The 142,562-nt window shown below is 37.6% G+C and overlaps 9 protein-coding genes across 11 annotated transcripts; 4 read left to right on the plus strand and 5 right to left on the minus strand.

Annotated features, from left to right (window-relative positions):
• Window positions 1-990: 990 nt before the first annotated feature.
• LOC121300928 (testis-expressed protein 47-like) lies at window positions 991-2,844 on the minus strand. The gene is made up of 3 exons (XM_041229918.1): window positions 2,704-2,844; window positions 2,540-2,601; window positions 991-2,222 (listed from the first exon to the last, which is right to left on the minus strand). Exons 1-3 carry the CDS (start codon window positions 2,791-2,793, stop codon window positions 2,009-2,011), a joined length of 366 nt encoding a protein of 121 aa, XP_041085852.1. The 5' UTR covers window positions 2,794-2,844; the 3' UTR covers window positions 991-2,008.
• Window positions 2,845-6,184: 3,340 nt separating this feature from the next.
• Window positions 6,185-54,366, minus strand: LOC121300929 (delphilin-like). Its single transcript, XM_041229919.1, has 25 exons — window positions 54,097-54,366; window positions 52,006-52,259; window positions 51,406-51,738; window positions 50,192-50,346; window positions 23,805-24,071; window positions 22,658-22,743; window positions 21,456-21,525; window positions 20,806-20,900; window positions 20,486-20,675; window positions 19,200-19,354; window positions 18,683-18,802; window positions 16,418-16,518; window positions 15,611-15,746; window positions 14,788-15,107; window positions 13,753-14,036; window positions 13,017-13,119; window positions 12,698-12,785; window positions 11,998-12,072; window positions 11,576-11,772; window positions 11,204-11,359; window positions 10,495-10,581; window positions 10,187-10,316; window positions 9,831-9,949; window positions 9,389-9,553; window positions 6,185-8,671 (listed from the first exon to the last, which is right to left on the minus strand). Exons 1-25 carry the CDS (start codon window positions 54,179-54,181, stop codon window positions 8,600-8,602), a joined length of 3,843 nt encoding a protein of 1,280 aa, XP_041085853.1. The 5' UTR covers window positions 54,182-54,366; the 3' UTR covers window positions 6,185-8,599.
• A 7,653-nt stretch (window positions 54,367-62,019) lies between these two features.
• LOC121300915 (transcription factor E4F1-like) lies at window positions 62,020-72,896 on the minus strand. Of its 2 annotated transcripts, none has more exons than XM_041229904.1 (14): window positions 72,596-72,896; window positions 71,348-71,496; window positions 71,081-71,171; window positions 70,167-70,369; window positions 69,890-70,010; window positions 69,490-69,642; window positions 69,249-69,406; window positions 68,952-69,146; window positions 68,597-68,702; window positions 67,162-67,379; window positions 63,894-64,092; window positions 63,608-63,768; window positions 63,329-63,391; window positions 62,020-62,986 (listed from the first exon to the last, which is right to left on the minus strand). In XM_041229904.1, exons 1-14 carry the CDS (start codon window positions 72,684-72,686, stop codon window positions 62,645-62,647), a joined length of 2,250 nt encoding a protein of 749 aa, XP_041085838.1. In that variant the 5' UTR covers window positions 72,687-72,896; the 3' UTR covers window positions 62,020-62,644. The 2 variants fall into 2 exon arrangements, with proteins under 2 accessions (XP_041085838.1, XP_041085837.1); XM_041229903.1 differs by having other exon boundaries at window positions 71,081-71,174.
• A 417-nt stretch (window positions 72,897-73,313) lies between these two features.
• On the plus strand, window positions 73,314-76,770 carry LOC121300919 (glycerol-3-phosphate phosphatase-like). Its single transcript, XM_041229909.1, has 2 exons — window positions 73,314-74,132; window positions 74,539-76,770. Exons 1-2 carry the CDS (start codon window positions 73,538-73,540, stop codon window positions 74,862-74,864), a joined length of 921 nt encoding a protein of 306 aa, XP_041085843.1. The 5' UTR covers window positions 73,314-73,537; the 3' UTR covers window positions 74,865-76,770.
• A 105-nt stretch (window positions 76,771-76,875) lies between these two features.
• Window positions 76,876-84,359, plus strand: LOC121300922 (BRICHOS domain-containing protein 5-like). Its single transcript, XM_041229912.1, has 6 exons — window positions 76,876-77,699; window positions 78,322-78,453; window positions 79,121-79,273; window positions 79,723-79,830; window positions 81,345-81,498; window positions 82,585-84,359. The coding sequence occupies exons 1-6, from the start codon at window positions 77,646-77,648 to the stop codon at window positions 82,677-82,679; spliced, it is 696 nt and encodes a 231-aa protein (XP_041085846.1). The 5' UTR covers window positions 76,876-77,645; the 3' UTR covers window positions 82,680-84,359.
• A 186-nt stretch (window positions 84,360-84,545) lies between these two features.
• On the minus strand, window positions 84,546-90,493 carry LOC121300925 (target of rapamycin complex subunit lst8-like). Of its 2 annotated transcripts, none has more exons than XM_041229916.1 (6): window positions 90,451-90,493; window positions 87,281-87,443; window positions 86,231-86,383; window positions 85,860-85,984; window positions 85,425-85,588; window positions 84,546-85,250 (listed from the first exon to the last, which is right to left on the minus strand). In XM_041229916.1, exons 3-6 carry the CDS (start codon window positions 86,249-86,251, stop codon window positions 85,132-85,134), a joined length of 429 nt encoding a protein of 142 aa, XP_041085850.1. In that variant the 5' UTR covers window positions 86,252-86,383; window positions 87,281-87,443; window positions 90,451-90,493; the 3' UTR covers window positions 84,546-85,131. The 2 variants fall into 2 exon arrangements, with proteins under 2 accessions (XP_041085850.1, XP_041085849.1); XM_041229915.1 differs by lacking the exon at window positions 90,451-90,493 and adding an exon at window positions 89,401-89,952.
• A 345-nt stretch (window positions 90,494-90,838) lies between these two features.
• On the plus strand, window positions 90,839-103,499 carry zgc:113333 (beta-N-acetylhexosaminidase). Its single transcript, XM_041229905.1, has 14 exons — window positions 90,839-91,369; window positions 93,053-93,153; window positions 94,694-94,955; window positions 95,839-95,948; window positions 96,154-96,241; window positions 97,285-97,449; window positions 97,658-97,841; window positions 98,012-98,083; window positions 98,764-98,968; window positions 99,331-99,413; window positions 99,826-99,904; window positions 100,412-100,510; window positions 100,753-100,842; window positions 101,254-103,499. The coding sequence occupies exons 2-14, from the start codon at window positions 93,065-93,067 to the stop codon at window positions 101,435-101,437; spliced, it is 1,710 nt and encodes a 569-aa protein (XP_041085839.1). The 5' UTR covers window positions 90,839-91,369; window positions 93,053-93,064; the 3' UTR covers window positions 101,438-103,499.
• Window positions 103,500-107,236: 3,737 nt separating this feature from the next.
• LOC121300921 (hydroxyacylglutathione hydrolase, mitochondrial) lies at window positions 107,237-111,782 on the minus strand. Its single transcript, XM_041229911.1, has 10 exons — window positions 111,675-111,782; window positions 111,136-111,190; window positions 110,541-110,713; window positions 110,226-110,290; window positions 109,792-109,909; window positions 109,266-109,374; window positions 108,671-108,774; window positions 108,394-108,495; window positions 108,164-108,243; window positions 107,237-107,887 (listed from the first exon to the last, which is right to left on the minus strand). The coding sequence occupies exons 3-10, from the start codon at window positions 110,643-110,645 to the stop codon at window positions 107,788-107,790; spliced, it is 783 nt and encodes a 260-aa protein (XP_041085845.1). The 5' UTR covers window positions 110,646-110,713; window positions 111,136-111,190; window positions 111,675-111,782; the 3' UTR covers window positions 107,237-107,787.
• A 101-nt stretch (window positions 111,783-111,883) lies between these two features.
• LOC121300923 (acylpyruvase FAHD1, mitochondrial-like) lies at window positions 111,884-113,017 on the plus strand. The gene has a single exon (XM_041229913.1). The coding sequence runs from the start codon at window positions 112,110-112,112 to the stop codon at window positions 112,767-112,769; it is 660 nt and encodes a 219-aa protein (XP_041085847.1). The 5' UTR covers window positions 111,884-112,109; the 3' UTR covers window positions 112,770-113,017.
• Window positions 113,018-142,562: the final 29,545 nt, after the last annotated feature.

Below are 142,562 nucleotides of genomic sequence, written 5' to 3' on the forward strand. Positions count from 1 at the left end.
ATTCAGATTTGGCTTTCCCTTTAAGAAAACTGTTCAGTTACAATATTCAGTCACTAGGAGTGCTGTGCACTACGTACGAATCCCATCAGGGTTCAGTAACATCTTTAAAGATTTTCAACATCGCCCGCCCTCCGCCCATCTACAAGTTAATTTTTGCATTTCATTTACACAGAGAAAATCCACTGAGCTGTTTTAAAAAGCTGTATCATTTTGTTTTCTATAGCATTCTTTAAAGCTGGGATTACAAACTGATTATTGACAAATACAGTATCTAATTAAAACCTAGCAATGAAGTGGTAGGGGACACACTTAAGGATGGAAAAGCTTCCTTGTTTTCTCAATGTTTTTCTGTTACTGGTAGCAGAGCATAAATGGTACCAAGGGCCAACTTTGTTTGTTTGTTTTGTTTCAAAGGCACCCTGAAAGGATTGTTTGTATTTAAGTTATCGTGGCAATCATCTATATAGGATCTTGCTAACATTACCTGTAACCAGTTGGCCCTTGCCTTGTCGCTGTTTCTGTTTATATAAAGTGCACTTCTGATCCTGTGTACTGTTTTGCATACAGGGCGATTTTGTAAAGGCTTTGAAATGAAACACTGATATTATATATATGATATCTATTATATATATATATATATATATATATATATATATATGTGTGTGTGTGTGTGTGTGTGTTATTTAGACTGATCTTTTGGGCTCAGCAGTCCATTTATAACAATAAAATATTCTGAAGAAATGCTTAGTAACAATGTTATATTTCAAAATAAAATGAACCATTGTTGCTCCAACATGTAGATTTTGATTTTTTTTTTTAATTACCCATTATACATAGATCTATTAATACTAAAATAAACTGAATAAAACAAAGTGTAATTTTAGTACATTACATAGTCTACCATTTTAATCATGGATGATATTTGGCTCATTTTCTGGCTTCTCTGGTGTACTTAAGGACCTTATATATTAACCAAGTGAGTAGTTGTTCCTAGTTTTGTAAGATACTCATTTAAGAAAGCAACAAAGAATATAAATAGGATTTGCAACTACCAGTGTATTTATTTGAAGATTCAAAATATTGCAGACACAATCAAATGAAGGACTTCACAGTGCCAAAAACGAGATGTCACATGTACAGATGACTTTGGGTTGGCCAGACAATCTCTAGAAAATAAAATATATATAAATAAATACAGTATGTAGAACATATTTTGAATTGTTAACTAAATTGCAACACTACAGCATATGTTATCTAGATGACTACCACAGTGGCAGAGCGTATTTCTTGATTTGAGTTTGTTTTCCACATTTTCTTTTTGTTTCTTACCTGAATCCATGATAACACTGAAAGGTCTGCTGTAAGTCTGCAGAAACTGTTCTGGAGAGTGCAGTACATTGCTTATGCACAGGTACAGGATGTTGTCCTCCTCTATAACAAGGAATTGCTCTTGAAAGTTATCGCCGACTCCCTTAGTTCCGATATTGATGGTGAGAAATAAAATAAATAAATAACTAAAAAGTGTTTAATAATAACCATATTTTGGATTAGGAAAAGTTGTGCATTTTTTGAATTGTTAAAATTAAATAAGTAGGGCAGTTATATATTTAATTAACAGTATTTGAAGTATGTTATTTCTGTCTTGTGCTAAAGTGAGTTTCCTGCAGCTTACTTTATACTGGATCTGTCAGTATCTATTTAAGTCTACTCTCACATTACAAGACATCCGTTTTATGTGCTGTAGGTGGAAGAAAATCATAGGTGAGAATAAAGTGAAAATACATTTCATTTACTTTTTAGGGTTACCAGATGACTCTAGTTACACTAGAACAGTTCAGGCTTTTCAACACCCCAATGCATTCTGGTAAGTGCAGTCCTGCTGTCAAATGTACCTGAAACAGAATGCATTGAGATGTGAGTTGAAAAGCCTGAACTGTCCTTGTGTACATGGAGTCTTATGGTAACCCTACCTCTGCAACTTTTTTTTAATATAAAAAATGTTGTTATATCACAGTACCTTTGAAGACTTAAGACAGTGAACACAGAGTTTATACAAAAGAGGGAGGCATTCTGGGACCAGGTTCTCCACAGGTTGTTTCTGCTCGGTGGCTTCTTGCGAGGTTAAAGTTATATTATTTAAGGAGCGGTAACTCCACACTTGGAACATCCTCATGGGAATGTCATGTGACATCACAAGAATCTTGGCATCCTGGAGAAGAGAACTGAAGAACAAAATGTGGTTGGAACGTTCCAGAATGTTCGAATTTTATAACTCAAAGTGTTTGCATTTAAAACCAAATTATCTGTTTTAACAGTGGGAAGCCAATATTAATTAACCTGTGAATAAGTGATCCATAAATATTGCGTAAAGTGTTGCTTAAGAGCAGAATTAACAGATTAATTTTAGTTAATGTAGACATATATTCACACAAGGGTCATGCTAGATACTTGCAAGACAGAAAAAAAAGTAACCCAAAAAGACACTCTTGCATATGATCATGGCAACTCTATACATACACAATTTAAAACAAAACCTTACTCAGCTCTTTTTTGCATATTACTGAGATCATTCAGTAGACTGTAAAGTACCTCTGAAGAGGACTAAAAAAGAAAAAACAAAATATTGTTACTGTATGAACTGTCTAAATAGAACACTGGAACAAACAAACAGGCAAAAGACACTTCAAGGACTACCGTTATTACCTCCAGCACATGAATAATACAGCTCGGATAAAGCAGCAGCAGACCAGTAACTTCTTCTATGTTGGTATTGTGATAAACTGCAAAAAGCATTTCGTAATAACCTGCAATAAACCAAATGATGGTGCAGCTATGTGTTGTTATTGGATTTTTACAATGCTTTCACTTAAATTAAAGGGCACTCCCCCCCCAGTATTTTATTTGTTTTCGTCTTAGCATATGGTTGTTCGTTTGGCATGTGAAATACTCACACGTAATGTACAAACTGATTAGCTACACACTGTCCAACAAATATTTAAAGTGATTTACTGTACCTGCAAGGTCTTTCGTTGCCGCTTGACCTGCTTTTATCTTGGCAACATAAACGAGTCTGTGTAGGAAGCACCTCTAAACAATAATAAAACAAATAATAAACAGTCCTGAAAAACGTTCAATGGGAAAAATCGGGTTGTATTCAAATACAGTTTTTAACAGGAAAATGTTTTAAAATATAAACTAGATTTTAGACCGAGTCCTGTATTATTTTTCCGGTTTGTCACAGTTAAACAACGCCACGTACCAATGTATAGTCTGGTCATTTTTTTTTTACTCGTGTATCTTCGAAATATAACACACCTTGTTAAGCATACACAATCTCTCAGCCACGCCATAGAGGGTGTTTTTGTATTGTGAAAAATTCATTTTGTGGTTGCTTAACGCAGAGGACACCGCGTTACTTCCAGCTGAAACCGCCATCTTTCCAACGCCTGGCAACAAGTGTTCTCCACAGAGCGTGACGAGAACGCTCGCTCACCAGTGTGTTTCTGAACCAACTTGTAGTTGATGTGCAACCAAATAATTCTCCCAAAGTGTTGGAACCTTTTGAAATGCCACCTTAATGATGGTCCTCTTATTTGCAGTATGCTTTAGCAGCCCCAAATGAACAAAAAGCAAACTGTGGCTAGACTGACCACCACAGCTAGGATGAGTGTGAAGAAAGGATGACTGAGTAGTAGAGGTAGTGGATGCACTTGATATCTGCAGGGTGGGTGTCTTCCTCGTGGCACTGTGGAGCAGTGTACATGAAATCCAACACCATCCAAATGCAACTAGACAGCTTCCCTAAAATCAGGCCCAGAACGCACACTGAGAATTAAATACAGAGCACCATAAGATTTTCAGTACTTTGCTTGACATATGGTTGAAGAGATATCTTGATGCAGAAGCAAACATAGAATACATAATGGATCTCATAGGAATGGAGTAGCAAACAGCTAATGAATGGCTATTGAGAATAATGTAAAAAAAAAAAAGAAGCAGCCTGCCATGAAGACAATGGCAATAGGTGGTTGCAGGTAGGAGCTGATGGACTGGATGTAGATGAAGAGCTGTCATCCCTGACCAGCCTGGACCAGCAGGATCTACAACACTGAGATCAGCACCAGCACAAACACCCAGTCACACAAACACAGGAGTGACAGACCTGCACAAACACCCTGTCATACAAACACAGGAGTGACAGACCAGCACAAGCACCCTGTCACACAAACACAGGTGTGACACACCAGAGCAAACACCCTGTCACACACATACACACACACAGACGGGGCGACACACCAGCAGAAACACCCTGTCACACACACACACACACACACTGACGGGGCGACACACCTGCACAAACACCCTGTCACAAACAAACACAGCAGTAACACACCAACACAAACACCCTGTCACTCTCAAACTTAATTTTTAAATTTAAAATTAAACTTTTTCAAGTTATGAATATTTCTAATATTGTTAGTCGTATGAACTTTCATAACATAACTGTGAAATTATTCAATGCATTTGACTCAGAGCTTATATTAAATAAACAATGAGCTGCTCTGTTTGTGATGTGGCTGTCTGGCAGCCCTGTTCCTGGTAACCTTTCAGTGACCGCTCCGAGGGTCCTGACCCCCGGGTTAAGAGCCCCTGCTCTAGAATATTTTCCTCAGTAAGCCAGCCTCACTCCTTCGTTATCTCGTAGATCCCCTGGTTTTTGGGTGAAAGGAAAACTGCTAACGTTAGAAAACTGGTAACAAATATCCATAACTTGAATGCCTTCAATGAACTTCTTGAGTTGCTGGTTACAAGTCTGATGACATTAACAGTTGGATTTTCCTTTCCCGTATCTGCCCCGTTGTTTCAAATGAAATTATCTTACCCAAAGTCCAAACGCCAGAACAAATACAAAGTAAAGGACTAGCACCACAATGTCAACAGCCTCCAGTGATTGTTGTGAAAATGCACCCGCAGTGCCTGCAGGGGGTGCCTGGGTAGTGGCCTCCTTGACCATGGGATATTACAATTTAGCTACCGTAGAAACCAAACCGTTGCTCTGCCTTCTAGGGAATAGATGGAGACACAATCATTCACAAATCAAGACCAGGCTTAATAAACTGCATCCAAGCAGGAATCTTTTCTGTTGCCCGAGAGACATTGGACAGAAAGATTTCCATACTGCATATAGGCCTATGATGCTACAAGGAACCTTATTGCAAACACAATGCATTATCTTAGTTGTGTATACTGGATTCATATTTTAATAAATAAAAAATGAACTGGAAATGATGTATATAACTAAAATAATACACATACTCTCAAACCAACTCAAGGTATAAGAAGCAAGAAACTTGCAAGGACATGAGTGGAATTCTCCTGTGGAGAATGAAATTACTTTGCCTTCATTGCTCTTCATACATCTTTGCAGCCTCGTAATCCTGAATGTTCCAGTGCCGTGATCTCCAATGTCATTGAGGATGTGACGATCGCTCAATGCAGCTCAAAGCCCAGTAAAAAGCTGCTTGATCATTCCTTGATACTGCAATGGAGCAGAAGGTGTTTACTCTGCATCATCAACTAGGGTCAAACTCCAAAGTGTATGGTAATTTCATTCTAACTTAAGACAACTGGTTAAAGTGTAAAACGTTTTACTGGCTTTGCTCTCGAAATTTGATTTGAAATTAACCAGGAGATATGCTTCAAATATAATTTGGAAAAGCCACACTAAAAAGAGTCTATGGGCTGCTGTCATGTGCCAGCCTGGTCAATGGCTGACTTAATTATCTGTGCCTCCGTCAATTCCTATGACCATTTACCTAATTAAAAGATAGGTCAAACAAAAGTTGACCAGCCTAAATCCACTTCCAATGAACAAATGTATTTTTTCTTAAAGAAAGTTACCTAATCTTCACATAAGGGCACAGCAATCCTTGAAAAGTAGACGCTACGTCTAAGCATACCAACCCTGTATGAATATCTTCAATTGGATTGCTTTTTATAATAATACTATTTATAACAATATAATTATGTGATGGAAAGTTATGGGAAAACTAATACATCAATTGAACTATTATTGTATGTACAGAATTATGTGTGTACACTTTATAATGTCTAATTAACACGTTGTTAATGATACACAAATTGTAAAATGCCCCCATCAGAAAATGACACGCCTTGTGTAATGTTAGGCTCCATAAAGATTTTTTAATTGTCAGCGTCTAACATTGCTGTACACCATACAAAACAATGAATTTCCTACATGCCACAAGCTGAGGCATGCATGATTCAGGCCTAAAACATGCTGATGCACAGCAGCTTAAAATATGAACAGAAAAACAAAAATAAATTAATTAATAAATAGGAATAATAATCTATTGATCTAATATTTTACACATGCACACACAATTCTCTGATTAATAAATACATCATAATAGTAATACTGCAGAAGTAGCAATATTCTCTAGCCCACTAAAATCTTTTTTTTTTTTTTTGCCCATTTGTTTTCGTGAACTCCGTACTATATTGTGCTGAAAGGAGATGGTATATTTGTAATAAACTCATCTGTACAAACTCATGTTGCATTGATATTGAATTACTATGAGGTAAACATCAACACATTAACCTAGATTCAGTTATACCAGTGACACAGCCATTATAAAGTATAGCTATAGCAGTACCATACAATTTAATTTCATTCAGGCCATTCATGAAATATCCATACCTGCTCATGTACTGTAATGTAATGTAATGTAAGTAAACAAATCTATCTGTTAAGAGAATGACTGTCACCTGAGTTTCTCATCTTGTCCAGGAGTCAAATTCAGCCAAAGGCTATAACTGTTACCTAACTCAGAAGAGGCAAACTGTAAATACAATAAGACTCTTAACTTCTTCAGATTGTATTCATAAACATGCAACTGCTCATTTAATGACCAATTATGAGAAACGTTCTGTTTATTTATGTATTCATCTTATGCAACGTGAAGCAAATAAAAATGAATATATTCAAACTTGACACGTTTTAGTAGCTTAATAAAAATAATGTCATTGCTGGTTATCAATTACAAAAATGTAATATAAAAAGAAAAAGAGAATAAATTGCTCCCCTTTAGTTCTTGCAGCATTGCGACCTTACTGAAAGTATAAGCTATTTCAAACTTTAGAGGGCTAGAGAAATCAGAAATACAGAATGGAGAATCTCTGAATATTTCTGTTATGTAAACCACAGAATTAAATATAAAACACTGAATAAAACCAACAAAGCAACATCTCTTCTTCACAGAGCATCTTTACATGGTCGTCTAGCTATCCACATAAAAAGAATGTTATGTAGTGATAACGGGAAACAGTTAACAGCAATACATATATAGAGTTTTTATTGTACAGCTTTCTAACAATAAATGACAATTAGAACAAGCTGTTTAGTCATATAAATGATCGTTCTATGATCGTCTCGTTATATTGATTCAAGATAAAAGTATCCTCGCTCAAACAGATTTTAAAATATGTTTGGGAGAACCAGCGCTTAGGACTGTGCTTACTGTATGGACTGTACTATATATGTCTTCCAGTAGCCTAAGTATTCAAATAATTAATTTTTAAAAAAGCATAATGTTTTTCAACACTAAAAGTTGTTTGTAAAGCTACAATATCTCACCCCTTTCAGGGTATTTCTAGTCTCCAATTTGAGAAGCTAAAGGAGAGATTTACATACTGTGGATATCATATGCAAAATAATTCAAATCAATCCTCCCATGGAGAAAACCTATTTAAGTTTACATTATGTATGCTTTTTTTTTTTTTTTTTTTTTTTTTTTTTGGTTATTATTTCAAATTTTGGCAGCGACCAGCAAGTACTCAATAATGTTGATCTGATTCCGACATTGCTATCGTCTCAAGGGGTTACGAAGCTAGATTAAAGGTTTAATTTGTCTCTTATCTCTCATGTTTAATGCTGAAGACAGCCTGCAAGATGTGGCCACGGAGCACTTGCGGTTGACAGATATTATATGTTATTAGGGTCTTGTATAGATAACCCCTAAATAAAGGACAAATATTTAAGTAGAAAACTGCAAATGAGCCGTCTCATTAAGCTGTACCTAAATATACAGTCGCTTTGTCTTCTTAAAACTGCAGGATAAAACTGCTTCTTTATTTCAACTGTTTTCATTTTGCATGACAAATCATTTCATTACTGATTAGATTTGTACTGTTTATTTTGTCCTTCGTTATCTTGCAATATCTTCTTATAATTTATACAGTCCTGTCTGTATTACTATGGGGTAGAGAGTCTGGTGCCCAAGTGTATTCTATGTGTTGTGTCACCATAGATTCACAACCGTTTTGCAAATGCTTCACGTACAGTCTCTCGTCACAAAGTACTTACATTCACTGTGTTGATTAAATGACTTGTTTGTAATAGAATGCAATATACAATATTTGCTCCCTCCTGTAAGCTTCTACCTTAGTCCTGTTCTTTATACATTTTACATCCACGGCCTTTTATTTATTCGCTTTTCGGCAAAGGAGCTGAGATCATTCTTTTCTTTTCAGAAAAATGCACTTATTTTGGTAATAATGTGTTGGTGTTTCAAAGACTTCACCAGGCCAGTGGGGAGCTTATTCTTGGACTGCGCTGGTTCTCTGTGGCTCTCATCTCACCAAAAGCCCTCTGCAAAGCAAACACAAATCGCATTAAATTAAAAATAATAGTCCTGCAGTTGCCTATCTGTAAATGCAGATATGTCTCTATGCATTAATTTCCTCATCACTAAGTGCAAACAAATAGAGGGGTCCAGTGAAAGAATGAATTCGTCTTTTAGCTCAAGATTAGAAACTGTCTTGATAATGTTTTTGTTATACTAACACAAGTGTAAAAACAACTGTTTGCTGCATCTTCAATATAACAAAGCCAATGATGGTATAATGCCAGTTGCAGCAAAAAAAATGCATGGAAGAAAGTGGATCATTGCTACACTGGATGTACTGGTATGTCAAGTAGTTAAAATCTTTGCCAGCTGCGAGTTAATCATTTATAAAACACGTTTTCAGAGGTTAACCCTTTAAAGTACAAGGAACATATGTGTTCCACAACAACAACAAAAAAAAAATATGCTAACTTTTTTGTTTTTGCAGCAAGGTGCGCCAAACAGGGTTTAAAATTTACTGACAGGCTGGATCTGGACATCCAAACTGCCAGTTTCCTTATGATACTTGAGTCACCCTCAAATGTATTTTAAGAAGAAACCATTTGAACAGCCGCTTAATTCCTTGTGCACCTTAAGGGGTTAAATTAAAGCAGGTTTTATTTTAAATCGTAAATTACATTATTTTTCAGACTGATGCAAATCAGTGTAATCCGGACATGAAAGCTGTCTCCACCATTCACCTCAAACTTGCTGATGAACTCAGCAAAAATGCCAAAGAAGGCCTCTGTTGTGGTAGCTGTGCTATCTTCCCCGAAGAAGGAGGCCACTTTGCTGAACTCTTCGATCGCTCGCTGCTGCTGTGAGTCCAGGGACTGGACAGCAGGGTGGGTGTTTTCCAGAAATCCCTTCAGGACCAGTCAAGGAAGTGACCACAGCAGCAGTGTTCAAAAGGACAGAGCCCTCAAGGTCTCCCACAGCTAAAATGCATTTCTAGAAAATGATTTTTGCTCACAACTAGCAGCACCACTGTTAATACAAAGAGCATAATTTGCGCACATAAAGGAGATTTGCCACAAAACATGAAACACATTACTTTGGATCCCCCTAACTTAAACAGGCTAAGCGTGGCGCTGGATCTCTGGTTCCTGGGTTTCCATTTCTAACACAGCATGAAAAGGATACGCTCATTACAGTGGCAAACCTGTCATCGGCAGTTGCAGGTATTTTCTGGCAGGCAGTCCGGATTTCTTGTATGGTGGTGTGAAGGTCATTAAGGTCAGCTGTGATTGTTCTATGGTTAACTGAGAAGAGCAGGGAATACAGGTACAACTATAACACACAGCAGAACACAAAAGTCACTAGGGAGAGAGGCCTGCGTTTAACTATTTTACACAGTGAAACATATTAAAAAATGATTTTTTAAGAAGACAAATTCAAAATTGAATGTCACACTTTCTCTCATTATTGTATAATCCTGGAGAATCACAAACTAAAAAGCACTAAAAAAACAGGAAAGAAAAGTAAAGTAATTCACTCACCTTTGGCAGCAAGGGGCACTGTGGTTAGGTCCTTGGCAAATCCTAGAAGTTCAGGAAAGTGTTGGCCCAGTGATTTGGCAAGAATGTGCAGGAATGTTGATTTCCCATCTACTGTTTTTGTCGTACTAAGCTAAAAGACAAAGGGTCATACAAGCTGACTGAGGACCGTAACAATATATTATAGTATATTATAATGTCGGTTGTACTGGTATTTGATTGGCCAATGAATGCAATTACACATAATGTATCCATCGACACCTAAGACTTATTTTCTGGGAGAAAACATCTCAGATAAAAGCATAACTTACCTCTGTGAGAAAATTGATTTTAAATCCTGTGGTTTTATTTGTCTTGGGCTGTCCATTGTTTAGATAGTTTCCCATTGCCAACACAAACTGCAGATGCAGAAGAGATAACAGGTTACTTAAGCAATAATATTTGTATTATTATTGTCATTACTATATTACATAAATTAAATTACAGTAGAACCTGGGATATCTGATTTAATTAGTTCATCAATCAAGTAAATCCACAATGTTGTTGTATATTCATTTGCTTGCATTATGTGCTGCATCTACTATATTGCTGTATTATATTTATTATTAAATTACGAAGTACCTTTTGAAACATGCAATGTTTTATTACGTTATATATATATATATATATATCCTCCCCACTTATTAACGTCAAGAGCCACTTACTGGAGAGATCTACAATGTTGCAAAAAGGGGCTGTGTCCTTTCCCTTATAATGTATGTATGAATACAGTTAAGCTGCGTAAGTAAGCACAACCAAATATGTTTAAAAGGCTCAATCATTCCTGAAACTGGATTGTGTCAATAATTATTTAAAAAGGGAAACATACAGTATAAAGCCCAGTGTAAACATTGTTTTTTCTTATTCATAAAACAGTTTTCCAAAATGTTATGTGTTAACTGTATCCCAGGTTTTAGACCCAAGCACTATGGGTACTGTACCCTCATGTTGTGAAGACCCTGAGCACCATGGTAATTGTACCTCCAGTATCTTAGCGAGTTTCTTGCTGTTCTTTAGCTCCAGTGAGGCGTTGTAGATGCACTCATACCCAGCCTTCATCTCCTCAGTCTTCTCTTGTAGAGTTGTCTTGCAGTGAAGACTTCGCAGCCGGGTTTTATACTCTGACACCGACAGCATCTACAATGGAGGGGGAGTGAAGGGATGCATTAAAGACCTTCCCTAGCTATCTTCAGGAGGCTGGGTACTGCTTTACATGTTTACAGTAAGATACAAAAAACATCGTTTTGACTCCTATTCTATGCCGCTTAAACTGGGATATTCAACTTAAATCAACGGGCCATTTTCAACACAGTTTATTAAGAGAAAGTGAAAAACGTGTTTCTGTGCTAGTACCTGTATAACAAACTGATCTGGCTCACTGAGCTTGTTGGGGGCCTGCGTGTACTGCTGGTACTGCTTGACCTCCTCTTCATCAGGGGCGTACAGCAGCAGCTGCTTGATGTGTGACGGCTCCAGGCGGTCATTGGTCATCGTCATCAGGATCTGACGCAGCTCAGCGGGGGACAGCTTCAGGTGGGCAATCAGGATAGCTAAGGGGAGCAGGAAAAGAAACGTCTGCTACTAATATATCTGTCTTTCTTCAGATCATTTTCTGTTCATAGATAGCATTTTTATTATACCCAGGCGTGGTGTCAAGCAACTGTATAAAGAGGCTTCACTTAAAAAGAGTGCATAACCAACTTGGTCAATATCCACCATGTCTAATTTTGTATTGTTTAAACCCGTTGACTGCTGTATTGAAAAACGATACTCACAGGTGTTATACGCCTTTTTACGAGAGAGAATTTCAACCACGTCTTTCTTTTTAAACTCAGGTAAGAAAGTGGGCTCTGGAAGAGAAACTGAAAGATTTAACAAGAGTGTGAGAATGGATCCCGCCAGCTCCAGAGGGGAAATTGTAGAAATCTTTGACACTATGAATGCAGGTGAAATGCTGCTTGTCAGATGGGCTTCCGGCATGCTTGAATTCTGGAATTCAAAGATCTCCTGCATGATCACTGACTGATGTTCAGCTAGAAAAACAGCATAACAATGAGCGCAACAGAGAGTCCCACAGAGATAATGAACATGCATGCATTGGGTGAAAATGATGGCATTTCAGTTTTATTAGGCAGCACTGTGGCAGGGGGCAAGTAGACTCGCTGTGCACTGTTCTCCAACATAAATCAGCTAGAAAACATTTTTGCTGTAATGTTTCAGAATTCACAGAACCTTGTACTGATCGTCTGATTTAATGAACATGTACTGAAGTAGGCTAGGCAGACACCTCCAGCTACAAAGCTATTTTTATCTTATATATGTTTCGCTGCCTCATTAATCAAAGTCAAAGCTCAGTGGTATTTGGCTCAGCCAAGCTGTAGTTACAGTTATCTGAGCAGCAGATGGCTCCCTACCTCTGCACACAAACCATGCCATGGAGGTGAGTGGTATGTCATTGTTTGCAATTAGACTTACTTGCAGTCTTTTGTGTTCCAAAGTGCAACTCCAGATCCAGATACTTTACCATGTCATTTAGTTTGTCATAGTCAGGGTCTTCTCCAAGCTTTAAATAAAAAAATAATAATGAAAATAAACATAGACTCCAGCACTTAAATGGAACACTTAGCAATAACTTCAGTGGTCAGAGGAACCATGCTACCCAATGCAGGGTAAACCTGAACCCACTGCCTGCTGCTATCCTCCATGCACTCAGGGATTGCTCCCAATTAAACAGCCAATCAATATAAAAGTATGTCTGACTTAACAATTGGGGTATATATGGTAGCATACCAACCTGACCCCAGATGGTCCCTTCTGACTTCTCCACCTGCTCCCACCGCAGACGCTTGACGTTCATGTGGCTGGACTCGCTGCGACGGTGAAAAGTCCGAGGCTCCCTCCCCACCCCCAGGCGTCCCCCTCCTCCCCCACCACCTCCGCCGCCGTAAAGGTTGGATTGGTTAGAGAGATGGGACTGGCTGGGGTGACTGGTCTGGTTGGGGCGGTGGGTTGGATTGGAGTGGTTGGTATGAGTGGTCTGACTGGAGTGGTGGGTGGGATTGATCTGATTGGAGTGGTGGGTCAAATTTGAGGGACTGGGATGATTGGAGTGGAGATTTGGATTGGAGTGAGCAAGGTGAAGGTTCTGTTTGGTTAGGTGATGTGGATTGGGGTGACCAAGGAGAAGGTTCTGATTAGAGTGGTGAGCTGGATTGGGGTGACCAGGGTGAAGAGACTGATTAGAGTTGTGAGCTGGATTGAGGAGACCAGGGTGAAGGTTCTGATTGGAGTGGTGAGCTGGACTGGGGTGACCAGGGTGAAGAGATTGATTGGCATGGTGAGCTGGATTGGGGTGACCAGGGTGAAGGCTCTGATTGGAGTAGTGAGCTGGACTGGGGTGACCAGGGTGAAGGTTCTGATTGGAGTGGTGAGCTGGATTGGGGTGACCAGGGTAAAGGTTCTGATTGGAGTGGTGAGCTGGACTGGGGTGACCAGGGTGAAGAAGTTGATTGGAGTGGTGTTTCTGGGGCAGGCTGGGCTTCCTTAGAGGTAGCGGCGGAGGTGGTGGCGGCGGTGGTGGTGGTGGGGGTGGGGGTAGAGGAAGACTCCTGTTCATATCCCGATTCAGTGTCTCAGGCTTGGAGTCATGAAAGTGGATGGGTGGCAGGGGTGGGGGGCTCTGGGGTGGAGGGGGGATGTGGTCTGAGGAGGAGGAGTAGTTCAGGGAGCCCTCCTCGCTGCTGCTCACATACTCGCTTGGACTGTCCCGGCCATGGGAGAGGAAGCTGGCCTCATGCTCATCCTGGAAACTCAGCTAGACCGGGACAGAAAAAGAGATTCATGAATTAAACATGCACCAACAGCACTGAGCTACTCAAGAACGCAAGATATATACAGCTAGGAACACAACAAGAGGAATAGACCCTCACACTGGGCTCTCCAGAGGTTTCTACCATTGTTTAGTTTGCCCTCTCTCTTGTGCTGAGTGATCTTTCAGAAAGGACAGATAATGCTTTACGTTTAAGTGACCTGTCATCTCCAGTCTAGCTGGCAGCATCTCCTACTGTGGCACCCAGATAGTAAGTTATATTCTTGTCTTCACTGCACACACACAGAAACACACACACACAGATACAAATTATACATACCAATTGTTTATTAACAGGAAAAAAGCAGTTCTTGCTAACAACCTTTATAACCAATCAGCTTACTCCACTGCTGTAGGATATGTCAAAACACACCACAGCTTTTGATTTCTGTAGTGTATGAAATGGAACTAGTTTAGAGTCTGATTGGCAGCTATAGTCATTAATTAGAATTCAGAACATTTACCTCCTCATACACTAAACTGAAAAACAAATGATTACTACATATAATTTAGCTTGGGTGAGTTTTGTACATTTCCTTTATAACTATTAAACTGTGATATCTCAGCTGATAAAGCATATGGATGGACTTGTGTGAACGTGTGTACCAAGTGTATTATAAAACAAAAGATTTCCACAGTAACTTTCACCATGCTGAGCTCTGGTCTTTGGTTTTAACACACAGGACTGTAAACCAACCTCTTCATAGTCGTTCTCAGGCGACACTAAGTCGTCGACGATGGTGACCCGGTGTCCGAGCTGCTCGCTCAGGGCGTTCAGGAACTTGTCTGTGTCGCGACTGCGGGGGGGGCGTGAGAAGGTGAAGAGCTTTTTACGGTGGGACAGGGGGCTGGTGGTGGTGTACTCCAGGGGCTGAGGGGAGGGCAGTGGGGTGTCCAGGCTGGCATAGGGGTTTGACTCAGCACTGTCTGGGGATGGGAGGTTGTGAGGGTAGCAGTGAAACTGTGGAGAGGTCGTTGGCTCCTGCCAGGATGGAGAGAGGCCCGACTTCCGATTCCCTGAAATACACAGATATAATGGCAATAGTCATTTGCCTAAATCACTCAATGGAGTTACAAGGAGTAACCTACTTGGCACTGGATCACATGAGAACCTGTCGGGTTGTTTTTTGTCCTTGACCTTCTTTAAAGCAGAGAGCCAAACCTGTCTCAGAAGCAGCAAGACAGATCTGTCTCTCTCCCCTGGAGCAGGTAAAGATGACCGAATAGCCAGCTTGAGTGTCAATATCCCTGCCGCATGCCTTGGTTTTTTTGGTCTTTGCTCATTATACCTGCCAAATAGCTTAGCTTCCCTGTTGAAGGTTAATATTTTTAATTATGTTGTTTTAATAAGTTTGGAGTGTCTGATTTCAGTCTTATTTTAATAGGTCCTACACATTTTATACAAACAAATGTGAGCAGTGCCTTTTTATAATTAAGAACATAAGAAAGTTTACAAAGGAGAGGAGGCCATCTTGCTCGTTTGATTTTTCGTGAGTTCTGATGTTCCCTACCTGACTTACCTAATGCAATTGGGGAAGGCTGCAGTCTGCTGCTTGAGTTTAACAGTTGTTCTGGCACTGGAGAGACTCGTTTCTGAGCGGACTTCCTCCTCTTCCCTGAGTAGGTGCTTTCTAGCTCCGCGTACACTGCAGACATCTACAAACAAAGAACAAGGCTTGTGATTACAAGACAGCGGAATGGCACCAAGCTGCACTATGGAGGAGGCACACACACAAAAGCAGCATTGTCCTCGTGCCAGCTAAGTACCAGGAAGCCTGTTTGCCCAGGCCAGGGCACAGTCACTCTGGGAATGCAGCTTACTCCCCATTCTGGCAGCATTGCTAAAGGAGCTCAACAGAGAAAGTCCGAGGACTGAAACCTTAGAGCTGCAAATACACATGTTCTATGCCTGGATGAGCTTTCCAACTTATTTACTAAAAGATCCCATTACGCGGTGGATTAGATTAGGTTCCATGTTGTTTGAGGTCTCCCTGTGAAATTGATCTGTACAATACTTTAAGCCCACATCCCCAAAATCTGCTGAAGTATTAAGGCAAGCACACAAATATTCAGCCTACTGTCTGTAAGACAGGCTGTAGGCAATACGTTAATTACACATACAGTACATAAAGTTTATTATTCACAAATAAGATACACAAAAATGAAACAACTCTTCTCTACTGTCTATTTGATGTACAACAGTAATTGTTGAATTCTCTTCACAGGCTACTTTGAATATTTATAAAAAATGTCTAATTGATGTGAAATTCAGCAGAAATTCAAGAGAAAACTTGCTATACTCTCTATTGCAAGTGAAATGTACCCACGTTTTTGAGGTTGGGTGTCTCTGGAAGTGACGTCCCGTCTCCAGACTGCCTCTCTCCAGGAGCCAGTCTCATCCCCACCTCCACGAGGTCACTGTGGCCCCCTAATAAACAGAGACAGGGTCATCGCTTTCTGCATGTTAACATTAGATTTGCAAAAGAGAAATTCATTTAAAAGAATCAGACCTCACTGAAAATGTGGGTTTGGTGGCTTATCCAAGTTTGGAAACAAGATCCTGCTTGTTACCTCCAAACAAAACATGAACCTCCCATCAAAAATCAAAGTATCTGACCATATAAAAAAACAGCCAAAAATCTGAGACAATGTATTCACCATTAACACGTTTAAACATATCATCCAGACAACTCTTCATGCCTACACGGTCACAATCAAATGAGCTGTTGCAGAATTCGAGAGTCAACAGGTGTATAGCTAAAGGGCACTTGTGTATCAGCAGTAGCTGATTAGCTGATGCAGACCATGGAGATTAACGGACACTGGGCACTTTGATATTTCTTATTACAAATGTCATATATGGTGTACCTTACCGAATGCAAAGGTTAGAGTTCTGACCCCAGAGGCAGTTTTCATCACTGCCTGGTAACCCAAGTTTTCTGAATGTTAAACAAGACCAAGCAAGTCCCACGTTGAGGTCTTGCGGGCTGATCAGCTTTCAGTCGAGTCTCTGTTTCTCAGCTAAAGTCTGATCTCATTATGCTAAGGGCTTCTGTCAGCAATTCAGTGCCCATCCGGGAGTGTGTTTGTTATGCGACACCCATCACTCATCACGTCTGTAAGGCTAATACCTGAACGACTGCGCACTGTTTACGCAGCGGAAGAAACGTGTCTTTACATCAAAGAGGATAGTGATCCTTTAGACCAGACAATGATTATATCTATGAAATGCTGCCTTGTACTGACCTAGTTCAGGCAATGTTAACAGATGCTGACCTCTTATCCTTTAACTGAAACCTATAGCTAACACGACCTGCAGTACCATCAGCAAGATCTCAGTAAGTTTATCTGCTTTTTTCTAGGAACAAAAAAAACACAGCTTCTGGAGTTTTCTTCTGCAGCAATGAAGGACTTGTTTCCAATGCCTGTTAGTATTATTGTAGGGCCAGTTTTGCCCTTTCAGGGGATGCACCAGGTGATATGTAAACTTTTGATCAAACAGATTTTCTCTGCAGTAGACCAATAATGTCTCAGTGGGTTTTCAAACATGGTTACAATCCCGGTTTAATGTGGAAGCAATTACTAATGAATACAATAATATGGACACAGGGCCTAAGCCAGTACAATAAATTTCATGATTATGAGATCCAGCAATGCCGCTTGTCTCACCGACTTCACAGATGCAGTGCAATACCAATAACATTTTTACAAAAATCATAATAACAACCAAGCAGCTCTACCAACCTTGCCTTTAATGTTAGCTTCCCCCTGCTTTATTATATTTAGGGCTTCTGGTTTTCGGGTTTTAATAAGCCTTAGCCTTAGCCTTCCTCGAGAAAAATATTAAATTATTATTTAATCTTTTCTACAAATGACTGAAAATTGTTTATAACTGTGACGTACTCAGTTCCGCAATATAAAATAAAAGTCAGACTGCAAAGAAAACCCTCCATCAATTACAATTTATTAAATATTTCCTTTCATGATTCTTCAATGCACAAATGTTATTACCAAAGTAATGTTATACATAAGCTAAAAGCTAGGGGGTTATTATCATAGCTGGTGTTGAAAGGTGCTTGGCTTTCAAACACTATAGCTTATTCAAATACATTTTTTGATTGTTGGAGAAAAGTATATGGATTTCTGCCAGAAAAGTCTTTGCACATCAAAATGAACAGGTGAAATATTCCTACTGACAAGAAAATAGACATTATTCATCTACTCTGATCCTTTCTTTTCTCTTCGTTTAAATTATTATAATAATTTTTCTTCACTGTGACCCCCATTAGAGGCAAATCGGAGATTAAAACAATAACACCCCTAACAAAATGATTTGTAATAGGAGTCAGTATGAGACGGACTGTTGCAGAGTAAAAGATCATGTAAGGCAATACTTCAGCAGCTCCGCAGTTAAGATGGGACACATTTCAGGTTTTGGGTATCTTAGCACTGTACTTTGATTCCTGCTTCTGAAAAGGTTAATAAGGTGAAGCTACTGTGTCATATATCACCAATGTGTTTTTAATGTGTAGGAATGGAGCTCTACTGATAGCGTCATAGAACTTTAAGTGGAGCCCTGAGCCCTCACGCACTTCCTGTCCCCTCCTCAATGGTGCTCGCTCGGACGCTACACCTCTCCCTGCAGCTGGATGATACTCGCACTGAACTGCTGCGTCGATGTGTTACGGGGGCCTGTTCAGTCTTTTCAGTTGCTGTGAAAAAAATCAAAAAACAGACAATTCATAAATAAAATATCCACTTCAAAACATGCATCACTCAAGATCAATGACACTTTCTGTAATTAGGGTTTTTGAAATTCCTTTTACTCTTCAATGATATGTAACTTCATAGTTCATGTCTTTACACTATTAATGAGGGTTCAAATGTAGCCTCTTCACTCCATCATGTCACCTCTCCATCATGTCACCTCTAAGTATTTGTGTTTGCACAAACAAATCTGAATATTGAACCAAAATCCCTTACCTAATCAAGAACAGATTATTTTGAATTGTCACAGATGTGGGTTCAAATCTAGCATGCTCCCCTGAAACGTTTTTTTTTTTAAACATGTTTTCATTTTCCCCAACCTTAATTAAGTCCATCCCTTACCTATGGTAGACTTGTACCCCAGGAATCGCACGATCTTCTGCTGGCAATGCTCCTGCTCTTCATAGGTCAGTAGCTGGTAGATGAACTGCCAGATCACCTGTTTGGCCGGAGTGTCCAGCACTGGGAATATGTCCACAATCAGCGTGTCCACATTCCTGCAAGGATTTCAAGGGCACATTGACAAGGGAGCTCACCTGGAGAGATCTACAAGGGTTCAGATACTGGTCAGCCTTTTGGCTCAGACAGAGAGTATATTGAGTGTATACAGTAAGTGACGGCAGAGTGATTTAGCATTTTACAACAATCTTAGTTTGATGCACTAGAGATCTTGACCAGGACAGTTTTCTATTTAGGTAAACATCAAAAGCATCCCAAACTTCTATGCAAGTCGATCATGAATAATAATGATGATAGAATGAAAATGAAATAAAACTCAGTGGTTGCATGGTTCTTTCGATCATATTGGTCAAGGTTAGAAAAACGATATGGTATCTTTAAGCAAGACGTTTTATGTATTGCCTTTCATTGGATGACTAGACTTAAAAGGATCACAGCTAGCTAACGAGATTTTGTTCAGCCAGTCCTAATTGGTACAGTGATCTTGTACGATGTTCAGCTGTCTGACATCTGTGGGTGCAGCACTGCTGAGAATGTGTGATGGCATAAAGCAGGACATGAAGTTTCATCCATTATGTCAACACTTATTTACATGAGTAAGCAACAGTCCAAGAAACAAGTCTGATCTGATGCTGTGAAAGGTCCTCAATTTAAAGTGTTAATCTGCTTTTGCTTGTGATGAAAGAAGTGATGATTCTGGAGGCAAGTGTGTTCATGGAAAATAGTCCCTGCACTGTGAAGTGCTCTCTACTAGTCATAATACAAATCCATGACTCACATTTTCAGTTTCAATATTTCTTGTTTGCTTTTTGGGACTTTTGCTTTATCAGCTATACCTCAGCAGGGATATGCTTTCAACCATTTTATCAATTCATTGGAATTAGGTTGCCTGGGGACTTGGAACAGGAAACAACCTGTGCTGAAGGACTGCTCTTCAACAGACTGGACAGTAATTACCCAAAGATCCCTTTATAAAAATACTACTGCAGTTCAACAAGATAAAGGCATATATTAACATATATTGACGTTATAAACGTATATTAACAACTAAAGCAAACCATGGGAACTCAGTAGAGCATAATATAAGGACTTGAAATGCAAAGTTACTGTGCACACTTTGTGCACCACGGCAAATGGGAATGTTGTGGAAAAGACTGTGTTGCAGGTACCTGTGCTGGAAGAAGCCCTCCAGAGCCTTGCAGATGGTGTAGCTCTCCTGGTGGGTGAGCAGGTGTTCCAGCTGCTGACTGAAAGTTCGACCCTGTACCTTGATGCTGGAGGGCAGGATCTCCGCCACCCACTGCAGAGATCTGAGAGCAGGAGAGTGAGAGCTGGTGGGGGACTCTTCAGGCTCAGGGTCTGTGTCCAGGGTGGTGTGAGTGGAGGAGGGGGGTAGGAGTAGGGAGAGAACAGAGGAGATCATTGCATTTCAGTAAACCAGCCCAGGAGGAAACAGCTTTGCTTTTGAGAAGAGGGAACATTATCTCACCCATGACAAAGCTGGCAGGTCCGTCCTCCACCACTAGGGTTGGCATGGCACCACTTCCCTGCAGCATGGACACCACCTTCTCATGGGAACAGTTTCTGGGAGAATACATGTGTGCCAAAAACAGCAATTAGATACCCAGACGGATTTTTCAAAATCTCAGCGCTATGCTTTCCACTGCTGGAGGCCTGCGCCACTGCTAGTGTCAGGGCAGAGCAGTTGCAGTAAAATGCCTGCCCTTCTAAACTACTCAGCTGATAATAAAAAATATGCCATTGCTTTCAGGCATCCAGATTCTGTCATGGCTGAGGAGAACACAGCACTATTCCTTGTTCTATTTTTCTGACTACACATTGAAAGGCTGTCTGTCCACTTGGCAATACAGCTTTTCAGAAGCACCTGGCATGCTGAGACTCAGTTCACTATCTAATGAATACAGTCTCAGTGATTACTTTGTCATTTTGTACTAAAATGTTTCTAAGTTACATACAGGATTTTAATAGGACTTGCTATTTTAATTAGGTCAGGGAGAGCTGATTAATTATTTACAAAAAAGATGCGCTTTCTTTGTATACAAACAGTATTGTACAGTGCTCTATTCTGCTATAATTGTATTGACAACCAATTCAGGAAAATAAGCAACTGATCCTTACCTCATGTCAAGTCCATTAAGAAATAATATGCGGTCTCTAGGTTTGAGGCCAGCTTTCTCAGCTGGGCTACCTAGAAGGAACAGGAAGGGGCAAATAAAAAAAAATAAACAGTGAAGAGAGATTTAGGTAGCTTGGACATACACATGCCACCATGTCAAGTGATGATAGGGCCATGAACTAGAAATCAACTACTTAAAGCTAATTAAAATAATATACTTTAAAAAAATAATAATGTCAGGGTGACATTAAAACAAAACTAAAGAATAAAAAGACACAGCATACTGAATTATTATTAATTATTTTTTATTAACAAGTGGAGGGTAGAATTAATCATATCATGCCTCTGAGATCCAATGTTCAACTGCATATTTAGCTAAATTAGCAGAGGTGTGCTTTAATGTTTCAATTATTTTGAGGAACGGTGGGCTTTGTTATTGTTATCCCAGTTTTTGGCAAAGCTGCATTCAATAAACTCTAAACTGTTGAAGTAAGCAAAAAAGAGGGAATATGATATCAGGGAGCAATATTTTATTCCCATTTCGCATAAATGACACATCGCTGTACGTTTCCATTACTGATATTTTGAGTGCAATGTTCGCTTACTGGTAATAGCACACACCCACGGCTGTCAGGTTGGCTCCTTGGTGCCACTATACACCCACACCAGCTCAGTTTCTGAGTCAGCACAGGGTCATGCTAACTAGTTTCTAAACTATACTTGACTCTTCCCTGTGACTCACTGGGTGTCCTGCGTCACACAGAGGGCCTATTGGGGACACAAGGAGTTTCACAAACGGATGTCCTGAAGTACAAACGGCCTGTCAGCATTCTCCAGACATACCAGAATTATCAAGCTTCATTCAGCTTTATTTTTATGGAGAATGTTTTCACACCTATATTAGATCGTACCAAAGTATATTTAACGAACAGACAAATTGGCAATGCCAGGGCACTATAATGGTAATGGTACTAATAGACTGCACAAGGGCAGCTACAATCAAACTGCTAATTCATTTCAGTACTATGGTACCATATCAGTAGCAATGCAATATCTATGGTAACGCAGTGTGCTAAATCTTTAATGTAATACCCTGATGTCTCGTTGGTGTTGTTTAAATGTGGGTATGGTAGCCTTTTGTGCAGTAGGAGATAGATATATAAAGGTATATACATATACATATAGATATATAAAGGTGCCGTACCTGGAATGACAGAATCAATCCACACTGGAGCATGTCCCCGTAATGTAAATCCGAAACTCTTGTTGCCTTTGTATACACGCACTGTCCTGCAACAGAACGAGAGATGTAAAAACGTAACATTCATTTGAGATTTTTTCAGCTAGTAAATAACTTGGCCTGCAGTAAAAATAATAACAGAAAACAGAACTGAATATGCATGTTACCCCTGGAAGATATCGCTTATTTATTCTTTTTTCCATGTTAGGGATTTTGAAAACCTCAATGTTGTAATTATTTTGGTATTCATCATCATAAAATGCACTTGTACATCAAACTAGAGCCTCTGACTTGGTTTCTATAGTAACATCCAAGGACTATGATATTTGCATTAAGTGGATAATTTTGAAAAGTAAGAATAGAATTGTATTTATTGAGGGCATTTTATCAAAAACTTTCTGTTCTATAAAAAAATGTGTTAATAAAAACCCTTTTGTTCACTGAGTCAAAACAAATACTATTCCATCTGCATTGTGACTATCAAAATAACTTTTTCTCCTAAAAAAATGTTGTACGCAAAGCCTGTTTAATAATGTTATGGAGACATGTGCATTTTTCAGCTATAATAGACACTGTACACAAATGGCATGTTGGATGACTCTCTTTAGAACATATAAATCCCTGAGTTAATTTGCTTTTAACAGCTTTTGAGTCCATTATAATTGTTACCCTGTGGATTACATTTCCTTTGCAACATGAAATGATAGATCTATAAAGCAATCAATGGACTGCTAAATAATGAAAGGGAGAAAACACTAAGACTTAAACATTATTACAGGAAGAAAAGTATACAAATCACACCAAAGTCATACCAAAGCTTTGCGCAATAATAATAATAATAATAATAATAATAATAATAATAATAATAATAATAATAATAATAATAATAATAATAACTCTATATTCAATAAGTAAATAAAATAAAATAAAAACCTCTTTCTCATAAGTTAGGATCCTGGAATCATGTTCACTCATTCAATAAAAGCAGTTATATCATTTCACCATCAGGTGGCACTGTGTGCCATGCACAAATCTTAAGACAAAAACACTGAAGTGGTCTGTGCAAGGCTATTCCTAATTCTGCTACATAATACGAATTCCTGGCATTTACCTGCAGTTCCCTGAGACCCCCGAACTGCCTGCGACAAGGGAGGCGGTCTTCCTCAAGCCCTTGCCGGCAGTGTTTTCCTCTCCGGAGCGCGGCACGGAGCTGGCCCGGGTGGACACCAGTAGCCGCTCATGGCGGTCCTCGCTGCGGCTGCGGTGCAGGCGGTTCTGGCTCTGCTCAGTGAAGCTCTTCCTGCTGCAGATCCGGTTGATCAGGCTTTGAGACACCACTTCATCGAACCGGTGTCGGTGCTTCTTGGGGATGAAGATCCTGGCAAACATCACGCAACAATAACGCTCATCAGAGAGGGTCAGCTGGCTGATCGAGAGTCACTCTGTCCGCAGCCTCCTCAGCTTCTCAGGCAAAGGAGGCAGACACACCTTTCTGGGACACCACTGAATACCTATGTTGCTCTATGGGTTTTCCAGGCTACCACACGTTTCAGATAAAACCATCTAGCTGTATTAGGAAACAGATCCACTCTTATTAGAAAGCTTAGCTGAAATGATGCAGCGAACTGGAGGATGAAATTCCCTTAAAAATCCTCCAAGGATATTGCAGCAAATACAACCCTAAATCATGAAGAAAAAATAAATGTTATATATATATATATATATATATATATATATATATATATATATATATATATATATATAAAAACACATTAAGCAAATTACTTCGGTGACGTTGTAATCTTTGACTCCAGTTCTTCCACTGACACTGCAAGGCAGTCAAAACGACTTGTTAGAGAGGTTTTGACGCAGTATAATAAAAGTTATTTAAAACTGTTTATTAGTATGTTCAATGGTGTGTATATATATTCAAATAAAAAAATAACACACACAGACACACACACACATATATATATATATATATATATATATATATATATATATATATATATATATATATATATATATATATATATTAATTAGAGGGAACTTACGCGACCAATGCCTTTAGGTTTGTTTTATGACTCCAAGGAAAGAAGCTGCTGCTGGAATCAACAAATGACTTCAAGCAAGCCCATTAGCAGCTGATGCCTTTAACAATGTGTCCTGCCCTGCAGCACGTAGGTAGCTGTGCGCCAGTCCACGTTGCTCCTGTGATGATTTTCCCAGTCGAGGTGCCAAATGCCCGTGCACAGAAACAGCGCAGGTGCTGGGCATTCCGTGAAGGAGGGTGCTTGATAATGTGCCACCTCCACATTCACTGCCTCTGGTAAAATCTGCTGCAGCTTAGCTCTCTCCAACGGCTATCAATTGCATGTTAGGGAAGAACTGTAGGCAGCAGTAGTGCTGAGTTCTGCTACAGCAGTGTAATGGACTTTATATACAAGAAAAATAAAGCTAAACAGACAGTAGTAATTTCATCAAGGGTTCTCTGATATAGTGTTTATTTATTCTAAAGGTTAGGAAATGCAATTATAATGTTAGTTTTCCATAAGAAGTCTATATGGGACCATATTATATTATATATAATATATATTATATAGATTATATATATATATATCTATATATATAATAGATATATATATATATATATAACACACAGTAGTGTTGAGGAATTCAGATGCTGTGCTTAACATGATCAATTTATTATTTTCATGCTTCTTACAGATTCTTAAAGCAAGCCGCCAAAGTAATATTTTGAGTTATTATATGAAATATGTATGAAAGGCTGAAGCCACAGTTTAAAGTGATATTAACTCTCGCCTAACCTTCATGATGACGTTTGCTGAAAACTAAAAGGACAATCTTTTAAATTCCCACCTATGAGCAATATTATGTCAAAAGGACTGATCCAGCCATTCACTTTCACTGGGATCCAGCAATAACATGACACAGTACAGTTTGGATGAACTTCATAAGCTTTAGTGCATGTGGCTCCCACAGTTGCTCACTTCAAATCAACTCTCAAGACCCACTTGTTCTCTCTTGCTTTCAATGCTCTTTAAGCCTTTTATATTTTATTAGCTGCTGTCTAAATTGCTATTTCAGGTTTTTCACTCAGTCTTATTCGTATGATTCTGTATGACACACGCATCCACAATGTTAAGAAGTCACATAGCCTTGTATTTAATGTAATATGCTTGTTTGTATTTAATGTGCTATGCCCTGTATTCCACTGTATTTAATGTATTATGCATTGTTCCTCACTATCATGTAAAGCGCTTTGTGATGGTGGTCCACTATGAAAGGCGCTATATAAAATCAATATTGATTGATGGATTGATAAAGGATCAATGCAACAACTGACTCAGAATTGCAGCTATAACTACAGGGTGCTTTTAGTGAACATGGAGAAAACAGTTTTGTTTGCCAGTATAAGGTCCTTGACTTTGGCTTAGATGTTTTCCACTCTGAAGATTTATCTGTTTGTAGTCTTGATAAGCCAAGTAGTTACTGCTTAAATAACTACCGAATTCTCCATCAAGAACACAACACAAGTTCTGAATGCAGACATAAAGAGGTTCGAGTTCAAAAATAGATTTTTTTTAAAATGTCCCTATACTGATACGAAAAAATCAATTATAGTCTACTAAACATTTCAGTAGTGCCACAATCCCATGGCATTTCTATATGTTCATATTTTTAAAGACTTTTTTTTTTTTTTTTTTTTTTTTTTTTTAAAGATGCTGAATGCTTATATTATCCTGGTCCTATGAGAGTTAACATTTTTCTGAAATGGCCACAGTGTACTATTTTCCTCATTATTTAGAAAGGCAGTAATTGAAATATATTGGAAACTTCAACTGTGGTTTGATGGGTTGATGAATGTTTAATGAGATTTGCTACGGCTTTTATATTAAAAATATAAACCCCTGAGTGACTGCTGCTTAAGAGACCCACGTACAACCTGCAATAAGGGGGGAATATCAATCACTAGAAATACTTATGAAGAAGAAGAAAAGTAACTGATACACTGAAAACTCACTACATTAATAAATGGCTAGAACGTTTTGACTTTCATTTTCTTCATGATAGCTAGGTGGACTGATGTTTATTAACTACTTTTCTTCTTCTATATATATAAGGGCTGTAGCCATCCATGAAAAATCACGAGGCACTTGCCCATGCATCCCCTTATGGTGTCTCTGTAGTCTGCAAGGACAGTAAAAGATTTTGAAGAGCATAGAGGCTATGCATAGCAGTGAGACTTTTAACGTATGCATATAACAGGGGATGAAATGTGGCAAAGCAACATGTAAAAGAGGACAAATAAATCATTATTTGCATGATTTTAACAGAGGAGCATGACTCAGGTGCCTCATTGCTGGCTATACACACACACACACACACACACATATATATATATATAGTCATTATTTAGGGAATGCATTACAGCTACAATTCCTGCGTATAATATTTTTAATGCAGTTGCTGTATGCAGTATCTGGATTAATTTATTTTTAACTCTCAAGCGTAAAGACTTCAAAGCACACTATTTTGTTTCTTTTCTATGGTTTCTAGGAAAGACTGGACTCCTGTCTCCTGCCTCCAAATACTGAGGCTTTCTCTACACAGTGGAAAACACATACAGACCAGTGAGATGTGTTAAACAAGATTATAGATTCATTATTTATTTTTTAGTGGTTACTAGTTTTAGGATCTTGCATTTAATCTGTGTTTACAACTTGAAAGAAAACAAACACACTAGTATTAAAAATAACAGTAGCGATGATCATTAACAGTGTTTATTCTAAACATGACAGTCAAACTCCACTTTCAGAGAAACATGTGGCAAGCAGACACCATGGAAACTATTTTAATTACGCAATTAGAATTGAATATGCGGGACACTACAGACTTAAATGCATGAAGGAACATAGCATACAGTCCACCCACATGTCCTGTGTTCATTTTTAAGAATCAGGTTGTTTGGTTTTTTTTTTTGGTTTTGTTTTTATTTTTATTTTTTGCATTACGTGTTACTTGGTAGCCATGACAACCCTTCTAAAAATGACTACAGTGAAATAGCCAATTTATTGTACAAAAAAGCTACATAAAAGCAAACCCCTGCTCCTCTCGTTTTAACACCTACTCCCCTTTTAAAGGCTCGCAAAGATGCTTTGCTGCAGTGCTGGTCAGGAGAGTCCCGGACGCAGTTCAGCTGCTACAGTATATCATTGATTAACACATGGACTTCCAGCTATTCAGAAAAGCATGTCATTTAGATTGGAGGCCACTAGTGAAGCCCAGCACTGGAACTCATGGCTTCAAACCTAGGACTCCGGTCTCACGCAATGCTCTCCACTTTCATGGCAGGTTACATGCATATACTGTAAATAATGGTAAGATGGAGTCACAAACTCAAAGATAATGTCGCTAGGTTTGTCATTTTACAAAAGCTATTTAGATATTCATTACAAGTGAACAGGCGGTCTCTCTCGAAACACTTCCCCTGAACTCCATTATCTTTGCAGCTACAATAACAGTTTAACTGTCATTTTACCATGCAAGTCCTTAAAGTGCGGTTCTATTGAATTTGTTTCCATGGAAACTGAGAGCATAAATTCTGTAGGAAGGTCATGTATTTGAGGAATGCTTCTGTAAAAATAAAAAGACACAAAATGTTTTAACGCATTAAAACTTTAGAAAGACAAAAAAGGTCCTTCCTTTGAAGAAATAAGCAGATTATCATTTAGTGCCCAGGTGTAGATTTATGTAGATCTAGGTTAACTATGTTAAAATGCATGTGAGATACAGGACTTGTTACAATGAAGAAATAAATCCCTTCATAGACGTGTTGCACCAAAACATTTCAATGTTTTTACAGATGTGCTTTTATGGATATTTTATGACTTATTATTTTTTTAAGTAAAAGGAAACATTCCCCGGGACTCCCTGAAAATGGAATGCATTATATCTTCCCATCCTTTTTTATTATAATTAAAAAAATTATTATTATTATTATTATTATTATTATTATTATTATTATTATTATTATTATTAAAAGTATTTGGCTCTTGTCTAATATATTATACACTACCTATCATATCTGCGTATTGATCTTTCAAATCAATAGATTTTTGAAGGGTTTATAAATCCGGAGATAAGCGTGCGTATGTGTGTGTTAGATGTATTCACTGCTATGAACACTGATAACTCTTGCAACGGACATGCGTGTCAGTGTACGGACAAGTTGCTGACCTCAGATCATTATACAAATCAATTTTTAAATATTAAACACAGGTCTATCATTCTTATAATTTACTTCTTCTCACAAACAGGCTTAAAAAATAATAGAAGAAAACCTCTGAAAACCACATGAATAACACTTGAATTTCTTCCTCTGAGTTATGAAGTAATTAATTTTGAATTAATTCCTGTGGATTTCATTACCCATATTCACTCCATGTTTCTTTGAAACAAATGTTGTTGATAACATGTATAAGGCATACATCCACAACATGGATCGTTATTGCTGTGTTACCTATTTGACAATGTGGGCAGTGCACTAGAGCGGACATTTTGAAAAGAGGTTTGAAACAGACTTTAAAGTAATAAATGTAAAAAAAATTGTCAGGACTGTAATATTTTATTTGGAAAACTTTGTTGTTTCCAAAGTTTTCTACGGGGGAGGAGAGGCTGTAAGATTATTTTATAATCTTCATTAAAGAACCATTTTTTGTATACTACGCCAACAAAGGTATGTAAAACAGTGGCCATTGGTGCCCAAAAGAAATGGGGAGGAAGAAGGCTTGGGGTCCCCTTAAAACCTCAGTATCAGTAGAATCGTATTATTGTATTCTGACTGACAACACTTTTTACATTATTATTATTATTATTATTATTATTATTATTATTATTATTATTATTATTATTATTTGACAGACACTTTTATCCAAAGAGACTTACAGGTGTTACAGGGCAGTACTGTACAGGGTTACAATGCAAGATTAATATTTAATTACAGTATAGTTTACAGTAAGTGCAAATAATACTTCTAAAATGCAATATGAGCTAGGATGCAACAAGTTAGGATTACAACAACTTATATCTATAATGACATATTAGTAGTGCAATAGTGCAAGGATAGTGCAATAGTGCAAGGATAGTGCCTAGACAAAAGAAAACAGCAGCCCATCATAGTTTATTCTGTAATATACTTAACTGTTATAAACTCATTAACAGACTTTGCATACAATATTTTCTAAACAAAGTTAAGACAGGAGAATGGCAGACGAAAATCAAGCACATCCTATCATCATCATTTGCTAAACAAAATAAGTAGATACCGTACAACGAACAAATACTGCTGGGAAAGGCCAAAATAATATAAAATACGACTTCCAACAAACACTAACAGAGAAAAAAACAAAGCCAACAGCTAGATTTGTTACCAGAGAAAGGATATCAAAATATGAAACTTTCATCTCACTACTGATGCTACCGAGCGTATGAGCGCGCACTGTCTTCTGGGAATAGTAGTTTATCTGACAGACTGAAAGGCGTTTCCAATCAGCAGAAATGCAGAGGAAAACTGCAACTCTCGTAGCCATGCATGTCAACAACACTGGGAACTAAAGAGTCATATGATTTTCCACACTATTGAGCAGCGACACAGTTTAGTTTTTGCCTACTGTCCCATATGTTGTTCCTACCATTAGAATGGATTTCTTCTTCTGGTCAAACTCTCCTTCCAGCACTCATAATCGTGCCTACTCAGTAAAGCAGTGATTCACCATTTAAAACCACGAATTAGACTGATGTAATGTGTATGGTTGCAGCAGATAGGAGTTTGTAACAGAGGCTTGCCTTCTCTGATGAAAAAACTCTCCAGGCTCCTCCAATTAGAACCTATGCTTAGATCACATGATCTGCTACTGCTAGTACTGTGGTTAATAGTAGACAGGCGTTTATAAGAGATTTGCCTCCTCTGAGAAGCCAGAACGGCTCTAATATAGGAATGTCGAATCTAGGGTTTGGTTAAAATGCCATTTTAGGCAATATTTTTGTTTTTGTGAATATATATATATATATATATATATATATATATATATATATATATATATATATATATATATATATATATTATCTCTCCCTTGAGAAATATATGTACAACATATCGAAACGTTGGGCAGCTGGCTCTTTGAGCTAATATATATAGCGGCAGAGCTGGTAGGTGATTATTCACATATAGAGACATAAGCCTGATATCCGCTCCTTGCAAAGGAGCCGGCTCTTCTGTGCAACGGTATCGGCGCTATGTTTTAGTGCGAGTGGTCCCGGGTTCGCGCCTTTGTGTGGATTTCCTCGTCCTGTGTGAGGCGCCTGCCTGTGTTAATGGATATATATATAGATAGATAGATAGATATATATGGTTATACCGTCCCCTATTACCCTCGCATACCGTCAGCTATCGTCTGAACAAATGTATCCAATATGAAAACAATGCTATTTTCACTTGTTATATCGCCACCCCGCTCACCGCCTTCCGCCAACTTCCCAAGCCAAGTAAATATACGCACTGTAGTTTCCCTCATTGTAGCGCCAGCGAAATAATAATGGTCAATTAAAATAACAAAGTTATGCAGTTAACCTTTGACTCGCTTTCCTAATTCGTCGTTAACGTAACGTTCATACCAATGTCATCAACGCTCCCCCTCCCAAAGCAAAACAGAAAGTACCGAATGGCGAGTCAAGCCTACATTTAACACCAGAGCAAAAGAAAAAAAACAGGAAAGCAACAATTGGATACCTTGATGGAACGAATCGATTTTGTTTAACCTGAAAAGGGGTTGACGGTACGGTACGGTAAGAGGTTTGTTTGTTTGTTTACGTGCAAGTTTTGCCCAAATTAAGGCTGACAAGCTAAAGCTTCCGTTTTGTAAACAGCAGAGTTTTTTTTTATTTTATATTAGTTATTTTTTACTTTTTGTTTAAAAAAAAATGTGGTTGCCTGTACATTATGTATTCAACGTTTTTATTTTTTATTATTATTTTTTTTTTTATATAACTGTTAAAAAATGCTGTTGAGTTTAAATTGCTTTGTGGAATAAACAGATGGCATTGTTCAATAGGGGATAGTATTCAGCAGGCTTACGTCGTGTCACAAACAGTAAAGTTCAAACAACCAGTACAGTAAAAAAATAAAAAAAAAATAATGATAGTGCGCTTTGTTTTTATGGAATTGTTTGGGTGATTTGACACTAAATGAGTGTTTATTTATTTATTTATTTATTTATTTATTAAGTATAAACTGTACCTCAACAGTAACCATGTACGTTTCATACGGTTGGGAAAAGATGATAAAACGTCACTAGTAGACCTACTGTTGTGTTAAGAACTAGTACTGTAATTTTAAAGATGAATGTTTTATTAAAATGGCCTGGATATAATCTAAATGTATAACTAAAAAATAAAACGTTTGAATTTATTGCAAACATAGAAGTGTGTGTGTGTGTTTTGTTTTTTTTCACCCTGGCTTATTGCCTGTTTTTGCCCATGGCCCTTACCCCTCCCTCTCTCTCTCTCTCTCTCTCTCTCTCTCTCTCTCTCTCTCTCTCTCTCTCTCTCTCTCTATATATATATATATATATATATGACCACACACTATGACACACAGACACACACCCTCAGTTAACTCTACTAATGGATAACGCGACACTGTCGCTTCACGTGACTGATCTACTTGACACTCTTGTTTCACGTGACTGACCTCCGACTGGAAACAGATTGTTCATCCATTCATTAGCAACTTCCAAGTGCAGCTGGTTAAAAGTATCAGTTCACAATGTGTGAGAAGCGAAAAATGAGCTCTCACTCGGTTAGCTTTAAAACGCAGGTTATTCGGGATGACACGCTTGTCAGCAGAACTTTCAAAGCACGTGTTTTTGCTATTTAAGCCATCAAATTAGACAGTACAAGCCTATATCTAAAAGTATAGTCAACAGTTTGTGGTTGGATTGTCTTCATAAAAATAACGTTGTAGTTATTGTATTAATTCTTATTTCAATCGAACTGTACCAGTTGTACCGAGTTTGTACAGTACTGTATCCTGGCATTGATTCATTTACTGCAGTTCTTTCAACCATTTTCATAAGGACATTTAACAAAATAGACGTGTACATACTGTAATACTGTAAACGTGTGAGTTCTGTTGCTTATATGCATGTTAATGCCATGGCTCATGAGCCCGTGGATCACTGGCATCCCTGTGGGGTGTCGAGTTGACCGAGGATGACTGTATATATTATGTTATTTTTATTTTTTCACTGAAATTTTGAGGAGGCACTGACTTCATTGCCTTCCTATAAAACCCATAATAGTTTAGGATGTATGCTGTATTATCTGCTTAATAACAACATAATTCTAAGAGCCACAGTAAACTGCTTATTAATAAAGATATAAGGAAAATGTGTGTATTTGAAATGCTATGCTGTAGATGAAGCTCTCTCTTGTATAAATGGTGACTCAGCCCAATCTCCAGAGCTCAGGCACATCCTACTGAGACTAGAGCTAGCTCCTGTGTTTGTTTTCTATCAATAAACTGTACCTTTTTTACTAACTTTACATGCTAGTGGGATGTGTTTTCTTACAGTATGTTAACCATGATAAGAAAAATGACAGGCACGTTATTTAAACAGTTGTAGCAACACGTGGGGACGTGTAACGCTATAGTTTTCTGAACCCTGCTACTTACTCAACTATTCTCCATGCTGCGCTGAGCTTCTTAAGTAAGCAATTTTTTTTTTTATTTTTTTTTTTTGCTGTAGCAATTGTTATATTGCCTGCTGTTCCGGTTTGTACCAGCTGGTGTCACTGTAGACACAGTAAACACACTGCCTCCCAGAGGAGGTTTAGGGTATTACAATATAAATATTTAAATTAAAATAATTTAATAGCAACAAGAAAGAACATCCCTATAAAAGTGGGTTTACTTGTAGATTATACAAATGCATTTTCAATCCTCAAAATCCGCTCTATAACATTACTAAATGAAGCGATGAATGAAGCAGGGTCCTCTGAAACAAAGGGCCAGATGTGCCTGTGCTTAGATAGCGATTACAATGGCTTTTAGATTACCTTTGCTATTGGTCTCGTAGAATATCTTTGAAAATCAACATTCTGAGCAAGATTTTAGTGTGGGAGAATGATATTTTGAAGAAAAAAATTTACATTCTTAGCACTGTAATCTGCAGCTGATTACGGCGATTATTTACTCGATTATGTTGAGATCAGGGCTCTGTGAGGGCCATACCATCACTTCCAGGACTCCTTGTTCTTCTTTACGCTGAAGATAGTTCTTAATGACTTTCGCTGTATGTTTGGGGTCGTTGTCATGCTGCAGAATAAATTTGGGGCCAATCAGATGCCTCCCTGATAGTATTGCATGATGGATAAGTATCTGCCTGTACTTCTCAGCATTGAGGAGACCATTAATTCTGACCAAATCCCCAACTGCATTTGCAGAAATGCAGCCCCAAACTTGCAAGGAACCTCCACCATGCTTCACTGTTGCCTGCAGACATTCGTTCTTGTACCACTCTCCAGCCCTTCGGCAAACAAATTGCCTTCTGCTACAGCCAAATATTTCAAATTTTGACTCATCAGTCCAGAGCACCTGCTGCCATTTTTCTGCACCCCAGTTCCTGTGTTTTCATGCATAGATGACTCGCTTGGCCTTGTTTCCACGTCGGAGGTATGGCTTTTTGGCCACAAGTCTTCCATGAAGGCCACTTCTGACCAGACTTCTCCGGACAGTAGATGGGTGTACCAGGGTACCACTGTTTTCTGCCAATTCTGAGCTGATGGCATTGCTGGAAATCTTCTGATTGCGAAGGGAAGTAAGCATGATGTGTTTTTCATCTGCTACAGTAAGTTTCCTTGGCTGACCACTCCGTCTACGGTCCTCAATGTTGCCTGTTTCTTTGTGCTTCTTCAAAAGAGCTTGGACAACACATCTGGAAACCCCTGTCTCCCTTGAAATTTCTGCCTGGGAGAGACCTTGCTGATGCAGTATAATTACCTTGTGTCTTGTTGCTGTGATCAGTCTTGCCATGGTGTATGACTTTTGACAGTAAACTGTCTTCAGCAACCTCACCTTGTTAGCTGAGTTTGGCTGTTCCTCACCCAGTTTTATTCCTCCTACACAGCTGTTTCTGTTTCAGTTAATGATTGTGTTTCAACCTACATATTGAATTGATGATCATTAGCACCTGTTTGGTATAATTGTTTAATCATACACCTGACTATATGCCTACAAAATCCCTGAGGGAAAGGGTGGTCCAACCAAATATGGATTTGATTTAGATTTTTCTTCTGTTCACTCACTTTGCATTTAGTTAATTGATAAATATAATTTATTAACATGTCTATTTTTGAAAGCATTCTTACTTTACAGCATTTTTTCACACCTGCCTAAAACTTGTGCACAGTACTGTATATGAAGAGGCATAGCATCAGAAATACACAGTGCATCATATAAACAAGTCCAACTAAATCTTTCTAGTTACTCCCTGTGGAAAGATGTACTTTTAAGTCAGCCGCTGAACACAAGATCACATTCATTTTAAGATTTTCCTAAAAAAAAAAAAAAAAAACCACAGGAACAGAGTTAAAAGGTTCTGGTGCAATGATAAACTTAACACTGGAACAAAACAATGGTTTACGCTTGCAAAGCTAATTGTTTGATTGAGACTTTAAAAATGTTTACAAACAGATAATTTAGAGCAAACATGTAATTATGTATCTTTCCACATCAGCACCAGCTTATTCAAATATGCAAATAAGCAACAGGCAATCAGCTGTTTTGTGGCACTTCTGTTTCCATACAAGCAAACACAAACAAATGAAGCTTCCTTAGCATGCTAGTGAGCACAATGTCAGGAAGATACTCATGCATTTTGGTTGGCGAGTGACTATGTACAGTATGAGCTAATATTGGAACACTAACCCAGGCATTGAGGAGTGAATGGCTAGTTCAAATCTTAGATGACATCTGCAAATACTGGGTGGAGTGCTCTCAGAATAACAAGCCTTGTATTCTCGGACCACAAGCTCAGTAAATCATGCCCTGCCCACAGTACTGTAATGTCCCTAGAACATGTCAACAGATCAGCTTGCCCATGCTAGTTTTCAATAGCCAGTTATCAATTCATTCTAGGGCGGTGATGTTAACCAGGCCAGTGTCCTTGGTGACAGTATTAAAAAGCATCTCTCCAAGGTTAGCTCAGTTGAAATGAGAAAAGCGTTCTCATCTGGAACAGATTTTCCAGACTTTAGGACTACACAATAAATGCTATTCAACTGTGGCTTCTTGACCTATTTAACTTTTAAATAAGGGCTGCCTGTGAATCTATAGGATCAGTTTAATCCAAAAAAAAATCTGACTGTTTACCTTTCATCTCTCCCCTTATATAGCATGCATTTTTTTAAAATGTACGCATCAAACAACTTTAGTATAATGGCAATGTTTTTTTTTTTTTTTTTTTAAAGAAGACCTGCATTGCAAGCAAGTTAGAAGAAACAGATTTGCCTTTACAAAGCAGTTAAGGGTTAAGAACAAGCTCACTCTGGGTGGGTCTTGTTTGATTTTGAAAGGTAATCAGCACAGATTCATACAGCATTAGAATGCATTTCTTCGTAATGCCACCGTGGAGTCTTCGGTTTGATTAAATTCTGAAATGGCGTCTATATTTTCTAAAGTCTAAAACCAAGAAATCATGTCGTGAAGTCTAGATTACAGTAAAAGGTCGTATTTACTACATTTCAGGACTGAACTTAAAGCAGTGTATATAGTATAGTAAAGAGACATGGCGGTTTAACTGTTTTGTGGCAGTGGGTTACTCAACTCTTTCTCTTTGATGCATAACACAGTGGATGTAAACCAACTACCCACTAATGTATGACAGCAAATAAACCACCATGCCTCTCCATCACCCACCCCCAGTTCCCTTTGGATTGTGTAGTAAATTAAGTAATGTCTTGTCTCAATACCTAGCATTGTTTGCATCGCTCTGACTGATAAAGGATACCCTATGTGCCCGACTGGAAGAAGTGTGTCTAAAATAAAGAACGTTCTATAAAATTAATCCTTCTAGTTATTTGTCTTTGTTTACGGATTGAACTGTCAAGTGTCTTTATGATGACACTTGAGCTAGTCACTCCAGCACTACTTCCAGGCTCTACCCTCTACGGGGGGAGAAAAAAAGTTAAATTATTATTATTTTTTTTTTAAATCAGGAAAATCTTACTTTATATAATGATAGTGTTCAAAACTCATTTAGTTTCTGAGGTGCCCTCAATTAGAAGCAGGTCACCTGTATGCTAAAATTAATCCGGCAAAGAATCAAGGACAAATTACTGGTAGGAAAGAAAAAGAAATCTAAAACAAGACAAACAACTAAATCAGACAGCATTTCAATCAGCTGCAAGACCTATATAAGACCTCAGAAAGAGCCGAAAGTTTAGAATGCTCACAGTAATGGGGTTGATAATAAGGTGCTTATTAGTTGATAATACATTTGTTTGGTAGGTAATTTATCCAAATGTTTTTTTGAACAGGCTCACATTCTGAAGCAATAGACCTCTATGCCCCTATATATCCATTGTTTCACACTGTTCATTTATCCAGATCATTTCCTGCTAGATACTGTCCTAAACATATAGCAGGTTTTAACATGACACGTATCTTACATACTGTGTATCACTTGATCCACACAGGTGTGCTTTACAGAAAGGAATAAAAAGACATATTTGTGTCTGCACACCACAATTTTCATCCCAGGTTATCCCTGAATCTCTAAACAACAACTGTTTTACCTCCTATTGGAAAAATGAGTCAGCGCCTGTGTATCTCAATGATTACTCAATGAATGGTCTCTAGTGCCGTTAAGTATGTGGTGGAAGGTCTGCTTACTGTCCCATCTCGTGCAAAACCCTCAGGTCACCATTTCCAACATAGACAGCATTTGATATGAAAACGTATGTTACTAATCTCAAAGTCTAGCAAACACCCACTTCAAAATCCAAAGAGGATTGGACTCACTTCAGAAACAAGCCAAGCCTGGGAATAGAAGGGGAATTGGGTAAAAACTGTGCAGCCAAAAGCAGAGTTTAGACATACTGTTGACACAAAAAGACACGCAAGCTTAAACCGATATACTGAAGAGGAGCAAAAGTTATCATCTGCATTCAAAATCTATATTCAACTTGTTTCTGTTTTCTTGCATTTTTATTTTCTGGCTTTTCCAAAAATTGTAGCAAAATACCAGCATCTTATTCAGTGTTGCCCTGAAATATAACCAATAGGCCTGAATACAACAGGCATGTGAAAATGGAAAGCAATGTGAGAGCTGGTCCTACTTGAGATTTGGAGATTCGTTCACAGGGAGGTGAATAAGCATGTAATCCTTGGTTTGTACTTACAGAGCCCTCCTGTTTCTAAAAGAATGCTCAGATGAGAGAGGTTATGGGTCTGCTTGGCAAAATGTCATTTTGTAGCCAACTGAAGTCTCATTTAAGCTGCCTAAGGCTCAAAACCAGTATCGTGCACAACTCTAATAACAAAAAAAAAACAACGACAAAAGGCTTTGCAGCTGGCCTGAACCTGCTGAAAGGTATTGTTATTCTCAGCTGATCTTTTGTTTCTTAAAAGGACAACTATCAAGTCACAGAATGCAATTGTTTTAATATAGTTTTCCCAAAAAGCCTGATTTACAAAACCCAAATCGGATAAACAGCCTTTGTATATCTGTGTGGGGTTACGTTTCTGAAGTAACAGAAGTGTGTGATAAAGTCACTATGAAGGGTTAATGAAGTGAATGATTCTATTGGTGCGGCACGCTGGGGAGATAAATAGCTATTCTTCATCTTAAATCCAGTGAGACTGAGCCAACTCATGCAGTACAATTTGGGGTGTCTGGAGGGGAAACAGAAATACCCTTGGATAGGACATTACCCTTACCCTTCACCTGGTTTGAATTCTGTTGGCGAGTGAGGGGGGGGGGGGGGGGGGGGGGGGGGGGGGGGGGGGGGGGGGGGGGGGGGGGGGGGTTTGTAGGGGGGGGGGGGGATTGGGGGCGGGGTGCCACCGCGCCCCCCCGCCACGACCGCATTTGGGCCCGGGGTTGGGGGGGTGGTGGGGGGGGTGGGGGCGGGGGGGGTGGGGGGGGGGAAATTAATTTGTGGGTTCAATTTTTAAAAGGTTTAACACAGTAAATTTTCCCTGAAACAAAATTCTACGGGACTACATAGGGCTAGACAGAGATAGACACAGATTGGTAGATAATCAGATACAGATAGAAAAGAATGATTTCAAAATTCTCGTTTTGTGCCTAGACTCAAATCAAATCCCTAAAATTCACAAGTAAGATTTTTAGTCAACTTTGAGAGTAGTTATGTGAATAGGTCCCACAAAGTACAAGCAGTGGTCCAGATAACCTGCATATAAGGTGTTTTTATGCATTAAAAAATCCAAAATATGCATTAAATTAAAATTGAATACGTAAAAATATGCATAGGAATTTTGCTGCACTGCTTGTCTACCTCCCCTAACAACTACATCTCCCAGAATACAATGTCTTCAGCTAGTAGGAAACTGTACTCAAGAAAAACCAAGCCAACAAAGATTATCCAATCTCTGGCTAGCCGTGTTGTCTTTGCAGCCAATCACAGTAAGAATAACAAAAATTCGAAGCTACACAGGTTGAAGAGTAAACACCCCAGTCCAGCTACAAATCCAACTGGAACCATTGTCCGAGGCAACCACTAAAAGAACATGTCTATAATATTAAACAAACTGTTCTATAACTTATGAATGCATTTCCTTATTTTAGTTACGTGTATGGCTTTACACTGAAGTTTAACATGTTCACTGAGTTTAAGAATATGTTAAAATATAGGTAACATAATTAATTTGCAGTCAGTGTGATATCTCGGAAGAAATGCAGTGAGCCGATAAAGAACCTTAGCAGTTGAAACGGAAGATTATTTTTAATGCCTACCCCATTACCATGCAGTATTTATCAAGATTATGTTTGTCTTCAAGATAGTGTTGCATTTTACTCCCTGAAAATTTTACTCTCTGTGTTAAAATTAGAGGGTAAGTTACTCTCTGACACAAAACCTTACCTGGATCGCTGAGTACAGGTACAAAATAAAAAAAAAAAAAACATAGTAAAAACATACCGAAAGTGTCGGGAAAAATTCTTGTCCTTTCCCATTGGTTTCTGGAATCAGAAGCAGTTGTCAACCCCTTAGGCAGCTGAACAGCCAAAATCCCCCTAGTGCTGTGATCGAAATTATATACGACAAACGAAACCAATCAACCAGAAGTTGTTGACAGCTGCCAGCTTCTGTGAGCTTTACACAAAACAGCTGTGGACCATGGCAGATAACGACTGGCACAGCAGACCAACAGGTTATTATTTCTTTCAATAATTTGTTTAACCCTTTTCTATCAAATCAGTTAATCTCTGTGAAGTTGACCTCCTTTCATGGTTTTCATGTGTTCATCATTTATTCCCTTCTTTCCTCTGCTTCTTTTGCGAAAACTTTAGTATTCCAAAGCACCTTTGCAAGCCATGCAATCTGAAGTTCCCTGCTTCCCGTTTTTGGGATGTCACCAGCGGTTGAGTCTCTGTGTGGCGAGCGTCAGGAGAGGATGCTGTGAAGAAAGGAGAGCAGCGGTCCCACTGGAATTCTACAGGCATGTATCTGCAAGTGGGAGCTGCTGCTGAGATAATTAGACAGCTCCTGGAAACAGCTTGCCCACTAACTGACATGGGTGGAGAGAATGTGATGGACTGAAAGCAAGGAAAGCTATTGAAAAACAAAAAAGATTGATCCTTCCTACAGTAGATAATGACCAGTGCTTTATCTTTTATCCTGCACGGAATCATTCTGCACTAGAATAGCACATGCCAATAAAAATCGCTTTAAAAATAATGGACAGATATTCAATGATTATACAGTCCAAGTCCTTATATTTGGAAATGATTCTGTCTGTACTTTTTTTGTGTCCTACATCTAAATTTATGACATTTGATGTCTTAAGGAACTGTCATTTTGAAAGTCACTCCATGATGTAACATAATGCAAACATTGACAATATGTGCAATTTTCTCAGGATATGCTGATAATGCAAAGCTTGCTACAAACAACATGTAAATTCATGCCTTGCAGGACAATACATATGCTATATAAAGCTCTGATAATGCCTTTGAGCAACACTTTATTATCAACAGCATCAAACATTAATGAACAGCCTTTCACACCACTGGGATCTCATTATCACGCACAGCTCCTCACATGCCTGTGCTCTGCTTTGGGATTTAAGTCAGTAAATTGTTCTGTTAGGGTTTGTGGATGTGTTGAATTATTGGTTTACGTGAAGAAATAAACAAAGACACAACTTTAGCATAAGTGGGGGCATCCACCTCACTCCTCTAGAGCAGGGGTGTCCAATCATGATGTGTTCATTTAAACAATTTAGAACAAGGTTTGAACAAAGACCAAGAGTGGAAGGACCAACTTTGGACTCCCCTGCTGTAGACAAGCTAACAGAGTGAAAGTCCCTTGAAACATACATACATCTGGAAGCTTTCCTCAGATCTTCAGCCAATCCACATTGTTTGACTAGTTTGTCTCACAAACAAGTTGAATTCCTTAACAGTGATGGAAATATAAGACTCCCATTGCATAGCATTTTGGTTGATTTCTGGTTTTACTATAAGTTTAATAAGACACACCTGAGCTCTATACTCTGTGGCTAATCAAACCTGGAATGGGTAAAATTGCTATGCAATAGGATTCTTATTTCCACCCCTGTATAACTAAATATCCTTTTGGCTTCTGACATCACTCCTTTTATATTCCATTGGAATGAACTATGAATGTCTGGCTGTATCTAGAACATTCATATGCAAGTGCTAAGCTGTTCAGATGTCATATTACTAAATGTTTGTTTTGTGACATCACCTGAATTTGTTGTTACAGTCCTCTATGTTGCCCAGTGAGATTACATTCTAAAAAAATGGTTACCAAACCCAGCTGTCAATTTACATATTCTCCTTACACCAATAGGCAGAGTATATGTAATGTTTTCTATACTAAATCTTTCTTTTAATACTTTTCAATAAATAATTTCCATTAAAAAATAAATTGCCTTTAAATATTTATACAATACTAATATGTACTTACTATGATTGTATTGTTAAATTAATTTAATCACTATTATTGTCTCACATTACTCATTCTACTCTTTGGTATGAGAAAAAATCTTTATTTATATTAGTCATATTGTCCTAGAAAAACAGAGACCCTAATGATAGAACACTTGTGATTAATGGTGCACATCTGCCTGCATTAGTGAAGACGTGATTATAGCTTTTCAAAAGGTTGTGCCACGATACAATAGATCATTGGAGGGGGGACTGGAGGCAGTATTCAATTATTTGAAGGAGACTTTTGTATAGAAGAAAAATGCTCTTAATTTAAGAAACAGAAAAAAGGGCATTAGAGCTGACAAGCTTTCTGTTCTAATTCGGGGATCAATCAGCTACGAGGACCCTGTGTCAGGGTTGGTGAGGCCTGATCCTGTAATTAGTATGTTTTGTTTCATTATAAATATAGTTTGGTGGGTTTGTAATTAAAAATGGGTATAACTAAAACATTATTGTACAAAGTATGTGCTAGATATGGCAGGGCTGTGAGGTTAGGCTCCCTTCCCTGTCTAATCGAAACTTCACTTGCAGCCCGTGGCCAGGTGCAAATTGACTAATTAATGATCAATAACTTTAAAAAGGAGCTGGAGGTGGTGATTGGTAGGCAAAAAAAAAAACGTGGAGGCAGAAAAAAAGGCAGGGGCTGCAGCAGTAAAATCGTACTATTGTATTCTGACTGACAACACTTTTCATATCTTCTTATATCTTCATATTTTCTCCAGTAAACAGCACAGAAAAGAAAACAGTAGCCCATCATAATTTATTCTAATCAATGTAACTGTTACTCACTGCCAGCGTATGTTTAAAAATGAACTGTATACAACATTAATATAGCATTTCCATTTCAGGACCATGTCGTAGGAAAGCATGCATTACGTTGAAACACCACTAATATGCTAACATGCAAATGTTGTTGTTGTTTAACATGTTTCATCATCATTATTATTATTATTGTTATTATTATTATTATTAACTAAAAGGCAATAACAACGTATGCTTCTAATGCTACAAACAACATTTGCCAAACTAAAAACGGAGTGACTGTGATGCATGTACGTACACAGAATTGCCATACTGCATGTATAAATCACATTTTCCAGCAGAAAGGCATTGTCAGTACAAAATTTATTTTCCCTGCCATGGATGAAAACTGAAAGAGCAGAGCCTGGGATACAAAAAGCAGAGCCAGGGACACGCCCCTATCAAATCACACCCTGCTAACATACTTTGCAAAAATATTTTCTAAATAAAGTTGTTAAGGCAGGAGAAAGGCTTGCTGCCCAAACCTCCCTAGAGCAGGCCTTGGCCCACGCCGAAAGGGTTGAGCGAGACCGGACACCCAAGATGGCCAAGGAGGACAGCGACGGGATGAGGGTGCCACCGGTGTCAGGCAAACCATGCCAGAGAGAGGGGAGAGACGCTGCTGGAACTTACGGGAGTCATGGTCACCTGCGCACCCGATGATGCCACCCAGTACCATCAGCATCAAAGTGTCCAACCAGCGGGAAATGACAGCGGGGCAATGGTGGGCCGTATCGGCCAGGGAAGAGGCGAGTTCATCTGACACAGAGGGGCAGAACCTCTATAATGCTTAACCGCCCCTAGCTCCAATTACAATCGGCCGTGGCGATTACCCTTGGCAAAGTGGGAGACAGCCAAGAGCATGATTCTTGAGATGTCCACTGCCGGGGTAATCGAACCATTGGTCAGCCTGAGCCGCACCAGCTGTGCTGGTAAATAAGAACGGTCACTACAGTTCTGTGTGGATTATTGCAAGCTGAACGCAGTGACCCATAAAAACTCCCCAAAATCGGCGCAGCCCTGGACTGCATCACGGGCTGTCGCTGGTTCAGCTCCCTCAACGTGGGCAGTGGTTACTGGCAGGTCGAACAGGCCTCAGACGCACTGCCGAAGATCATCTTCTCCATTGGCCAGTAATGGCCTTCAGACATTTGTGCAATGGTCCAGACACGTATGAGAGCCTGATGGAACGGGTGCTCGTGGGAGTTCCACGGTCCGATTGTATCATGTACCTGGACGACTTAATGGTGCACGTCTAGTTCTATATATCTACAGGGATGAACAGCATTGTTGATGTGCCAGTGTCACGTGAGAGGGGGAAATGAAACGTACATCACCCAAATGAAGGGAAGCGCAGTTCATTAATAAGAGACTGGAGGTTCAGCGAGCAAGCGAACACTGTTTACCGCCCGCCCCTGGTATTTCCCCTTTGTGAGGGTTGATAATGGAGCAAAAACATGAAGTTCACACAGACAGATTTCTAGGTTGATGCTGCACAGTGTATTGTTAATGTGTTTTTCCCACACCCATAATAAATAATTTTCATTTTGGTAAATTAAGTAGTGTTAAGTTATTCTTTCCTTCTTTTTTTGTTGCTATCAATCAGTCCTGTCCTATCAGTCTGATATATCTGTCTATTTGACGGTAGCCAATTTTCGACTGAATTTACCAGGTGAATTCATTGACGTTGCTTGCAAGTGGAGATTAGAAGCAAAGCACAGAATATTTAATCACATCGTGACTTTCTGATATGAATTAAGAAGCTCTAAAAGTATGATTATACATTTTTATTTGTTTTTGCTTAGTAAAGATAAATAAATATTTACTTGTTTACCATGCTGGCATCATTTATTCCTTATAGAACTTAATGCAAAAGAGGAAAAAAAGCTTGGTCTGCGATAGTTGCAGTTAGGTTTGTGTGTGTGTGTGTGTGTGGGGGGGGGGGGGGGGGGGGGGGGGGGGTTACAGCCAGTTGAATTTGAGTGGGGGTGTGTGTACACTGCAACCTACCTCGCTTCCAATTTCTTATTCTTACTATGATTGGCTGCTAAGACAACAGGGCTAACCAGTGATTGGATAATGTTTTGTTGGGTGGGTTTTCATTGTGCACAGGTGTCCTAGTAACTGTAATATTATTTGTGTAATAGAAAATAAAAAAGGACTCGTTATTAATATCTTCGATTCACAGAGCCCGAATGAGTCTGAATCGAGTCCGAGTCACGAAAAATGCGACTGGATTTCGACTCGAGTCCTAAAAGTCTTTAGCCATTAGCCATGGCCCGGCGGCCCGGGCTGGTAGAGATAGCAGTTTGGCCGGTAGCACCACAGGCCCAACTGGGCCGGTAACATTTAACTAGTATATATATATATATATATATATATATATATATATATATATATATATATAGTGTACATGGCTTCCATTTCATGAATCCAGGAAAATGGGCAAGTGTGCTAAAAAGCTAAAATCTAATTTACAAACCATTTTTAAAAACATAACTACGAACAAATTCTAACTTTCCCGCAGCACGTCATATTTGTTGTACAGTCAGAATGTGAGACTATGTACCGAAGTGCTGTGTTGGTACTCGTTCCTGTGACATGGCAAATCTTTTACAAATCGGGTTTTGTACAACTAAACAACAAATAAGCCAAAAGGAAAGCAGTGAAATCAATAAATCATAAAGAAGTAATTATGTGAAAAAAAAAAAAAGAAGACGAACATTTAGAGTGGAGGCTTCATCTGGCTCCATTATGACAGTGAAAAAAGTAATGTTCTGCCTTTCCAACTCCAAGTATCTTGCCTTTTCTTATTAGTCACTGCATTGTTCTGCTTAACATTTAGTATGTCTTTATATTCATCATAACTTTAAATAAACCCTTCCAATTTCAATGTTACCCACATTTGATTTACTTCTTTTAGCACTTGCTATATACATTTTTTTTTTCAGTTAACACATTCAAAGTTCGCCGGTTCCATGCTCCCGGAAGATGTTTCACGACTGGCTAGCAACAGCTGCAGAAGCTGCTGTGTACAGTCAAGCAGGGATCTGTTAACATTAGCTAAAAACAAGGCAATAAATTTGGCAACAATATCAAACAGAATACGATTACTGTAGAATGCTGCTATTACAAGCATTGCATCATTAATTAGGGTCCTTACGTTTGATATGCAAATAACAACGGGTTTAAGGCTGACATAAAACTTGTTAAGCGTCAGCATTTTAAAAAGTAAAAGACATGCTTCTACTAGTAGTTCATGTATAAGGCTGTTTTTTTTGTGTACTGGAATGTGTAATATGCTATTGGAATATTTATTTATTTTTTGTGTAATTGTATATTTGACTACACTGACCCACAGATCCCTAATTAGGGTTATTATAATTCAGTTCTAGTGTTGCTGTGACCATATGGTAACAGCTCGGCTATATGTTTGCTTGTGAAAAAATGAGTATCATTTATCCGCATACATTTTCAAAGTTTCATTTTCTGAGAAGCATGTTAAATGGCTCAAGTAACATATATCGAAAGGCTTCTTTTAGCCACTTTCTTTTGAGATGTGGGCTCTCTTTGGTTACCATACACAGTTAGAAACATACTGAAAATAAAAGCCATCATGAAAAAATATATAAATATATTGGGCCAGGTAAAATTGCACCCGGGCCAGTAAAAACAGTAGCTCAGTAGTCTAAGGGGCCAGTAGTTAGGCCAGTGTCTAGCACCCTGGTCAGCACTAAAATGATTTTATATATATATATTATAATATATAGCTATATATATATATATATATATATATATATATATATATATATATATATATATACACACACACACATCAAATGCACAGAAGCTCTCTTTACCCTTGCAAGCTCCTTAGTTTTACATAGATCAGATGAAATTGCAGTTAAAGGTAAAGCCAGTCCTCTCTTTCATCTACATAAACCTGCACAGAACAGCAAAAGCCAATAGGAGCAAAAACCGAAAAATCTATTTTTAATAAACATCCCTTTTATTCATACATAATTTCATACATACTGTAAGATACACTGCAAAACAGGTGATTGCTAAAATTGGCACACATAGCCATGTAACCCAAATTCTTAAGAATTATCCACAAGTCATACAGCGCTGTACAGTGGGTCAATTAAAACACAAAATACAGCAATTAGTCATTGCAATTTGGGACAGAAGTCCATATTAATTTTTCTATTGAAGTAAGCATCTTAGCAGTTATATTTTACTCACCCAACACAGCTCATCTTTCGCTCTTGCAGTTTGTCATCGATCTTAGCCAGAAAAAAAAATGGATCTCTTTATGTAAATGAACTATACAGCAAGGTAAAGGCTGAGAATGGCAACAATTTGTCAAAGCACATGCATGCTGACAGTTACCAACATCAAACTGCTAGAGAAAATGACAGCAAATTAAAACCTACAGGAGCTTAGCTCTGGATAAATTGAAGTAAATCCATTTGAGCCAAAAATAGCAAATCTAGTGAGATTTTTTATTTATTTTGTTTTTTATGAACCAAACTTAAATATAAATTTCAGGAAAAACAGACATTGCTATACATGCATGTACCTGTTAATATAAACAGTATTGTTCTATACAGGAGTTTTAGAGCGTTAATCAATAACTCTCATGATTGTGTAATACATGTTGTTATTCAAAGCCCCCCACCCGCTCCATTACTGGTATTATTCTCTGTCCTGCACCACACAGACTATGAAGGTTATTTTTCCTCTGAATTATGAAGTCAGCTGTCGACCTGTTTCTGAGCTGGGCTCCTGGGAAGGGTGTTGACATTCCTTTAATACGAACATCGAAAAACAAGGCTAGGCTGCAGTGACCTAAAATAAAAATAGTGAGGACAGGCCCAATGCCAACTGGGAGACCGAGCCAATCAGAGGGAGGCTGTGCATGATGTTTAAGCTGGAGATTGATCCCTCTTATTAAAGCAGGAAAGAAGGTTTACAATGAGATGGCAGCTAAAAGCCTGAAACAGCAGAATTATTTCCCATAAATGACACCCCCTTTTCCCAGAAATTCAACCATCTTGAATTATTATTTTCGAGATGATCACTTGAACCATATGCACTGGTTCTTAACGTCTTGTCTTTCAAAACTTAGCAGAGTAATCAGTGCCAGGATCTGTCTCACAGCCTGGCTGTTATAAAGCAGGTATAATCTGCAAATATGCAGATGATCAATATATACTTCATCATATGCATGACAACCCGGACTGTAATATATGCAATCATATCAATAAACTGTACCTTCACTTCCTAAAATAGACCAACTACAATTAGAGCAGGTTCTTTTTAGAACAAATACAAGAACAACCTACGCATCTTACTGCATCGACAGCAAAGGATATTGCATCATTATTATAAACATGGCATGACATAATTTAAGGGCTGACGATAAAATTAAGGGAGTCTGTTGGACTTTATTCACATTGCTTTGAGTTTGTTTTTTCAATATTAGATCAGATTCACAACTAAAACATTATTATTATTATTATTATTATTATTATTATTATTATTATTATTATTATTATTATTATTCACAATATGTTACCAACACAGGTTGTATCCTACAATCACAATCAATTTTATAGTGTATTTAAAAAAAAAAAAAAACATGTCAGTTTAATACATTCTTACTTCCCTTCTCTGGACCCCCTGAAATATTTGGGGATTGTTGTTAAGAGCAGTGTTTCAATCACTCCTCAAATTCCCACTGACATCGCTCACAACCAGCACAATTTCTGCACAGTGGACTGCTGCATACAACACTAGTAACATGGAACCAATGGGGCATATATGCCATGGGAGATAGGTTTCTGGTAATGGACGGTCCGCCAAATACACACAGTATCTAAAGTCCTATGTACACATACAAGCTCCTTAGAACATAATTGTTGGCTTGTCCTTTGATGTCCATACCTCTAACAATAATGAACAACTTGTAAAGCTGGATCATCACAATAGAGTTTTGAAGCTCATTAAAATCTTGGCCTCCTGGGCTTTATTTAGTTTACATCCAGGTAAAAAATAAATTTAAAAAATCGAGTAAGATCCAGTGTACATGCCACCTCTAACCTTTTCATACTGGCGTATCTGTGGTAGACAAAAAACAATATTGACTCATCATTTAGTATCTTCAATTATCTACCTACCCGCTACCCCACTAAAAAAAAAAAGAATCCTAAAACTCCTAAAACATCCTAAAACATTAAGGTTAGGCTAAGCTCTCGTGATTTGTCATTGTGTAGCTAGGTTGAGTACATGATTGGATTTCCTATACAGTATGTGGATGACATCCCATTTCCTTAACCTGCAGCTTACTTGTGTAACTGGGGCAGTTCCATTACTGGACATTAAACAATATTCTAAAGAGCTCTTATCAGAGGCATGTGTACAAAGAACAACATCCCGTATAAATGTCTTTTCATTCTTTTTTTCATTTCTGCCTCAGGAGGTGTCAGTATCAAAAACCAGCTGTTATTATAGTGGAAGATAAGCATATTCCACTGGATTAAAAAAAAAAGTGCCAATTCTTGAGAGCAGAAAGGAAACCAATGGAGGTGCATTTCACTTCTAAAATGAGCCCTACAATCGCCAAGACCAATCTGAAAATAACTGGTCCTTAGGTATTAAATCTATTTGTCTAAGTTAAAACAGCAACTCAAAACTGATTATGCAATGTAACCTGCACTAATTTGTTTATCCGAGCATTTCTATTGCTTGTGCACTCTGGCAAGTAGGGCTTAACAGGGAATGACAGCGGAAAAAGCAACTAATTCAGCCTACTGCATCATTTTAAATTTGCATAGGGGTTGTTGATCAAAAATATATCTATAAAATTGTCTGTAAACATGGGAACAAGTAACTTCAAACGTACAGTGTATTCCAACACAAAGGTATACCGCCTTAAAGGAAGTATTGGTTAAACTCTAAGTTTATTTTTTTGCCTGTTCTAAAACATGGGGCTGCTTATATGTGTGAAGCAATCAGCATGATTTACTCATCAATCATTAAATTGCCATTTTAAACAGTTCATTAGCATCTCTGGCCATTGATAGAAACAAGACCAGTACCAATACAGTGCAGGTTCTTTTACTGTTTTTCTCAGCACATCTAACAATAACAGATCTGCCTGGTTACCATGTTGATGCAAATGTGACTAAATAACTGGCTAAGAATAAAATATTTGCTTAGAAACCACTGTGATGCAAGTGCTTCTAAATATAGAAGAAAGGTCATGTAAGAGATCACTCTATCAACATGTAGAAACTTGTGCACATCAAAAAAAGCCATCAACGATCTACTTTCTTAGGGACAGGACACCATCTGAAATTAATCTTTGTATCCAGTTGGGATATCTGCCAATGCTAACAGAGACACCTGTTACCTGATGCTGTCAATGAGTTGGTGGTGGAGATCTTCAGTGAGGATCATGGGAAGGGCGTAGGCCAGGTAATCTACCTTGCGCTCCGTTGCGTACTGCTTCAGCACAGTGAACAGCTTCTCCTTCACCTCGGGCTGGTCTCCCAGCACCTCCTCAATCTGCAGAAATGGAAAGAGCAACTCTAGCGTTACAGTTACAGTAGGCCACTCCGTCTCCCATGGCTCAACCAGAAGGAGTCGCTGTTGAGTAAGGAGAATGAAAGCTCTACCAAGAGAGAAATAAAAAAACATGTGGCTAAAATCACTTTCCCTTTAAAGTGTTCCATTATATTGCATTTAGTACATACAGTAGCCCATCTGTACCCAATTTCAAATCTTTATTTTATAAGCATATGTTGAAAATTGGGCTTCAATGTATTACACAATCTGCTTTTGCAACCCTATTAACATTTACAGATCCAGTTAACATTTTACTAAATATTTAATTATTAAAAATAAGAGAAATAAGAATTGAACTAAATAAAAACCATAGCTGAAGAAGTTAACTGACTTGCATGCTGTAGATAATAAAGAATTACAATTATAAGCTAAAGATGCCAGATGCCATTTGAATACACCAAGCCACTATTAAAGAAGATAACCTTTTAGAATTCAAATGATCCTCAATTTCTTAAAACTATAACTCTCAAATGCATTTTAACTTGACATTTTGAAAAAGAAAATGCATATACAGAATCTAACATTGAGATTTTTTGCATATCGTTCCTGCATTTTTAAGGGCAGGGAATGAGTAGATTTAGTCTGTAATTTTTGGGTAATCGAATTCCGACAGGGAATTTTAATAGTCCCTGCACTATGGGGTCAGGCTCAAGCTGTTTTGGCAGGATTTACAGTTCAGCCTCCCATCGAGCGTGGGTGTGCGATGGTAATTTTATTGTGTTAAAACATTCATCAAATTGATGACACAATCATTTAATCAGAACTAAGGTATGCCCACAATAGTGAGCAATAAAGCTCAGCTTAAAAAGTACAAGAAATATGTTTTTCTTAAATCAACATGACAATCATTTCTCTCAGTGACAACAAACTTGGGATGTACATGAAGCCAAATCTTAAACACCAAAACATACCGAAACTGGATTCTATAAACATTGGTGAAAAAGCATGCCTCAGTCAACTTCCAATTGAACTACGACCTTGATATACACCTCCTGTTACCTTGGTGTTGAACTCAAGGGCTTTGTGTTTGCGCTCCTGGTGGACGCTGTCACCGCTCTGATCGTAGTCTCGAATGCTACTGCTCGCTCTCTTCTGCCTCCTCCCCACGCACAGCACACCCAGCCGCAGAGTGCTCCCGTGCGAGGCCTTGATCATGGTGGCTGCGATCTCATGCTGCTTCACCGGTATCCCATTCACCTCCATCACGTAGTCGCCGGCCTTGAGCCCGCACTCAGCCGCCGGAGAGTTTGGTAGGCAGTCCTCCACCAGTAGGGGGCTGTCTCCCACGATGGTGAACCCAAAACGGCCATCTTTCCCTGGCGAGATGTCCACCTACAAATGTGTTGTTAAATGAATGTCTGTTCTTAGTATAAAAAGTTTGTAAAAGCGAGTTCATGTTTCATGAACAGGCCTCTTTTTCAGTGTCATTAAAACGTGAAATGATTTTGCAGCAAGAAAAGCAGTAAACAATAAGAAGAAGAAGAAGAAGAAGAAGAAGAAGAAGAAGAAGAAGAAGAAGAAGAAGAAGAAGAAGAAGAAGAAGAAGAAGAATGTTTTAATACATGAAGGCAATGCAAGTACTGAAATCATACTGCCAACCTGTTCGATTCGTGAGACCACACCGATGCTGGGTGGCACATTCTTGCATTTCCACACCATGCTGATCAGAGTCTCTGCGTTCATGGAGGAGACGTTCTGCCCCTCGATCTCCAGGATCTGGTCCCCAGGCTGGAGACCTGCAATGTGTGCGCTGCTCCCATCCTCTACATAGAGGATATAACAAGGCCCAGACCCAATGATTCGGAAACCAAACTCCTCCGGCCAGCCCTGGTTCGATGCCTGCATCGTAAGAACTGCAAAACACAACAAATGGAAGAAAATAACTAAACCAAGGAACACTGGACTGCAAACACAAACTTGTCCTGTACCTAGTCCTGGGGTTCAGAACTCTCTTTAGGTATATTATTGAGAGCTATGAATAAGTCTCACATGAGGGTGCATGTTTACTATTAGTTCATGTGGCAATAGGGGAGGAACAGCTAGTTTAATTGTATAAGGCCAGTGTAACATGGACACATACTGGTGGTCACACTCTATACTAATAGCTTGCCAATAGAAGGTAACATGACTGGGCAGGAGGAATCAGAATGCAAGCCCAAGCCATGACAACAGCATTGAAATGGGCTGAAGAAATGCTGACTAGGAATTATTGGGGGTCTGCTTCCTCATTAGTCCACAGTGCTCAAGGGTTCTATATTCGAACGTACCAATGCAACACCATGTGGATTGATAAAGGATTACTACAAGAAACTCCTTCAATGGCAGATCAAATAACCTTTTTACTTCTGTTGATTTAAGATTACAATTGTATATGCATTCATACAATTAACCCTTACCCTAACCTTAAAAATGAAATTGCCATATTTTTTTAAGGTTGCAAAAAGCCATAAAGAATGATGCATGTGAGGTATAATTTATGTGTTCTAGAGATTTCATTTTAACTACCATAAAATGAATAATGTAACAGTACAAAATCATGTTTACTACTAACAAAAACACGCTTTTTAGTTCTTAAATTAAACTGACAAGCTGCTTAAAACTGAAATATAATATTTTTCACATACAAATGGTTCAAAGTAACTGGGTAAACCTGGTCTTCTTGATCCAGGTGACAGAATTCAGTGGTTAAATCATGTATTTAGTCCAGTTTGAAACTTGCAGCAGGCATGTTGTGAACAGCAACGACCCATATGTTTAGATGCCCTGATTTTCTTCATCTCTACGCTTTATTTAGCAAGCTGTAATCTGCAGCAAAACCACAACAGCTTCAGTATTTCAGGGGTACTTTTCCATGTTCAGTGATGTACAACGATGGCCAAAAGTTTTGCATCACCTAGATCACCATATATATAAGAACATAATCTCATAATCATATTTTTCAATTTGAGAAACTACAAAGCAGTAATTCAATATGTTAACATAACATTATTCAGCAGGTTTCATTCAACTTTATGAAGCAAAATAGGGTGATGCTAAACCTTTGGCCATAGCTGTACATCATGTATTCCCAAGGGATTAGATCCAATACCAAGCTTGAATTCATTACCGATATCCAGAAAGATAATGCCTCCTAGATTGATTTCACTCTAACCCTGTCTAACAATACCACAAATGCTACCAACTGTAAACTAAATACAGAAAATTCATTGGACCATTAGTGTTGTAACATTTAACATTACACTTTGTAGCTCTATATTTTAACAGTTACATGCACTCCACTTTAAGAAATAATTGCAGCTGCAGAAGACGCAATATATTTGGTAAAAACAAGTGAAAGTGTAGATTTTATACATATGCTTTTACAGATAGACTGACGTACAATAAATATAAATGGATATTGCACACATACTATGAACCAAATAAAATGCTACTGAAATCATTGCTAATCAGCAGAAAAAAAAAAATTCTGAAATGAACAACTTGCAATACACAGCTCATGTACAGTACTAGATGTTCCCTGAGTCACACAGGTTTTATATCAATTATATATGTAACATCTGATGAGAAAATTGGATATAACTCTTTCAAGCAAGGAATTACTAGAGAAATCAAAGCAACCACATTAGGCCCTTTTGTTCACTTTGCAAAGCAGGTCAAATTCTATATCAGACAAAATGAAAATCTACTTACAGAAATCTTTGACCGCTGAACCAGACCCAGATGAGCTCTGTCGCTTAGAATATCTGCCTTTACGATTTTTTAGAAACTTCTTCATTTTGAGTCAAACCTAAGGCCTGTAGGAAAGAACATGGGCTTGTATTCCCCTCTCATCAACAACCAACTGGTTTTAGGCTTTTGGAATTTAAAGGAGCACAAGGTATCACAGCCTTGCTGCACATCTTAAAGGTGAGTCAAAAAATTGCAGAAAAAAAGGATTGGAAGAGAGTGGATTTGTATCACGGAGTACATGTGGCACCTCTGGTGAATTCGGCCAGTCCTGTTAGAGTTCTAATCAGAAAACTAGGACACATCGTAGGGCTCTTTAATAATTCTTCCACAAGAAGGATACTGCGAGGACCCTTTTCTAAAAACACACATCCCTCTGAGGAATAGAGAATTGGCCCAGAAAAAAGAGTGTGCCAAACCTTGGAAGGACGCCAATTGCTCTGCTGTTAATTGCGCTTTCTATATAAGCAGCAGCTATAGGTGAAGCACAGTAAGTCAAATGTAAGCCCTGGGGTTAGATAAACTGCAGTAAAGAAAGAAACAGAAGATACATTGGAGGGTAGAAAAAGATACTAATCAGGATAGGCTCTTTGCAGGAGGGACACAAAGCTCTGTAATAGGGTAATATAGTTTTACTCCGTCAAGGTCAACCCATGTCATATGCTGACCATGGCAATTTGGTGTGGTCATCTTTCAGGTTACCATGCTTTTTTCATGTTGCTTTTTCTGTGCATTTTTATTAGTCATAGTTTTTACACTGTTTTACTGTGATTTAACTTGCTTTCCCTGCCAAATATACAGTGCAACCTATTTCAAATAGCAGTAAGGTTATACAATATCTTGCTGCAATGTTACTGCCGGTTTACATTCCCTAAAGGTAATTTGCGCTGAAAACTGCTTGCCACTATGTTGCTTAACCTACTTTTAACACTACAGCTTGCAGCTCTAGGTGGTAAAGGAAATAGGAGGAGGGGAATGTGTATTCAGGGGTGTAATTAAACATTTCCCCCTTAAAAATATGGAAATACATCCTCTGCAATACTACGAAAGTTGTTTTCAACACATACAATATGAAACTAGTCACTGTCACGTTTACAGAAACAGGGAAGGAGAGTTCTTACTATTCATGACTAATTTACAAGTATTCATGGCTAGCTAGAGCGCTTCCATAAGAACTTGCAGAACTAAAGGAAGAGGAAAAATACTAAAGTATATCGCTGACAAAAAAACAAAACAATGTAACAGCAGCCCCACAATAGAGACAAAAATCGCTAGCCACGTTTGCAAAAAACAAATACATTGTTTGAAATGCTACCAGTTATAACCATCATCACTGAAATACAGAAACAGCAACACCTCCAGGCCAGTTACGGTGTTTCTTAAGAAAGATTTTAGTTTGCAGCAAGACAACAATAACAACAACGTAAAAACAGACTGGCTGTGAGGCGTGAGTTAATGAAAGAAAGCCAGAGGGTGTGGTAGAAACGCATTCATAATTTAGTGATTCTACTTAAGTTGAAGAAACGCCAACAAATTAAAACTACAGTGGCACCCTTAGCTGCTATTACACTGAGCTGTATTTCTTTTTTGCTGTATTGCATCGACTAAAAGTCAACAAGGTACAGTATATGAGGGTTCGAAGAGCCAGTTGCTTAATAGAGCACTTTTGTGAAGGCATTATATTGGTAAACAGTCATAACATTGATCACCCACTAGAGGTAGCTCACCACAAGCTACTAAAAACAAATTCTACATTAAAAAAACACACCAATGAACACATTACAAGAGTAAACCAGAATAGCAACAGTAGGTTTGTTTCGTACTGTACAGTATAAAGATTCTATAGGACAGATGACTAGTTTTTTTTATTAATTTATAAGTAATAGAATCACATTTGCAATAATGACATTCACGTTTTAAAAACAGCAACTATGAAAAGCTCCACACGTAAACACATTGTAGATCTGCATTCCTCAATTGCCTCCATGCTCAAGTCAATACATTATTAAAACTGGGACTCCAAAAGAAGAACATAAAGCATTTGCTTGCTTACCCTTGTGCACAGTGACCAGCAGCCAGCAGAACTCTTCGCAGATTAAAAGAAAGCTTAACGTGCCCTACAAAAAAGCATCAGAGTGGCTTTAAAGCGTCTGGGAGCAGGTACAATCTGATGGCACTAGTCCAAGCTTCCCTTGCTAGTCCAATCCAGCCTCTGTAACCTAATAGGCCATTGAGTATGCAAGCAGTCCCCAATAGCCTCAGAAAGAATATCTGACATAAAGGTTTATGCTGCAGCATACAAGCACAGCTGTAACATAATACAGTACTGTAGTACAATATGTCTGGTAGCCATGTGTATGGATCTTTTTTAAGTACAGAGTAACTTTTTCTTGTTTAGGTGCTACTTTTAAATGTTTTATGCTGTACAGTAGTCCACTATTTGACAGCAGCAATATACATATCTGAGTAGCTGCTTAGTTCTTCTTCAACCTATATTATAATTAAAGTGTTTGAATGTTTACAAGGAGGACCGAAGGCTCAAGGCTATATAGGGTCTTCAAACCCTGAACCAGTTTGACAGAACTCAATCCAGTGTCTCTTGGTGAGATTTGAACGAGATCCCAAAGGGGTGAATGTAAGGAGTGTTTCCATTCTGCAAAATCAAATCCTCTGATAACTGTAGGGCTGATAGAAATGTTGGAAAGTGTTTAATACAAACTGCATTGTTTTAATTACTAGTTTAGTTTGAGACAATGTATATTGCATTATATAGTGTATCTGACCGATACTGTAAGTTATTGTTAATTTCAGTTTTATAATATTGAAAACTTTTCAGTTTATCCTTAATGCCTTTTCTTCTGTGCACTGTAGCCTACTGGGATTAGAGCAAATAGCGGGGCTCCAAAAAATATAACGTTACATGTCCCCACGTGTTGCTACAACTGTTTAAATAAAGTACCAGTATTTTTTTTATTGTTAACATCCTGACAACTTTCTCTACTTATAACTTTAAAGTCTGTTACAAAGTTTTTTTTTTGTTGTTGTTTTTTTTAAAATATCCGCTCTAGTGCTCTGATAGTTTAAGGATTATTGTCAAACAGGTAACACAGCAATAACGATTCATGATGGGGTACCGAACAGAAAAGCCAGAGCACTTGTTATGTTTTTTAAATTGCTCTTCCTGTAGTGATTTAGAGGACAGAAAACTCCAGTGCACTAGAGCAGACATTTTGAAAATAGCTTTGAAACAGACTTTAAAGTTATAGGTGTAAAAACTTAACAATGGAAAGAAAAATTACAAGTTATTTCAGCAGTTGTAACAGGGGGACGTATAACTAATTTTACACATTTTTCAAAACCGCTCTACTTACTATTTAACATCTTAAGACATTTTAGAAGTCATTGGGTAGTTCCTTTTAACATACTAAAGTACATCGGACAACTGTTCAATTTAAATGAAGTGATTCGGTCTAGCAGTAAAAACTCGTCCGAGCCTGACAAGTTTGCTACAGTAACTTTGCTTTCTTCTCTGTGATTTACAATCCTTGTCTGACTGTACTTTATTACCTTGCAATTTTTAAAAGTGAACTAAAACTTTATAAACAGTGCTGTCTGTGATTTTAACTTATTTTATCATAGGTTAAAAATGTTAATGCTTCACAACTGACTTGAAGCATACCGTGTTGTTGTACTATTCATGCATTTTACACGGTTAAACACGTACAGTAAACAATAGGTGATTCAGTTACCAGGGGTTGAGGTACATTGCAACCAATCATGGGTGCCATTGGCAGAAGTCTCCAGGAATGCAAACCTGCGTTTGGCTGTCTGAAAACGCTTCCGCATGGTGTTCACAGCGTAAAAGAATACCCCTAGGCTTTAAGTGTCCTGAGGGCATCAAATGATTCTAGGGCAGTGGTGCACAACTCGGTTCATGGAGGGCTGGTGTCCCCCCTGGTTTTTGTTCTAACTATACTCTAAAGTAGTTAATTGGACCAATTAAGCTTCTAATAAGGTCCAATAAAGTACTTTAGGATGCAGTTGGAATAAAAACCTGTAGGGACACCGGTCCTCCAGGACCAAGTTGTGCACTAATGTTCTAAGGCATAGCCATTTAGTCCTACCTTTCACCTCCAGAGCTCGGCAACGCTACGAAATGAAGCCACCCTACCCCTAACTCAACCCCAACCCTAACCTTAAGCAACCCCTGCCCTAAAACCTAACCTCAAACCCAATTCATAACCTTTAACCTAACCATTAAGAATCATCTGATGCTCTAAGGACACTTTCTAGGGGATATTCCTGTGTACTGCCATGGTGTTTGTGGGAAAAAAGAAAAATCAGGATTTAATTGTTTGCAAATAAGAACATAGTTATTTTAGCTTGGATTTCAACTATTTCATGTCACAACGTTAACCTTATAACCACATTATTTAATTACTTGTTGAATAAAAAGGTGGCAAGTGTACGACTATATTGTTAAGTCAGACCTGAACAACGTTCCTGAAATGCATGCACTACTCAAAAAAGAATGCAAACCCATTTAAAGCATCCAATTTAACTAGGTACCATTTCTTGGCAGGCTGATTTACATTTTTTTAACATTTACATGTTGTTTTTATGCTAAGTGAACAGGTTGGGTCATCATGACCATTGTGCTGTTCTGTACAGTTGAATCTGGAGGATAAGCCTTTTGGCTTAAAAGTTGCAATATAACATCTTGGATACCCTGGATAACTATAGTGTTAATATTAAACTTTTTTTTTTTATTGACTTTCCTTCTTTGTTCTTAATTTATGTGGTATCTCTTTTGACATGCATTGCCCTAATTTGAAAATATTCAGGAAAAAGACCATCTCCTCTTGAAAAGCTTTCCATTTATCTAACCAATGTGAGTAAAGCAGCAAATTAATCAAAACTCTTTGAGAATGCTTTCTAGTTTAGGGAATCAGAACAGGTGCATTGTATAGTAAAGAGGTGGATGCACTGTGCAACGATTTTGCATGTAAAGTAAATGCAATAATCAAATTCTAAAGGCTACTGCGTACTTACAACCTCGGCAGTCTGTCCTTATATTCAGACAGGGATGTTTCCACCAACTGTTTGCTTATTCTTGATGTTAAGTTTGCAGGGAGCGGGAGAGTCCCATCCATGTAGATTCTGTTTTCTGGAAACTGTTGAATCATCTTTGAGGGGAAGATTTCTTAAGACCGGTTGCTTCTCTTTTACATAGTGGAGCTCTTCAGAATACTAGTCCATAACACCTCATTGCTACTTCTGATGAATTATAGATGTTAATGCATGCAGCACTCTTTCTTTGATCACTTTGAAAAAAAAACTTTCAATTGTCTACTTTGTAAACTTTATAATACATGCATTTGCCTAAGGACTGGGTTGTTCTTCTTTGAAATATTTCTGCTATTACAATTGCAGTGTTGGCAGCTAATTTAAAACTGAATTAATAGCCACAGCTTCAAAGCTGAGAGCATCATGATGTTTATCAGATAAAGTGGGCTGTTGCTATAGAGATGCAGTGTTTCCCCTGTAGACAGATAATGGAACAAATAACAAATAATGGTCAAAATGAGAATGTTAAACATTCTGTTTACAAGAAGACATGTTATTTTTTAAAAAATCTGTTAAACCAAATACATTTTCTATTTTAAAGAGTGTGAGGGACATTTTTATTCAGTTTGTTAAACTACGTGATGTGACCACATGACACACAAACTGATAAGTGCTGCAGTATTTAAGTCCAGAAGCAGTTTGCTGTTGTTAAGTAGTCTGTTAAATAGGCATAAGCTGAATTGTTACATTTAATAGTGGTTTTCATTTAACGCTTTACATTTAAAGTCTATTTAAATAATATTCAGTTGTTTTGTTAGACATGCCTAATCAAATGAACCTTTTGCATAAACAGATAATTTCCCATTTGGTTCCTGAAAGGCTGCAAACAGCTTCCAATCAAATTCTCCACATGCTCTTTCACAATAACAATGTTTCATTTAAATATTACATATATTACTTTATAATAAAACTGTGGTCACATTTATGAAGTAAAATCATTTGACTGTAATTGGGTATCATTCAAACTAGCAGGATTAGAGGTTATGATTTTTTTTTTCATATACTCTTTTTTCCCCCCTCAACCTGCACTTCATGCTAGAAGCAGCTGTGTATGGCGAGTTTGCCTATGATATGTTTGGTTATTGCAGAGATATTTTATATAAGTTTACCAAGCCTTATCGTGCCCCATGTGTTGTTAACAGTGAAAATGTACTTCTTCTCTTAGTGCTGCACTCATATCACCAAGCGATGTATCATCAGGGTGTTTTGTGCCCTGCTTGCGTCCTGTAAAGCCAACCCAATCTAAACACTGCGTAAGAATGACCTGCTAGAGAAGTCTATTAATACTGCAATGATCGTAGGTTTTGTTTAGTCTATGTTGATTCTTATCCTTTACAACTATTGAAATATTTACATGCCTTCAACTAAGCATATGCCAAAGCATAACTTTGTCTCTTTCAGCCCACTCTATTTCTAAAACTACAAAGTTAGTGGTTTGTGCAAAATGAATACAAATAAGAATTTTCAGATATAATAGACAATAAGTACATATAAATAAATTACTGAAATTAGTTACTAAGTATTACGGACGTATTCTTTTTTTTTGCATAGCAGTGAATTTATGTGCACCTTAAAAAAAAAAAAAAAAGATTTGGAACACTCGTATTAACTATGGCCCACCACACTGTTTTCCAGACTGAATACCTCCTTGTTAATTTTTTATTTACAGGAGCCTGCAACATGTGTCCACAGGTTGGATCACCACTGTGTTTGGAGCTGTGTCTGCATCGGAGCCTTCAACACCAAATACTTTGTGCTGTACCTGTTGATTCTCAGTTCAGGCAGCCCACTTCACTGTCCTAGCAATCAGGCTCCTCCTCCACTTAGTCCTCCAGTCTGTTAGGCTGTTCTTTGTTATACAGGTGAATTCATCACAGGTAATTGTTGCCAGGGATGCTGCAACCCCATTTGCATGGAAAGGACAAGCGTCTATAGATACTGCACTTTTTCCTGACATTCACACAAATAGTCTTCATGCTGGGGTTTTTGATCCCCCCTGGATGGTGAAAAATATCCTTATTTGTATTTATTTATTTTAATATTGGTGGTACACTTTGTAAGCAAATGAACACAATTATATCAAAAGGGGTTTTCAGTTTGCGACTTATTATATTTCATAACTTAAATTAGTTAAATTCAGGTGCCATTTATCTTTGTGTTACTATTTTTGGTAATGGCACTGAGAAATAGAATGGCCCAAATTCTCTGTCAGAGGTAATATTTTAAGCAATAGAACTCAGCCACTGAATCAGTGAAGTATCATTTAATTAAAAGCACTGACAAGGTACAGGTAGGTGGTTGATAGGTTACAATACATATTCATATTTACAGTACTACAAAATGTGACATTTAAGCTAAATCTAGCTACATGGTTGCAGTAAGCATAAAACAATACAAGAGCAAAAATCCCTGAAACAAACGTAACAATACAGACATCACGCACAGCAAACCACTATATTTTTAGTCTATTAAGGAGTTTTTGCTTTGACCGATCAAATATTTAGTAATGTGTTTTGACTGGAATAAGAGCTCCTGGGATCATGTAAGCTGTTAATAAATGTTGCTTGGTGTCTTTAGGTTTTCTTTAAAAGGCACTTAATTTTTTCCTGTAACATTTTCCAATAGCGTACCTTTTCTGCTTTGGCAGTTCACTCCGCTGATAGAAAATCTGAGATACTGAGATATATAATCTATATATATCTCTATATCTCTATATCTCTATATCTATTTTTTTTTTTTTTTTATTTTGAAATTCTTTGGTTGGTTTTTTTTTTTTTTTTTGTTTTTTTTTTTTTTTTACAGATTTTTGTTCCAGGTTTCATTACTTTCCAGCTCTGCTTCTCCTTGGTATTCTCAATTTTCAACAAACTGCCTATTAAATGAGTAAACCAGGAATGATTGCAGCAGTGTAATGGCCATCTGACTGCGAAACAACAACAGCACCAGAAAGACTACCAGTAGGCCTGCCATCAATCTGCAACAATTGAATATTTGACCAGATCACAGATATTCCATCTGTGTTGCTGTTAATAATACCTTTTACATTTCCTATTTTCTACCACAAATTATTCATATTCTTTTTTTAAGGCTTGCCCGTTGCCTTGCCATCTATTCTCTGATGAGTTGCTGCCATGTAACAGGGTTGACTATTACAGCTGTAATTGTGTAAGGCAGTACAAGTGCAGACAAAACTAAAAGATCAATCAATTAACATGGAGTAACAAAAGTAAGACTTATGTAAACACATGGACATGTTGCAATTATATGGCTTAAAGCATCCCTGTATAACCAATTTACTGATTTTTTTTTTTCTATTACACATTATGCACAGAATAATGGTTTATATGACACTGAATCGCAAGTAACCAATAAGATATGACTGGTCTTAAATGATGACTGTCTGAATCTCCACTTCTGGTGAAGCAATGACATATTCCTCAGTTTGCTCCATTATCTCAATGTCCTGTGAAGCCACCATGGCGACAGCCCCATCCCCAGCATCCAGGCTGCCCTCTGTTGTCAGTATAGTGCCATCACTTATGGCAGTGGCCAATGTCATGGCAACCTGTTCAGTGAGACTCTCTGGCGTTGCTATGGTGATGGTATCCATGCAGTCTGCAGATATCCCAGCATTTTCATCCGCTGCGACATTCTGAACAATAATCTGATGGCCGGAGTTAGCCTGATTCACTATTTGCTGTACCACATTCATTATGTGCCTTCCAACCTAAGTGAAGAACATAGATTGTAAATTAAAGGGTACATAATGACCTTTTTATTTTATTGTGTTACATGTTCCCATGTGTTGCTGCAACTGTTTAAGTAAGGTCTGTGTATTGTTTACATTTATTTTTTTACATTGACCACTTTTTAAAAAACGTTTAAACTGCGTTCCCTGTCTTAAGGTGGTTTCCCATGTGCCTGCATGGACCTCAGAACTACATTTCCATCATCCTCCTACTCATTGGTAAATCCACTTCAGTTACATGGGTCAGCAGGAGGATGATGGGAAATGAAGGAAAAGCAGAAATGTGACAGTGAAGGAAACAAAACAATAAAAGGGACTCACCCGATGGCTGCCATCCTGTACGAGTCCACCTTCTTCACCCGATTCAGCCGTTTCACCAGGAGCCTTAAAACAAGAAAACCACAGGAATTTGACCGAGCACTGTGTACCGGAGCTGGGATTTTAATCCAAACTCACTGCCTTTTTAACTTCATTAAAGAAAATAATGAAAAACTGGGGCTATGAAATTGGATTTAATTCAGAACTGGAAAGGATGGCGATGCCAAGAACCAGAATTAGCACAAGAGTACGTCTGGTACCTGCTGCTGTTCTTTCACTTACTTCAATGATGTATTCCTGTGTGTCAGCCACCACCGAGGAGAACTCTACCAGAACAGTAGGAGGGTCATCAGCGATGATGGCTGCAGCAACATTGCCTGCAGAAGGGTCTTCCTCAGAAACCTCTACCTGCTTACAATCCTTCATTCCCACAAAGCATCCCCCTAAATATGTAAAGTAGTTCTAGTTACAAAGCAAATAAAATACAGTATATATTTATCTCATAGTATTTAACACAAACAAAAATAATTTAAACATGTAACTTCAATAAACAGTAAGAGCCACCAACCTTTGGCTCGGAGGTGTCGGTTCAGTGTGCCGTGCTCTGCAAAGCCCCGTCCACACCTGTTACACTTGAATGGTTTTTCTCCTGTGTGATGGCGGATGTGCCGCACCAGAGAGCCCTTTTCCCTGAAACCCTGCGAGCAGAACTGGCACATGTAGGGCTTCTCGTTAAAGTGAGTCCGTACGTGTACCTGCAATGCATTCTAAAAACAAAACAAAAGAGAACGGGCATAACTTAAAGACAACAACATACTTAAATATATATATCAGGTGGTGGCTGGTGAGTTATGTGGCAGGGGAGGCGGGACTGCGAGTGGAGAATTAGTGAGTTTGAGTTGTGGCTGAACCCAACTGTACGGCACTGATGCGTGTTGGTGTGTGTCACAAGGAGCCTACCTGTGTATATAAGGGTGTCACAGAGCAGCTCACAGGTTGGTGTTAGTGTGGAAAAGGCTCCCTAGGTGGGTGGTTAGCTGAAGACGTATTATTCTCCCTCCCTTTCTCTGATCACAAAGCGTCACACAGCAGGGCAGACTGGGTGGATGGCCGTTTGAGGTCTACTCTGTCTTTCAATCCCTCCTTTTCTCTCTCTCTCTGGTCTGTCTCCCTGTTTCACTGCTGGTAATCTACTGTAATAAACAATAATGTAATATAATCTACTGTATTAAAAATGATATACATAAACGACTGTATACAACACTACAGGTAGCATGTTTGCTTTAAATAGTTTTTTGAGAATTATAGTTAATTATATATTAATATTACATGAGCTACACCATAGCTAGTGCTTCCTTGTTCTGCATTTAACCACCAATGTAATTAGAAAAAGAGAATCCCCCCCAGCTATAAATGTATTTAAAACTATAATGTAGATCACATACAAATGTCCACAAATAAGCATACAACTGAATAATTATCATCTCAGTAGAATTATAATAATTTCATAATAAATAACAATAAACATAAAAGCACAAATATTATGACAACATTGAAAACTGACTTATACAAACAAAAGTTAGCTTTAAGAATGTAATAAAAAGTTTTTGAGGTGTTCTGGTCCCATACTGTTTGTTGTGTAACTCTTCAGTCTTTTGGAGGCAGGAGAAACTTTTTTCCGCACCGGCCGAGGTTGCTCCGATGGTTGTTATTAAGCACATCAGCTTGCACAGTTTAGCTTTGTCTAGGTCATTGCCTTTGAAGCAACGCAGTCAATCAGACATTTTGCCACTCTGGCCACCTAACTCCTTGTCCAAATAAAAAACCTGAAGCTGTTTTCAGACGTTCCATTTAAAAAAATCATGCATATCCCCACGTTAAACAGCCCATTGCTTTTTCCAGAAAATTGTTGTTCATTGCTGCAAACTTCGGCATTCAACAGCTCAAGGAATCCCAGGCTATCAAAGTTTGTATGTCGCTGCTTAAATTTGCCCTGTAATTCAGCTTTATGTCTTGGCGCGACTGCGAACCCGCCTTAGTGGCATCTCTTTCCCGTGTCTGCATCAGCTGGGTTGTCTGTCACGTTCGCTGGTTTCTCAGATGTTGTTGAAAGCTGCTTCAGATTTTTTCTCTTCTGTAGAACGAACCAGATTCTCGATCCTGTTTTTGCAGAATACAACATCCATTGCCTCTTGCTGCAATACTCTAGCCTGTGTAATTCATTTTACCCCTTGGCTTAATACAAGATTGAGACGATGACATCGATGTACAAAGACATCGCTGGGAGCCACTTCCCTTACTTTAGCTTGAAGCCTGTTTAACTGAGATGCCATCACAGCAGCGCCATTGTACGTCTGTGCAACAAGTTTCCCCCCATAATAAAACCCTGCCATTGTTGAACTGACAAGATTGAAAATTGACTGCGCATCTCGTCCACTAGTTACAACAAAGAAACCGAGGAAACTCTCTTGAATACTTCTAGCTTCATCCACGCATCGCACAATGCTAGAAAGCTGAGAATGACAGCTAATATCAGTAGTTTCACCAATCTGCCATGCAAAAAAAAGGGACATTTTTTACTTCGTTTTTTCTCCTCCAGCACTGAAGAAACGGAAGAAATCAAATCCTTCTGAATTGTCCGACATTCCAGTAAAAACAGTAGACTGCTCTAAATGAGTTGCAAGTAACTCATCATAGCGAGCGATTACCTCTGCGAGCTCCCGACAGTTTCCCTTGTTGGCCGAATCTTCTCTTGTTGTGCCCTCTGAAAGCCAACTCCTGTCGGCCCAAGAAAGTGGTTGCATCGATACAGCGTTTAAGAATAGCCCTGTTCCTCTTCACGTTTTCACTGTTTTGCAATGAGCACCCATGCCCCTTCGTCTATTACGTGTTCGATGCGAGTTTGTCCCAGCAGTGTCAATCTCAGCACTGACATGCTCCTTTGATTTAGAGTTTCACAGATCAATCTAAATTCTTGAAATTGCAGCAGCTGATGAGAGTAATTTCAGGATTAGGCCTACCTTCAGATTTTACACAAACCTCAGTGTATTCGAGGGATCGAAAGGGAACTTTTAACAGCCGATCATCTGCCATTTTACAATAGCTGTTAATGTTCCGTATTTGCAAAAAGTAACCTAAAATCAGCACTCTAACAAAGTTTAAAAAGCAGACAATTTGAATAATAATAAAAAATAAGAAGCTCCTATCCTACCTCCAATTACTAAGGCTTCCTCCTAATATATTAATATTTCCAAATCTGTGTAACTGCGATAATTAAAATGGTCAAGTTCCAATTGCATCTAGCTCACGCTCTGTATTTCTTGCTGTCTCCTTGTTCTCAATCCTCGCTCTCTCACACATGTGCAATACAGGGTCGGTGGTGCTGTCTCCCTGTACTAAAAGAATTACTGCGCTTAATCCAATAAGAGATAACATGTTCAAGCACCACGTTTCTTAAGCAATTTCAATAGGAAGAAACCGAGATAGGCAAAGCCCATGGAGGAAGCGCCACCATTAGAATTGCACCTGCAAAAGGCGATATATTGCTTACAATCACTATTTTTGTACTGTTAACACATGTACACACACAGAGACTTATACTTGTATTATTAATTGTACTATATGTTTTGTGGTCAATTTATATATATATATATATATATATATATATATATATATATATATATATATATATATATATATATATATATATATATATACACACACACAAAATTTAAAAATGGGGGAGGCACTGCCTCCCCAGGCTCCCCCTGAGAAACCTCCTCTGATGTGTATTTTAGAATATTAATGTATCAAGGTCCAAGCTATAATAAAATTACCTTAGTCTTGTAGCCCTTTCCACATTCGGAGCAGGAGTAGGGCCGCTCGTCAGAGTGTGCCCTCATGTGCTCCCTAACGTGTCCAATGGTCTTGTACAACTTCCCGCACTCCCCACACTTAAAGCGCCGCTCTCCGACATGACACTCCATGTGCTTCTTTAGGAGGTACAACGTGATGAATTCTTTCTCACAGTCCAAGCATTTAAATGGCCTATGCCCTAAACAGACAAATATCAGTATTACTTACACAGTGGCTGATAACAGAAACAGTAATCCTGACTGTTTATTAACTAGTTTTCTTAGTGCATTAGTGACAAGTTGAGCTGCACACAGTTAAATCTCAAGTAATTTTTTTACTTCAAGGTACCGTGCCTTTCAAAAGTATTCAGACCCTCTCACAGTTTTCACATTTTGTTGCTTTAAAGCTTGCAGTCATGACACTTTGAATTAATATGTGTTATATACACAACCTACTCCACACATTCAAAGCAAAAACAAACAAAAAAAAGAAGTAAATAGATCATTAATATAAAAAAAAATTGACAAGTCACGATTGCAAAAGTATTCAAACCCTTTGCTGTGGCAAACCTAAATTCACGTGCACAAAATTATCTTAACGAGCCACACAATTAGCTGAATGGCCTCTGTCTGTGTGCAATATTAGTGGTTTATATGATTTCAGAATAAAAACACCTGTCTTTGTGAGGTTTTGGTCAGGTGAATTTCAAGCAAAGACTCAACCATGAAGACCAAGGAACTTTCAAAGCAAGTCAGGGATAAAGTCATTGAAAAGGAATGACAAAAAAATATCAAAGTATCTGAATATCCCTGTGAGCACAGTCTCTGCTGTTGTGTGAAGAGCCAGACAGTTTGTTGCTAAAGAAAAGGTACTGTGTAAATCCTTTTTCTGTAAAGTGTGTTTTCATTTTAAATCGGCAAGCAGAGTAGCTGTCTGATTTGTTAGTATAAGGTTCCTGTGGAAGGGTTTGGTTTAGTACTCCAAATGGAGTTAGGTTTTGTTTATTTTATTTTTGTCTATGAAAATAAAAATAGCACAACCGCGCTTTGAAAAAATCAGGTGTTGTGTGTGGTTGAGTCATTAAAGTGCTGAAAAAGAACACAGTGAAAACGTAGGTTACTGTAACATTCATTGACATTATGGGCACTTATTTCTTGTAACAGTTTCATTAAATCTTGGGATAGTTGGTCTAAAGCAGGGGTGGCCAATCCTGGTTCTGGAGGGCCGGTGTCCCTCCTGGCTTTTGCTACAACTGTGCCCCAAGTTACTTAATTAGACCAATCAAGCCCTTAAGCTTAATTAGTCCAATGAATCAATTCAGTGTACAGTTTGAACAAAAACCAGGAGGGCACCGGCCCTCCAGGATTAGACAACCCAGGTCTAACGGAATGCAGAAAAAAATAACCACCTACTTACCCAAGTGACCTTTAACGTGCAAACGAAGGTAACTTGGTCCACTGAAGACCCGATTACAGTGTGGACACTTGTAGGTTTTATGGTCACGTTGCCGGCTTGAAAGTTCCTACCAAACAAAAGGGAATCAAAATGTATCGGTCAGAAACAACTGTTATAAATGTACCTGAAGCTAATTAAGGAAAACACTGACCATTATCTTCATGAAAAGAGAAGAAATAAGAGAACTTAAATGTTGAATGCATTGAGAACAAAAGCAAAAGAACCATCTTTGGAAAATAGTTTTGTTCCTAAAATAGACCAAGAAGTCACTGCTGCTGCAGTAGTTTTATGGCTTGACAAATTACAATATACTTACTGTGTCCAAAGAGTCAGTTTCAACACACTCTTCCGTGACTTGTATCTCGCCCATCCTCGCCTCAGTTTCCTCTGTTCCAGACATTGGTTCCTCTGTATGTTTCACTATAGTGTCCTCCTTCACGTTTTCCATGGTTATCCCCGAATTGATTATTGCCTGGCTAATCAGATTGTCACCATCTATTTTCTGTTCATTCTGCCCAGGGGAGAGCAACAGCCCAGGTTAAGTATACAGCTCATAATACTGAATGTATTTACAATTATATCTTACTTAAACGGCGTTAATGTTATAAGATACCTGTTGGTTTTTTTCAGGGCTGTCCACTTCCATTTGCACCTGGACTTCTCGAAAAACATTCTCCTCAGAGTCAGTCGCAACATTTATCTTAGATTGCTGTACTTCCATAGGATTAATGAAATGAGTTGGAACAATATTCAATTCTGTATCAATAGACACTAGGGGGAAGAGAGAGGAGCATTGTTTATTTATATTTAATGCTAGAGTTAAACTAATAAAAAGTTAATTTCTGTATTCTGACCTTTTGTTTGACCATCTTTTTGAACAAGTATCTCTTTGCACTGATGGAAGCGTATCTTCTCAGTACAAGGTGTGATAGACTTTAAATGTCGGGTCAACGCTCCAGACTCTCTGAAGCATAACCCACACATGTTACATCTATAGGGCCGCTCATCTGCAAAAACAAAGTAGTCAACTAATCCATTAACCAAGAAGTTAAAAGGAAACCGAGCAAAATCTTAGATAAACACTAACACGTCTAAGTACTTTTATTTATCTTACAATAGTGTGTTTAAAAATATTATGGACATACATGTAACTCATAAAATTACTCAACTTGCCTTTAACCTTTACAGTGTCTTTTGGCCAATTTAAGTACCATTATTACTATTTTACAATATAATTAGGTGGGCATCTCTTACCTGTGTGCCGTCGATTGTGGCGTATCAACGAGCCCTTTGTTCTGAAAGCATTTCCACAAAGCTTACACATGAAGTTTTTCTTATTACTGTGGGTACTTAAGTGTGCTCTCAGGATATTTGCCTAAAATATGGAACACATGTATATAACAATTATATATGCGGTTAATTCAGTACAGCATTATAGATACTACTGCATTGGATATCAATTTTGACTTCTCAAAATAACCTAAAAATTAATCAAGATTAACATGACATTCAGCAATTAACCACAACTAACCGTTTTAAAGGTCTTCTCACAGAGCTGGCACACATAACGCCCATCTCTGTTAACCGTCAGCTTGGCATTTATAGCCTCCACCTTGCTGACCTCCTCTGTGCTGTCCTGGCTGGTCTCTCCCTCCTCGTCCTCACCAGCCCTCTTTGACTCCTCACCTTGGTGCTGCTGCAAGCTACTGGAAACACCAGCATTAGCATGCCTGTCTGAAAAATAATTATGTTCAATGTAGGATAGTAAAGGATCCCATCCCAGTCTTTCCTGGTACAAAAATTTAAAAAATAAAAACACCCCCATCCAACCACTAGTGTCACAGAAATACAGAAAACAACAATGGTAGCAATCACCCTTTCCATCCAATTGCATATTTAAATACTAGATCCCATGACATTTAAAGGGTACATAAGGACCTTTTTATTTTATTGTGTTGCATGTTCCCATGTGTTGTTGTTTACGTAAGGTGTGTGTTGTTTTAATGTTTGTTTGTTTTTTTTTTAATATTTTGACCATTTAAACTTAAATTGCATTCCCTGCATCAAGGTGGATTCCCATGTACCCACACAGGCCTCTCAGAACTACATTTCCCATCATCCTCCTGCTCACAAATGTAACAGATGGATTTACCACTGAGCAGGAGGATGACAGGAAATGTAGTTCCGAGAGGTCCATGCAGGTACATGGGAAGCCATCTTGAGGCAGGGAATGTAATTTAAGTGTAAACAGTGGTCAGTGTAAAAATATATATATATTAAAACAAACACACACCTCACGTAAACAGTTGTAGCAACACATGGGAACATGTAACAATAAAATAAAAAGGTCCTTATGTACCCTTTAAGCTATGCCTTGACAAAAGCAAGATTACCACATTTAAAAATCAACTTTAAATACTTTGAACTAATGCATCCCCAACTTACCTACAATTGTTGATCTTTCAGCTCTGTCTGACAGCACATTAGTATCATCCACTACTATAGCTGCAACAGTAATTTCTTCTGACAACACAACCTGCTAAGAAAGAAAAAACAGGATGTAACTTTTTGCAAAATAACTAATTTATATAAATGACACACTGGAAGGATGTTCAAATAAAAACATGTATAGTACAGTATATATAATTTATAGTCTAAAATGAAGTTAAGAGGCAAGGGTTTCCTGATAGATTACCAGACCTGTTGGTTTACCTGGCTGTCCTCCTGGCTGTACTTGCTGCCCAAGCTGGAGGGCATGACTTCATGGCTGCGCTGGCAGCTGTTCTGCAGTTTGTGTTGTATGAAAGCCTCGAGGCAGGTGAATTCGCACTGGCAGCGGCCACATTTATGCACATCTTCATCTAAAATGAATAGTTGAAGAAAAAAAAAGTGAGCTAATAGAGATCTATAATGCTGTGGCAGGCTAGTGCTGTAGCCCAAGACGGTACTGGCAAAAAGGAGCCTCAAGAAGCTGCAGTAGAAGCATGCATGTACACGTTTATTATTTACAAAGAACACAAAGAAAAAGGCACAAGGGCCAAAATAAAAGGTCCACTCAAAACAATCTAACAACCACCTATAAGCAGAGCATTCACTTTCAATACTGACTTCAAACTACAGTATAAAAACAGTTCCAAACTCACCTAAACGTCCTCCACCACACACAGGATTTCTCCCTTTATACAGGTGGCTTTGCCCCAGTTAGCATTCATTTACCTAATTGTGGAATGGCCACACCTGTGATTGTTGGCAGCGACAGATTTAACACACTATTTCCATTATGGGTGTTTGCCCTGCCACAACTGTATATTAGTCAGGCTATGCCAATCTATTAAAGTGAAGGGCATCTTCTAAACCAGTCAGACCATGCGTGGCCTTTGCTGCCATCTACTGATTGTGACTTGTTAGTAACTCAAAGTCCGAGTCGACCACTATAGTGTAAGTAGGCACATTTGTAAAAACAAGCTCATATCCACAGTAATAGGACACTTTGTGATAAATTTTTCTTCTCGGCACTAACAATATATTTCCGACCAATGTATAATAATACAGTCCAGTTTCATGCTGGGGCTAGTGGGGTCACGCTTGTCTATATCAAAGGCAATTCTTAAACATCTCAATGTTTTTTTTTTTTTAATCTGTACTGAATATATTAACACTTCATTTTATTTTAAACTATAAAACACACAAGAAGACAAGTGGACCTACAAAACAAACCTAAAACACACGTACTGTTCGGCAGTGATGGAGACTTTATTTATAATATTGGACTGCTTTTTGACAGAATTGCTTCAATCATTTTATTGGCTGGAAATGTAACCGACATACCATCCAATCTTTTCTGTAACAAACAGTAAGTGAGGCCCGGAAATTGGGCCTGCTCTCACCATTCGCCGCTTGAGAATGCAAACTGCAATAAAATAATCAACTTATTGATGTTAAAAACGCCAGTGTACTAACCTTCGTCCCCAAGCGTGGTGTGGACTGTGATGATGTTACCGTGTACCGCCGGCTCGCTTTCTGTTTCTGCCGTATTATTTTCTACATTCATTTCGCCCAGACTCTCCGTCTGTGTCGCAACGCCGCAACCAGGAAAACATGGCGGATTTACGACTTGGTCGTCATAACAACAGGGAGGGCTGAGAGGCGAGTCGTGAACACATAGATGAAAAGTTGGTTAAATACCATAATATAAACAGCAGCGCCCACTTCCCATCCCCCAAAGAGCTAGTTAGTTATAATGACGAGTTACTTGTTTAAATGTGACCCCCCCCCCCCCCCCCCCCCCCCCTCCGCTTTAAGTGTTAGTCACACTGTCAAATGTTTGCATAGTACTGCATGTCACGCAGCTGTGTGACAGTGTTAGAGGTTATACATGAAATCACAATGACTTGCCCAAGTTCACAGTATTAAAAAAAAATGCAAATATCGTAAACATGTGATATATTTCCATAACACTAACAGTGAAAATGTAGTGGTGTATTAGATTTAATCTTCCGGGCGTTTTAAGAGTGAATTACAATCGTGCTTCTCTAATTTGTATTTTAAGTTGCGTTCGTGTTTTTATTTGTTGATCTGCTTGGCTATTTATGTGTCATTTAAAATGGCAGCAATTACCATTCACTGGGAACTTATAATTGAAGCCTATGCCTTTAACAGTAAGCGCGGAAGTACAGTCGGCAACCTTGTAAATCACACAGGAAGGTCATCCCCAATGTGAGGGATCTATAGCGAATTGAAAAGCTGTCTACAGTATCGGAATGAGATCGTCACTCGCCGATTTTTTATTTATTTATTTTTTTGCCGTTTACGTTAGCCATAGACTTTGACAGGTACTGCCTTGTAGGTTACTTGTAGCTTGGATTGTGCAAGCGAGCACTGTGCACTCATACTGTCAGATAGATGGCTGTCTCTAAATGCTCTAGGCTTAGCGGCCCTCTGATCCAAGAGCTGCTGAATTCGGTAGACAATTTTCTATTTGATTGCGATGGGGTTATATGGCGTGGGGACGAGGCCATCCCGGGTGCCCCCGAGGTGATCAATTTATTGAAAAAGAACGGCAAACGCGTGTTTTTTGTCACCAACAACAGCACCAAAACCAGGGAGATGTATGCGGAGAAAATGGCAAAATTAGGGTTTCAGGCTAAAACTGAAGAGGTGTTTGGCACGGCGTATTGCTCGGCTGTGTTCCTAAAGCACATCGCAAAACTAGACGGGAAAGTGTATCTTGTAGGCGGCAATGCCCTAAGCAAGGAGTTACAAACAGCAGGTATTCAGACAGTAGGGTCTGGTCCAGACCCAGTCTTTGGTGGGCAAAGTGACTGGGCTGATGTTCCCTTGGACCCCGAGGTGAAAGCCGTGGTTGTGGGGTTTGATGAGCATTTCAGCTACATGAAGTTGACCAAAGCGCTCAAATACCTCGACAATCCTAACTGTCTGTTTGTGGGCACCAATACTGATACCAGGCTGCCGTTGGAAGGAGGAAGGGCAGTGCCAGGTCTGTTAATGTCTTTGTGTTTGTTACTTAATTATTTATTTAGATATGTTTTTTAAAACTAGAATTGATCAACACAGAGGTAAATAAATAAAGAAGAGCTGACATATCTCCACTGTTATCATGCACTTGGTAATATGCAGCATGCAACAGCATGTGCAGTTGTATGTGCTCCCATCTTTCATGCAGCCAGTCTAAACTGCAGCCTTTTCTGTCTGTGAAAAGCTATCAGTGGGGAGTATTGATTATTGAACTGGTTTAACGTTAGTAATACTATATACCACATGGTTGAGCATCGTGAGTGTGTGTGTGTGTGTGTCTATATATATATATATATATATATATATATATATATATATATATATATATATATATATATATATATATCTGTTGTTTTTTTTCTCTTCAGGCACAGGGTGTTTGGTCCGAGCTGTGGAAACGGTATCCCAGCGCAAGGCTCAGATCATTGGCAAGCCGAGCCACTTCATGTTTGACTGCGTAGTCAGTGAGTACGGGATCGACCCGGCCCGGACAGTGATGGTGGGTGACCGGCTGGACACTGACATCCTGCTGGGCTCCAACTGTGGCCTGAAGACCCTGCTGACCCTCACTGGAGTCTCCCATCTGGATGAGGCTACAGCCCACCAAGAGAGCCACTGCCCTGAGCGGACAGGCATGGTCCCGGATTATTACGTGGAGACCATTGCTGACCTATTGCCAGCCCTGCAGGGATGAAGAGGCTGTACTCTCACTTAGTGTGTTTTCAGAGTACCCATACCCGCGGCCTTTCAAGTTACCTGATTTAAATATAGTATAATAGAAAATATCGTAATATCATTTTTAAAAGTATTTAAAGAAAGTTAATGAATGTGAGGTAAATACATTTATCAGCCATTAGTACTGTATTGGGAATACTGTGACCTGTAGATTTCAAGAAATTGACACCTAGAAGACTTAATCATTGAAGATGGTCTTGGTAAATTCTTTAGGGCACTGATATTTAGACAGTTGCAGTCATGTAGGAATGTACCGATAACAAACAACTTTAATACTTAAAGGTTTTTAGTTTCTTCATACCTCTGCCCTAATTTGATAAACCTGCACTTACCATTGTACTTTATATTGGTGGAAAATGCCAGTGAGATTAATATTGAGTTAAAGGGCAGTGATAATTAGATTATTTTTTTAAATGGCACTTCAATATACTTTAAATGTATATCATTTTACTATAATCAATGCTGCATCTGACTTAAAATTTATTGGTTAAGTCTTCCCTATCTTAAATATTCATGGCTGGTTCCACAGACCCCGATTAGCACTAATCATGGACTACTTAATCTTACGCTAGGTAAAATGCTCCAAGGTGAATGCTAATCCGGGTCTGTGAAACCAGACGTAAGTCATAAAATACATTTAAGAAAGCCTTGCTGTCTTTATGATGATCCTTCTTGTCAGCAGTAAAAACTAAAGCAGCCATCTGCTCTGGGAAAAGGCATCTCCTTCTCATCAGTGTGGCTTTGTAAAGGTGATATTTTACTCACCTGTGGTCATATTACCTACCTAGCACTCTGACAGGTAAAAACTATATGAAGTGTGTGTGGTAGCTAATAGGATTACATGCAAGGTAAAAGAAAGAAGTCTAAAAATGTAACCATCAAGACAACTCATATAGAACAATTTTGTTTCTTGCTAGGTTTCTGTTATAACTGGATGACAGGGTTTTCTTTCTGAACATTGGAGCTTGTTTCTTGCTACTGTACATGAGTACTATACTTTTTTGTTAATAGCAGTTCAGTATACTTTAAAAAGAGAAGTATTGCCCAAATAGGGCCAAATCAACAACGCTGAAATAAAATACAGAGCAGTATTTTTGTTTTATTTGTTAAAAGTATTTAACCAGGGAAAATCCTCTTGAGAGGTAACATTTAATTTATGTTTGTGGTTTAATTGTATTGGCCTAATACTAACACCGGCTTGAAATCCATTGCTGTATGGTTGGGAAAATGTTTATTTATCACATGTATATTCATAAAATAACAATTTATTTGCAACTATTTTTTAATGACGTGTGTCGCAAAGATTTTAAGAACCAGTGATATTCTTTAGCAACTTTTATGAATGCAGTCCCATTATTGTATTGATTTGTGTCTGCAGAATGTTGTCCCTTTACATAGCTGATGTGTGAGTTTACTCCTTGTTATGAACAATTTTACACACTACAACAGCTGACAAGTACTGTAACCCTGAGGTTGTGCAATACGTCTATAATGAATATGCGTGTTCATTCCAAATTTATATAACTGCAGAGAAAATCCAGGCTAAGATATAATTAAACAGATCTTAAAGTGAAAAAAATTTCACTATTTTAAACAAAAATATTTCAGTATTTAAAGATCACTGTGTAACCTATACAACTGTTTGTAGAATGATTTCTTGAGGCTGTTATAAAGTAATAATGTGTGAACAACTGTGTAGTTATTATTACCTGTACTTGAATTGGACAGTGTGCTGTAAAATGTCAGTGCTGAGTGATGTCCAGATGTTCATATTTCCTTTAGTGTGTAAAAATCCATAAAAACACTCTATTCCATTTAGAATAGTAATTACCTATGCAGTAAAATGTCTGATATATTACCAGTAACCATGTGTTTTATATTTACTAAGTACTGTATTGTAATATCCATCTACATGCACTTTTCTTTTGATTGCCATTTGAACAATCAAGTCTTTATTTGCAATTACTCAACTCCCTTTTATTACACCACATGCACTTAATATATCAATTTAACAAAAAAATAGAGCAATATCTTTTTTTTCTATCATCATAACCAGGTTTAAAATGAACATCGAAATTACAAATTACATTTAAAAGGAAGCTTTTTGCTTAAGTATAGCTATGGCAGACCTACATCAGGTTTTAAATAACTACCTTCCATTAATCAATTTCATTTTACTTATTTCATACCGTCCCAATGATTTTTTTTTAAATGTATCAATTATAAATCAATCCCTTTTTTCTGTACATAAATAATGTCCATCTCATATAATAATATGGAGAGGAATGTTCACTTTATTCTAAATATATTAGATGTATTATTTTATATCAACTGAATACTTTAATATGTCATTAATATCCTGCATTACTGTAAAATTACAGTATCTCAATACACAATAAGCCCTTTTAGTTTTTGTTCTGCAGTTTCCCTAGAGTCACCTTGGACACTGGCAGCCAAATGTTCTCCTTATACAAAAACTCTATCTTTTGAGTGCTGACAACCACTCCACAGAGTAACTGCTCCTTTCCCCTTTGTCTATTGTCTGTTATACTGTATTTGCGCAACAGTACGGGGGTCACGTGGTTCTGGATTACTGGGTTGAAACAAGGGACATGACTTGGCTTGGCTCTAATGGAAATGTTACTCAGGTACGCTACTCTCCAGTCATTGTTCAGATTGTGTATGATCAGGGAGCATTGTCAGTAGTAGCGCACAGAAGCAGCGGGCACAGTATAGAGGTATGGAGAGGCTCGGGGGCTGTATGGCAACGTGCAGAGGTGAAACGCACAACACGGTAAGGAGGCTCAAGCAACTTTTTTTGTTAAGCGTGAGACGTAATAATGACTACAAAATGACTACAACTGTCTTTATTGAAATAAAACATAACCCACGTCTTCGTCGTTACAGTATATTTCACTTGAAAATACAGTAGTTAAAATGTGTAAATATTATTGTTCTGATTCTGTTTATTTGTACTGCAATGCTGTTTAAATGAAGTTGCAATGAAAGTAAAATCATTTTGCGATATTCTGTTTGTTCTGTTTTGTGTTTTAAGAAAATGGATATACGCTGTCATCAATATTTTCTTTTAAAAAATGTTAAATTTAAGGTCATTCTGCTCCTTTGTAATAATGTCAGATTGGTTTTTACGTTTACTGTATCTGATTCTTTGATGCAATGGTAAATGTTTATAATCGACGGTACTTACAGTTTTAAGCTTTACAAACTCTCTCTCTCTCTCTCTCTCTCTCTCTCTCTCTCTCTCTCTCTCTCTCTCTCTCTCTCTCTCTCTATATATATATATATATATATATATATATATATATATATATATATATATATGATCTACCTTTCCGCCATTGGACATGGTGATATCATACCCGAAAAAGTTTAGTTTGGTGTTTTCTAATTTACAGGAGGGAGGCAGGACACTAGAATCCAAACCGCCCAATAAGGTTCTATGGGGATTTCTGACCGCCGTTTTGTTATTAACTTGTATTGCAATTACTGTTATAGGAATTCTAGGATTTAAACCAAATAACCAAAAGGTAAGATTTATGGGATTCAGTATACTTAAAAATACTAAAAGAAACTTAATGCATTCAAACCAAACGTTTCCACTACAGGTATGTCTGTTATTTTGAATGTTAGTTCTGGATGTGATTAAACATACTAGCATCAAAGAAAGAAAGAATACAAAAATAAATTAGCATAAATCCAACTTTAAAGTTTGCTTGCCAAGTTTAGAACAGATATAACTTATTTGCACCAGCATTATCACTGGTCCCTCTTTTCATCTGTTGAAAATCAATGTACTTGCTTGTATGTTATCCTGAACTTGTAGATATTTTAAAGAAAATGCTGTAGCATTAACAGTTGATATTGCTTTCTGATGCTAAATAATGTCCTGTGTTTCACTACAGTGCCCTTGCTGCAATAAGGCAATTTTGACCTACCATAATAATAAATAGAAAATAATAGAAAGAACCAGTTAACTGGTTTAAAAACCAATCTTCATAACAGAGAGCTTTAATAATGCTGCTATACTAATAAGAGGTAAAACTTGATTTGAAGCATTGAAGTGCTTTTTCAGAATTAATAACTTGTTCCTTGTTCAAAATAATTGCATGTTTCTGTCAAAAAACAAAACCACAAGGTTGGTAGATCATTCAAACCCTGTTAGTTTTGTTCAATAAGCCAAACTATGCCATATAGTCTTTTTTTCAGATCGTTCGAATATCGTTTCAAGACCAGTCTGGCTCCTTGGTGAACCAGTCTGCCTTAGTTGACAAGCAGAAGGATGTAGTAACATATTACGTTACGTCCCAGACTAACCATACTACGGCAGTGCTGTTTGACCTGCAAAATGTGAGTAAGTCAACATCACCGGACACTACCACAATAGGTAACACTGTAAATGCCTACAAATTAACAGCAATAATATTAACAAAGTAACAATAACATGTTCTATGTAACCACACACACACTGTAGCAGTACCCATGACATTTGTGGTAATTTTTCACATGCTTTATGATTACTTGGGTTTATCTGTGTTTTTCAGTTACTGTAGACATAACAAACACACTATCCTGTGTAAAACAGAAATCCCATAGCATGATATAGTTTACCAGTCAGCAGCAGCCCTTTTCAGAAACAGACCATTACTCCAAGTTAAGTTCTTGTAGGCTGCCAGAAGATTTTCTTTACATAAACTCTCCTTTGATCTTAACCCTTTGCATTTGGGTGTGTGTATGAAGTATGTGTAGTGGTATATGAAGATTATTGATTGTTTTCTATGCTCAATATCTTTTCCCAGGGTTTATTATGTTACAAGCCTGATAACCAAGACACATGCTTCCTGCGGAAAATGGAAAGTGCCGATTTAGAAAATGTTCAGACCATTCTGAACATGTCAAAACACAAGGTATGTATCTCTGCAAAATCAACTTCTTTAAACTGTGCTGCATAGGGTTATCAGTGTGATCTTCTCCTGCTAATTTGAAGCATGGTGGTCACCTTTAATCCCCTGACCTCCACCACAATTTTGTGAATGCAATCAACTTAAGTCAACTGGCAGATTATGTAACAAGTAGCTTTACTGACAAACATAACATCAATATAACAACTGAAGCAAAATAAATGTAAAAATCAGAACCCTGAAACTTGCCAGAGTCACTTGTCAGTGTACATTTGATTTCTGTAGACAGTGTGTAAAGGTCAGTTAGTGGAAAATGGCACTTGAAGCGCGTTTGCTCTGCAGAGCCCTGATCCTGTTACCACCCAATATATTATTACAGGACGATTAGACAAAGGTATGTCTGTATTAATCCTTACTGAAATACACAAGTAATGATGTATAAAGACCTTAGAAACACAGTTTTAGTGGAGTTAATGAAGTGAAGCACCTAGATTTGGTTTCAGTAGAATGGGTTTTTCTTGGATCATGCTGTATTCAGGTACAATGCTGCAGAGCAGTGTGATCTGCCACATGATCCTTGACATTTCCATTAAAACGTTTTTTTTTTTTTTTTTTTTTTTTTAAGAAGAGAGGCAGAATAATTGTGTATCAAAACATTATGCAATAGCTTCATTTGCTAGGAATCTCTGGAATACAGCACCCCGGAAAGCAGTGTTGCCTGAATGTGGGATATGCAAAGACAACAGACTTGCCAAGACAAGCTTTAGGCTGCACACAAGTTAGAAGGTTCCACGAAATGCAAACTCAGAGCAGTGTAATGCCAACAAAACAAAGAGAAACTTGATCCAGAGTGGTAAAGATCACTAGATGGTGCTGTCTATTACTGGTGTGCCCTATGTTAATAATAAAACAGTATTTTAATAGTTGCAACATTGTTGTTCCAACTCTGAAGCACTACTGCATCTGTGGAAGAATCATGCCGCAGATAGAGAAATTAAAGGAACTGGGTTCTGAAATGAGGCCCTAGATTGCCTTCCTCTCAGCAAAGCAAGCACTTGTGAAACTGAACTAACAAAGGAAAATGCAAACTTATATTAGCAATACAACCCACTAAGATGTTTTTGGTTCTGACTTAAATTACTTAATAGGCAGATGAGTAAAGCATTACTACAGCATGCCCACCTACCGTATGCACTACTATAGATCTGTATTGTGATCAATTGCTTGTCCATTGATAGCTAGCCTGTGTTCTATAACACAGAGCACCACATGCTTCATGTTTCTTATTCCATCCAAAGAAACCGTGGAAAAGGTAACAAGTAAAACTCTCAGGCTGATTTCTTAGGAGTTAATTAGTGAAGAAATAGGATCTGGGGTAGAGGTAATTACCAATCATTGCGGTCTGCTTGCTGAGGCAAAGAGGCCTGAGAGAAATTGTTTGGTTTTGAACAAAGCCTACAATTGATGGATTCTTAACACAAGGATTGCCAGATAGTGAAAACTATGTACTTTTTTCTAAGGTGAATCAGTTTTGGTTGCAAGGCAACCAGACCAGATATCATACAGAATTCTTAGGTGTCTTGGGAAGGAATCAAGTGGAGCCCCTGACAGTAGGGAAACCATTGCAGACCCTCTGTGATCGCATACCCATCTTCTGGGTGAGGAAAGCTCAAGGTAAGTGATGATTGTCAGTTAATGTAACATATGAAGTATGGAAATAGAATGGGCCCAATTCAACTACAGCGTGGCTATTTTATGATTTGATAATGGTTATGCCTTGTTTACTTGTATTAGTAACTTGTATTAGTCTTTGCAGCGCAGAGACCCTTTACATACAGTATTCACTGGCCTAGACTTTCCAAATATACTGGATAAAAATATATTTGTTTGGATTTATGTGGGTGTGGCAGGCTGGCGAGTGGATAGAGGCCCAGAGACAGACTGCAGTTCAAAAAAATAACTATTTTATTATAAATAAACACAAAATGAAAGGGCACAAGGGCCAAAACAAAACAATTTAAACACAAAGAAAGACAAAAAGCAAAACTTACAAAAATAACAGTTTCCAGGCTGGGCGATGCCTTCACTGGATTTAGAAAATTCAAAAACCACAAAACAAACACCAACCTGCTTCCTCAGCTCCCTCTCTCCAAATGAGAAGCAGAGGCCTCCTTTTATATCAGGTGGCTGGGCGCTGATTGATCGTTAATCAACCTAATCAACTAATCAACCCCAGCCACCTGAACATAATAAACCCAGGCAGGCAGGGGAAGTTAACCCCATCCCTGCCAATTTAAAAGGGCAGAGCTTTGCTCTGCCACAGTGGGTTTTTCCCTTCCAGCAGAAATCCCATCAAATTAGGTCTCTCTTTAATGAGTTAAAAATCTGAGTAATTATATATATATATATATATATGCGCAGTATGAATATTAATGACCAACACATGAATGGCCTTACAGAAACAAAGTGTGTAAGAAATAATACACACCATGAAGAAAGCTGCTTCTAGATCCCTGGTGCATGTTAATTTGTTGCTCATTGGCAACACTGTAGAAAAAGAAATGTGATACAGCAGTAAAACACTGTGACCTTCTGACAAGTGCTCTTTTGTGGTGCTGTAAATAACAAGGACAACTTTGTCCTTAAGACTGTAGTAACTCACTGATACACAAGTCCACAGATGACAGATTCAGCTGTACAGTGGTCCAGTCTTTGTTTTGGTCTCAGTCTGTAAACGACCTTTTTCCTTGTCTTTCACAGGTCCAGGAAAACAAAGATTAATTTACTTCTGCATTGATATATGCTTTCCAAATAACATCTGTGTTTCGGTCTGCTTTTATTACCTTCCTGACTGAACCGCATACCATCATGCTAAAGGAACAAAGTGGCCTTTTTTTCCATGCCGTCTATCTACTTGAATACGCACCCTGAAAAAAAAAACTTTGGTAAACTTGAGCTGCATTGAACACTGACCAAAAAACAAAGGGCCAGGTTTAGTAAGCTTTAACTCAGTAGAAAGTCAGCACCCTTTATTTGCAAAAGGAATGTTATCCATCCAAAAGTTTAGACAGCCTAACTTCCTTTTTGAAGGAAATAGTGCAAATTACAAACTGGCAAAAGCATAGTAAATTTGGTCCTTACTAAAAAAAAGTATAATGCTGTATGTTTTTTTTTTTTACAAAGGTGATATGTGTTAATAATTTTTTATGGCAATAACTGTAGCATTTGTAATAGCTCCTGTATATAAACTACATACGTTTTTTTTAAGATGAAACAAATATGTGAAAATGGGAGACGTTTTGTTTTTCTTTTAAACCAGAGTGTCACAAAGCTAAAGGGAAACAGAAGCTCTGTCTAGCACTTGCACAAATGTATAATTTGGAGCAAGTTGTTCCAAAATTGTGATTTAAGAGAAGATACTATTGCCCAGATATTCAAAAAGTTTGCGCACCGCACAGAGGGTTATTCCCGACTGCACAAAATGTGCCATATTTGAAACTTCTTTTTGCGTGCCACAATCCGTTTTGCACTGTGCACAAATATAATGCTGGAGTGGCCAACAATTTGCGAGATCCTGTTAGAAAGTATGTGCTAAGCACAAAACCAGTTTTGCGAGGCACAAAATAACGCTTTTAAAAACCAAGCCCTAACTCCACACACATCACTCCAGCACTCACTCACCCAATCACTGAAGTGAAATGCAGGCACTTTCTGAGGTATTACAACAATGGAAAACACCCAATGTTCTGTCCACATCTATATAATGATTATATTCAAAAGAATGACTGTAATAGCAGCATCACTAGTTTTAATACATGTTTAAAACATAAACATGGAAGCTGCAATTATGATCGTTCTTTTGGAGTGAAAGAAAACTAAATCACTTTCCCAAGCATGCTTTCTTGGTGCTGAAAGAATAACTCCCAAAACAGAATCAAGAGTACAGCACGGTATCATAGTACATACCATCGGTGTGTAACATAGACCGAGCCGGCAGATACTAAACAACTACCTATATAATGCTTTAACAGACACATACAGCAGTATATCAACCCTAGATCGATCAAGCAACAGGTTGCAACTCCTTACCTTGCACTCACATAGATTTTAATATCAAAGACACTAGTAGGCTAGGCTACTGATTACTGTTCAGCCCGTTTTATTTAAGTTCAATTAATTGCCCCCCAGGTTGGTCAAGCAAGTAGCCTTTTTTGTAGCTGAACATGCAAACAAAACTGTAAATATATAAGATATAGAATCTCTATAAAAATCACTAAACAGCACTTCCATCAAGTTGGGCACTTCTTGCTGTCTAAAACTTTTAAATAGAGGCCCGAGAGCTGCTGTGTTGATCCTGTGGTTTTAATTTGTTGTTTTTAATATAGTAATGTCACATATCACATAGAGCTCTTTTTCATTTGCCATTTTTTAAACTGTTCTGCAGCTTCTGGTGAGGTGGCAAACAAGTGCAAGGTATTTGTGTCATTTTTAGCAAATCCAAACATTTGATGTTTGTATGAATCCGCATGTGAAAAACATATTTTTTATAAACAAACTTATAAACCCTATAAACAGGGTCGTGATTATATAATATATATATATATATATATATATATATATATATATATATATATATATATATATATATATAATATATCTATATATATAAATTTTTTTTTTAACAAGCAATTCGTTGTTGTTCAACCAGTCAAAGTCCAGTCAAAGCAGCTACATTGTACAAATATTATATACTTAGATATTATAGTACTGTGGTTACCAGTGGATCACACCAAAATGTTATTTTCCAGTTCAGAATTTTCCCTTTAGGCTATATATAATTTTTTGTAGCAGGTTTTTTTTTTATTTATTTATTTTTAATGGGAAATGTGTGATCAATGTGAATTGAGTAACCAATTCCATAGTTTGTCTGCTGTTTTATTCCGGTGTTTACTGGTGATACATCGATTTTATTTATTTATTGTATCGGGGGTGTTTTATCAGTTTTTATCAGTTAAAACCGAAAATCTGAAGCCCCACATATAATGCATCACACCTGTCATCAATAAAGTAGTAGAACAGGGCCTGACGTTCACTTTAATGCCTGATGCCTCTGCTGTTCCGGTAAAATTACAAATAAAAACTATTCTAAATTTACCGAGCAGAAATACATCAGGGGTCCCAGCAAACAAAATATAATGCTGTGCTAATAACATGGTCCATATTCCAGTGCTGGGGAAGTGTGCATACACACACAAAGAAACAGGTCAGCCTTCTCAGACGAAATCTAGCAGTGAAGAAGCCGTCTCCTCACCCCAGGACACTGTCGTTAAAGGCCAGGCACACAACAGCTTTCTGGAGACCGCTGTACTCTCTCTTGATCTCGCCCGTCTCTACACACCATAGCCTGGCCAGGTTATCTGATGAGGCTGAAACAACAAAAAAGAGATAAGCAGGTTGTAATTGAAGACTGGTTTCTTTGTCTCACAACAAGAATCGTGATTACACCCATTTGCACATTATTTTCCTTCAACCCACAAGTGGGTAGACATTTCCTGAATATAGCAGAATCAGAATTTCTCAGACTACAGCAGCTTTCTTACCCATGACAATGTACTGTGAATCCCCAGAGAAGGCGCAATCCCACATCCATCCACGAGACGTCTCGCCCGGGTTACTGCTCTTGATGCTCAGCTCTGTCATAACAGAGAAGTTGGAGGTTCTCCATATCTTGCAGGTCTGGTCAGCAGAACAAGTAGCTAAGAGTCTGTTGGGTAACATTAAGAATAAACACATTACAGGCATAACACCCTCCAGACACATTTCTAAACTATGGTTTTCATTTTGTTAGGGGCAGGTGAAGCTCTGCACTGGCAGAAAGGTGTGGGTTCCAGGCCACTCAGCTAAGAAGCGAATGAATACCTTAGACCAGTGAATGGATACCTGCTGTAAAGGATCCATTCACTGGCCTGAAGTCACAGAAATAATCTCAACAAACTTTGCCTGCTCAGAAGAGAACTTCAAAAGTGTCCACTTACGTAGAATCTGGGCTAAATTTACATCTGAGGGCGTATCGTTTGTGTGCTGGTATTTTTGTCTTGGGAATCAGCTGTGTCACCTCCTCTCCAATGTCTCCAGTCAAATTCCACACGTAACAGTTTCCCTACACAAATAAAGACACAAATGCCCTATTTACTATATCATCATTTGCGGATGTACACTTTAGATTCACTGGATGTTTAAATTGAAAGTTAGTTAAATTGTAACCTGCAAACTAATTCAGTTCTGCGTTTCAATGTATGATTGAAGGAAAAGGCTACATATGTATTTACAAGCAACCCATTTAAAACGCATTTAATAAAATGTGATTGTTGGAAACTTCTCTGCATACATTGTATTGGTAACTTACTGAGCTGTTGACAGCTGCCATGTAGCTGGCGTCAGGATCAATATGAACTGAGTTAACTGAAACCTCTGGCTCTGGAATCAGCTGTTCGTTATGATCAGTTTTAAGATCTCGGATATGAATAACTCCACTCTGGTCACCAACAATAAGTTCTGCCTTAAACAACAAATCAAATTAAACAATTAAACAAACATTTTTTGTGCTACCTTTGTAAAAATCATTGTGATGAATTATCATAATGCAAACTTAAGTTTTCTGTAAAACATTGAGTTCACATAGCTATATTATCTTTCACCAGTTGAAAACCATTTTATAAAGTTGGCAAACCATTTTATGAAGAGGGTAAAATAAATGCAAACACAAATTAGCTTGGGTTGGACGGACGGACAACTTATTTATTTTTTCATAGCCTGTGTATGAACTAAGGCCTGGACCAAATCAAAACTTTGACCCACCCGCTAATCACACATTACAAACCCAGTATCGATAGCAGGTTCCTTCTGGGGTAGAAGGAATAACCTTCTGATAAACAAAAAACAAGCCATCGGTACCAGGTTTGTAATTTTACAATTAGCAGGTGGGTCAAAGTTTTGATTTAGTCCAAGTTAGCAGAAATATTGGCTACCTAATTTGGATGTAAGCAGACACAGTTAATAGGTGCGTTGACTTGAAAGATCCGTTTGCACTGCAGATTCCGTGACCTTACAGAGAGAAATGGAAATGGAATGGCTGGATATTAATGCCTGGATTTCTGTTAATCATTTTTAATTATCTGCATCACATACTGCCCCTCACTATTTCTCGACTTCAGGAGGGGTATAACATGCTGACAGTGAATTGTACTTTACTGTATAAGGCTATGACTAATTTACTAATGAAACAGTAGTTGTAAATCTTAGATGATCAAAATACATATTCACAATCTTCTGTATTGGTGTGTATATTGGGTGGGTGTTGTTTTTACTTGTATATACGAAAAACAGAATCTTCACTTTTTAAATTCACTGGTCTAACCTATTATTTAAGGAAGTCTGCATTTTGTTTGCATGCTACCTTAAGTCCCAGATCCTGGCCATGCAGTCCTCCCCACCCGTGTACATCAAGTGGCCATCCTCATGAAACCCAACTGAAGTGATGTTCTTGCTGAGGCCATCATAATTGATCACAGGGTTGGGGTTATTCGAGTTCAGATCATACATTCGAATGTGCTGGTAACCTACAACATAAACATAAGCGTTGTTAGTAAAACAGATGCATATTCGCAACTGCTAGTTGTGTAACCCATTCTTCAAGAGCAATAGCCCACTCTTGGTTGTGTCATAAAATTCATACTAATATCAATAAAAAAAAGCAATTCAAAAGAGTTGGCATAGCTGCAGAGAATTTACAGACATGACCAAACCTTTTAAGGTTTTTCTAGAGTCTGCTAAACCTTACATTCTGTATTCAGAAGGAAATACAATGTTAAAAACAGACATTTGGTTTACCAGTCTTACCCCTTATGGCATATTTACATGAATAAATGTTTAAGTAATACTGCAAGGAAGCTTACTGTACTATTACAAGTATAATTGTTTTTTGTACATATTTTAGCTCTTTTCCCCACTTTACATGACCTTTCATGTTGCTTCTAAGAACTTTTTATTTGGAAAATACTCATATCTACAAAATATAATCTAATCACAATTATGTGTGTCTGACAGTCTCACAGTACCATCCATCTGCCTAAACCAGAACAAACCTACCTGCTGCTGCTATCATACTGCGATCTGGAGTTATCTCCAGATTTTTTTTTTTTTTTTTGCACCAGTTCAAGTTAAATGTTTAATAAAGCAATACGTATTATTTTGTCACTATGTACAAACGATAAACTATTTTCTAGTCACGTAGAGCTTTGCGCTGAGCAGTGTCACTTTCAATGATGTTAAAGCATTTATTTCTTATCTTTGTAGTAAGCCACGACTATGGTACATTTTTATTTTTAAGTCCATGGACATACTGTCACGTCATCTGTGACGTCATCTACTATTGTTCAAATTATTCATTACAGTGAACTTCCTTCGATCAAACTCAATGCTAGCAAATGTAAACAAACTAGAATACTAACAAAGAACATATGAATGTTTTAACCACTTTAAACATATTATCTTTTAGTTTTTAACATTTGGTTACTCTCATAAAGTACTTCAAAATGTAGGCTTACACAGAAACATTATGAAGCCCAACTTCTCGGCATGTAAGAACAAGCCCACCGTTCCAGTACAAGGGAGCACAAACTTTATTTTGGCTGTACCGTGTCAGAATACCAAGCGCCCCCCCTTAAATCCCTGTAGATAACAAAACTACGTAATACCTGTAATGGTAGCTTAACTGTCATCTCAGAAGCATTAAGACAAGTTTTTAAATTTGCTTTGGGTTTACGACAGAAATTATTATTAATAATAATAATAATAATAATAATAATAATAATAATAATAATAATAATAATAATAATACAACTACCCGACACGGCACTAGATAGCATTTTATTGCGCTTATTATTGTATATGTACCGGTACTGATCCTGGCGACAGTGTTACGCTGCTTTTTGGATGTTCTATTCACCCCAAGTTTGTTTATTTATTTATTTATATTCACATTTTAATTGTATAATACTAGCACAGAGTTTGTTTGTTAACAGACATGTTTTTTTTTTTTTTGTATTCTTCGTTCTTGTTCAGTTATAGCTATACGGCCTTGTGCACAACAGGGCTCTGGGTAGCACCGCCCCAGTCGGGTATGAGGATGCTGGCATTGTATGGTGCTGACACATGCCAGGGCACAGTATGGATTTTTACAAAAATCATGAAAACAATGTGGCACGCTTTCATAACAGTGACAGAACAATGCAGCACGATCCTGCAGACGTCGTGGGAACAAGGTAGTTGCCAAGTGTGTGTGTGTGTGTGTGTGTGTGTGTGTTTTTCTTCTTTCAGACTCGTGTTGTATTGTCCAATATTTTACACAATACAAATAAAAGCAGATAATTGTTATAATTTTAACTACTAGTAGTAGTTGTATGTAACAGCATTCACTGATATTCAAACGAAACGGTAACGTATACATCACGGATCTTTTTTTTTTTTCTGCCCTGGCTGTCTTCGCATGTTACCCCTTCAAAGGGTCACAGATACCTGTTGGAGACTGGTCAACAGCTATTTTCGTGTTGCTTTCGGCTGTCTCTCGTAGTGCTGTGAAACTTCTCCCCGCCCCTTTCGCGGATTGGAAATGGTTATTTTTGGTTTCGGGATAAAGAAAATGTGATATATATATATATATATATATATATATATATATATATATATATATATATATATATATATATAGCGCTAAACACTTTCGCAAGAGCGATTGGGGTTTGGTTTGATTTGGTCCCGCCCCTATATACAAAGACTTCCCTGGTGTGCCATGCAGTGGCCGGAAAATAAGCTACAAGCCACATAGCTTTACACTCTACGACGAGTATTCACTCATTATGCACTCAATTCCGCTGTGTGCCTGCCAGAAGCGAACGGTGTGATCGTACCCAGCTGTCGCTAGGACAACCGGATCGCTGCCCACAGTGCCTTGGTTTGCATTCATTTTAGCGGGAATTCTGCATACACCCTTTCGCCAACTGGGAAAAGTATAATAATAATAATACTTTTGCTGTTTCTTTGCAGCCAGACATTGTGAAAGTATTTTAAGAGGACAACATTTAAAATAACAATCGTTTAGTGTTATAAACGAAAAGTATAGCAATGTAAAGATGATTAGTTTGGCTCACTGTAATTTGGGATTCAATCTTACTGTTCAGCAGGAGTCTAATATTATGTCGGTGAAAAACCTTGTTGACATATAGACATAGTATACATCTGGTTTTTACAAAGATATTCATTTACTGTAACTTAAGGACAACCGCTAAAGTTTTAATTTGGTGTAAAGTGCCTGTCTGCAGACACAGTAAAAAGAACAAAACTACTTGATATATGTGCATACAACATAGTCGTACAGTATTGCTGAGAGACTGCATAACCCGTACACCCCCGCCCCCAGAACAGTCTGTTGACAAAAAGGCGTTACTATTGTAAATGTTTCAAAAAGCTAGCTGTCCGTACAGTTGACAACAAATTATATTTTGTCTAACATAATCAAAAATATTGTATCAGTATGCCTTACAGAAAAAATAAGTTTTAACTTCCTACCGATTGTTTACTCCGAGACACTCCCCCTCCCCCTCCCCCAGTTAAATCTTCCCTCAGACAACACACATTCGAGGTAGGAAGTTCCGAATTCAAGATTAAGATCCTGTTTCAGAAATGCACACCAGAAATAGGAAAATGAGTCCATTAGTGTATATTTTTTTAAAAAGTAAAATAAAGTAATCCTCAAAAGTACTATTATTGTATTTATTATTGTAAATGTTAACCAACTGTATTTGTATTTCTGTTGTGCAGTTCTTGTGCTTGAATATTTAGTACACAGTTGTTTTTTTTTTTTTTTTTTTTTTTTTTTTTTTGTTTCTTTTAAATAACCAATAATCAATTATTATAAAAACTGTAACGAACATGCACCTGCTTTATTTAAATGTGGTGAAGGACATTTGCTGGTCAGGGTTACTTCCGGTGTCGGTATAAAGTTCGTCTGAACAATCTAATGACAAACAAAACAAAAGGCGTTTTTTTACCATTTATAAATTAGGTATACTTTATAATAGGAGTGAAACAATACTATCAAGACAAGACAGAATATACCTGTTTTCAACTCGGCAGATACGTTGTATCTGTGTCTTCCTGGTGTGATTACATTATTACATTGTCCCATGCACCTGCAACATACATATAGGCAAAACATTTTTAGTTGTCCAGGGTAGGTGTGTCTTTCACGCTTACGCAGAGATTTGATTTTTATAATCTAATTCCGTATCGTTGCAGTTTTAAAAAACACGGAAGTTAAGCGAGGACGCGGAATGTAACGATTCCATTGTAATTGCTGTTACACATTTCTTAACTGTATTATCTAGTAGTATCAGAAGAATCGAAAAATCAGAAGAAAAAATAATCCAGTTTGCACCCATAGGAAGTACAACTCAAGACTACAACTTTTGGACGCTGCTCGGGCAAGGTAGGTAACTTGAATTTATTGTAAGCAGATCTGAGAAATTATAAACGATGACAGTATTATAATATTCATATGGTGCAATTATAACATTACTTTGTTGTAAAACGAGTAAGTCTATTAATTTAAATATCGACGATATATATATATATATATATATATATATAGTATATATATATATATTATATATATATATTTTTAATATATTAATACAATATATATTAACTAATAATAAAAATTCTGTATATATTTGTTCCATTATTATGCATTATTTTTACATTAGCCCAACAAGGTATCTTACGTCTATCAAAATGTAAACATATTGTTTAGGAAACCGTAGCTTTTTTCAATGAATTGAAAATTGCTGGATAGCAACATTTAAACTTTCACCCACTTGCTGTGATATTTATTTTATCCTTGGCATATGTTACTGACATTTTGCACTTCGATTTGTTTTTTTAACATTACTATTAAAATCTGTTCAAATTCTTATTTAGGTATTATTTAATGCACTTGCAAAAGTGTTAACCTTGACCATGTGTTTTTTTTATTTTTTTAAACGGCGTGTTATCAATGTTTGCTTTCAAAAAGACACAGCACGTATTTCCACGTCATTATGCAAACACATTTTACTAGCAGTTTTCTTTCAGGGATTATTTAGGAGAAAGGGAAATTAGGTGTTGGTGGCTTTATAAAAAAAAGTGCAGTGCCCCAATTAAAACGTTTTTAATAATTTTTGTTTTTGCTTTTTGAGGCATAAAACTTTTCTCCTGTCGTTTGATATGCACACATATTGTTTCTATAACTGTAGTTAAGTTTTATGATGTCAAGGTTGATCAGTTCCAGGACCCCAAAGACCGCCGTACAGAGCCCGACTCATCTCATCTCAACTAGTCCTATACGCAGTCTGGACGAATCGTAGCAGTGTGCCGGCCCTTAAAACCAAGATTATCTAGATTTCAGTCCGAATGCCTTCAGGATTTGAAGATTGAACATGCTGGATCTTTTTCAGTCGCAGTTTTGTTCAGATATGATCAGTTTGCCTGTGTGGAGGTTGCTGACTGAGACCGATTAGTCATAAGGGTGTCAACCAGTGGTTAAGCAGGTTTAAGTGAGGTGGTTTGTCATGTGACTTGTCCTGAAGATGAGCTTGTGTAAATGGTCAATAGCTAAATTAATAGTCTAAGCGCTTCTATTTGGTTGCCTCGTGGCGCCGTCTAATCAGTATATGATGCCATGCATAATGTGAGGGTCGCTGTTGGTCTAAGTTAATAAAACTGTGTACAGGGCAGTATTAATTAAATTTGCATACACAGTCTTAGCAGTTTGCGACACCCAGTTGGGAAAAACTCACTTGCGACATCAAACCAAAACTGAGCACAACTGATCGCGGAATCTGTGCAAACCCAGATGAGATGAGTCGGGACGGCTTGAGTCAGGCTGTATGCAGCAGGCTTAAGATATAACTTTCATTGGTGCCCCCAAAAAACAAGATGCATAGGTCACCATTATCTAGGCTATGAGAACTGTGTTCTATCATAACTCACGGAGCTTCTCTGAAGATCAAGGTAAAAGGCATGACTTAAATATGGACAGGAGGGAAGGTTTAGTAGGGCTTGCACTTTCTTGAAAAGTGCCTCCATATTTATTTTTTTAGTTTTTTATGTTATTGTTTGTGTTTCGTCGTAGAATTCACAGATTATGCATGGGGCAAGAAAAGCAGTTCTGGCTCGGCTGGCTGTGTTTCTGTTGCTTGTAATGGCAGCCATGAAATGGTTCTTAAACTCAAGGTAAGTTTATTTCATACACTGTAAGTGAACAATTTACTGCTCTTGTTTGTTAAGGCTTCTCACATTTGTTAGGCTGAATTAATGCACAGAAACATGCTTAAAAGCAGTTTGGTACTGACCTTATTTGTAATGCTTCAGTGACGCACAACCAAATAAACATGTTTGGGTTTCTTGTGTTACACTCAATACCAACATAAAGGTATTTATATAAGGATGGAATTAATATTTTTTAAATAAAAGCCCATTTACATCATGCTTAACACATTTAAAAAAAAAAAGTGTGCTACCTTCTTTGTCACTGTGTAATCCCTCACGCATGTTTTTGAAATTGGCTAACAAGCACTTGCCCTAAGATGAACAAGGAAGTTTGAGGTAGATTTATTGCACCGATGTGCCGACTTGTTGTTTACAATACAGTGCACTCCATTTATAAGAATCACTGATATAAGAATCAACCACATATAGCGATCAAAACCACTGGGACAAAATCATTCCTATACTAACCATTCTAAAATACTCTGCTTGTAAGAATCAAGCAATCTGCTTATAAGAATCATTTTCGGGGCAAACTGACTACATGTAATACAGTACTGTATCAAGTGTAATGACATGTACAGCCAATAAAAGCTGTTTTTGAATATGAATTTGATCACATCTCACGTAATTAGGCACTTGCGCAGCATGGCTCTTGCAATGATGCAGGGAACACTGGACACGTTTGTAATCAGACAGTGACTGCGCCACTGCATTCAAGGTGTGGGTATAAAAAAATATCAAAGGCCTTGAATATCCCTTGGAGCACGGTCAAGACGATTATTAAGATGTGGAAGGCGTGTGGAACCACCAAACTGGATGACCGAGCAAGAAGGAGACTGATCAAAGACGCTTTTTTTTTAGTTTGTGGTGTGATAAAACAAACAGTAATTCTAAGTGTAATTGTCTATGTATATTGCAGCTAAGGCATGCGCAGTTAGACTGTAAAAATGGGGAGCCAACTCTAGCACTGCGATATAGGCAAAATTCACCAGACAGCGAGGGGTGATATAACAAGGGGTGGGTGTACCTTCAACTGTTTGTCTCAACTCTAGTTGATTAATCGGTCCGATTTAATCTGTTAATTGGAGCAGCCCTTATGTATGTATGTATGTATGTATGTATGTATATATATATATATATATATATATATATATATATATAGAGAGAGAGAGAGAGAGAGAGAGAGAGAGAGAGAGAGAGAGAGAGAGAGAGAGAGAGAGAGAGAGAGAGAGAGAGAGAGAGAGAGAGAGAGAGAGACAGAGAGAGAGATATATATATATATATATATATATATATATATATATATATATATATATATATATATATATATACACACACACACAGATATAAATATGATAGCTAGATAGATAACACATAAATGATTGAGTCATGCTGTATTTTGGAAATTCCTTCTAAAAAGTACAAATAAATGTATAAAATTGCAGCTTTACTTACCTGTCCTGCTGGATGCTACTGTACTCTTCTATTTGCTTTTGTATTTAAGTGATAGGGAACACATTTCTGAACCTGATATGTTCTGGGGGAAAAGAAAGGGGAATGTCATGCTACCAGAGGAAGAAAGGAAAGTTCAGGATTCCAAATTAGAGCCCCAGGAGACAGAAAAACAGGAACAGAAACCAGACCAGCAAAAACAGGACCTGGAAAAGCCAAAGCTTCATCCAGTCAAGGATTTCAGCTCCACTCAGATGAGGATCATCCACCTTGATCTTAAAGGGGCCCCTCCCAAAGTCTCTTATTTAGAACAGGTAAGGTGGGTTTGTTTGTGAAAGACGAATATTTCTTACTGTTTATAGTAGAAGAGCTCTGAGGGTGACAATGCAGCCCCGTACACAATTCTTCAGTATCCCTCTTGAACATATACTGTAGCAACTGATAAACAGTTTGAGGCCAAGATGTGGTTGTAAAGGCCATTACTGAACTTTTGAGACTCCACCCAGTAACCCTCAGAAGAGTTAATCAGATTACTTTTGAAAAATACTGTTTAGATGTTTAGAGAGACAGTAGGGCATACAAACAGGTAGATTGATTGTGCATATATAGCTTCATGCCATCTTGGCCTCTCTAACACAGTTGTACTTTCTCTATCTTTCTTGGAAGATGTTGTATTGGAGCTTTGTATAGTATATCTGCTATAACACTGCCAGAAGACATAGAGCTGCAAAATGTGCAGAAAATGGTAGAAGCCAGAAAGAGAAACATCATAGTTATTGGAAATTTGAATTTGAATTGCAATGGTTCTACTGTAATAGACCAGATTTGGAGGAGGTGTGTCAGTGGGCATTCTGTATTTTTTCAACAGGGTGGGGGTTGCATTAAAGCTCTGTAGCTGTCTGATTTTGCACAACTGACAAAAGGCAAAAAGTGTTTTTTTTATATACAAAACTGATTTTTCTGTTTCACATTTGCAGAAGTTAATAATTCCTCTTGTACTCATTTTTGGAATAATCTAACAATGAATGCTGTCATGAATCCTGAAAAATCCAAAGAAATTCAGAGGTTACTTGCTGTAGAGAGGACCCCACAGAATCAGCTGCAAAGATGAGAACTAATCCAGATAAGAATGACTCCATGCATATTTGTTCAATTAGCAGCCTAACTGTTACTTTTACATTTCCTGTGTCATTTCAGATATTTCCGCTTCTGTTCAAACTGGGTGCCAATGGGCTTTTAATTGAGTATGAAGACATGTTTCCCTATACAGGAGAGCTTGAAATCCTCAAGTCAGAGAACGCTTACAGGTAATTATAGGAACCCACTTTTGGGGCCAATTGGATTTGATAGTTAATCCCTGTTCACCATGGTTTTATATTTCACTCCTGTAGATACTGAGGTAAATTTCTTCCCAACAGCCAGTTGTGGGATTACATTAAAACAGAGTCTTACCTGAACCTCCCAAGTCAAAGATATCTGCCGCTAACCGTCTCTGCTCTTTCACTGGCACAGTGTGGAAGACATTGAAAAAATCCAGCACCTTGCAGAACTAAATCAACTGGAAATCATCCCATTGGTGCAGGTCTTCGGACATTTGGAGGTACTGTATGTGAATTGTATGTGTTGCATTATGCATTTGTTGCGCACGTGATGTTGTGCAGTGTTAGTTTGATTGATTGTTTTTTCACATGCCTGTGTTAAAGATTTGGAATGTGCGGTAATAATTGGTGCACCGGTATTTCAGAGTATGTGTCAGTATAGCTTTCTCTCTCTACCTAAATTTTTACAGATCACTAGCACAGGGATGGGCATCCTCTGTCCCTTTCAGACCAGGTATTTTTTTGTAGATTGGCCATCCAGGAGCAGAGCTGCTCACCCCTGTTTCAGAGAACTGCTCCTCCAATTGCGATACTCTTTTTGACCGTATCAGAATCTAGAGATATAAGGAGATGCCACATGTATGTATTTTTGAGCAACTGTATTTTATGTAGTCTTTGACAAATGTGCTTTCATTGATGATTTCTTGAATGTGTAAATTGTGTGTGTGTGTGTCTATATATATATATATATATATATATATATATATATATATATATATATATAGATATATATAGATATATATATATATATATATATATATATAGATATATATATATATAGATTTTCTATCAGCGGAGTGAACTGCCAAAGCAGAAAAGGTACGCTATTGGAGAATGTTACAGGAAAAAATTAAGTGCCTTTTAAAGAAAACCTAAAGACACCAAGCAACATTTATTAACAGCTTATTTGATCGGTCAAAGCAAAAACTCCTTTCTAGACTTTTAAATCTTCAGAATTGATTGGGAATTTAAAGTTAAACACTTCGCTTTTCTGAGAACTAACACTTACTATAATTATACAGAACTGTCTGAATTGAAACTGTATGAAAGATTTTTAGTGCCACCACTGCATGTCTAATTCTGAACAACTGGATGAAGAAAGGCTTTTTGGAGGCTTTTTTTGATCTCCAGACAGGAACGAATATTTCTGTTGTACCAAAACGCAAAACCATACAGAGGTGAATTCAGCCTGAATTTTACTGCCTTTCGGTACTTCCAAAAGGGTAACCTTTTTTTTTTTCTTCCTTTTTTGCTTTGTGAACAGTTTGCTCTGAAGCACGAGAAATATCACGCTCTGCGCGAGGTGACCAAGTTCCCCAACAGCCTGAACCCCCACATGCCAGACTCCCTATCACTGGTGAAGGGCCTCATCTCGCAGGTGATAGACAGACACCCCAAAGCCAGCTGGATCCACGTTGGAGCAGACGAGGTGAGGCGCAGAGATTCCTATTGCATAGCTGTTACTTTGTTCCATATTTTGAAACAAGCTTGGTCAGCCCCAGTATATAGGTACCACATTCAGATGTGTCTGATTAAGCTCATAGTCAAATCAGGATTGGAACAAACTGCTATACAATAGGGGGCATAGTTTTTTTTAAGTATGATTTGGTCTTGTCTAAAGTGGTTTGCTCTTGTAGGTATTTAATCTCGGGGAAGGACAGGAGTCCAAAAACTGGCTGAACAACAACAATGGGGACAAGGGGAAGATGTTCCTAAATCACATGAAGGAGGTTGGGGGCTTCATCATGAACAAGTACCCCGGGGTCAGCCTGCTCATGTGGGACGATATGATGAGGCAGATCAGCGTAGAGAAACTAGAAGGTTAGCATAGAAGTCAAGCTTGCTCTTATCAATGCTATTAATCAAAACAAATGACTGCATTATTATTAATATTATTATTATTATTATTATTATTATTATTATTATTAGTAGTAGTAGTAGTAGTAGTATTACTATTATGTAGCCAGCTAACTGCTGTTTTTATGTTTCAGAGTCTGGTATTACCCGCTTTGCATCCCCCATGATATGGGACTATAGTTCCAAGTTAAACATAGAAGGGATTGGTAAGATCTTCAGTAATATGTTTTTTATTCCTTAGGTTAATGCTAGTCTCTGTAAGTACAGTACTGTCTGAGACTGTTTACTCACTAGATTAACCCTTTCAGGACCAAGCATTTTTTCAGTGGGATGCTCCCCCAGGACCAGGTTTTTTTGGCTGTATTTGACTCTCTTCCTATAAAATTTCACCAAAAAAGCAAGTTGTTTTTTTACAGTTGTATCTTGTAAATTGACACTAAATTGACACTAAATTGACACTAAATGCCCCTCTCAGTGACTTCACACGAAAAAAAAACAACTATTAGGAAGTGAACATCAGTCCCTCCACTATCCAATGATGTGTTTTAAGCCTGTACTGCAAAGTAAAAAAGTTATTTTTTTATTGTGTTTACGGTCCTAGAAGCCCACTTCAGTATGATCGTGTTAACACGATCCCGGTCCTTAAAGGGTTAAAGCCTCTTCATGCTTGCTGAGGTATTTATACTTTAACAACATGTCAGTAAAAGATTCTTCCCTTTTATTTTATGGTCCCATTTACATATGTTTATTTTATTTGTGTGTCCTATTTGTGGTAAGTGGTATCCCTCCAGAACCACCAGAAGTCATGTTGAAACAGTGCCTTTTTGAAAGATGATTAACATTGAACTGATTATTCATAGTATTTTTGTTTACAATTATATTTTAGACAAGTACATATCTAACTACGCTAAGGCAGGGTTCAAAACGGTGTGGTTCGCCAGTTCTTTTAAAGGAGCGTCAGGCCCTGCTCAGATCTGGACTCCGATTGGTCAACACATGAACAACCACTTATCGTGGCTGAAGGTCATCAATGCAATGGAGAAACACACCTCTATTCGCTTTCAAGGCATTACACTAACCGGCTGGCAGAGGTAAGAGACATATATTTTCATTGTAAGTTGCATATCAAGATGACCTGACAGCTGCAGCTGGTGATCGTGGCAGATCCAGTTCAGATGCATGATTTTATTTAATTTTTTCTTGTTGAGGATAGGCAAGGCAACTCTTCACCCCACCACAAAGATGAGCAAAACTGCTACGCTAAAAACAAGCTCTAATAATGTCCTTTTTCAAGCTAACATGTGAGGTCTTATCTCAACTGACGTGGCTAGCGTCGAGAATCATCACCTACTTTAGCAGCTTCGTTTGATGTAATGCAATGGCAAGGGTGGAAACGGGCAGTTGTGGTGACATTATTTAACTCGGTGCCCTCCTTTCCTGATATGTTTTTCAGATACGATCACTTTTCAGCTTTGTGTGAACTCTTTCCTGTCGCCATTCCTGCAATGGCTGTCTGCTTGCAGAGTCTGGTTCATGGTAAAGTTGTGCAGCTGTATTTTAAGGGGAATTTCAAATAGTTAACAGTTTCACTCCAACAAAGACAAATGATAAGTAAAATGATCTTAAACTGTTAGTACCCTTGCAGAAGATACATCCCTGGAGGTATGTCCAGACATACAATAGACTAATAGGGCATGCAGTATGTGTTGAAGAGCAGTGTACATACTTAAAGTATATACCTAAAGCTCAAGGTCAGCTCATTTATTTTGTGTGGACAGTCCTTGGCATAATTTTCAGAATCTAGGGACCTACATTGTTTTGCATGCATTTGAAGACTATATTTCCAGAACAGTGTTTCCTGAATTTGTTAGAATAATGTATTCTGTGTACTGTACTGTAAATGACGATCATGGTTTCGATGTTTGCATTTATTGCTGTTTGTTTTTAGGTGGGTTTAATGATGAAGCGAGAAAACAGACGCTGAATATCCTGGGCTGTAAAAGTATCAACCTTAACAAGAGCCTCTGGTAAAAAGCATTCCTGGTGATATTCAAATTTAATTTTTCAGGGACCAACTTTTTAATTCTTTGCCCCAATAGACTGTTTCATTGCAGTCTTTTATCTGAAAAGCTACTTTGTACTAGAGCACAAGTATTTGAAATTTTCTGCCATTGTACATAGTGAAGCAGGGCATACATGGTCACCTTTTCCAAGCGAGGCACGACGAAACACTGATTCACTGTCCATTGTTATTGCACCTGATCTTCACGTCGTACAATGTCCTTGCAGAAACCTCAAATACCTCCCATGGTTTTTAATAGCCTGCTTTGTCCTTTTGATATTTGTATTAAAAAAACCTAATGATTTCCTGCTGAGCTCATATTAAGTAAAACATTAATTATCTTTTACCTCTGTTCTTTACATTAGTTGAATAGGTGTTTATTTGAAAGTGTGCTCCAGTGAAGAGAAGACAAAGCTATCAGTTGTTAAGAGAGGTTTAATGTTATATGCAGTGTATGCTTGTCTTTTTATAGTGAAGGAGGTGGTGCTTTTGTTGGCTATGAAATCTATCAGATGGTTCACCACATCAAAGAAAACCTGAAGATGCAAATTGATCAAATACTTCAAGATAGGTAAATGTCAGAGTATTTACATTTTAATATTGACACAGATTAACATAAATTAACATTACAACTCTACCAGTACAACTTAAATGTAAACTGCAATAATCTTGTTTTGCTCTCTCATACCTGTTCATGCTAGCATTGGATCCTGCTGTCGATCAAGTCTTTGTTTAGATAGTTTTATTGTTGCAAATAAAACCTGAACTAAAACCTTTTTTTTTTTTCCTGTTTTTGTCTCTTTGTTTGATCAGGCACATCAAAGGGTCGTTTTCTCGCTACCACAGAAAGTATCGCTTTGCAAACCCGAGAAACATGGAGATGTTTGGAGACCAAATATTGAAGTATGTACATGAACAATAAAGTTACACTGGGGGACCTTTGAGGTGACTTGAATGACGCTGACTACAGTATAAACCTTTCACTTGAATAAAACCATTCTAGACTGCCGGTTACATACAGAAAACAATTAGGAATTTAGAGGTTGAGGCTTCTTGTTGAACTGTGACTGTTTGAGTCAGTCTGCTCAGATTTGACAGTTTGATCAGTGATTTCTGTACGTTTTCATGTACGATCGTGCCTTTGGCAACTTCAGAAATCATCCAATGTTTTTTAAAAAAAGACTTATTAAAATAATACTTATCATATTAAATAAAGTTAAAGTAATACCACGGTATGTATAATTTTCTTCTTTCACTGGCTTGGATTTTGGTTCTAGCTGTATAGCCAATACATAATTCTCTTTGGTTTTGTAGGCTTCACGACGACTGGGAGAAAGTCATCCAGGACTTGTACATTTCTATGGGGAAAATCTATTTCCCAGACACAGTGGAAGAATGGATGGAAGAGAATGTCTATTTTTATATGGACCAGCTTAGGGAGCTGGTCAAAGACTACAAGCAGATCATTCAACTGAACGGCAGACCGAAAACTTCTTAAGATGGTAGGGTTTAAAAATCGTAATCGAGGAAGTGTTTAAAACGGACCTGTACCTGCCTGTACATGGCTATGACGTACTTCTTGTTGTATCTGTTTTCAAGCATGTTGGACCATCTGAGTTGTTTTTTCATTCAGTAAGAAATAAGGAAACTGTCTTTTCATATAAACAAATCACGCAGAGCAGGGCGTGCTGTACACCGTAAGGTTTACTGAAGAAATTAATTTTTCATAGCTAACTCAAATAACGTAAGAAAATAATACACAATATTCTCTTTCCTATTCTCAGTCATTTTTTTTACTATCTTCTATTCCTAGTTATTTTAGCCTCTTACAGTACCTATTCAGGATACCCATATGCTGCGCTTATATTGATATGAAAATTTTTGCATATGCAATGAAGCCTCCCTTTAAGACTGCTATGGAATTTGGTTCTTCCATATTCAAAATAAAGAGCTTCAAAAACAGTAGCCTTATACAGAGAGAGTAAGATTTAATTGCAATGTGATAATAATAATGCCCAGATAAATGCATATACTAATAGATACACACACATACTCATTCATTTTAATCATAATTATTTACTTTAAACTGTGAATCCCATACCAAGCCACCACTGTGTCTCGCTATAATAGCATGCATTAGTCTTATAGTGAGTTTGCATTGCTTACCATATTTTAGCTGTCACTTCATTATTGTATATTTCATGAACAGGTTATTTTTATAGAGCAAGGTACTATGACAGGCTACAGTAGGCAATACAGTAATATTGTATTTTCAAAATGTTTGCCTCTCAGGGTTGACAAGGTAATTTCTGCGGTTTTTCTTCTTTGTGCCCTGTGTTGCACCACGTTGTGACTAATGGTTCAAGATAATGTAGAACAAGGGTATCCTGGTTCCTAGCCCATAGCTCGTTAGTTAGGATTTAGGGGTGGCTTCACAAGCCCTAGTGAACACTAATGCCTAAAATAAGATCTGTGAACTTATTAGGTTAGAGAGTTAAACCATATTTATGTTTAATATAAAAAATAATGACATGTTACTGAGATGTAAGTTAAATGAAGGATTTATTATTTGCTGTTGTTAAATCTTCAGGTTGCTGCTTATTAATTCGAGGTATGCTTTTGTAACTTGAAAGAAAAAGCCACAGAAGTAAAAATCTGTTCAAATGTAAGCAATTTCACATTTCTAATCAATTAGAATTGTGGGCTGCTTTTATATTGCACTTTACATTTTGTTATACAAGTGATAAAGCTTTGCTAAAACAAAATCAAATATTAAATTAATACATACAATAAAAATGTTCAAATAGATGAACCTGTAGTTATCTTTCAGATACTGAATGGTTTGCGGAGTTACCTGGTTTTGAAAATCAGTTCATCCTTGTTTGCTGATTTGCTTAAAAACTCTACTTGCACCCACATTGCATCAGTACTTCTATAATTCAGTAAAGTATAAATGGAAATGTGTTGCTGCATTTTCTGCATTAGAAACCCTGAGCTTTTTAAGTTTGTTCTGTTTATTTCATGCACTGCCGCACAACTGTACATTATGCATGAAGTATATGTATTGAATATATCCATATATGTATAAGTGAATGAGACTCTGGAAACTAAAAAGCAGCAGATCTACACACTATTGTCCATAAAGCTGTTCTAATGTTGACATACATCTTGCTGTTTGTATTTATTTAGTGATGGTTTTAAAGGGGGAGAGGTGCAAAAATAAACTGGGAAAATAAAGGGTGGTGGTATTTAGATTCGTTTCTCTTTCAGCACTGCAGACATATATTGAGATCTAGAAATATATATTCTTTTCAATATACTGATATACTGTCATGGTTTAATTATTCTTCTCTGAGCTTGAGCACTGAAACAGTTAATGGGCCCTGTATTTTTTTTTTCTTGTAACAGTTGTGCTGTAAAATATATGATCTAAAAGAATACTGTGGATGTACTAAATGTAAAGTATTTCTATGAGTATGCCTTTTATTATTTGTATATAATGGTGCATTTGTTTGGGGGTTTGTGATAATGCAAATAAAAACATTTCAGATTGGTTTGCACAGATTTTTTTTTTCTTTCAATTTGGACTTTTGAACAGACAATATTTAATATGTTTATAGTGTATACCAAAGTGACAGCAAAAATCCTTTGAATTGTCATAGACGTACATTTAACTTTCTCAAACACCCATGCGCTAACTGGAGAGTTTAGGGTACCACACATCTGGCTACTTTAAATGTTTTAGGACCCAATTAAAAATAAATAACTTTGATAAGGAATGGGCGAGTTAAAAATAATGTCTTCCTAGTTTATATTGTCAGTTTTTTTTTTTTTATTGTATATATTCCTACCTGAAAATGTTCATTTGAAAAACATTTGGAACTGCAATTGCCAGGAGAAAAAGTCCCTGGCTTTACTGACCCATTCAAACAAATAGCCCATGTTTTCAACTGATGCAAACTTGTACTGTGGTTTTAATACCAGATGCATTTTCATCCGAGTATCTTGGAATTTGCATTACACTAACATAGATGTTTTCTGTATAGACTTATCAATCACACATATAGAACTAATAATATACACACAAGATATGAGTGAGTTGATATTCCTTTACCAGAACATAATTTGCACAAACATGTCAAATGACACTGTGCGGCAGTGTGGCAATTTCAACAACTTGAAACATTTGCGGTAGCGTCAGCTCCTTTCATATTATTATCGTGTATATTTATTAAGCAAAAGTGATCCTAAAATGTTTTTTGTTTTCCACAAATACACACGATTAAGAGGAACATAGCCTTTGGTGATTGTCCTGGTCATGGCTGGACATTAACAGGTTAACCTTGGGTTTAGCTGTCTGAGGGAGGAAATCATACAAACACTGCTATTCCCTCCTGTGTAGAATCAGGATAAAGCAGAGACTTCTGGAGTCCAGTGTTTGTGTTTGCACTTTCTTCTGCCTTTTTTGGTGCAGCTCAAAGCCATGCCTGCTATACACGTACATTCACAACCTTGCTGGAGGAGACTTCATAAAGCAAAGTCAATGTAGTATATAACTGTGTATTACTCATGGTAGTAATATTTCTGCCTGAAAAGTATACATGGCAACCTCCTATATGGGTGAAGTTTGAAAGGTGCACCAACTGTAACAGTGCTGTGAGTATTTCTAGTTCAGAGAAAGCTGAGATGTCCAATGCAATATAAACATGTCTGTGCACTGGCATTTTTTTTATTTAGGAATGTGACGAAACCAGGTTGAGAATAATCCTGGGAAATCAGTGGTCAAAATTAAAATTAAAGATGATGGAAGTTACTTTCAGCAGACTCCTACATGTAGTTTATATTATTATTATTATTATTATTATTATTAGTAGTAGTAGTAGTAGTAGTAGTAGTATTATTATTTCTGTTTTCCCAACAGTCCTAGGAAAGTGATGGTGTTTTCAACACTGTACAGCCTGTAGCTGTGGCAAAAAGTCTCGCATCACCCTATAGAATGAACTAATGTTGCTTCATAAAGTGAAATGAAACCTGCTGAATAATGCTACTTTAACATATTGAATTACGTACTGCTTTGTAGTTTTCCATATATTTAACAGAAAACTGCCAAAAATTGAAAAATGTGACATTTCGAAATCTAACATGAAATAATGTACTACTATTATGGCTTCAGGTATGCTTTTGCTATATAATTTTGTAGTTTCTTTGATTACATAATGTTAAAAAATATCAAAATTATGTTCATATAGGTGATGCAAAACATTTAGCCATAGCTGTAGTATTAAAGTTATCCGATATTTTAAAAAGTCTCTACAGAACACATTACATATAAAATCTATAGTATGCAGTATGCATGGTTAATCAGTGTCTAGCACATTAAAATAGAGCTTACATTGTCATGCAATGGAAGTTTAGCCATTTGTTTCCTTTTCTAATAAATGCAAACTGTTAATGTAACTGCTGCAAACTCCCACCTTGTCTACACTCGTCCCTCTCTTTTCAACCTGGTAACAGCTTTAATATCTCTCTTTCTAGCTTTCTGTTAATACCATTGTAATCTGTTTGGTGCTTGTAATCTTCAGTCTTTCACTTGTCCAACTTGTACTTTCTGTCTGTTTTTGCAGGACGGAGGATTATAGAAGCTGGAAAAGGGCAAAATTACCCTGAACAACTGCTCAGCCTGCAGTGGCTGCATCACCTCTGCAGAAATTGTGTTAATTACACAACAGAGCCACAAGGAACTCTACAGAGTACTGAATCTGAATAAGGTACTGAAGATGGCTTATTGATGTCAATATTAGCACAGCATAGCCTTAACCAAAGAATCCAGAGATGAGAAATCTGATCAGTACTTTTTATATTTTAATTAAGAGAAACCTTACAGTTAAAGAGAACTAGAAAGCCCTTTGTTTGTATTTAAGATGTGACTTGTCAGTTCCAGAGCTTGACAATGGCACTTCTGTATCCTGATTAGGCTGGCAATCAACAGAAATCTGCTGTGGTTTCAGTGTCACTGCAGTCAAGAGAATCGCTGGCAGCGAGATTTAATCTGGGCATCACAGACAGAGCCAGGAGACTGACGGCTTTCTTTAAAAAACACCAAAATGGAATGCGTTTCTAAACTGGTTTGTGAGACAGACACAAGCTGGGGACCTACCATTTTAGAAAATGTGGCACGCTAGATATGATCTCAGCCTGCAAAAGGGAGAATAATGAGGAGCAACACTGTGGCAGAGCAGGGCCCTGCATGTAAATAGTGTTGGTTTATGTATTGGTGGTGGTAGGCAGGTACACCTGCAGTACAATGCCATCGAGAAGATGAGCAGCAGCCTGACCATCACGTGGTGAAGAACAGCAGGATTTCACTTTGCAGCTTCGTCTGTCATCTGTAAATAAGCTTTTGTGCTTCCACAGCAAGATCCTGTGAACAAGAATGATAACATAAAATGTAGCTTCCAGTCTATACATTTTACAGTTGTAAACAGTGTATCTGTTTTTGTTTGCAATACAAATTATAGTTGAAGGGTTTTAGTTTTTTTTAATAAATTTAGTGTTTAACTAGCATCCTTAGACCAAAAATTCATAGCTCCTGTGTAGTTCAGTCTGATACATAGGAAACAAAACTGCGTGTAGTGGCATGGTACTGTCAATTGACTTTAATTCCAATTGGAAATAGTCTAGAAATCTTAAAAAAAACTGAAGGGACTTGTACAGATACCATACCAATGTATAAAATAATTAACATTGGCTTGGTTTACATGCACATGAAAAGCAACTCTACAGTCATGACTGTGTTGTCACATGAATACATCACGAAACAGCGAAAGGACATCCTTTTGGCAGCGCGACTTTAAGGGCAGGGTCAATTGCTTTCTCACGATAAAAATAGCTGTAAAAACCCATGTAAACCAGAGCAGGAATCGTGCTTGTGGCACACAAGGTTTCAGCAGTCAGGATCCCCTTCTGACTTAATCTCATGTGATCTCCAGCAGGAAGCGCGCTCCCACTCCCCCGCCCCGCAACACATTGAAAATGTACATTTATGGACAATTTCAACACTAGAACTGCCGGGGTAACACTCATACCTACAACCACTGAGCAGTCATTATCACAGTACATTTTAAACATCATCAATATTAAAATGAAAGACAAACTATTGGATACAACTCAAAAGTTTTATTCAAGCACATCATATCAAACCTCTGCACAGCCAAAACACTATTTAAATTAACAATTAAACATAAAAGGGTTTATTTATTAACTTACCACATATAAAGCACTCCTTTATTTTATTATAGATAAAAAAAAAAACATTTCAAAAGAAACTAGTGTGTAAACAAGTAGCTAATGCACAGCGTAATTCAGAATGTGTGCGACAACACGTGAATTTCTCCTGTTAAATGTTTTTATCTTCATGGCAACGCATGAAGCTCTCCTCACGATATTCAGAGTTGTTCTTTTCCTACTTCGCAAGCAGACACGAACATTTAAATATCCCCTCCCCTAAATGACTATGAATAATCTGCATTGGTACAGCCGATTTTTTTTTTTTTTTTTTTTTTTTTTTTAAATCAGAACTGCATAGCAACTCATTTCCTGAAAAGAACGGCAAACAAGTTTGTGATGAAAACTGTCATGCTTGTGCATGTAAGATTCTCTCTGCTTTTTAAAACTTCAAAGTCCCATGAACAAGAAAGATGCTTAGTTTAGACATTACAATATAGAGCTCTTTTTTATAGATTGCATTTACAAAGCAGTGGGTGATGAGTCAGGCAAGTGTTCCAGTTACTGCTAGCTGTGCACCGTGGGTGCAGGGTAGTGCCAGAAAAGCTCACATAACAAAGCATGTCAGTTCTTGGGCACTCTGAAGTTATTCTTCTCTTTGCGAATGGAACCCATAGTGGTGACAGGATCAGTGTGTCCAGCATGTTCCTGCACCGATTTCTCCCTGGTGTTGAGATTAAAGAAAAAAAACAAGCTGACAAAACTATTAACAATGAAATAAAAAATAATTACATTTCTGTGCAGCTTTTTATAAACGATACAACAAATGATATAATTTACTTTTATTAAAAAGCACCATCACTCAAAGTATGATATTTATAAAATTTAGCCAGGTGTATGCTTTGTCAAATGTTTGCTTTCAAGGAAATTATTATTGATGGACTAAATTACAGTAAGATTACAGTATGGTTCTTTTAAAAGTCTTTAAGTGGTTCCTTACCTGACTCTCATAAAGGGGTTGTAGGTAAATTCTTCAGCTATAGTGGAAGGGACAGTAGGTTCCCCTTTGTCATACTTGTCCTAAAAAGGAGAGATTTTGCAAAAATACCACCAATAAATAAATAGCTTTATTTTTGCAATTCCATTAATTAAAACTCTTTTTGCATACTAAAATTGTGTGGAAATAATAAAAATAAGTCTTCAATCTAACCCAAGCTGATTATTCAATACCTTTGCCCACGCTAGTTTTTTCTTGATGGCATCATTTCTTGGTTCTACGTGTCGAGCAAACTTCAGATTGTTGATAGTGTATTCATGTCCACAATAAACCCTCTGAAAAAGACCCCACATCAAAACGTAGCAGATCAACAATGAAGTTCTCTATTAGTATTTTACATCCGTTCTTAGCTTTCTCTTACCTTTCCTTCCAACATTACAGCTGAAAAGTCTAAAGATTTCTTGTAATAATTATTTTGTTGTGTGAGAATTTCAAATAAGTGGTAGTTACGGTTTCAGGTGGCAGGCGTCCAAGAATCTCAATCAAAGCTTTGTACATTTCATCTGCTGTGCCTTCAAAGAACTTCCCACACCCAGCAATAAACAGAGTATCACCTGCAAACATGTAAATACGCTGCAATCATTTCATGAACAATCAATGGACAAGCTAAGAATAACCATTATTAGGTGTGTGAACTTTATTGTACAACTAAAATGGTTTATTTTAGGATAACAAGTAAAAGTTAAAGACCCAAGAGAAAACTACAGCCATGTACATGTTATTGATGATGTTTTTATTAGCAAGCGAAATGGTAGGCATACGATGGACTTTTCATGTGTCATTATTTTCATGAGCAGTTTTCAGTTTAAAAAAGGTCAGATTTTCCAAGTACTTGCAGAAGGCTTTGATTATCAAACAATACAACTGTTAATTCAGCAAACTAGCATAAAATTACAAGAGAGTATAAAACGTACCACACTTGCCAATTAAACATATTCAGTATTCGAGCATGACGTGTATGTGGTAAAGGCTGTTGAAGTAACAGCATAACAAACCTCAAGGGCTGTTTCATACCAATAAATGCAGCCCCTGAAAAATCACTTACCAGTAAATACAGCAGGGGGCTCTGAACTGCTCTCTTTAGTAACAAAATAACAGATGTGTCCAGATGTGTGACACGGTGTAAAGAGACACTTAACATTCAAGGAGCCAACCTAAATTTGGTAAGAAAATAATATTTAGCTAGACTGATGCTGTATTCCTTTAAGGTTAATACAAACTCATGACCTTGCCTGTTCTTGTATAAGTGTTATCATGAGCACCATGAAGTGGGCAGAGTACCAGTCGATTATGAGAGTAAAGGCATCAGTGGTATACGAGAACAGGGTTATACCAAGGTCAGCTGTATATATCAGTTAAACCTGCTGAAACCAGCTTTTGTAATAATCATCATTAGTCATGATTACAGAACCTCAGTATGCACCAAACATAGAGGTAATAGTAACTATCCATTTACGCTTTTAAAAAAAATGGAAAACTTTTTATTTTTTTTTTTTTTAACACTAAACACTTCACTTTTCAATGTTTTTTCTATGACAGTACAAGGTTGTCCTTTTATTTCTCATTTTTACCTTGAATGTATTGTAGTGTGTGACTTTCTGGTTAAGCGCTCCCACTCTGCTGTCTCCCCCATAGACTTTCAACCCAGAAACCAACTTCACCATCTTCTCATTGCCTCCTGCGTGGTCCCTGATGAAATATGATATTTTAAGCCTATAATGAGACTCATTGTGTTTTAGAAATAATGTGAAACAAATGTGGCCGATTTCACAGACCTAAGGTAACATTAGGTAGTCCAAGATTACTGGTAATCAGGGTCGTAAAACCAGCCGAACACATTACTGCAGTACTAATGTACTTGTTCGAAATGATATAAGTAAATCTAAAACACATTGAGTCTGTGCTGCCGCTTAGGTTTTTATGCTAGATAGATTAGATGTTTAGATGCAGAGCACGTGTGCCATTAAATTCCATTTTCTAAACGTGAATTAGAAGAGACTCTTACCAGTGGTGATGTGTAGTAAGAACAGTAGTTAGTTTCACCCCATGCTTTTTGACTGCTTCCACAACCTAAACGTAGAAGGCACTTTGAGATATTATACAGTAAGAACCGTTTTCTAGCACTGACACAGAATACAGCATTGTCACATTTAATTTATTTTGTTGTTGAAACATTTGTCTAGATTCACCTACATTCAGCACAGAGTAACATTAGGCCGTCATAATCGGGGGCTGTGAAACCAGCCAAGTGTCTGCGTGTTACGACCTCATTCACACTTGAGAACCTTCCTCTTACAGGAAGAAAAAAAAAAAAAGATACCTTTTGTGGCTCCACAGGGTCCACTACAGCAGCTTCCTTGGTCTCCTCATCAATAAGAAGGTACATGTAGTTGTCAGTCAATGCTGGGAGCAGTTCAACCTTCATGCTTGATTGTGAAACTAGTAAAGACTTTCGAGAGGAATGGAATAACGCTGCAGTCACTTCTGCTGGACCTGAAAGCAAAATTACACAGATACCTTATTATGAGTTGGAAATAAGACTCCCACTGCATAGTAGTTTTTCATTCTAGGTTTTACTTTGAGCTTAACTCTTACCAAGGACCCTACTGTACCCTATACATCTAAAACAAAAAAGGCTGTCAATAGATAAAAGGTTAATAATACAATGTTTAGTTTGGAAAACTGTACCATGTTGGGGTATCCTTGTTCGATCAGTACTAGATTGAGACAGTAGTGCTGATTTTCAAATAGCCATGCTGGTTGAAAAGCTGGTAATGCTCATTTAATTTCTTAAAAAAAGTGTCAATTTAAAGTCCCTTTTTCCAATTAGTTGTCTACAGTTTTCAATGAAGTCTGATTGCTGTATGTAAACCTGTGCTGGGGACTGATCCAGTAAATGTGATCAAATTATCTACCTGTCCTGTTCAGCAGCCCTTACTGGAATGTTTCGAAGTCTGGAGGAGGTAGAGACTAGAATATAAAAGTAAAAACAAACATGGAGAAGTCACTCGTTGAGAGATAGACAATGGCATTGACTGCATAAGTACTGCATTTCAAACACAAAACTACCCACAATCACACAGTTCGAGAGCACCATACTGTTCATACAGGTTCATTTTCATTAGTACTTTCATGCTGCATATCTGAGGATTGCTTCAAAACACGTGAATTAAAAAAAAAAGCAACGTCTTTACTGATTTGCCATGAAGTATAAAGTACATATTTATCAACAGACCGCGGATGTTTTGTAATCGATATCATAATTTGACAGTCTAAATTGAAACAGGTTGTTCCCGTTGAACATATATACTTTTGTTCTTAAATAGCATAACTGTAGGTGTAAGCTGATGAAATAACGCAGCACTTTTGCAGTGCAATTTTCATCTGTCAAAATTGTATAACACTTGTATATTTAAAAAAAATAAATACATTCTTAATAGATATTATACCATACCAAATTTGTAAGCAGCACCAAAGCATGACATGACAAGCATAACATGGCAATACTGCTGTTTGGTGATTATCGTAAACAGGAAATAAACACTGTTCGGTTTAAAGTACAGTATTGCATCATTCCCTTTTTAACTTTAACCCCGACCTCACAACCAATCTGATCAGGGGGTGTGACACACGCACTTTTGCGCCGCAGTTATTAAACTTTGTATATTATTAATAAAACTGCTCCGCCTAATGTATATGTTTATTTTATTTATTCATTTTAAATACTAATTGTCTTTTTCGCTCAATGTTTCTGCTTGTACTATGCAAACTGCGGTGGAATCAAATAATGTTGAAATCTAATGCTTAGCATCTACTGAACTTGTTTGGCACCTCCAGCACACCGTAGAACTCAAAAAGTCCAGGAATAGTTATAGTACTGACCTTGACAATGGCTTCTGCAAGAAATATAAACCGATTTTGGGAGTGGGGACGTAAAATTATCTGTGTTGGAAGAAATTATGCTGATCATGCCAAAGAACTGAAAAATGCGGTCCCAACAGAGCCCGTGTTGTTTCTGAAGCCACCCTCTGCTTATGTGACGGAAGGGTCTTCCATTATGGTGCCTTTTTACTCTCACAATTTACACCATGAAGTCGAGCTGGGGGTCGTTATTGGGAAAGGGGGGACAGCAATCCCCCAGAACGCTGCCATGGACCACATCGCCGGCTATGCGTTGTGTCTCGACATGACAGCCAGGGATGTCCAAGACGAATGCAAAACTAAAGGTTTGCCGTGGACACTCGCAAAAGCATTCAACACATCATGTCCCGTGAGCGAATTTATCACCAAGGAAAAAATCGCCGACCCTGGCAATGTAAAGATTTGGCTCAAAGTGAATGATCAGTTACGACAGGAAGGCAACACCTCCCAAATGATCTTCTCAATCCCTTTTCTCATCAGCTACATCAGCGAGATCATTACTTTGGAAGAGGGGGATCTGATTTTGACAGGGACCCCGAAAGGAGTATCAAGCGTTCAGGAACACGACGAACTGCAGGCAGGGATCGAGGGCATTGTGAGCGTGAAATTCAGAGTGCATAGGCCATAGTGACCTTCGTAAAATCTCCCTAACAATTTTAAGTTGAGCAATCAGTGCAAAATGTAAACATTATCAAAAGCTACAGAAATGTGAATTTTTTCGCAGTGGTAATACATTGTTTATAGGCATAAATACTACACGGTTCCTTATTCGAGGAATACATTATATTAGTATTTTGGTAATTACATTTGAAGCGTAAATAAAGTAGTCGCAGGCCAGGATTGTGTAATTTTCTGAAATACACGTCACAGGTGTCAGCAAGACCAATATTGTTTGTTTCATGCTCTCGTGACCACCTTTTATGCTACGATCTTGGGTGAAGTAACTTCCAAATCAGAAGAATATGGTGTTTGGGTAATATTCATATGCATCAAGATGGCATTACAGGGTCACGTTGTTTTAAAAAATGAATTTTATGTTTAAAATGCATTACAGCAAATGAAAGAATCCGAATTATATTTTTTACAATAACTGATTGTAGCTTTATTAACGTACAGAGACATTAAATTTATGTAACAGCTTCACAGTCCCAAGAAAGTTTAGGGATGTTTTATGGCCATCCACTAGACAGAAAATCAACCTAAAAACCAAGATGAAACATATCTTCGGAAATAACAATTCTACAAAACAATGGGCTTAATACTGTATGAGCATGTTGTCCGCCAGTTTAAATGTAGAAAGAGCACAATTTTGTAAACTGGAAACTCACAGTGCAACCTAACGTTTTCTGGGCTACATTCCCTGACAGGTTGCAGGATTGCAGCGTGCCTGTATGATCAGTAAGGTCCACCAGTAAATCAAAAGGTTGCAATGAACTACAGGTTTTCCAGATCCAGAGCATGCCACATTCACACAGGTGTTTGATTCCTCATTTAATACAAATTTGCATCAAGCACTTAAAGAAAATGAAAAAAAAAAATGGAACTACCACATGTTGAAGCATCTTTCTAGGTCAAATATAATGGCACTGGTTGTTTCATTTTTTAAAATAAACACCCAAAACTTTGAATATTTGATCATAAAATCTGATTAAAATTTTGAATACATTTTTTTTAATAACCCTGTAATAAAACAGTAGAGGTACTGTATTACAAATAACTAATGGTACCCACACAGTCCAGAAATAAAATATTTAGACATTCCATCGGTTTTGTATTGACGTGGAACTGGATGAGTCAAGGTTCAGTGCAGTAATGAATGCAGAAGTAATTCCAAAGATGGGGTCAGACCAGTTTAAAAACTGAACTGTGTTTTGTTACATGTCAAAACAGGGAAATGTGTTTGCAGTAGCAGTATGACAAAAACCCATTATGGTTAATTTAATGTCAAAACTGTACTTTAACAAGAATATTGCATTGTGGGAAAATGTTTTTAGTGGGAATTCTCAGTTTACCTTGGTGCTGAACGGCTGTACCTTTCCTCTTTGGTCACCACTAATGGGTTATCAATTGCAACTGCGATATAAAGAAATAATGATTTTATTGACAAAATAACAACCACATTTTACATAAACTCAGAATACCCAGCCAGCGTAGTAAACTGGAATGGGCTATGCAATGGTAATCTGTGGGCATACAACTGTCACCAATTCTGAAGCTGTCTGACAGTGCTGGGATACAGTCTTCTCTGCCCCAGGATGAGACGCTGATAAAATGGTTGGGACAGTCTTTGATGGTAAAATAAAGTATATCTTTGACCCAATATCTAAATATATATATATATATTAATTCTTAGTTATATAAACCTGCAAAAAACTACACATTCTATACCACATATGTTTATGTTGTGTTTTCATTCAGGTTTCAAAATACTACACAACTTCCACTAGAGGGCAATGTTCTCTAAAACATTGCAGATATTTACAGAAGTAATAGATTAAGATGCTGCCATAGTGTATTGGGCAGGCTAAATACTACTTATATGAAGGAACTGTACTGGGTTCTCTAACTTCTCTAGAATCAGCATGCACATCATTGTCACAAAGACAGCCGGAGTGGGTGGTGTCAGACCAGAGCAAATAAACGACAGAGAGAGGTGGAGTTTGGTGGATCTGAGCGAATGGTCTCGCTCAGCATTTAATGAATGAACAGACAGTCAGGAAATAAAAAGGTTGCAACAAACAAAAAACACAGGACACGGCACTGGTAGCCAAAATAAACAGACAAACAAAACGGACCATACAGACAAAACACGGTGAGCTTTTTAACGATCATCATCATCATCATCATCATCATCATCATCATCATCATCATCATCTTTACCTCCGTCTCCAATCCCGTTCTCCACTCATCGAACACAGATCCCCCAGTTGGTCCAAACATGCAGCTTTTATGCAGCTGTACCGAGACTCGACTGCTAATCAATCATTCAATTGGAGTCGCGGTACAACTGCACGTGAATTAATAAAGTGCAATTCCCCGTGCTCACATATTATTACTTTTTACGTGCACGTGAAGTGCTGTGCAATCCTTGTGCATAAATTCAAATAAACATTTTAAACACTCGTGTTACACAGATCCGTTTATATCCAATGTACCAATGACTATACACCAACATTAACAAACAACACAAAATACACACAGGGGCGGGCACTTCGCCACAATCATGTAAAAAATGACATTTAAAACAAACTCAGCTTTTTCTATCTGGAAATCCTTTGACATCAGTTTTTTCCAATTACAACTCCAGCTACACTCTAAAAAAGACATGCAAGAAAAGTTTATGATACCCCCAAAAATTCCAGACATTCCTAATGTATGTTTTTGTAACATTTAAAAACTAACAGAAAACTGTTTGTTAGGCCACAATGTACAATACAGTATATTATGAAAAAGTTCATTGATGCTAGTAATTAAACACATATTTCCAACAGTACATTATGACAAGGTTAGATAATGTTATTTACTAGATCTGCAGCAGGTTATATTACTTCCATTATAAAGCTAATTATTAGTTCTAGACAGTAGTTTAACTAAAACAAAGTATGTTTACTTTGATTTATGGAGGGGTATTTCACTAAAGTATTTTTTTTCCCTACTGTGGGAACCAGTCAGGATTTGCAAGATGATGCAGCTGTTAAACTCACAAGGAACATTTCACTAGCTAGTTGTCTCTTCTTGCAAAATGTCAAAGCAAAAGTACAGAGTTATAGTTTTAGGATTAAAAAGGCATTAAAATTAATCCAGTCATGTTTTTGTTTCCAAATCCAGTAACCGTTTTCTTTTATTCTGTCAAACAAAATTGGATTATTTTTTAATTTTTTTAAAAAAATTATATATAAACAGAAGAGCTAGGAACTAGCTGGCTCTTTGAACATCTGGCTTTAACAAGTGGAGTGAGAAACAGATTAAGAAATATATACTGTACACTCTTTAAACAAGTACTATGTGTAATCCTATTATAAATATTTATTAACTTCTGCTACTTGCTGTACTTAATAAACTGCAGATTGCCAAGTGTCCTACAGTACCATTTTTCAAAAGCTCTTTGGCAATTCTCCTGCGCTTCTTACAGTTTGAGACACAACTTAGTGAGAAAGTAGGCCCTCAGAAATAATTGTTAAAGCACGGACCACACACACACAAATTTGGTGTGTGTGTGTGTGTGTGTGTGTGTGTGTGTATATATATATATATATATATATATATATATATATATATATATATATATATATATATATGTATGTGTGTGTGTGTGTGTGTGTGTGTGTGTGTGTGTGTGTGTGTGTATATACACACACACACACACACACACACACACACACACACACACACACACACACACACACACACACACACACACACACACACACATATATATATATATATATATATAACTGTTTTAACTTGACCAAAAGCAAATAACGTTTATGCCTACTGATGACATGTTGGTACCTGGAGAAAATTTTGACAAGGTAGCAAAATGTGACGCTTATACATGTCATGTTTTGCTACCGGTAGCAAATTTAGACGAAGTAGCAAAAACTGATGTTACACCGGTATTTTTCTTAGTAAGTGCTGTACCGACTGTTTCTAACTCCAGCAACAATGCAGTGCAATACATATAAGTAAACGAATGATAATAGTAATAAACTAGAGAATATTTAAATTTGACCTGAGATTGTGTGAAAAGGATACGAGGAAATATTTCCATCTAAACGAGGCTCTGGGTTGAGGCGATGCACGGGTGCCATAGTGGAACAGAAGTGCACGGTACAATATTTGACTATCCTGGTGCATGCAACTTTGCTTTTTCCTTATGTTAAATAAAAAATAAATAAACAAATGAATAAACAAACAAATAACTTAAAGCAAATTATGTATGTATTTTTAAGTTGTACCTGTACTATTTGTTTTACATAATTCTGTATATAATTGTGAACACAGCTGGTGAAAAACGTAACGCTCAAGGTAACTTGTTACACATCATGAAACATTTACTAGCCTGATTGGTAACCCTCTATTAACATTTTGAAACTGTCGCAAAGACTTCGTCCTGGATACGCGCGTGTGATAAAGGTGCTATTCCCACGGCAATGTCACTCAAATGCACAGCTTGGTTTGCATTTATTTTTCTGCCGCAATGTGCATAAATAAAACCTTTGACAACATCGAATTTAAAATGTCTGTTTCACATCTACACATTAATTCTATAAGGCCATACATAGTGTTAAAAAAAATCACTGAGGTTAAACAAACATTTGTTGAAGTTGTTAATGCACCCCCTTGGGCTATTTAATCACCTTGTTCTCAAATTGCTGCATAATTGGAATAATATTATTACATTCTATATAAGAAATACATTTCTCACATACTGTACACCCAGATCCCTTTCCCATTCCTCCACTGTGCTGCAGCTGGTGACGTCATCACATGCTTTTTTTTTTTTTTTTTCCCTAGTAGCTGCAAAGGTGCAGGTGACATCGGTTTCTATTATTTTTTTTTTTCTTGTCATAACTGCCACTCATGCCTAATTTTATACATATGTTGGTGGGAATGTGGGAGCATATTGCCTTGTTGATTTTATACCATGCACCTATATTTGCATTTTTACAGCAGTATAAACCTCAGTGCCTCAGGCTCTAGGAACTGAACTTTAGCACAGCAGACCCCTGGGACTGCAACTTAATAACACAGGACCACACTGCCTGCTGTTCTGAAGAACAAAACCTTAAAAGCCACTTTTTCCATTAACTTCAAATGGGTGATTTGCTGTTTTTCTTCCCAAGACAAGGTCATTTACAACGACTAAGGTTGGCCTATCAAGGTTTTTTGCATTCATTTGTTAGTTAAAATAACCCTTTGAGATGATCTGTTTTTAGGTGCTCCATTACGAGACCACTATCAGGGGCTCAATTAACTTTGAACTAGGAAAGCCATTTTCAGAAAATATTAAATCATAGTAACATTATTATTTATTATCCTTAACCTGTCCTAAATAAAATATCTTGGTTTAAAGTCCACCCACTGAAAACAAGCCTTTTTTCGAACCCTGGATGTATACCCACTTTCAATGATTTAATGAGACACCCTTTCCTTCTGGGACATTCTGGGGTATTGCGTTAGTGGATTTAAGGTTATTCTAAGGTTTACAATGCTGAATGATTGTTGCAGTCATACATTATTGCTTCAGTCTGTGGCTTCAGAGTGAAAACACATTTGTAGCTTTGACAAAGCAGAGAACTGTCAATGTGGCCCTGATGAATGGCAATATAAATGAATAACTGAGGTCTAAGAATGACCAGACATAGGTCATAACTGTAAGATTTGACAAATATAATTACAGAATTAATAATGAAATAAAAATGAGTCCTGTGATGTATTGCAAGGAACAAGTGGTAAGCAAACCTTTTGTGCTTCAGTGAATTTCATCAGAGATTGCAGTGGATTTATAACCTCCTGTTGCTGCAAGAATTAACTGGAGGCAGCACATCTGTTTAGGTGTGACTGAACGACAATGTGGCTTCAGGAGGCAGAGAGCTTGTTGTATACCGTATGCCTGCACCTCAAACTTCTTTTCGGGATTGTAAGCAAAATGTGAACATGATCGGTGGAAACATCAACCTTTGAAACATAAAAAAAAAAAAATGTTACTTTATGATAATCTTTTACATTTGTCCTCATCACATAGTGAAAACAGAAATCGATATTGATCAGCAACATTCTGTCCTTGGTCTGTAGTTTTTAAGTTGCCTGCGTTGCTTGATAAACATGATGTGCCAGTCCTGCACTGTGGAGCCTTTCACTACCTCATTTAGACCAGGGGAAATGGAAACCACATGGACTGTCAGATTTATTATGTTAATAAACACGGTTATAATTGTATAGCATTGGTGACATGTCATGACCATAAACTCACTGTCAGGCTCAATATTTTGTGCTGCGTATTGTAAAAATGTAACTTTTAGTGAAAACTGAATGATGCCCATCCACGGCAATAGTGACTTTTACCAGGTATCCCTGCTGGTATTGTTTGCAGTATAGGACATTTTATAGCAGTATAATTTACATGTAATTTCTGTAACTTTGCATTCATACATAATAGAGCTGCCATTCAGTACAGAGGAGGCATTTAGAAAAATGACCACAAAAATCTTCCTGCAAGAAAATGATATAAACACAACAAAAAGTCCCCAACTCCTCTCCAGAAATGTCTATCATAGTTTTTGAAATAAGAAAAATAATAAGCTATATAATCATTATCCAATGATAATTTGTCCACTTGTTTTATTTTTTACGAATAAGCATGATTCTCGATTATTATTATTATTATTATTATTATTATTATTATTATTATTATTATTAAAGATCAACAGACCAGTCATGGTTCTGCATTCATCACATTGTTTGTGCCATACCTTTATAAAATGATATTTTTCAATATCATACAGCGGTACAAATAGACCAAAGCTAAATGAAGGATTAAAAGTCATACTGAATGCATGTGTGAAATAAGAATCTATATTACCACACTGCATGGCTCATTACATGTATATAGTGTCACCTTACAGCCATAAACAATAAAGAAACTATTGCTATAGGCTTGCTTATTATACTTTGATCATCATTTAATGAGATTGTCTAGTTGTGTTCTCTAGTATACGATACGACCATTTGTATTGATATACTGCACTGCCCTTGAAATATGATACAACCATTTGTATTGGTAAACCTAATATCAAATAGAATGAATGCACGTAATCCATGTTCGACTAGTGGACAATATCAATGTTCCACTGTAAAATGTCACCTGGGGATTTTTAGTAAAACACGAAAGGTAAATTAACATGTACATTGTTAATATTAACCATGAACCTATATACATTACAATATTAACTTATTTCTTTGTATGGAGTCTGCCCTTCACATCCCACTGGTATTTAACTGCTTCTGCTTTGTTGATTAGGATTATCATTCGTATCCCAAAAAGAGATGACAGCTTAATTTAAGACAATAATATCCTTTCAGTGTAATATAATTGGGAGATTATCTGTGGTAAAAGTAGAATGCCTCTCGTTGGTCTGTTATCAGAATTGTATTTAACTAGCATTACTACAGATAGAGGATGGGGTGGTAGAACATTTGCACGAGAACTCATGTCATCTGTTAAACTTTTTTGTTTGAAGTAAGGTAATCCTGTTCTTTGGTTTCTTTCAAGAGAGCAAGATAATTAGGTGGTAAATGCCTAAATGTAGCATTAATTATTTACAGATGTGATCATACAAGACAGAGTTAAACTTCAGAGCAGCTGTTCTCATGAGCACGGGTCGGTGATAAAAAAAAAGGGACAGGAATCATGAATAGTTTATTAGCTTTCACCTGTAGTGGGTGGATTAAAGCATGGTCAATATCTTTTATTTAAAACCTGTCTGAATAGCACTGACAGTAACTTTTGTTACTTTTTCACATCTTCAATAACAGGACCTGATGTCACTGCAGTGCCATTTATACAGCATCAAATAATTGGAAAAACATTTTATGTGTTTTCTTTAACATATAAAATGCCCCATTTGAGGATTGTGGTCCACTGAGTTACCTTTCCCCCGGGAGACCTGGGTTACAGCTTAATAGGTAATTACTGAAAAGCTTTGTGGTCTCAACTCTGTCCTTCACTTGATAAAATCTAACACATAGTTTTTCCTGATTTGGTGCGCTTGTCAAGTCTCTGCTTCAGGGCTGAGGTGAATTCGCAGCGCTTTGTGGAGAAGTCTTATTATTCATTATCCCAACTTCATTTTGTTATACACTTTAGCTGGTTCAATAAAAAGGCAACAAAAACCAAACCTTTAATTAAGTTTTGAATTGTAGTTAGAGCGCAGTAAGTGATGTTTTTTTTGCCTGTCTGTGGTACAGAAATATCATCTAAATTGAATTCATATTTTAAATAATCTGACATATGATTTAAATAATTGACATTTAATAAGAACGTTTAAAAACGGAATGTAAAACCTTAACTTTTTTTTTTTAGGACTTCTAGCAGTGGACCCCACGTTTTTAAAAAGTAGTTCAGTCTACCACAATCACTCTACAGCAACCTTTCTTACTGCAAAGTGTGATTATACTACTACTATGAGTACTCCAACTACTCCTACTACTACTAATAATAATAATAATAATAATAAGAAGAAGAAGAAGAAGAAGAAGAAGAAGAAGAAGAAGAAGAAGAAGAAGAAGAAGAAGAAGAAGAAGAATGTGATTGTTATTATTTTGAGGTTATTCTTATGTACTATTTTGTAATCAATCATAAATTGTATTTTTTTTAAAAAATTATAAAAATTACTAAAACAGAAATATCCTCCAAATTTGACCCGTATTGCACAGGACTACTCTTAGGCTTGTCGGGTTTAAGTGGATGTTGCTTGAGTCTGAGGGACTTTTGGTATTGGTTTATATACATGGTCTTGCCTTGAAACTCCTTTCAGTTTGTCTGAAAGAGACACATTCCAACTTCCCACCTGTGTACCCTAATTGCCACATGAAAGTAAAAACCCTTCCAGTGAAACTTTCATCTGTCACTCAGCTGCCATTCAAGGAGCCTGCTCTATTAAACAGTGTCCAGCATGACCACATTCATACTGGGGTTTTGAACATCTGTTACAGGTACAATTACCTACTTCATCCTTGCCTCTTGATTCCGTGAACAAGTTGTCTTCACTCTTCCGAAATCAAATCTGTAACCTGAATCCAAGTTTATTCTCCCCTTCCCACACCTTCAGGGCAGCAACTGATTATGTTAGTTTAGCATTGCCAGTTTATTAGCTTCTAGTAAGGACTTTAGTGTAGCACAAACAGAATGGTTAATATCAAACAAAGTCTTAACAAAAATTAAATAAGCACAAAGAGGATACTATGTCTCATTTTAGTGTATGATTATTAGGACTCCTATCTGCATTGTTTAATTAACAATTTTAGTCATAGTAATTCTGGCCTGTGTGTTTTTCTTAGCTCGAAAACTCATAAGCCCATAAATGCTGCCTTGTACAGACAAACAGTAAAGGTTAGCCTTGAAAAAAACATCTGAACATCATTCAGTAAGACAATTTGATGTTTTATAAATGATTTGGACCTTAATGGTAGATAAAGTACAATACCCAGATTTATCACTTCATGTAATTGCTGTTTTTGACTCAGGGCACGCTGATTGGACGTATTCGTCACCCTGTGAGCCAGATTGATACCTGACCCCTGCAATAAGACAAGGGGGATTTAGAGATTGCTGACATATTGATTTTGATGGTGTGAATATCGGTGCTGATTCAATGAAAAAAGCATTGCATTGCCACAGACTCTCTTCATAGACGTGCTTAGCTGCTTTTAATAACACGCAATATTAGACCCATTCATCACCATGTCGGTGGAACTACATGTCATTCTTGAAGAGCTTGGGAACCGAACAGACAATATTTAGTATCATAAACTGGAATGCAGGAAAGAAGCGATGCCTTTGCCCATGCTATCAGGAGAAGAGTCTCATTGCTTCATAGTGATGACAGATGAGTTTGAATTCAGACTGACAGTTTTAAGGCCTTTTACAGTGTTGCATTAGGCACATGTCGGCAAAGTAACCCAGGCCACAGAGGTGCAATTCCGGTATTGTGGATGTATATAGTATTGTAACCGTGCTATTGGAATGAAAGAGAATTCCCTTATACAAGTTTACCATGTAAACTGACTTGCTCAATGTAGAGTGAGCACACAGGGCTCAAGTGATATTCATTGACCGATGCAAGGAGCAAGAGTAGCGCAAAGGCAGTTAGAATTAATATTATTGTACCACAGTAAAATGTCCTTCTTTTGACCTACCAATACACAATATGTAATCCATTGCAGTACTATAGTCCTATATCCATATCTGGACCACTTGAGCATGGCAGCGCTGACAAGTGGAAAGTCATCTTAAGGATGCTGGTCATCTGCTTTTAAAAAAAAACAAAACAGTGTGTTTTAAATTTCAGGACAGGGAACTCCAAGCATTCCCAAATTCAAATACGTTCAAAGTGAATCATTTTAGAGCAATACTGATGAAAAGCGATTCCAATGCAAGGGAGTATAAAACTGAATGTATCATGTCATCAGGAGTCTTTTTTTCTTTACAAATGTAATATGATATTGCAATTGAATGACCAAATTACATTTTATAATTGAAGAAAATGGAGCCTGTGCTCAGTCAGCAATCAAGCTCCTCTCTCCCAGAGCTATACCAGTAGAGGGTTGTTGCTAGATAGAGTTTATTTATAGCATCAATAACTCTTTATACAGCATTTACAAATCTTTCCAATTCAATTACAGCACCAAGAAGAACGAGGCAGCATATGTTTAATCTCCAAATATTATTAATCGAAAGTCTGAATGAAACCATTACTCAGTGAAACACAATACAGCAAATTCTAGACAAAGAGTCTCATTCTTCTGATTTAAAACTGCTCTGCTGTTAGCATGTCAATAGAAAGATATAATACCAAGGCTTGGAGAAATCTCTGGCCAAGCAAGGAAAAAAAAAAAAAAAAAACTTTGCTGGTTAATCACAGAAGGTAATCAAGTACGTTCTTTGCATCTATTAGAAATTTTTGTTCACAGAAACAAAAAAAGAAGATATTTGTTGAGAAATGACAAGTAATACATACTATCGTCACTGTATATTGGTATTTTTTCCATTAAACTAATGCTACAGCCCTTTCACAATAGGTAATGCTTGAATATAGCCATGCTTACATATTTACTGTTTAGAGTAACTGTTAAGCTTGTTAGTTAGAGATGAATATATTATCAACAAAAAACATCAGTGTTTTAAGCCATCTAATATTTAAAGCTATATAGATTTAAATACAATTAGAACATACAGATTGCATTGGTATGTTGGTACACCACATATTTATTTATTTATTTTTCTATTATTCTATTTGTTTTAAAAACAAAATAACAAACAAATCCTACCTACCAAAATAAAATAAAAAATACTGCGGTAAACTTTTATAAGTTTTTTTTTTTCTTAGCTATCTAACCCTGTAAAAAACATTTATAGTGATCAATGGCTAGTTACTGGAAGAGAGGAACCAGATACTGGAAATGAAAAAGATCTGAAACGAAAAGGCAGTGCACCTTAAAGAGCCAAAGGCAAGTCACACATCAAGTGAAATCTCCAATGCTTGACAAATGGGGGGGGAGAAATCCTCAAGTCCTCGTTTTACATTTTCTCATTACAATATCTCTTTGAAGGAACAATATAAAAAGTCACACACACTTGTTCAATTATTGTTAAGACCCAATAAATATGAAAAGCTGGAGTCCTGCATCTCAAAAGCATATGTTTCTGTTATTAGGAAAAACAAAACCCTGTTTCATTTCACTGATTTGTTTCAGCAAGGATGAAAACATTTGTCTTTAAGTTTCTTTTTTTTTTTTCCATTTGCACAATAGAAGCTCACATTCGATAGCTGTTTTAAGAACTGCCAAGTCTCAACTATTCAAACGTTTGGCCAAATGTGACGCTTGACAGTGATGCCAAAAGGTTTCGATCTGATTACTCTGTCTGTCATCAACCGGTGTAAGGGAATATTCTTTTTATTCATGTTGCCAAACAACAATGCCACAGCTCAAGATTCGCAAAAAGCATGACCGCTCCGCTAGAAACAGGAAGGTGTTTAATAAAACTGCATCTTAACAAGGATTCTAGAGCATCCTTTTCCAATTAGCACATGTGCAGGGGGTTGAGAGCTTTATTCCTTCAGCCAGCCAAGTGACCTTCATCCTCAACCTAAACCTGTATATATAAAAAAAAAAAAACTAAAAAATAAACTATTGGTATTTAGGGAAAGTACACAAACCAGAGAACCAACAAGATCTGTATGCAGATCAAGTAGATTGAACACTGTGCTTTGCTTTGCTAGTAAACTTTTAAAAGAGCTTGATTGTTCTAAACCAACCACAGTCACCCAGCACAGGGGTGCCGGCCCTAGGCAGGCATGCACGATACAGCAAACAAACACTAATGGAGTCCCCTGTGCTGTAGGTCACTGTGACAAGACAGCTTTGTGGTGACGTCCTCAGACTCGGAAGTTGACAACGACACAGACAAGTAAATAATAAAAAAAGGAAATACAAAAACACTGCTCACAGAGCAAAATAATAACACAACACTGTGCTGCTCCTTCCAGCACGAGTAGCACTTGTCATTTTGCTTTTTATTTCTCTCTTTCTCCTTCTCCTGTCTCTCTCTCTCAACACCCACAGCATTCCATATTCAACAGGGATTAGCCCTGCCCTCTATTTACACGCAGGGCTCTTCTGTCCACTCACAGTCACACATGCAGAACATTGGCTGTTAAACCTAATCTTGAGACCGCTCCAGCCCAAGTGTTACAGCACGGCATGACAACTTTAACCCACAAACAGTTAAAGTGGAGATGAAGAACCGCATTGCAGTATATTACATACAACTTTGCGATATATATCTATATATATATTTTCACATATATATATCTATATATATATATATGATATATATATATATATATATATATATATATACAGTCATATTATTATATGTGGTCAGTTTCATTGGGATCTTTGGTTCAAGGAAAATACGTCACATTTAAAAATAATGTTTTGAATTGCTGGCATTATATTAATTGAACCCTTATAAAGTGACAGGCAACTGCTGTTAATTTTACTCTTAACTGCTACCATGTGCAGTGTAATGCCACATTTGTTCTTGTTGGATGTTATAACCCTGATCTGGTCACCAGCTAAGAGTTGGGAATTGGAACTAATATTTACTGGCCTCTTGTTGGGCACTCAACATTAAACCCCTGGCAATATTTACAGCAAACAGATTAATTCATGAGTGGAGACATCAAACTGATTCTATTTTTTCTTGGATCATCTTAACCAGTACAACCAGCCAAAAACCAGCAAACCACCAACTCTGACAGTAGAGAATGCTGAAATTTCCATTAGGGAGCTATTTCCCTTAGGGCTGAGGAAATATTATTCTCATGCTGTATGAAGAAAAATCAAACACACCTACATTTTAAATTGCATAGACATGATGGCTTTAACTAATGCCAAATGATCAACTCAAACTGACCCCAAAAAATAAAAAGCTTCTCCCTGAGTAATGCAGCTCCTGTTATCAAAGGAATGAAGATATTGTTTACAGAAGTCTAATAGAGATCTCTAGCCATGGCAGCAAAGCCAACGCATTCTAAAAAACTCTCCATGTGTTGATGAAAGTCATTAAGTTGTGCTCAGTAATATATGACAACTGACAATGCCATCATCAGTAATGCCATCATCAGTCTACTGTTGACATTTACACTGATTCAGAAACTGGCTTTTACTTAATTTCATGCTTAAATAACCTAGGATAACCTATTCAGATGTGTGGATTACAGCTATGGGCACATTTGTATACTGTGTACAGCTCTGGCCAAAAGTTTAGCAACACCTAGAATTTTAGGATTGAGATATCATTAAAAAAAATATGGACATTTAGATATTTTATTTAACATCATGTAATCAAAGAAACTACAAAATGATATTGCAAAAGTCTACCGGAAGCCATAGTAGTAGTACAGTATTTCATGGTAGATTTCGAAATGACACCTTTTTCAATTTTTGTCCGTTTTTTGTTAAGTATATGAAAAACTGCAAAGTGGTATGCAATTCTATAGGTCATTGTAACATTATTCAGCAGGTTTCATTCAACTTTATAAAGCAAAATTAGTTAATTCTTTAGGACGACACAAAGCTTTTGGGCATAGCTGTACACAGTATAAACATTTGCCCATAGCTGTAATAAACACATATCTTAATTTTCTGTCATTGTTTGGAGTAGTTTATGTGTATAATAGAAGATTATACTAATGTAATAACACCCAGTTTGTGTGTGTGTGTTAGTGTTCTTTCATGGGAAATGCATAACTATGTAAGTAAGACCAGTTAATTTGGTCATGATATTAATTACCTGTGAAAATATATCTATGGTCATAGCAGTTGAAGTGTAATTAGTGCAGATAGACTGAATGCAAACTGCACTGTACTCCAGTAAATTGTCACAATGGGGTTTATTCACAGTGGTCACATCTTGACCCAATCCTACAAAGTGACGTTGACCTATCAGAACTACAGCTGTCCTTCAGTCCTCCCTCTCTTTGAGGTTTGATTTAGCAGACCCAGATAGTTCAGGAGAATGATATCCATGTTTGAGATGTCATTGAATGTCTCACAGTAGGACAAGTTCAAGATGGGACTGTCTTGCACATTGTGAAACTCCATGAGTTTTTTTTTTTTTTATATAGTAGGTTCCTTGTCAGGGCCAGGTGCCTTAAAACACACTACTTAGTAATCAGATGTATCAGAAAGCATTTCGTTTTTTGCTTCAGGCCTGTTTTTAAATCTGATAGCTCTCTGTTTAAAAGCATCTGCATCCTTTGAAGGACAGGAATAAAAGGTACAAAAAGGTAAACAATCTGTTAAAAGTCCTCAGGTCTGGACAGGTCTTTCCTTGCAGCGAAGATGACAAGAGAGAGGGGTTGCATATGAAAATATAAACACGGTGACTGATTGCACTCCATGGTCAGATTTTTATCACATTACGGTTTGTATGACATTGCTTTTGCTAGACATTAACTAGAGCTTGTTCTGCCTGGCTGGTTCTCCTTCCATGATTACATCTGTACGAGCACTGAGGAATGGATTAAATGAAAGCCTTTAGATACATTTTCCTCCAGCATACCAGTATTGCTTTTTTTCCACATCTTAAGGAGCGGAACTCATGCAGAACTATACACCCCTGTCTCCTGTTTTGACCAGGACCATCCCGTTTTCAAGACCAATCTACCCGGTCAGAGAAAATCTCCCGGCCGGGACCCTTTTAATCTAGGAATCTCCCGATCTATCTATATATATATATATTCTTTTTTCCTATCTTAGATTGGTTCCTTCGCACGCCGTCTAGTGGACAGTCTATTCCCTACCTACTTGACTGGTGTGACATGAGTGATTGACACCCGGATGTGAGTATGAACGAGCAGTGGACAGTGACAGCTGCTGTTATGATTCCAACATGACAGTCTTGAGAGATTGCAAGTTTGCCACTTGCATATATAACAATATGCACCCCAAAACACACCCTTGATTTAACACCATCATCTCTAAGGCTACACTAAAGGACTCTTATACTGAATTCGAGTTTAGTTTCAAGCATCTATATTTACACCCTCCCCCCGTGCTGCTTCTCTCGCTTAAAATACCACTTACAAAAATCTCCTGGTTAAGTGTCCTGGGACCTTGACAGGTATGACTATAAGAAACTCAATCAGAGCTTAAAAAAAAATGGACTGGTTCTCAGGTCCCTGTGAGGCCTTGAGGTCTTAAGAATAGGTCTTGAAGGGCTACATGGTGTAGTGGATGAATGCATTGCCTTACACCTTGGGATGCCTGAATTTAAATATGTATTTAAAGGTTTAAGACCACAGGAGAAACAATTTTGATGGTATTGGCAGCCTCTGGTTTGGAGGAACTGAGAACGGAGTACAAGGGTCAGTCAGGTCAGGATTATTGTGGGAACAGAAAGCCAGCTGGGGAGATTTTGTACCTACTACCGCTCACGGAATTGTAATGTATAAATTGATAAGCAATGCATCATATCAAAAACATACAGAATTGTATTTCGCTGTTTGTCTAATACAGTTTAGGACATGGTTCAGAATGTCAGCTGTGACATTTGCAACCATTATAGTAGTCCTGTAATTGAAAATATATATTTTCAATCAACCATAAAAAGGCTGAGGGGCTCCCGAGTGGCGCATCCAGTAAAGGCGCAATGCGTGGAGTGCCAGGATGCGCCCCATAGCCTGGACATCACCGGTTCGAGTTCCATTGCCGATTCCATTCGAGTTCCATTCCATTGCCGACCGTGGACGGGAGTTCTCAGGGGGTGGCGCACAATTGGCTGAGTGCCACCTGGGGTGGGTGGGTGCTGGGGGCTTAGATCGGCCAGGGTGTTCTCGGCTCACCGTGTACCAGCGACCCCTGTAGTTTGGATGGGCGCCTGCGGGCTTGCCTGTAAGCTGCCCAGAGTTATGTTGTCCTCCGATGCAGGTGGCTACATGGTGGGCCTGCAGTGTGTAAAAGAAGTGGTCGGCTGACGGCACACGCTTCAGAGGACAGCATGTGTCCGTCTTCGCTACCGCTGTGGGGTTGGTAGCATTGAGCTAAGCCTAAAAATAATTAGCTATTCCAAATTGGGAAAATGAGAAAAATGAAAAAAAGAATGGGGGATTACTAAATTTATATATATATATATATATATATATATATATATATATATATATATATATATATATATATATATATATATATATATATATATATGGGAATTCAGAAAGCTATCCAGAACACTAGGGGGTGCAATAGAGATTAAAGCTAAGTAAACTTGTCCCAGAAAAATACAGCCATTTATCAGAGAACTTTCTTATCAGTGTGTTTTTTTTTCTTTGCCCGCAGTGTAAGATGTAAAACACTATATGCAAAGTATCATCTAAGAAGAAAAAAATAGGTTAGTCTGTCTTGTTTGCCCCCATAATCCCATACTCATAAAAGGCTTTACCGAAACAGTGTTTTGTCTGCAAGCCCTTTCAGACAATTGCCCACCAAAGAAGAGAGTGTACTCATGTGACTCGTACTGTACTGTATCGTGCAAAAAAGATGTTCATGTAACTGTGCGTGTAACAAAACCCTAAAGGGTTGAACCCTGAATAAAAGGGATCAAGTAGGATTTGCACTTGTTATCTAAGTCTGTGGGAACTTTATTTTATGAAAAGCATAACCTAGGCCTTTCTCATTCCTTAGAAGGATGCTATGGCTCTGTTTCATTGTACAGAACTGTCAAGAACACCTGTTCTTTTAATTGTTATATTTATTTATTAGGAAATCTGTTTAAACACAGTGGAACAATGCTGCACTGGATCCCTTTCACTACACTTTTTTTTTTTTGTAATAATTTGAAGCACAAAAATAAATTCCAAACCCTTTTTAAATCAACAAAAAAGTTATTAATTAGTAATATTTTGTATGTAACGCTACAGGTACCATGATATCTACGATATTGCATTTAGTATATTACAATTTTTATAAGCAGTAGTTATAGTAAATGTGTTTCATAACTATAGCTATGGTCATCACCTAGAATTTTAGGATTGGGACTTTTTTTTTTTTTTTTTTTTTTTTTAAACTATAAGAACTTAAATTAGATATTTTATTTAACATCGTGCAGTCAAATAAACGACAAAATGGCATTGCAAAAGTCTATTGGAAGCCATAATACTACTACAACATTTCATGTTAGATTTACAAAATGTCATCTTTTTTCATTTTTTTTATTTTTAAGTTTTTCATTAGGTATATAGAAAACTACAAAGTGCTACGCAATTCAATATGTTAATGTAAGATTATTAAGCAGATTCCATTTGACTTTATGAAAAAAAATTAGTTAATTTTATAGGTGATACAAATTGAATATTAGGTTTTTTTTTTTTTTTTTTTTTTTTTTTTAATGGAGTTGTTTGTCCACTTTAAAACTCATACGTTTGTTTGAAACAGTAGAGCCAGTACAGGGTCAGGTCCTAGCTTTGGTTTTATATGTACACGCTGTCATGTTGTAATGTGTGCCATCACATGTATACACAGTTCACTGACACACAGGTTTTACACTGAGCTGTTATCAGCAGTTACCAACTAGATGAGAACCTCCAGTGTACATAAAAAAAACCTCATCAACACAAAACCACATTGTGTTGATCATTCAGAACAGGGTAGCATTCCCAAGCTGCCAGGGGAAGCCACTTGAACAGTTTTTACTTTTAAAGAAAGGCAGCGTTACATTATAAATCTCTCTTTTCTCTCATGCACATTCTTGTAACTGTATTCTCCTTTATTATGTGTTAACAGTTTTGGATTAGTATAGCCTATAGCCTTGGATAGAGTTAAACTAAACACACTGTAAAAAACTTTCTCACGATCTGTATACAAGGGTTGCAGAAAGGTAATGGATTTTGTAGAAGAAGAAAGAAAAGCCACATTGCATGTTATTTAAAGCATGTTTCTGCATTATTAGATCATAAGGAAATTTCCATAGCATATTGCAGAACTAGTTGTGTAAATGTTACTATTTTTACTAAATCACATACCATACACCCCAATTATAGTATATTCTAAGGTTTAAAAGGTCTTATAAGATTATTATTATCAAGTTTAACTTTGAAAGTTTCCAGTAAACATCATCATGTAATTAGAGTGTTTTTTTTTGTTTTGTTTTGTTTGGTAAATACTAGTTTTCTTATCTAACATTTTGTGTTATTAGAACTATTCAAAAACATTTAGCTAGATTGATTTGGTATGGGCACAGTGACATTGGCACAGGATCCTGCTGTAACTACAGTATCACAAACTTTTTTTTTATATAGCAGTCAATCAGGCTATCATGACTGGACATCACACCAAACATAAGTGGGGCTCAAAGTGCAATGAAAGTCAAGTGCAGTGTTAGAAATTAAAAGTTTAACTGAGCAACGGCTTGGGTTTGAGTGTTATCCTACACGTGGGGGAACTCAAGTGAAAAATTGAAAATTGTGTTTCAACACAATTAAGGATACTATACTTTTCTAAAGTACTATCTTATAAAAGTTTACCATGGTATTTTTGCACACTATTTTAGCTGTCTTCCCATGTGTATACAATGCAATTATCATAGTCTACCCTGGTTTGCCGTGTTTATTTACTATGTTTTTTCCATGTCTTGCTATTCTTTACAGTGCTTCTCTATGCTTTACCATGCTTTCACTGCTTTATTACACTTTGCTTTGCTTTTACTATGGTAATACCTTTTTACAAATGTAGTACGCTGTCATCAACACATCTCTTTGATGATTAATGAAAAAGTATTATGCTGCCTTTGCTAGTTTGCTTGAAAGCCCTACAACGACTTGGAGACTCCACATTGACATAATAATGTTTAAATCATAGCTGGGTCTGGAGAGATGTGTCTCTTTCCTGGCATCTGAAAGTGGTCTCATCTCTCAACCCTGGGAAAGGGGGACAAGCCCATGAGTGTTCACGGGCAGGCTTAAACAACACTGCACTTTTCTGTAACAGTCTTGGTTGACATCATTATTTAATGCCACTGTCTCTTCTTGAAAGAGTCTTTTCTGAGATCATGCTGCTGATTTTCTATGATGTAATTCACTGAGTGATACTGTTTTGCTATTTATAAATGCATATCTCTGCCAGATAGTTGTCTTGGGTGATTATAAAGTCTCTTCTTTAATTTCACAAGTTGGAAAGTCACTATGTACTGCTGTCTGTAATAATGGCATGTTTTTTTTTTTTTTTTTTTTTTTTCATCTTTATTGCCATCACAAAGACTTTGGAGTCTTATCTTCTGGCAGGTTCACAGCAACAAAATATAGGTGACAAATTCATAAATAAAATACAAAATGATTTTGTCTTGTCTTGTATTTTATCTTAAATTTGCATATTCTTCTTAATAGCGCACCCAGAGTTTGAAAACAAATAAGTATCCATAGTTAAGTAAACTGTGAATTACAAGTACTAGTACAACTTACTTAGTGTTGCCTATTGCCAGTGGAATCCTGTTATACTACATGCTTGACTGGGTGTGAATTATTGACTGTACAGCAGAATCTATAATATTTTTTGTGATGTCTTATTTGAGAAAAATCACATTTGAGATAAAAAGAAAATATATAGATTTGAGAAGGTTGCCTGGATTCCTTTTCCAGCTTAAGAAAATGCAAACGTTTCCTGCTCATATACAGGGGGGGAAATCATACTCCCAAGCATCCAGTTGTGCTTCTCACTTGTATTTCTTTCAATTATTTAAAAGCCTCCCGCCAGGAATACCCTACTGACTACAGAGCTTCGATTAGAAGGGATGTACTGTAGGGAGACACACACAACAGAAAGTTTTAGCTCAAACACAATAGCACAACAACAGTTCACATTTTAAATGTAATTTGAGTCTCTCAAACTGCACCAACCAAGGATGTAGTAGTGCAGACTAATGTTTCAATGCACAGAAAGGGTTCGTTATAGAAATTATTTATTAATTAATTAGTTCTTTTGAATCATTGGCCCTGCTTTTTACGCCTCTGCCTTGCTTCTGACTTTGAGGTTTTTTCGCAGCTCTGGATTAACCTTGTTTAATGGACTCTTCTATTCCAACACGTTTTGCCCTTGTTTATCAAATATTAGTGGCTTGCTGAGTTACACAAATGCATTAAAAATCTACTCTCATTACTGAACTGAAGCTGTAACTGCACAAAAGCCTTTCATAAGCAGCAAGTCAATGTCATTTTTTTTTTTAATCTGTAGCAATGCAAAAGAAAGCATTGTTAATAATAATCTTATTTGGATACTGTTCAGTGAAGCAGCATTACACAAAGATACATAACAGATGATGCTTGTGAGAATCACATCCCAGTCCCTTCCTAGTTCAGGACAGTACCACCTTGAACAAGTTGACTGGCATGTCTGGCTGACTCTCTCATCACCAGGATGTCACAATGTATGATGAAACCACCACATTTTGAATCATAAGACTGTGATTTATTTTATAATCAATTACAGCACATAAGAACCTTGCGAATCTCATTTTTGGGGGATTAAAATCACCTGCGTAAGGGCTGTACCTCGGTGCTGCGTAATAAAGTGGGGAGCATTCAAATGATTTCAAACTCAAATAAATATTTTTTATATTTGTGCTCCGAATAAAAAGTGGGTGTTTAAATAATTGCAAACCCGTAGCAAATTTTTGGTTTTCAAGTGCATTCACAATTATTGTCATTTTAATTCAACATATCCAGTTAAGCTAAACTTTACTACAGACTAAAATAAGAAAAAGCTGTTGTGTCAGGCACAAAGAACTCTACATGAATAAAAGTTTAAAATGTTTGTTTCTTTAATTTCTTGGTACATTCATGAAGACGAATCTTTCAAACGTGGTTAGTAACCTCAGAAACTCACAGCCGTTTGATTGATTCTTTACATCTATAAAGACAGGGGGTTTCCCCTTATCCTTTTCTCCCCCTCTTTGTCCAATAGGCTTCTGTAATGGTACAGTATTAAACTTTCATTTTTGTCTTTATTCCTATTTCCAGGGGATAAAAGGACACGATGGAAGTGGAGGGGTCTGGAGCCAACCATATCATCAGAGCTGACAGATTAGGAGCCTCAAGCTGGGAACTCTGTTGTTTGGGGCATGCCTGTTGGCCACACAAGGGCCCCACGATGTCTGAGACAAGAGGGGTATTCACAGGATGTGCCAGCCGCCACTCAGCCACTTTGATCCAGGGATCATTCAAGGAAAGCAAAACGAATGGATGAAGGTTGTTTTAAGTACAGAAATGTAATATACTGGTCCACACATACAGACACATACTGACACACGCACAAAAATAATCCCAGTTTTGTTTTCATTCATTCTTTCTTGCTTTCTTAATTAGTTTTTTTTCAGTTTTCAGCTCCTGTCTTCAACAAACTGTACAAAATAAAGATATGTATCGCTGCACAGTGTTAAACCAGCAAAATTAGCCCAGCCCCCTCTAAGACAAAATGAAAATCCGCACTGGTTAAAAGCTTTGAATGTTTCAATAGTGGGAAATAGAGGGAAGGCGATTACTCCTGAAAATGTGAAATTTTCATTCAATATTGCATTTCTCAGCAATATCAACTCTAAATATCCCTTTATTGTGTGGTTTCCACCTTACAGAAAATAACCTTCGGGGTACCTTCATAATACCAGTGTATTACCCTGAATAAGAATAGCTGGTAAAACAATTAGCTCCCTACAGAATTAAATTGCAATGGTAATTTAATACATTTGGAACACATATTATGTAACAGGCCTGATTATACGTAAATAGAGGCTTGCCGTAGTTTTAGGAGCGAGACTCAGCTTGCTACTCTAATCCTATTGGTTCCTTAACCTATATAGTTCAGGCTCACCTTCCAATACTTGTTCTTAAACCACATGCAAAATCTAGAACAAACTCTCCTCCACATCCCCACCTCCTCCTTTGCAACTGTATCTCCCTTCTGGGGGTCAGTGGTCCTCCATCACCTGTCCTTGGCGACCTCTGACCGACGTCAGAGGTCACACCTCAAATGAGGGTGGCGCCTATCGGTCTAGAAGGCGAGATCCTGGGCCAAACAATCAATCATCCAAAACTACACTGTACATCTAACAATGCTGAGCTTTGATCTTTGAATGTACAGTAAAGAGCATCCCATTATCTTAGATCAATCTAATGTAACAGTGCAAGCACAACAGTTCTAAATATGGCATTGATTAAGGTTTTTAACCCAATTACTGGTTTCCTTACTAACTAGATCTTATTCCCAATCTCCATCGGAACAATTAAAAAATCAAGGTTGCTTTTTTTGCCAGAATAACCATTTTGTTTCTTATTTATTTTGACCGCATAGCCCCACCCTGACCCATGCATTCTGAAGAAGTGATGTCTGGGATTAATGTGGTTTGAAGTGGAATAAATAAAATCTAGCCTTATTTGTCCCAGTTATGTGTGGCCGTTCTCATGACGTCCTTGTATTTTGTGGTGAACTCTGAGGTGGTTACCAGTTTAGTCCTCAAAAATGGTTTCCAGAGTTTTATTCTTTGCTCTTTCTTTGCTGCAGCCGATGAAAAGTAAAGCCTGTTCTTTAAAAGAAGTCACCAGCTCATACATGCTGCAGTAATGCATTTTGAGTTTCCTCCCAGAATACAGTGCAAAAGAGCTGCAGGACTAAGGCCAAAATGTATTCTCCACTTTCCAAAAATAAGCTAAACACTATTTCTCACCCCAAGAGCCAGAAAGTTTAACACCCCCACCCTGAGCCATTCTGTCGCTTCATGTGTACCTCCTTTATCTCACTCTCTATGAATAATCTTTCCAAATAATATCTAGAAGTCTGTAATATCTAGAAACTCCCCCAGGCTGAGAGCAGACCCTAGCTGAGAAAGGCTCATATTTCTGATTTTGATCGTCAGCACTGAAGTGTTAAACTGTTACTCGGGCAATTGATATCCTGTATTTATCTACTAAATGGTCATTTTCATTTGTGGATAAATGTCTCATAATGATAATCCTAGCCAAAAGCCAAATAACTCAATTTTAAGAAGGGCTGGGACTAAAGCACTATATAAAAGCTGCAGCCAACACCTAGCAAGATACAGAAAGCTAATTTAAAAAGTCCAACCAGATTTTGATATTTGACCAGCATCAGGAATCTAAGCTTTCAACATAAAATGTACCAAATTCCATTACTCCTCTGCAATAAGGATTTCCAGACTCCTACATAACTGATCGCCAGTATGACTGATCTGTATAAAACATGACATTTTAATAAATACGGACAAGCGGGGCCAATTGATTTAGGAAGACCTTGTAACACATTTGTTACTGTGATTGTCATTTCGGAGCAGTGTCAGGGGAGCCATTCAACCCCCCCCCCCCATCAATATTGTATTACATGTTCTCATAGTTTTGGATTGATTTTCTTCTCTGCTCTGCCTTTACTTTGTCGTGTACAAATTACGAACTGCGCTTTTACTCGCAATGTCATAATGTCAATCCATAAAGAGAAGGTGGCAACAAGATTAAAACAGCATTAGTAAAGGGCGTTCATTGATTATCCCTCTGAAGGCTGGTGTGCTTTTTCATCTCCATAGACCACAAGTCCACAGAAGGAATGTAACACTTTCTTAACATGGAACATCCACACCTAGTATCTTTAATATATTTAAGGCTCACTTGGGTTAAGCTCAGGTCATAAAGTTTTAGTTTATAACACGGGTGGTTCTAATGCCCGTTATGTACCACAGGAATCTTGGCTCTTCATTACGCATGACTTTGTAAATTGGCATAATTTCTCAACAGAATAATCCTCCAAGCCACCAATACCACAATCCCTGGGTGTTGGAAAGAAAAAAAACTTAAATAAAAAAGCTACAAAAAATGATGACCATAACATTGAAATGGATTGTGCTTGTATCTTGTTCCTAGTCAACTTTATTATTTAGTTTTCAAAGTTCTTTCTTTTACGTGTTGGAGATCTCTGGACAGACGAGTCAAAGGTAAAACTTTTTGGCCTCAATGAGAAACGTTAAGTTTGGTGAAAATCAAACACTGCATTTGAACAGAAGAACCTCATCCCAACCATCAAATGTTACCAAATTGAGGCTGTTCTGTAAGGAGGAATGGGCCAAAATTCTTCAAAAACGATTTGAGAGACTGACCAACAGTTACAGGAAAGGCTTAGTTGAAGTCATTGTTGCTCAAGGGGGTGCCACCAGTTACTGAATCTAAAGGCTCACATAATTTTTCACGCATTGATATTTAATGTTGAATCATTTGTGGATAAATAAATGTTGAAAAAGTATTGTGTTTTGTGTAATTTGTTTAATCAGTTTACCTTTATCTATTATTAGGACTTAGATTAAGATCTAATAACATTTTAGGTTTGAAATATGTGAAATATGTATAAATCTTAAGAGGTTCACAAACTTTTTCTCAGCACTGCATATGTTCAAAAACTATAAAAAAAAAAAACAAAAACAAAGAGAAATCCAATCTCAAGAAACCAGGCAGAGCATCTGCTGATAACAAAACAGGCCCAGATTACCTTTCCTCACTACAGAATCATTTAATAACAAGATAATCGCAGGAATAGAATGGGTACATACAGGTGGCAGGCGTGGGTCACACACAAGAGATCTGCAGATGATTGCATAATGAATGGAACATCATGTAGATGAACTGCAGAGTACACTCTGGTCTGGAGTGAAGCAAGGCAATCAAGCATAGTAAAAAGACTATTCATCTGACATTGCTATCCCCGGTTCCTGCTATTCCCATTCCACTATGTAAATTCCCTGCCAATCTCCCTTCAGTGGGGAGGGGAATTTAGTATATTCACAGTTAACGCTCAATTGGCTTAATAACAGGATTCTTGGTAAAGGGCCTGTGTGATTGTGATTGCCATCACTTGCAAATGTGATCAAAAGTGTCAAGGGGCTTATCCTGGTGATGTGGAAATTAAAGAAGAATAAATATCTCAAAGAACCATTGCTGGTTTATATATCATAGCTAGTAGTGCCATTGTACAATAAAATATATGCGAGTCTTCCAGGATTACATTTAACATGTACTGAAAGTTTTAAATATTATATAAAAATAAATAAAGTATTTGTAATATTAAAATAACAAAAGAATGGTTTAACCATGGCAGGACTGGGATCACGGATACTTCATGCCAAATCGACGTATGATTTCAGGTTAAATTGTTTTACAAAGAGGTGAACATGCATCCCTTGTACACCATGCTTTTTTGTTATAATGGAGCAGACAATAAAGCATGCAGGCTCCTGCAAATGTATGAGAATAACTACATGCAGTAATGCTATAAAACATCAGAAAGCGTTAGAGTGGTGGCCTCTTACAATGTAATAAGACATTGCCTTTCTAGTTAATCTTGGACCGTGTAGAGGTTCCTACTCTACTTCGGTACCTGTGTGCCACCACAGCTGGCAGTATATGGGCACTTACAGAAAGAACCTGCAGGATTTATTAATGAAATGATTAAATAATGAAAGCTTCCCACATGTTGGTTTGAGTTTTGTACATTTTGATTGGTGTGCAAAATTTCCTTTTTTTATTTCAATTTTTTACAATGGTAGGATTTGCGTATTTTTTGCTACAGTATTTTTTATTTTTTTTGTAATTCTTAAAGGAATGCTAACCCTAGGTTATAAAATCTGTTTTCTAATAAGTATAAATAACAAACAAAAAAAGAAGTGATGATGCGCTATTGCTAATGCTGAGGTTAGAAAAATGTTAACCCTCCTTTGAACCGCGCTGTTCCAAGTGCTATCATGACTTTACCAATTGTTACCAAGCTTAGCCATGTTCAGCCAATCCCATGATTTTGGCTACAGTTTTGCAACTCATGGATTTCATGTTTACTCCATATATTAATCAAAGTCAGAAACACTATCGTGGACTCTGAAAAGCAACATTGACTCGTCCAATCTCAAAATAGGTTCATGCATTAAACAGGTCAACAACATGAAGCCGGGTTGAACTTGGGTGATGCTCAGTAATCACCCTGTTCCTTAAAGTGGAAAAGCTCTTTCAGGAAGAACTGAAGTTTGAACTCGGCTTAGTTGGAGTGTGAAACAAATAGCCCGGGGACAAGTAATCCTAATTGGCTACAGCCAGGGTAAGCCCCTGCAGCTGGAAAGACAATGGCCAGTGCTATCTGAATCTGGTCCTTCATCCATCATTGCAAACATTCAACCGTAACATATTTGGTAAGTAAAGGTTTTGGTAAGCATGAAAGATTTGTTACCTCAATTTCCTTGATATTGGAAGTTGTAACTTCTTAAAAACATAATTTCTGCCTCTCAGGATGGTCAAAGGATGGATATCAGAATTTTTTGTTATGTTATGTTTGAGACAACAATATCAATTGAGTAGTAATTGGATACTGTAGATTTAATGGTAACCAAAAGCACAGTTCTTCTTTCTTTTGTTTTTATTTATTTTTTATATTTTAGTGTGTCCAATTATAATCCCGCCCATACCCCCCCCCGATTTTCTCCCAATTTGGAATGCCCAATCACTTTTCTCCTCACCGTAGTAGTTCCCCACATCTCAGGACACCCAAAGATTCAGTTGGCATCCTCTGATCCCACGCCCAGACCAGCTTCCTTTTTCACCCAGGAACTCGAGAGCGGATGTCAGCGAGCTACCGACCTCTGGAGGACAAAGGCCAGCCCTGCAAGTGTCTCTGAGCTCACCAGACACCTGGCCAGCAGGATTCGCTGTAGAGCAATGAGGAGAAAAAGCCCCTGCCGGTTTTACCTCCCTAACACACGGACATGAACCTGTGCTGTATGACTCACCCTGCACACCACACGGCTGTGCTTCTACCAGGTGAGCCATGTTCTTTCTCATTTCACATCGTGGCAGGAATACTGTGTTTCTCATAAATACTCTTCCTTGGCTGTCATGACATAAAATTCATTTATTGGATGCTAGTTTTTATATACAAAAAAAATCAGTTCTAATCTTGATCCCCTTTAACCACATTAAAGAGACAAAAACTTCCCCACTAAAACAATATCACATTTTATGCTATGTTTTATTGAGACCTAGACGAAGATGTTGGAACAGGTGCTGAAATGTTGTGGGCTATTATTGCGGCATTTTCTGCAGCCATTAATCTCCATCACAGCCCCCAACTCCCTCCCTTGGCTGTGCGTCTGGCAGGGTCACATGACAAGGGACTCCAGTGAGTATACCCTGCCTGTCCACATGAGTGGCAGGTTCACATGGCCGCCAGATGACCCTGACATACTGTGAGTGGAGAGCAGACACAGGTCAATAGAACCTCTCATCCCTACCAGAGAGGGGGGGCGGGGGGCTGTCCCCACAGGTCTCTGAATAGGATTGGAACACAGACTGCAGAATGCACTCTGTTGTAGGGCAGAGGACAGTTGGAATCCAGCTAAGGTCACAAATGAAATTAGTTTGGCTATCTGAACTTGATACCTGTCTAGATGGCAAGCCTCTTCATAAAGCAGCCACACAATTAGATATAGTTTGCCATAAGTAGCAGAATAGAAACAGTGTGGTGTTGTGGCAGTCCTGCAGGTCAGTATGAGGGGGCACTGGTAATGCTTTGTGAGGACTGTGAGAGCTATGGGGGCCAGGTGGCACAGTGAGTAACTCCAAGCCTTTCACTTCTGGTTGCCTTAGTTTAAATCCAGATTCGGTTTCACAAAGAACAGTACAAATAGTTTGGTAGTCTGAACAAGCACAGTCAAGATATGTAGTTACATCAGGAGAGTGCAGCTGAGTAGCTTCTACAGTTTTCTTTTAAATGTTTTGTATATTTTTGATTACTGATACCCTTTCATAGGGATTGGGCTAGAAGAAATGTATATAAAAATAAAACGGTACCCATATTCTGATGTATGGGTTATCTTAGCTATTAATGTATGTGTTTGTTTACAAAGTTTATTTTTTGTTACATTTTTCTACAATTCTATTTCAAAACAATACAGCTTAAATAATGATACTTAATGATACTCAACAGTATATGTCACAATTCAGCCTTGGTTACGTTGCCCTCCCTTGTATAGCAGTGAGGACCCATTAAGCCCCCCTCCGGCTCTAATGAAGTGCGGACTGCAGTTGGACAATCACTGAAGTGGCTCTTCCCCCTTTGCCATGAATACCAATACTTGACCCCGTACTGCAAGGGTCAGCAATTAGTTTTAGCAGGAGGTTTGTGTAGCACTTCAAGCTTCCTAATCCGTGCAGTCAGCCCTGCCGCTGAAGTTGCCAGTGCCCATTGATGACATTGAGCCTCCTTAATGAGTCTGAAAAGCTGGCTTTCAGAGCGCTTGGGTCTGATTCAGAGGCTCTAAATGGGCACAGTCTATATGGCATTGTGCTGCTCAGAAAAGACCCAGGCTTGAAGAAAGTATGGCTCCCTGACAATAGGCTGACACAGACCATTCTTTAGACCCTGGGCCTACTTCTTTGCATATCAATATGGCCGTCCTTGAATGTGGCCACTCAAGTGATAAATAGGATCACTATCACCGTTTCCAGGCTTCTATTTCTCTTTCACAAAGGGACTTACTGGGAAACTCTAAAGCCTCTCTTTAGCTGAGAATGTCGCACTTCTAAGAAAAAAGAAGAAAAACACCTCCCCCACCTAGCCCCCAGCCTCCCCAAAGTCTCCAAAACAAATCGCAGTTCCCCATGGAGAGCTGGCTTCTTCCTCAGAGGCTGCACTACCCTACCTGTCGGGAATGATGGTTTAAGAACGGACAATCGTTATAAAGTCACTAGCTCTACATCTAATTAAACTCAACATTCAATTAAACCCAGTTAAATTCGCTATTTGGAAAAAAAAAAAAAAAGATTTGAGAGATGTTATTCTACATTAAAAATGGATCCTTGCACCTAATACATGAGTAGTTATGTCTTTTCTCGTGGATCAAAGGTAAAATGGTCTGAATGCTGTTATCTTTGCTAAAACTGGATTAGTAAATATTTGTGTTTCAATTTCCAAGTCTTGCTGGCCTCTAGCGAATCTCCAGTTGCATTTGAATTAACATTTACAGGGCAATGCGGCACTGCTTTCTAACCCAGCTGCACTTCCTGAATGGGACTGCTCTATTCTTAATTGGGCAAGTCTGTGCTTGTCTAGA

Source organism: Polyodon spathula, chromosome 26, assembly GCF_017654505.1.
Source record: "Polyodon spathula isolate WHYD16114869_AA chromosome 26, ASM1765450v1, whole genome shotgun sequence".
Classification (NCBI taxonomy): domain Eukaryota; kingdom Metazoa; phylum Chordata; class Actinopteri; order Acipenseriformes; family Polyodontidae; genus Polyodon; species Polyodon spathula.

Excerpts from the sequence above, each read along its gene's own strand:
- LOC121300928 (XM_041229918.1), bottom strand. The coding sequence starts at position 2,793 with ATGCTTTTTGCAGTTTATCACAATACCAACATAGAAGAAGTTACTGGT. Across the intron at positions 2,602-2,703 it reads GTATTATTCATGTGCTGGAG|TCCTCTTCAGAGGTACTTTA; the intron begins GTAATAACGGTA and ends TTTCTTTTTTAG. Across the intron at positions 2,223-2,539 it reads AATATGCAAAAAAGAGCTGA|TTCTCTTCTCCAGGATGCCA; the intron begins GTAAGGTTTTGT and ends TTTGTTCTTCAG.
- LOC121300929 (XM_041229919.1), bottom strand. The coding sequence starts at position 54,181 with ATGAAGAAGTTTCTAAAAAATCGTAAAGGCAGATATTCTAAGCGACAG. Across the intron at positions 51,739-52,005 it reads TGGTCTCACGAATCGAACAG|GTGGACATCTCGCCAGGGAA; the intron begins GTTGGCAGTATG and ends ACACATTTGTAG. Across the intron at positions 11,773-11,997 it reads TAAAAAGGCGTATAACACCT|CTATCCTGATTGCCCACCTG; the intron begins GTGAGTATCGTT and ends TGCTCCCCTTAG.
- LOC121300915 (XM_041229903.1), bottom strand. The coding sequence starts at position 72,686 with ATGAATGTAGAAAATAATACGGCAGAAACAGAAAGCGAGCCGGCGGTA. Across the intron at positions 67,380-68,596 it reads GCACGTTAAAGGTCACTTGG|GGCATAGGCCATTTAAATGC; the intron begins GTAAGTAGGTGG and ends TTGTCTGTTTAG. Across the intron at positions 63,392-63,607 it reads CACAGGAATACATCATTGAA|GCTCCTGGTGAAACGGCTGA; the intron begins GTAAGTGAAAGA and ends TCTTGTTTTAAG.
- LOC121300919 (XM_041229909.1), top strand. The coding sequence starts at position 73,538 with ATGGCTGTCTCTAAATGCTCTAGGCTTAGCGGCCCTCTGATCCAAGAG. Across the intron at positions 74,133-74,538 it reads AGGAGGAAGGGCAGTGCCAG|GCACAGGGTGTTTGGTCCGA; the intron begins GTCTGTTAATGT and ends TTTTCTCTTCAG.
- LOC121300922 (XM_041229912.1), top strand. The coding sequence starts at position 77,646 with ATGGAGAGGCTCGGGGGCTGTATGGCAACGTGCAGAGGTGAAACGCAC. Across the intron at positions 79,274-79,722 it reads TGCTGTTTGACCTGCAAAAT|GGTTTATTATGTTACAAGCC; the intron begins GTGAGTAAGTCA and ends ATCTTTTCCCAG. Across the intron at positions 81,499-82,584 it reads CTGGGTGAGGAAAGCTCAAG|GTCCAGGAAAACAAAGATTA; the intron begins GTAAGTGATGAT and ends TGTCTTTCACAG.
- LOC121300925 (XM_041229916.1), bottom strand. The coding sequence starts at position 86,251 with ATGGCAGCTGTCAACAGCTCA. Across the intron at positions 85,589-85,859 it reads AAATTTAGCCCAGATTCTAC|ACTCTTAGCTACTTGTTCTG; the intron begins GTAAGTGGACAC and ends GTTACCCAACAG. Across the intron at positions 85,251-85,424 it reads TTCACAGTACATTGTCATGG|CCTCATCAGATAACCTGGCC; the intron begins GTAAGAAAGCTG and ends TTGTTGTTTCAG.
- zgc:113333 (XM_041229905.1), top strand. The coding sequence starts at position 93,065 with ATGCATGGGGCAAGAAAAGCAGTTCTGGCTCGGCTGGCTGTGTTTCTG. Across the intron at positions 100,511-100,752 it reads GATCAAATACTTCAAGATAG|GCACATCAAAGGGTCGTTTT; the intron begins GTAAATGTCAGA and ends TTGTTTGATCAG. Across the intron at positions 100,843-101,253 it reads TTTGGAGACCAAATATTGAA|GCTTCACGACGACTGGGAGA; the intron begins GTATGTACATGA and ends TTGGTTTTGTAG.
- LOC121300921 (XM_041229911.1), bottom strand. The coding sequence starts at position 110,645 with ATGAAGGTTGAACTGCTCCCAGCATTGACTGACAACTACATGTACCTT. Across the intron at positions 108,775-109,265 it reads GCCCCCTGCTGTATTTACTG|GTGATACTCTGTTTATTGCT; the intron begins GTAAGTGATTTT and ends ACATGTTTGCAG. Across the intron at positions 107,888-108,163 it reads AACCCCTTTATGAGAGTCAG|GGAGAAATCGGTGCAGGAAC; the intron begins GTAAGGAACCAC and ends TCTCAACACCAG.
- LOC121300923 (XM_041229913.1), top strand. The coding sequence starts at position 112,110 with ATGGCTTCTGCAAGAAATATAAACCGATTTTGGGAGTGGGGACGTAAA.